This window comes from Pseudophryne corroboree, chromosome 10, assembly GCF_028390025.1.
Source record: "Pseudophryne corroboree isolate aPseCor3 chromosome 10, aPseCor3.hap2, whole genome shotgun sequence".
Lineage (NCBI taxonomy): Eukaryota > Metazoa > Chordata > Amphibia > Anura > Myobatrachidae > Pseudophryne > Pseudophryne corroboree.
Genome location: NC_086453.1, coordinates 358,588,348 through 358,720,794, shown reverse-complemented (window position 1 = coordinate 358,720,794; position 132,447 = coordinate 358,588,348). Strand labels below are relative to the sequence as shown.

The following is a 132,447-nucleotide window of genomic DNA, read 5'->3' as shown; positions in this document are numbered from 1 at the left end:
TAAATATCCCCCAGGATATTATAGATCTCCTCCAGCTCCTCGCGTTCATCGTCGGGCCGCAAGAGAATCGTCCGACGAGCCTCGCCTTCCAGAGAATTCAGGGCGAGGGGCACCTGCAGGTCGTCGGGCACCCGATAGATGAGGAATGTCGCCTCTAGTCGGGCCTTCCAGTCCTCTAAGGTCATATTGCGACCGTCGTAACGGGGTAGGTGGGCGAGGGCTGGTCCGACGTTGAGTCGACGCGATGACCTCCGTCGCTCGTCGTCCGTTCCCCTCGCCACCACATCAGTGGAGCTGGCAGTCGAGCCTCTCCGAGTGCGTGGTTTCGGCGCATCCGTCCACGGCTTCTCGGCCGTGGGTAGTGACCGATCTTCGTCCATCCTGCCGACTACGCCAAGTGTGAGCGGCTAACAAGAATGTACCGCCTGCTGCTGTGCAGGTGTCGTCACTCCACCCACCTGTGCAACGCCGCCGCAGACGATTTCCAGGCACGCCAGAGACTTCACTCTCGAGACACTCCACAGGGCGGACACCACCTCACCGCGGACGACGGGGGTCTGGAAAGAGAGGAATATGTCGGTTGAGCCGTACGCCCGACCTCCGCCTGGAGTACGGGACACGTCAGGGGTAGCCGCGACCTTAACCGGCTGGGCGGAAGGTCATCACTGGCCAATAGGCCTCAGCTACCCAATTCTCACACACTCGCACTCTCGCACGTTGTGTGGTGAGAGGGGGGTCCTCGCGTCCGCGAGCAAACCCTCCGGACCGGTATACAGGGGGGATGACCGACAGACAGACACAGGGTGATACTCACTTCCAACTTGCGGGTCACCTTGATTGTCGCACCTCTCCACTCCTGTTGGGACAAGAAGAACAACCTCCCTACCTGCAGGCTACTCTACGGCTAACAACGATACAGCCAACTACGCCTGCCTAACAAACTAACTCAAACAACTGGAGGCTACTGGTTCTGCCCCAATCAACGGAGACTGTACTAATTAACACGTGCACTACCCGGCAAGTCAGTGGAACACTTCCCCGGCCTAACAGTATACCCCGATTTACTAGTCCTACCTTCCGGATGTTGGACACCAGCCGGTGCCTTTGGCTCACAATGAAGGACGGGGGTCTGGAACAGACGGTGGCCCACTTCCGATGACCGGGGGATGGCGACGTGTGGGACGGGAACGTTACTCCACACTTCCAATCCCCTGGGTCATACACCGCGTGGGGCCGGTCTGCTTCAAACAACAGCCACTGACCCCTCAAGAGCTGCTACACAGCCCACTTCCAGCCGGAGGGGCACAGGCAGGAGCCTGAATGAGGGGCGCAGGCATGAGCCTGAATGAGGGGCGCAGGCAGGAGCCTGAATGAGGGGCGCAGGCCGGTGACCTGGGTGAGGGCGCAGGCCGAAGCCTGGAGTGAGGGCACAGGCCGAAGCCTGGAGTGAGGGCACAGGCCGAAGCCTGGAGTGAGGGCACAGGCCGAAGCCTGGAGTGAGGGCACAGGCCGAAGCCTGGAGTGAGGGCACAGGCCGAAGCCTGGAGTGAGGGCACAGGCCGAAGCCTGGAGTGAGGGCACAGGCCGACGCCTGGAGTGAGGGCACAGGCCGACGCCTGGAGTGAGGGCACAGGCCGACGCCTGGAGTGAGGGCACAGGCCGACGCCTGGAGTGAGGGCACAGGCCGAAGCCTGGAGTGAGGGCACAGGCCGAAGCCTGGAGTGAGGGCACAGGCCGGAGGCCTGGGGTGGGCACAGGCCGGAGGCCTGGGGTGGGCACAGGCCGGAGGCCTGGAGTGGGCACAGGCCGGAGGCCTGGAGTGGGCACAGGCCGGAGGCCTGGAGTGGGCACAGGCCGGAGGCCTGGAGTGGGCACAGGCCGGAGCCTGCCTAACGTGCGCACAGGCCGACAGGGCCTGACTCTGCCCGCAGGCCTAGTGCCTGTCCCTGGTGCTCTAGGGAGGATTATAGGTAGGTAGAGGTGGCCCAAGGCCGCCTACCTGTCGCGGAGGGAGAGGCTGCAGCGGGGAGCTTCGTTAGCTCTTTTGCTCTCCACACGCTGCAGCACTCTCCGCCGGACTTCCGCCGCTGGTCGCCGTCTTCTGTCTTCCTGCGTGACTCCGCCGACGTCTTCTTCCGCACTGCCGATGTCTTCTGCTCCGCCGACGTCTTCTTCCGCTGCTCGGCCGCCGTCTCTCTTCGCTGGAGCTCTTCTTCCTCTTCTGTTCCCGTCCGCCGTCCGACAGCCTGTTCCCGCTCCGCAGCGCCTCTTATATGGCGCCGGGAGCGGGCGGAGCTATGACGCGGCGAGCCCCGATTGGCTCGCCGCGGCGAGCTCTGATTGGCGGCCAAGGCGCGAGCCCTGATTGGCTCGCGCTTGGCGCGCCGTTTGAAATGCGCCGCTGGGATTGGAGGGGCTTGAATCCTTTCGGATGCAAGCCCCTCCAGACTGGAAACAGCCCGCCGCTCCTCCGCCCGCCGCTCTGCCGCCCGTCGCTCCGTGGAGGGGAAAGTGGTAATCCCCTTCACACCTACCAGACCCCTCAGCACTGGAAGTATGAAGTATTAACAGCAATAAATCAATACCCCACCTTTTTCAGTGGAGGTTACAGGCCTGCTCTTGTTTGGTTTCTATCCACTGGAATTTTCTTGAGTGAGAAACAACTTATCGATCACCCTTTCCAATGAACGTCTACCAAGGAATATTTCCTGAGAGAGTCAGCGAAAATTCCTTCTCTTTACACAAATCACGTCTGCGAATACTAACACACTGGGTATGATGACACAATTGCGTGAAATTACGCAAATGGTATCACATTGCATCGCGTATCACACACACACGTGCGGTCCAATCGCATGGCTTTTAGATATGATCAAGGGAGTCAAATTCACAAGCTGAGCTCCACAGCCGGAGCGTAACATCAAATCACGCTCCTCCGCACATTTTACAAAACACACACGACGTGCCTATACACCAATAGGTAAGGTCTCTAGCCTTCACGCCACCAAGCCTCTGCTTACTCAGTGTCTCCTCGACAGGGGTTCCCAATTGTGTCCTGGGGTTCAATGCACTCACACTTTCTTTTCAACAAGCCACACTTTTAGATTTTCTGTACAGAAAAAAATCACTCCCTTTGATTAATAGCTTGTCCCAGAGGTAGTACACTTATAACAAGATCTTGAGTAATCTGTCTAAAATCGGAAAGTTACTTGTATATGTATAACTACAAACCTTTTATCCCAACTTTAAATTTACTTCTAATGTGTAGTAAAAACTTGCACTCGCTACTTTATGCAACCTTGCGTAAGCACGCAACCGTGCGCGTAATCGTGCACACATGCGCGTTCTCGTATGCACGCTGCACGTACTTCTCTACCATGCCACGTGTATGCCGTGCGTTCGCAAAAGAAAATATTCCACACTTATCTCGATCAATGTAAGCAATGCAGCAAATTTATGTTTCTTCTGCTTTTGCTTAATACACGATACACCTTTGTTCCCTCACACACGCTGGAGGTCACCCATGAGTATAACTTGCGTTGTGTGCTGCCCAAACTTTTAGGATGGAAAAAAGTCCTGTATGTGTTTTACCCACTTAAACAAATATAACAAATGTGTAACAAATAACTTATCCGATTCTATGCAGATCTAAAAATGACTATTACAATCTATGGCCACAATATGTGAGAGTATATGCAAAGTATCAGTACACTTGTGCGCATTTTCGTGCCAAAAATAACACACAAAAGAATTGCTTTTCATTGCTGTCCCGCGGTTCACACCACACCTCTGAGACTAAACAGGACAGACGTGGTCTGACAACGGCCCTCATTCCGAGTTGATCGCTCGCTAGCTGCTTTTAGCAGCATTGCACACACTAGGCCGCCGCCCTCTCTGAGTGTATCTTAGCTTAGCAGAATAGCGAACGAAAAATTAGCAAAACTGCTACTAAATAATTCTTAGCAGTTTCTGAGTAGCTCCAGACCTACTCATAGATTGCGATCAGCTCAGACCGTTTATTTCCTATTTTGACGTCACAAATACGCCCTGCGTTCGGCAAGCCACTCCCCCGTTTCTCCAGCCACTCACGCGTTTTTCCCTGGCACGCCGTTTTTTAGAAAATGCAGTGAAAACGCTGAGTTGTCACCCTGAAACATTCACTTCCTGTCAATCACACTACGATCACTCGAGCATTGAAAAAATGTCGCTTGTGCTTGTGTAAATCTAATAAGTCCTTAGTTAAATAACTAAGCGCATGCGCTCTGTGTACCATGCGCATGCGCAGTTAGCAGCAAATCGCAGCATAGCAAAAATTGCCAACGAGCAAACAACTCGGAATGACCCCCAACATTCGGTAGTTTTGAAATGCTGATTTATTTTACAGGACTAAAAGCAATACTTAAAACCACACTTAATACACTTTAAAATTGAGCCGCTGCGGCCGCTGAATGCAATCCTTAACCTAAGTACTTATTACTCAGTTAGCATACAAAGCCCCATACCATGTACAAACTTTGCATACTAACGTCGCGACGGACGTACAAAGTACACACGGTGCATACACACACAACGACACGCCGTGAGCACTATGCAGCTTCACGTGTGTCTGTAATACGCTTACAAATCTAGCAGAGAAAGAGACATGACACCAATTGTATTTAGGAAGTTGGGATCCGACCCAACAACATATAATTGATAAAAGGGGGTTACAACAAAGATACAATTACAATAACAGAAAAGAGGCTACAGTCAATGGTACATACGTTTGGTTTTGCCGGTCCGTTCCTCAGTCATCAAGGTAGATGACCTTCAGAGATTGTGAGAGTGACCAGGTTGCAGCTGGCTTTTTATACATTTGTCCAAAACATAACACAATGGAAACTGTAATCTCTTTGTCCATTGGACACAGGGATGGTCATTTACAGTACAGGAGAGGTCATAGGTCGGTTTGAATAGGTGGCTGAAGTCTGGTCCAGGTGCACCTGCAGATGTTCTCCTCTGGGTTCCCGCCGCATATCAAGAGTACAGTAAATACAGTTAATATTAATATTCTGCTCCTGCGCATAACTATGCGCAGGAGCGTGCGATCTTCTGCAAACCAACACCGGTATATTGCTCTAAATATACCCTATTGCAGGATACCAAACACCACCTCATAACTTAATGCTGTCCCCTCGTATACTGTAAAGGTGAATCCCTTTGTTATTATACCCTTTAAGTAAGTGTAACTCGCTGGTGTGGTGCATGTAGACTATGTATACATTGTGCACTATATGGATTCAATATGTAATGTATTTTTATGGCTTTTCTATGCAAATACAAGTGCTACCGTAATTACTCATACCACGCGCTAACACGTATGATCGCGGGATCAGCCGTACGCAATTTGCGAATATGCGCACGCATGGCATAATAAGTACGCACACAGAGGCCATCTGTGTGTAGTTTGTACGTTATGTGTGTACTGCAATATTTTTTGACTTCGACAGTCCACCCTTTGGCAGTCATCAATAACTGCCACTAACTAATCAATAAACAGAAAAATATTACCTATACAATATATACAAAAGCTTGGATGATTGGGGGAGAGTTGTAGGTGGGAAATGTATAACCTAGTGGGATAGTAAAAACATGTATGTATGAATCAATGTCTGAGGGGCAGGTACCATTGTGCCGTATATGTTCTAAGTAAGCTTCGAGGTATTGCAAAGTATACATTAATTCCTTCTCATCCCGTATTAAGGGTCTGTAAATTGGCAAACAAACACTACCGAGCTCTTTTCGGCTTCTTATTCCAACAAATGGGGAGCACATTTAGTTGATGATACATGGAGGGGGAACATATGTGAGTGCTAGTATATGTGGATAACACCTGTCGACTATGTGTGCCATTTAAATGGAGGTTGTAGAGATGAAGATAAGACACATATGTATATAAAAAATTCACATAAACATTTGGGTAGGGCTGACGTCTTTTCCGCTTGGATTTTACTGGGTAAAGGGGGAAACAGAGAAAAATGGTGAAAGAAACAGGCCATGAAATTAATTTGCAATCCTTATCATAACGCTGTCTCTATGGATAGATCATAAATCAAATCTGCTGCTGTAACAATGCCCTCGCTCCTTAGACTCATCAAATTTGTGCTGTGCTTGCACTGCGTCAGAATTCCATCACACCTGAATATCAAACCTATAATTATGACGACACCTAGGATACAAAGGAGAAACTTTCCCACACTCATAATAACATTCTGGGCCCACTCTCCTAACCCTGAAAACCATTTGCGTGGGTTTAACCATGAGACCCAGCCAGTCAATTCATTACCCACAGCCATCAAGGTAAGGTTGTGTCTCCTCCGGAACTCCCACTTCAACTGCAAAATCTCGTCAATCCTTTGATCAATGATCTCCGTGGGGTCGTCAGTGCTGTTCGTGATATATGTACAGCACTTCACATCATATTGAGCTGCCAAGGTGACACAGTACCCACCCGTCACAGCCGTGACATAATTCAGGACCATCCAGTGCTGGACCAACTCCGTCTTGTATGCTTGTTACTCCCTTCCCGTATACCTAAAGGTGTCATCATACATCTCGGTGATATTGTCTATCAACTTCGCAAGCACATGGATGTACTTAAAATTTATAATTCCTCTGGCAGTACTTGTGATGTCTAATGCAAGAAGAATTTGAATCCCGGTGGATTCATGGATCAAATCAGGGGCAGCGTGCTCTGCCCTATCTATGATGTGTCTCTTGATGATGTGTTCATTATGGGTATAAGTATAAGGAGTCTGAGCATTACGGTGAACGTCTTTCATTTTGTCGTGGGTTATGGTCATGACCTCTGGTAGTACCCTTCCAATTTAACACAATCCCTCAGAGCTCGGAGTGAGCCACTTGTACGCCTTCCTCCCACATATGAAATAGGCATTATCTGGGAGAAGAGAGGGGACAAAATGTAACACCATATTGCAAATTTTCTAGATAAAGAAACCAATCCCCAATTCTCTCATCTGCTCAATACAAGTATCAGGTTGGATGATGTGGGCGGAATACCCCTGTGATACCTTTACAACCCACATGGTCTTGCTCCCATGTGTATACCTGTACTGAAAATACCTCCCACTGTTGGTTATCTTGCGTAAAAGTTTAGAGTCAATAGGCATACTATCACCTCTGTGTGAGAAGGTCATTGTCTCGTTATTCCAGGTTACTTCCCAATTTCCGGGTTTTCGGAAATTGGAGACATTGAAACAGATGTGTGCTCTATCTACATGATACTGGTCGAGCTTCAAACTAGGGGGCCTAGATATATTGAAATTCTTGTCCACCGGTATCCCACCCCGTAATTCGAGTACCTCATCTAACGCTAAAGGATATGGCACTAATCCCGACTTTCTCTGTCCTTGAGGTACTTGGGAGCACCCCCAACATTCTGTCTGGTTTAAGACCTTACCCACTAATGAGTGGTAATCACTCAACGGATGTCGGTCTATGTCGATGTTAAAGTTGGACTGACATCTCTGGATGCACCCATCTTCAGCTATGTTCTCGCATTATCTACAAATACAATATTCGTCAGACAATAACCCCTCACATTGCCTCCGAGCTCCTTGACTACCAGAGCGCTTACTGATACCAGCCTTTACTCGTAACTGTATTACCACAAACCAGTGTACATTGTACCCTGTCCTAACTTATCTCAAGGATTATGGTTCACCGGAGGATGACGAGCCCAGCATGATCTCAGCCCTCTCTCAGGCAACCACCATGCAGTAAACTCAGGTGGGCACAGCCCAACAGTTAATAGCAGTGGCTATGGCTTCCACTGGAGGTATGGGTGAGATCATAGCCACTGGTAAGTACAGGACTGTTCATTATGCAGAGACAGTAGCTCCCCGCACTGAGACAAACAAGAGTGAAGTGGTTGGGATAAACCCTGTTTTGGTAATAGCAGTTCCCAATGGGAGAACTGATAACCAGGGAGGGACCCCCATCAGGAATATTTCCATGTATTACCCGTGGTCCAGGTCTGCACTGCAGTCAATCAAGTCAGAATTCCCCGATCCCAGGAAAGATTTATTCGGGTCCCAGAAATTTAGTAAAGATCTGGGCAATGCCCATGAACCAACAAACAAAGAATGGCAGACAGTGTTAATAGCATGCCTACCCCCTAATATTGACAACCAAAAATTCATAACTGATTGTAAGATAGAGACAGACAGTCCACTGACTGATGAATACAACCAGGCGAATGTAAGGCAGAGTAACATACAACTAGGATTGTATTTTCCTACAGTTGTAAAGTGAAATAAGATTTTAACAAACAAACAGAAAGAGAATGACCTGGCATCAGAATATTTCCATGGAGCATTACAAGATACGGCTAAATATACTAAGATAGAAGTTATAAAGAAAGGTGCGAACCACAGGGAGGTGACTGTCTCTGATTTAATGGATAGGTTAAAAGAGGCATTGAAAGTCAGAGTACAGACTTCTTTGCCTAATTGGAGGGGGTTACGGTAGATGCCTTGAGAGAATCCGCTATGGAACATGACCGGAATATCATAAAGCACAAAGATTTGCAAGGGGAGAGGTTGATGTTTGTAAGTATACAGGCACTTGAAGGGATGACCAACCAAACAAAACCCCAGACCACTGAAGAACACTGGAGAAGGTCAATAACATGTTATGTTTGCCACAAGGAGGGACACATTGCCAGAGAATGTAGGAATGTAGAAACACATAGTAAATATAGACCTGCTAAACAAGAACACGAGACACATTACCAAACACATAGATGGGATCAGGAAACATATAGGAGGGATGAAGAGCCACATAGAGGGGAAACACGGAGGTACCCACCAAGGAAGGACTGGCAGGACTCCGAAACATCACAGATATCTCCCTCACACATAGTAGCTGCAAATGCCCTACGGGAAAGCCAACACCCACAAAAGAGGTCAGGTCACACCTGTATTCTGCAGCCAGTATTGCTGGCCTTGGAAATGAACCTGAGGACATGGTCAATGTAGCTGGCACACCACAACCTTTTCTTGTAGATACAGGGCTGGCCAGATCTGTACTAAACTCTTCAACAGGTATAATGACCACGGGAAAAACGATTTTGGCAATGGGAGTAACGGGAAAAGTGAAGCACTATCCTTTGACTAGACCAGCAGAGATTATGATAGGGCACTTGCATACCAAAAATTATTTCCTGTTGGCTGCATCGGCTCCAACTAATCTACTTGGCAGAGATTTGTTATGTAAAATGCGGTGTGTTATGTACTGTACCCCTGAGTGTGTTTTTAGATATCCATGAGATCCACACACATGAAGTACAGGATATGTTAGACACCCCTCAAAGGCTAATGTTACACTCTTCGGTTCTAGACACATGCCCATCGCAGGTAGAGGAAATGATCTCACAAATAACGGGTTCCTTATGGACCAAAGATGGACAGGACACTGGATTGTTGGTGAATGTAGCCCCAGTAGAAGTGCAAATAAAAGATGGTAGGATAGCTCAAAAAATTCCCCCAGTATCCTCTGAAACCAGTTGTGGAATTAGGAGTATACCCTGTCATAGAACGGCTGCTACAGCAGGGCATACGAGTCAGGATGTCCAGCACAGACAAAAGTCCCATCTTCCCTGTGAAAAAGAGTAAGGGGAGGGGTTACAGGCTAGTGCAGTATTTAAGGGGTATAAACAAAATAGTCAACAGCCAATTCCCCGTAGTGCCCAAACCAGCTGTCATCCTCATGCAGATTCCCTCTACCTCCAAGTACTTCACTGTGATTGACCTCTGTTCTGCTTTCTTTACTGTTCCTCTTCACCCTGACAATCAGTACCTTTTCACTTACACCTACAGGGGAGTACAGTACACATGGACCCGTACCCCCCAAGGTTTCATTGACAGCCCAAGTATTTTCTCCCAGGCCCTACATGATTGTTTGCAATCCTTTCAACCTGAGAATGAGTTGGTGCTGATACAATATGTTGATGACTTGTTGTTATGCTCTGATTCATTTGAGTCATCCCTAGCATACACTAAATAGCTTGTGTTTCATCTCTCCCAGACAGGACACAAGGTTTCTAAGGATAAATTACAGTTGTGCCAGACTAGGGTTAAATACATGGGACACTGCTTGATGCAAGGACTCAGACAACTGACCACAGACAGGATACAAGCCATCCGTGACATGACTCTATCGCAAACCCAGCAACAAATATGCCCTTTTCTACGAATGTGTGGGTATTGTTGGAATTGAATTACAGGGTTCTCTTTTCTGGCACAACCACTGCAAGAAATGGTCTCTTTGAGCAAACCAGAATGGGTCTCTCATACTGAGGAGTCCGAACTGGCTTTTGAGATACTGAAAGAGTGCTTATCACAAGCACCAGCATTTGGGATGCCAGATTATGAGAAACCTTTTGAGTTATATGCTACCGAAAGTGCTGGGTGCGCGGCAGAAGTCCTAACCCAGAAACATGGTGATACCAGCAGACCGGTAGCCTACTACAGTGTACAGCTGGACACTGTAGCATGGAATCTCCCCACTTGCCTACGAAGTGTTGCAGCCATAGCTTTGTTGGTATGAAAAAGTGAAGACATAGTGCTAGGACATGACCTGACAATCCATACACCTCATGCAGTATCAGCCTTGCTAAACTCTGCCCAAACCAGACATGTCTCATCCACTCGGTTTACAAAATGGGAACAATAACTGATGGCCCCTGTAAACATAACCATAAAAAGGTATAGCATACTAAATCCTGCAACTTATTTGCTAAGTGTGGCTTATCATGCACAAAGGGTGGAGGATGAGAACGATGGTGATGGAGGATTTAGTAGAGACACTGATACGCATGATGTATGGAATACTTGAACTAGACTTTCACTGCGAGACCTGACATTAGTGACAACCCATTAGAAGATGTAGACTTTACCCTTTACACTGATGGTAGTTGTCACAGACAGACGGACTCAGGAGACCTGTGCACCGGATACGCAGTTGTAGATGATGAAGGTATCATAGAAGCTGATCCCCTTGGTCCACCTCACTCAGCACAAGTCACTGAGCTGGTAGCAGTGACCAAAGCATGTAAGTTGGCAAAGGGTAAGTCAGCTAATATATACACGGACTCTAGATATGCTTTCGGAGTAGTGCATGATTTCAGGGCCCTGTGGCACCTCAGAAAATTCATGACGGCAGCTGGCACTCTTGTGGCGCATGCATCACTCATCAAAAGGCTTCTGAGAGCCATACAGGAACCTGAAAGAGTGGCTGTTATCAAGTGTTAAGCACAACCCTACAACCAAGACCCAATTTCACTTGGTAACAGCCGAGCAGACGAAGCTGCTAAATCAGCAGCAAGCAACACCACACAAATTAACACCACACAACTGATGACATTCAATACGGTAAACACGCAACAGTTAACTGAAATGCAAGTTTTGTGTTCCCTACAGGAGAAGGCGGTCTGGAAGGCGAAGGGGTATGGTCAGGAGTCTTACTGCTTTGGAGAGATGGACAAGGTAAACCAGTGGCCCCCAGGACATATCTCCCAAGCCTAGCTGAGGTGGCACATGGTCTGACTCATCTGCTCAAGGAAGGTATGCGCAAATTGGTAAGAGCCTACTGGAGTGCACCAGGGTTTTCTTCTCAGGTGAAAAACAATGCAATGACATGTCTTACTTGTTTGAGGAAGAATATTGGTAAGACGATACCGACGGAGCCATCCCATATCCCTCCTACACACGGACCTTTCCAGGTAATACAAATCGACTTCATGCAGCTACCACCCTGTAGAAATTTGTATTATGTACTAGTATGCACTGATGTTTTCACAAACTGGGTAGAGGCATTTCCTGCCACCACGAATACTACTGTATTTACCGCTAAAAAAATTGTGCAATAATTTGTGTGTAAATATGGTATCCCTAAGATTATTGAAAGTGATAGGGGTACCCATTTTACAGGTGAAGTCTTTCAGGTCATGTGCAAACTTATGGGCATTAATAGTAAGCTACATACTCCCTACCGGCCACAGGCCAGTGCGAAGGTGCAGAGAATTAATACCACTATTAAGAACAAGCTTATTAAGAACAAGCTGAGCAAAGTGATGGATGAAACTGGACTGTTGTGGCCGGAAGCACTGCCACTAGTGTTGTACAGAATCAGAACCACTCCCAGGTCACCGCTTAACCTATCACCCTTTGGAATTCTTTTTGGACGATAGCCTCATGTGATGATAGATCCCCAGGATGATCTGAAATGCAATAATAAAATGACTGTGCAATATTTGGTTAGGATGAGCCAGCAACTGAGAAACCAGAAAAGGAATCTGAAACTGGCGATTCCTGACCTACCAATCAGTAATTATCATGAAATTGAACCTGGGGACTATGTGATGATTCAAAATTTTCTATGCTCAGGTTGCCTCATAGACAGTTGGGAAAAATCGTATCAAGTTTTGTTGACCAGCACGACAGCACTGAAGGTTGCCGTGAGAGAGACTTGGGTCCACTCATCCCACTGTAAGCAGGTTGCTGACCAGGAGAAATCTCATGAGAAGGAGAAAGGTGAAGAAAACCCGATATCACTAGATAATCTGTTTTGGGAAAGCTGAAAGGCAGGACTGTCAAAAATGCACCTAAGCGTGGTGAAAAGAAAAATCAATGATGGTTGTTTTAAAAGAATTTCTCTCAAAACACCTCCCTCTTCATTTTTTTCTCTCCCTCCTTTTTTTTTTTCAAACCGAAATGGATCCACATCAAGAGACTGTATTCTGGATTTTTCTTGTGATTCTATTTTTGATCAGGACAATTTGTTTTCGTGAGGGCCCCCAAGAAGTCGAGCAAGGATCTGGAATGGGTTCTGATGGAGAGGATATATTTGTAGGACCCCAGGATCAGTCCATCACTTTGGTCAAAGCTGGTATAAGTAAGAGATCTGGTAGTCATATAGCTCAGAGGCAATGTGAAGGGTTATTGTCTGATGAATATTGCATATGTAAGTACTGCGATAACATAGTCGAAGATGGGTGCATCTAGAGAAGTCAATCAAACAATAACATCAATATTGACGGATATCCTTTGAGTGACTATCACTCACTAGTGGGTACGGTCTTAAACCAAACAGAATGCTGGGTGTACTCACAAGTACCTCAAGGACAGAGTATATTGGGATTAGTGCCATACCCCTTAACAGTAAATGAGGTATTCGAATTGCATGGGGGGAGACCAGTGGACAGAAAATGCAATAAATCTAGATCCCCTAGCATAAAGCTCCACCAGTAGCTTGTAGATAGATCACTACTGTGTTTCAACGTAACCAATTCCCGGAAAACAGAAAATTGGGAAGTGACTTGGAACAATTAGACAATGACTGTCACAACTGAGGGCCTGAGCTGACGGGAGGCAGCCTCAGTTGTAGGGGCTGAGGTGTAGTGAAACCTGGGAGGTTTTATCAGACCCCTGGACATATAAGTTACACAAAGGAAGATTGCCCGAAGGCGTGACCATGACAACCAAGGTAAAAGTCAATGATATTTATTAGACAGACTCCATGCAACACAGCAGTGATAAAAAGAGATACGTAAAATCAGCAGTAATATATATCACAGTTCCTGGGTGCTACAGGATGGCAAAGTCCACAGGGCTCTGGTAGTATGGGTACAGTTCTTATTGTCTTCTAGATGGAACGTCCTTACCAGGCCCGACTGTAGTAGTGGGAATAGCCCAGGTTCATACCAGTTGATGTTCCATGGAAAGCTGGACTGCTGCAGATGAAATGGCTGCTGTGAGTACTGGTTGGAACCAGACAGATGTAGACACGGAGTGGGTGCTGGATGGAACTAGCCAAATGATATATGAAGCTTGAGAGCTATGAAATGCAAATGATATATGGAGCTTGAGAGCGGTGAAATAATAGTACCGGTGGTTAATGGAAATCTGCAGAAATGGTACTGGCACTTTAAGAAGAGTTGATCTCTGCTGGAAGCTGGAATGCTGGAAGCAGGTGAATCTGTAAACAGAGATGGAGGAGTCACAGAGGACTGGAGAGTCAGGCTGCACCGCAGGTGGTAGACTGGAGCGGGTCTCTTTAGTGGAAGCTTAGAGACAGGAGCTGGAACCTGGAAAACAACCACAGGAAAGAGACAGACTGGAACTAGGTTTGACAACCAAAGCACTGACACCTTCCTTGCTCAGGCACAGGATACTTATACCTGCAGCAAGGAAGGGATTGGCTAGGCAATTATGCAGATTTCAGTGGAGCAGCAGATTGGTGGAGATTGGACATGTGACAGAATCTAACATGGCTGCGCCCATGTTGGTACTTGGAGGGAAAGTTGGTTTGGTAATCCATGTGGAAACTTTAGCAGTAATGGCGGCGCCGGCCGCAGAGGACAGGAGACGCCAGACTGACGACTGCACACTAGAACCACGCGGACGACAGCGGAGGCTGCGGCTGGCATGAGGCGCCACTCTGACAACCTGTATACTGGAAAACAGGAACGGCGGTGGAGGCCGCGGAGGACGGGAGACGCAATTCAGAAGGCAAACATAGCGCCGCTGTGACAGCATCTCAGAGTGACAGGAGAGGGATGCAGAATGTGGCCATCAGTATTACAGATGAAATCCGGCCCTGGAACGCTGAGCCAGCCTCAGGAGACATCTAAAAGGCAAGTAATGGCGTCCAGATACCCGGATCGTGACAATGACCTTCTCACACAGAGCTGATAAGGAATCCATCAACACTGAACTTGTATGTGGGATAGCCACAAGTGGGAGGTACTTCCGATACAAGTATACACGTGGGATCAAAACCATGTGGGCTGAAACAGTGCCACAAGGATATTGTGCGCACATCATCCAGCCAGATACTTGTGTCAAACAGATGGGAAAACTGGGGACAGGTTTCTTCGTAAGGATTATCTGTTATATGATACTGATGCATATTGTCCCCTATGTTCTCCCAGATGATGCTTATTTCATATGTGGAAGGAAGGCGTACAAGTGGCTTACTCTGAGATCTGAAGGGTTGTGTTACATAGGCCGAGTACTACCAGGAGTCATGACCATCGCACATGACAAAATAAAAGACATTCACCGCAGTGTTCCACCTCCTTATACTCACACCCACTATGAACACATTTTCAAGAGACACCTCATACACAGGAGAGAGCTCTCAGCCTCTAATTTGATCCATGAATCCACCAGGATTCATATTATTCTTGCATTAGATATCACCCATACTGCCAGAAGAATTATAAATTATAGGTAAATCCATGCCCTAGTGAACTTGATAGATAATATCACTGAGATGTATGATGATAACTTCAGGTATACAGGTAGGGAACTGCAGGCCTACAAGAAGGAACTGGTCCAACACAGGATGGTCTTGAATTACGTCACGGCCGTGACAGGTGGGTATTGTGTTATTTTGGCAACTCAATATAGTGTGAAGTGCTGCACGTATATTACGAATAGTACCGAGGACCCAACGGAGATTATTGATACAAAAATGGACGAGAAATGTAATTAATATGCGCCGCCCTCCCACCCAGGAAGACCACACTATCACAGCTCTGAGTACTCTCCGAGTCCCGAGCCTCCTCTGTGGGCTGCTCTAAAACATAGGGATATCCGCAGCACGCAGACAGTATCCCACGTGTGACAGGCTGCTGCCTTTTCCTAAAGAAGAGAGGAGGCGCTACTTATACTCCAAATATATGGTAATAGACAGTCGGGGGATGGCTCTCCGTAGTTTATAGGCTGTATATGAATGTTTAATCCACACTTGGATTTATAGTATTTTATTCATATGCCCTCACCCTCCCTGTATCTCCCCGTCAGCATTCCTGCTCTCACTCTCCATGTAACTCCCCATCAGTGTCCCTACCATCACCCTCCATGTAGCTCCCCCCTCAGTGTGCACTCACCCTAATTCTAACTCCCCCCACAGCATCCCTACTCTCACCCTCCCTGTAACTACCCCTCAGTGCCCCTGCCTTCACCCTCCCTTTAACACCCCTCTGCGTATATGCCCTCACCATCCCTGTAACTCCCCGTCAGCATTTCTGCTCTCACCCTCCCTGGAGCTCCTCCCTCAGTGCCCCTGTCCTAACCCTCCATGTAGCTCCCCCCTCAATGTGCACTCAACCTCCTTCTAACTCCCCCCTCAGCATCCCAGCCCTCACCCTCCCTGTAACTCCCCACACAGTGTGCCCTCACCCTCCCTCTAACACCCACTCACCCTCCCAGCCCTCACCCTCCCTGTAGCTCCCCCCTCAGTGCCCCTGTCCTAACCCTCCATGTAGCTCCCCCCTCAGTGTGCACTCACCCTCCTTCTAACTCCCCCCTCAGTATCCCAGCCCTCACCCTCCCTGTAACTCCCCACACAGTGTGCCCTCACCCTCCCTCTAACTCCCCCTCACCCTCGCAGCCTTTACCCTCCCTGTGGCTCCCCCTCAGTGCCCCTGTCCTAACCCTCCATGTAGCTCCCCCCTTAGTGTGCCCTCAACCTCCTTCTAACTCCCCCCTCAGCATCCCAGCCCTCACCCTCCCTGTAGCTCCCCCCTCAGTGCCCCTGTCCTAACCCTCCCTGTAGCTCCTCCCTCAGTGCCCCTGTCCTCACCCTCCATGTATCTCCCCCCTCAGATTATTGATCCAAAGATTGACAAGATCTTGCAGGTGAAGTGGGAGTTCAGAAGAAGACACAATCTCACTTTAGCGGCTGTGGGTAATGACTGGATGGTCCTCATGGTTGAACCCACTCAAATGGTTCTCTGGGTTAGGAGAGTGGGCCCAAGGAATAATTGCAAATGTGGGAAAGTTTCTCCTCTGTATCCTGGATGTTGTCATAACTATCAGCTTGATATTTAGATGTGTTCGAATTCTGATGCAGACAAAAAGGCATAATACAAATTTGATGAGTCTAAGGAGCGGGTGCGTTGTAAATGCGGCAGATCTGGTATACGATCCGATGATAGAGACAGTGCTCTGATAGGAATGTAAATGAATTTCATGGGCTGTTTCTCTAACCATCTTTTTGTGTTCCTCTCTCCCTCTACCCAGCGAAACTTCTACCAAATCCGGACATCAGTGTGCAATGACACAGGTACATGTATGTATGTAACGTTCGTCCAAATCAGACATCATAGGCTATAACACTGTCCCAGCATACTCTATAGGTTGAATGTCGTCACACACTCAACCAGTGGTCTATCGACCGCCAAGTGCATATAGAGGATGTCTCGTTCTCCTCCCTGTCTTCTCCAACCATAGTCAATGTCTGATTTGCGAATAAAGTACATAGGTGTGTACTGTCGAAGTCGAAAATATTATATACACACTTCACGTGCAAACACCACACAGAGTGGCCACTGGGGGTCATTCCAAGTTGTTCACTTCATAGCAGTTTTTAGCAGACGTGCAAACGCTTAGCCGCTGCCTTCTGGGAGTGTATCTTAGCTTAGCAGAAGTGCAAACGAAAGAATCGCAGAGCCGCTACAAAAAAAAATTGCGCAGTTTCTGAGTAGCTGCAAACCTACTCCAATCTTGTGATCACTTCAGACTGTTTTGTTCTGGATTTGACATCACAAACACGCCCTGCGTTCACCCAGCCACGCCTGCATTCTCCCAGGCATGCCTGCGTTTTTTCGAACACTCCCTGAAAACGGTCAGTTGACACCCAAAAACGCCCCTTTCCTGTCAATATATCTGCGGCTGCCATTGTGACTTAAAAGCATCGCTAAACCTTGTGTAAAAGTACATTGGGGGTCATTCCGAGTTGATCGCTCGTTGATTTTTTTTCGCAACGGAGCAATCAATCGTTAACGCGGATGCGTAATGTCCGTAGTGCGACTGCGCCAAGTAAATTTGCTATGCAGTTAGGTATTTTACTCACGGCATTACGAGGTTTTTTCTTCGTTCTGGCAATCGTAATTTGATTGACATGAAGTGGATGTTTCTGGGCGGAATCTAGCCGTTTTATGGCTGTGTGTGAAAAAACGCTGACGAATTTTGGAAAAACTACGGAGTGGCTGGAGAAATGGGGGAGTGCCTGAGCAAACGCTGGGCGTATTTGTGACATCAAACAGGAACGATACTGACTGAACTGATCGCAATGGCAGAGTAAGTCTCGAGCTACTCAGAAACTGCTAAGAAGTGTGCTAATCGCAATATTGCGAATCCGTCGTTCGCAATTCTAAGAAGCTAAGATTCACTCCCAGTAGGCGGCGGCTTAGCGAGCGATCAACTCGGAATGACCCCCATTGTCCATTGTGAATGTTCGTCAAGTGTGCGCACTGCACCACATAGGCATGCGCAGAAGTGCAGCTTTTTCATGTAATCGCTGTGCAGCAAACATTTTTATCTAGCGATTAACTCAGAATGACCCCCTCTGTGCTTGCACGTTTTTGCTGTGCGTACGCATGCCTGCACGCCATGTGCACTGGTCCATGAGTCTTGCTCATTGGTGCGTGGTATGAGTATATATTGTAGCATATACATACGCACAGAAAAGCTACAAAGACATATTTAATATTCAATTCATATAGTGCACATTTTACACATAGGGGTATATTCAATTGCGGTTGAATTGCCGAAATTGTCGAAAAAAACGAGTCATTTTCGACAAATAAAACCTGTCGAATTGGATTCGACAATTCAATACAGTACTTTTCTCCCAAAAAATAGGGCGTTTCATTTTCGACTTTTTGCAATTCGACTTTTTGCAATGCGACATGTCTGCAATGTTAAAAATGCTGCTTTTCGACAAAAGTATATTCAATTGAAGAATGTCGATTCGACAACAGTGCTTTTCGACAGTCATTTTGTAAATTTAATTCGGCCTCATTTTTCTGTCTTGATCTAATAATTTTTTTAAAAAACATGTATTTTTTGGTGCTTTTTTTATTGCTAATAGCATATCTATTTATATTTGAAGGGATTATCTACTTGGTTTGTCTATTTAGTAGCTACAAGTATTATTTAATCGATTTTTTAATTTTTTTTTTTTTTTACTGACTACAATAATATGGAGAGATCAATGCATGTTTTTCAGTTGGAAGGGGTTTTTAAAGTGTTAAAAATCGAGACAAAACATTTGTGGGGTGCCCCCTCATAAGCATAACCAGCCTCTGGCTCTTTGAGCCGGTCCTGGTTGTAAAAATACGGGGGAAAAATTTACTGTGGTTCCCCCATATTTAATAAACCAACACCGGGCTCTGCGTCTGGTCCTGGTGCAAAAAATATGGGGGACAAAAGACGTAGGGGTCCCCCGTATTTTTTCCACCAGCATCGGGGTCCTCTAGTCAGAGAGATAATGCCACAGCCGGGGGACATTTTTATATAGGTCCCTGCGGCCGTGGCATTAAATCCCCAACTAGTCACCCCGGGCCGGGGTACCCTGGAGGAGTGGGGACCCCTTAAATCAAAGGGTCCCCCCTCCAGCAACCCAAGGGCCAGGGGTGATGCCCGAGGCTGTCCCCCACATCCCAGTATATTTTTATTTACAGGTACTCCGTGGATTCTACTGGAGAAGAGGACCGACTGCTTCATGTCAACATAGGTGAGTATGTGTATATGTCTGTGTGCATGTATGTAATAAAGTTGTATTATCATGGTGTGTGCGCTTTATTTTTATTTGGGTATTTTTTGTAGTAGAACAACAGGTACCAGCAGGCCCGTTTCCCCCCCCGCATGCTGGTACTGTTATGCACACTAGTGCCAGCAGAAATGTACTGGTGTCTGAACGGAGAGGGATGCAAAACAAATGAACTCACAGACAAACTGGGGAATATGACATTACATACACAGAAGGTGATAGAGTAACAAAATAAACACAAAGTGAACAGAGAAGCCCAAAGGCTAAGAAACTGGGTGTCTCCCTAGTATTAGGAATGCTCAGATGGAAAGAAGCGAGATGTTGTGATTTAATACGTAGAGAACCCGAAATGCTGTTACTAAGGGTATCCCTAAAGGGATACCAACGGGTGTGACAGTAAACTCATTGGTCAGAGATGGAATAATAGACACAAGGAGAGTCTCCACAATCCTAGTCCTCACTTGCAGTGCACCGGTTTAGCTTACTGCCACTAAACTGACACCTGGACACCTTGCACAGTGAGAAAGGATTTTGGCAGGCAGTCTGAGAATACAGCCACAAACTTGCTAGGTTCACAAAGTAGCAAAAGAACCCCAGCAGGTTAAACGACTGACTCCAGTCTTACTGCTAGGTCTGGATTGGCAGAGTGTTGTACCAAATCCCAAGGCCTATTTGCAGTACGCAACAAGCAAATACAAAGTTACACAGTACTAGCTAACTTTCAGGAACTGACTAACCAACAAAGATTCAGCAGCATCTGCCTAACCTGAGAAGAGGGTTTATATAGCAGGTGCTGTCCACTCCCCACTCAGACCTCACAGACCGTGAGCACAAAAACCAGCACCGGATCCCCTGCTGTGCACAGAACCTGTAACCACTGCACAGCAAAAGACCCGAACCGGAGTATCAGCTGCGCTCAGGTTACTCCGCTAGCACTTGCCTCCCGGTTGCAATGATGACGTGGCAGCACAGGGCAGTGTGCAGTGAGAGAGCACTGCCCCAATACCCATCTCAGAGGCATCCACCTCCACCACAAAAGGACGCTCTGGATCTGGGTTTTTGCAGCACCTTGGCCGAGACAAATGCCCTTTTGAGACGGGCAAAAGCCGCTTTGGCCTCACAAGACCAGTGAGCAACATCCGCCCCTTTCTTAGTGAGTGCCACCAAGGGCGCCACTATAGACGAAAATCCAGCGATAAATCATCTATAAAAATTTGCAAAGCCCAGAAAACGCTGAAGCGCCTTCAAACTAGTGGGCTGCACCCAATCCAGGACTGCCTGTACCTTGGAACCCTCCATTTGGAAACCTTCTGGGGAGATAATATATCCTAGAAATGCGATTTGCTGAACTTCAAATTCGCACTTCTCCAGCTTCACCCCAAGCAGGTTGTCTCTGAGTTTCTGGAGGACTAAGCGTACATGCTTCCGATGTTCCTCTAGGGAATGGGAGAAGATTAGGATGTCATCTAAATATACAACTAAAAATCTATCCAAATATTCCCTGAGCACATCGTTCATTAAGTCCTGGAAGACTACCGGGGCATTACAGAGCCCAAAAGGCATCACCAAATATTCATAATGCCCTGAGTGGGTATTAAAGGCAGTCTTCCATTCATCCCCCTCTCTTATTTGGATTAGATTGTACGCACCGCGTAGGTCAATCTTAGAAAAAATAGTGGCAGTACGAAGCTGGTCAAACAAGACCGAAATGAGAGGCAGTGGGTATGAGTTTTTAATTGTGATACGGTTCAATTCCCTGAAGTCGTTGCAGGGTCGCAATGAACCGTCCTTTTTACCCACAAAGAAGAACCCCGACCCAACTGGAGACTGTGAAGGTCTAATAAATCCCTTAGCCAAGTTCTCCTGAATGTACTCTGCCATAGCCTGAGTATCAGGACGTGACAGAGAGTACAACCTGCTCTTGGGAAGCTTAGCATTCGGCAACAAATCAATGGCACAGTCATAGGGGCGATGGGGAGGTAGTACCTCTGCAACTTTTTTGGAGAACACATCCGCAAAATCTGCATAACATCCTGGCAATCCTGGCAAACTTAGCTGCGAAAGCCTGACTGGAAGGCTCAAGCAACTCCTGAAACAATCAGTACCCCAACTAAGAATCTCCCAAGAGAACCAGTCAAATTGAGGATTGTGGGCCCTTAACCAGGGTAACCCCAACACCATTGGGGCAAAAGTACAGACAGTCACATAAAAGGACAATTTTTCAGAGTGTGTGGCTCCAATAAACAAAGAAATCTGGCTAGTGCAAGAGGTAATTTTACCCTGGGAAAATGGTTCCCCGTTTAACCCACAGATCTCAATTTCTGATACCAAGGGTACTAAGGGAACAGAGTGTTCCAGTGTGAATTGGCGGTCCATAAAAACCCCGTCGGCCCCACTGTCCACAAAGGCCTCAGTCTTGACAGTTTGACCGAGGATCTTCAAGGTCACCGGAATGATAAAAGTCTTCTTGGGAAATTCAGGCCCTGAAGTTTTCCGGCTTTTATAGGCATGATACTACCACATGACCTTTATTCCCACAGTACAAACACAAACCCTGCTGTCTCCTCCGCGTCTTCTCACGCGAGGAGAGGCGGGTAGCCCCAATCTGCATAGGCTCCTCGGAAAATTCCTCAGAGTCTGAGGTTCCCTTGGGAAAGAAGGAAACCTTGGTCTCCCTTTCAAGCCTACGCTCTCTCAGCCGTCTATCCACCCGGATGGATAACTGCATGAGCTGATCCAAGCTATCAGGCAAGGGATATTGTACCAGTTGGTCTTTTATCTGGTTAGAAAGACCTCTTCAGTACTGGTATCTCAGGGCTGGGTCATTCCACTGGGTATCATAGGCCAATCTCCAAAACTCCATACAATAAACCTCAAATGGCCGTCGCCCTTGCTTAAGGATTGAAATCTGAGCCTCGGCTGAGGCCGTCTTGTCAGGGTCATCATACAACATGCCCAGTGCTGTAAAATAAGCATCAACACTTTTAAGCGACGGACAGTCAGGCTGCAACCCATATGCCCAGACCTGTGGGTCTCCTTGTAGCAAGGAAATCACTATGCCCACCCGCTGAATCTCCGACCCAGAAGACTGAGGCCTAAGCCGGAAATATAGCTTGCAGCTTTCCTTGAAACAAAAGAACTGTGAGCGATCTCCAGAAAAACGATCCGGGAGATTTACTATCGGCTCCCTAACCCCTGGAGTTGCTGCTGCTGCTGCTGCGGGAGCTCCGCCAGCGGCCTGCGAGGTGTGCATTGTAATGGACAAATCATTAAATTGTCGAGTCAGGACCTGCACCTGATCGACCACTTGTTGCAAAGTATTTTAAGGGGTATGCTCCATATTCCCACAAAATTTCAACAGGAGTATTAGGCTGCTGAATATGTTATGCACACCAGTGCCAGCAGAAATGTACTGGCGTCTGAACGGAGAGGGATGCAAAACAAATGAACTCCCAGACAGACTGGGGAATATGACATTACATACACAGAAGGTGATAGAGTAACAAAATAAACACAAAGTGAACAGAGAAGCCCAAAGGCTAAGAAACTGGGTGTCTCCCTAGTATTAGGAATGCTCAGATGGAAAGAAGCGAGATGTTGTGATTTAATACGTAGAGAGCCCGAAATGCTGTTGCTAAGGGCAACAGCAAAACCCTAAAGGGTTACCAACGGGTGTGGCAGTAAACTCCTTGGTCAGAGATGGAATAATAGACACAAGGAGAGTCTCCACAATCCTAGTCCTCACTTGCAGTGCACCAGTTTAGCTTACTGCCACTAAACTGACACCTGGACACCTTGCACAGTGAGAAAGGATTTTGGCAGGCAAGTCTGAGAATACAGCCGCAAGCTTGCTAGGTTCACAGAGTAGCAAAAGAACCCCAGCAGGTTAAACGACTGACTCCAGTCTTACTGCTAGGTCTGGATTGGCAGAGTGTAGTACCAAATCCCAAGGCCTATTTGCAGTACGCAACAAGCAAATACAAAGTTACACAGTACTAGCTAGCTTTCAGGAACTGATTAACCAACAAAGAATCAGCAGCATCTGCCTAACCTGAGAAGAGGGTTTATATAGCAGGTGCTGTCCACGCCCCACTCAGACCTCACAGACTGTGAGCACTAAAACCAGCACCGGATCCCCTGCCGTGCACAGAGCCTGTAACCACTGCACAGCAAAAGACCCGAACCGGAGTATCAGCTGCGCTCAGGTTACTCCGCTAGCACTTGCCTCCCGGTTGCCATGACGACGTGGCAGCACAGGGCAGGAGATCCTAACAGGTACTTGTGGTTCTGCTACAAAACACAATATTTTTTTTGTCACAATTGGCTAACAGCCCCCCATCCGCCGCCCTTGGATGTGGGGGACAGCCTCGGGCTTCACCCCTTGCCCTTGGGTGGCTGGAGGGGGGACCCCTTGATTTAAGGGGTCCCCACTCCTCCAGGCTTCTCCGGCCAGGGGCGACTAGTTGGGGATTTAATGCCACGGCCGCAGGGACCTATATAAAAGTGTCCCCCGGCTGTGGCATTATCTCTCTTACTAGTGGAGCCCAGTGCTGGTGGAAAAAATATGGGGGACCCCTATGTCTTTTGCCCCCCGTATTTTTTGCACCAGGACCAGGTGCAGAGCCCGGTGCTGGTTGTTTAAATATGAGGGAACCACAGTCAAATTTTCCCCCTGTATTTTTACAACCAGGACCGGCTCCAAGAGCCCAAGGCTGGTTATGCTTAGGAGGGGGGACCCCACGCAATTTTTTGAACGATTTATTGAACAATTTTGTGATGTCCATGAAGTCAAATCCAGGCCGCCCACTGTTCGTCAATTGGTCCGTTTTTCGACGGGGGGGACTCCGTTATTTATTGACTATGTTGAATTCGGGTCCCGGCTGGAGGGTTTCGCCTGTCGAATTGTGTTGAATCCAAAAGCAGTCGAATTCACGCCGGAATTTGACTGCAATTGAATATATCACATAGTCTCTACACACATTGCCAGCAAGTTACATTTTCTCAGAGGATAGAACAATGGAGATATCCAGCTTTACAGGATGTGAGGGGACAGAACAAGGTTACGATTTAATGTTTGGCATGCAGATGTGCAGTTTTTGAGATATATATTCCGATTGTTATGTGCAGTTAATCGCATGTTTCTGCACATAGATATGCGCAGAATTGTAATATTAACCAATACAGTAGATACTGTACTCTTGATATTCAGTAGGAACTCGGTGGTGGAAACCTGCAAGCACACCTGGACCAAGCATCGTCCACTTATTAAAACCAACCTATGACCCCTCATGTACTGTAAATGACCTGCCCCTTGACCTATGGAAGAAGAGCTTACATTTCCTTTTGTATTGTATTTTGGACCCATTGTATAAAAGAGAGGCTCCCTTACCAGGCATCAGTCTATTCTCTGGAGGTCATCTTGCTAAGACTGACTGAGACCTGGATCCAGGAGCGCTGGCGAATAAACGTATGTACTATTGGTTGTAGCTCTTCTCTGTAATATTGTTGTATTTTCTACTTGTATCTTTTTGAGTAAATATTGTTGATGTGTTGGACCACAACATAACATTTAACTACTGGTGTCGCATTCCATTCTTGTTTGGGGAATAATGTGTATTTAGCCACATGTGTCGCTGCATTGTGTGCACAGCGTGTTGGCGTGTATACGCAACGTGCATACACATCATAGAGGTTATTGTTTACGTTTAGCGGCTGCAGAGGTCCAAACCACAGTGTGTTTAGGTATTGCATTTCCTTGTAAGTAAATCGAACTTTACAGTTTCAGCGTGCGTTCCACCTATGGGGGTCATTTCGAGTTGATTGCTAGATGCATTTGTTTGCAGCGCAGTGATTAGTCTAAAAAATGGCAGTTCTGCGCATGCGTATGCAGCGCAATGCACACGCGCGACATACGGCACAACGAATGGTTCAGTTTTGCACAAGGTCTAGCGATGAATTTCAGTCGCACGGGTTGCCGCAGAGTGATTGACATGAAGTGGGCATTTCTGGGTGGCAACTGACCGTTTTCATGGAGTGTTCGGAAAAAGGTAGGTGTGCTTGTCAGGTGTGTGACGTCAAATCCGGAACTGAATAGTCTGAAATGATTGCAAGCGCTGAGTAGGGTTTGAGCTACTCTGAAACTACACAAAAATATTTTGCAGGCGCTCTGCAATACAACCGTTCACACTTCTGCTAAGCAAAATACTCTCCCTGTGAGCGGCAACATAGCGTTTGCACGGCTGCTAAAAACTGCTAGCGAGCGATCAACTCAGAATGACCCCTATGTGCGCATAACCGGAAGTTAAGTCTTTTTAAGTTCCTTATCATACCAATGGAAAGACTTGACTATCGGTTATGTGCACATAGGTGGAACGCAATGCGTGTTCAGACACCAGAGCCGATCGGACATTCTGCATTGCTTAACACTTTATAATGTTTTAAGTGTGGGCACCTGCTCCTCATTAGAAAAGTAATAAAACCGCCATCAATGTCCCTAGCCACCAGACGCTTCTGAGGAAGAACCGCAAGGTTTGAAAAGCAAGAAGCGTGAGTGGCTTCTAACACTGACCAACTGAGTTATTCTACTCTGAGCTTGGATACCACATGTGGGTTGCTGGAGTGACCGGCCACCTTCTTTTCCTACCGATTATCATCAGGTCCAGTTGGGGTATAAGAGGACCTGTCACCAGTCGGGTATTTTTTACATGCTTGTGTTTAATATATGAAATGTGAGTGCTGTGTACATTAAATGTGTCCAATTACCTTGAGTTATCTGCACTGCTGGTCTTTCTTTTCCTGTTGTGGAAACGTGAACTTACCTTATGAATTGCGTAGTTTATAGTCTGTAAAAGAATGTTTAATCCACACTTAGATTTAGAGCATTTTATTTAGTCTAATAAAGCTATTTTTTATTCTGCTTCCCTCACCCTCCCTGTAACTCCCCCTCAGTGCCCCTGCCTTCACCCTCCCTTTAACACCCCTCTGCGTATATGCCCTCACCCTCCCTGTAACTCCCCGTCAACATTCCTGCTCTCACCCTCCATGTAACTCCCCGTCAGTGTCCCTGCCCTCACCCTACATGTAGCTCCCCCTAAGTGTGCACTCACCCTACATCTAACTCCCCCCTCAGCATCCCTTCTCTCACCCTCCCTGTAACTCCCTACGCAGTGTGCCCTCACTCTCCCTCTAACTCCCCCTAAGCATCCCAGCCCTCACCCTCCCTGTAGCTCCCCCCTCAGTGCCCCTGTCCAAACCCTCCATGTAGCTCCCCCCTCAGTGTGCACTCAACCTGCTTCTAACTCCCCCCTCAGCATCCCAGCACTCACCCTCCCTGTAACTCCCCACACAGTGTTCCCTCACCCTCCCTCTAACTCCCCCTCAGCATCCCAGCCCTCACCCTCCCTGTAACTCCCTCTCAGCATCCCTGCCCTCACCCTCCCTGTAACTCCCTCTCAGCATCCCTGCCCTCGCCCTCCCTGTAACACCCTCTCAGCATCCCAGCCCTCACCCTCCCTGTAACTCCCTCTCAGCATCCCAGCCCTCACCCTCCCTGTAACTCCCTCTCAGCATCCCTGCCCTCACCCTCCCTGTAACTCCCTCTCAGCATCCCTGCCCTCACCCTCCCTGTAACACCCTCTCAGCATCTCTGCCCTCGCCCTCCCTGTAACTCCCTCTCAGCATCCCTGCCCTCACCCTCCCTGTAACTCCCTCTCAGCATCCCCGCCCTCACCCTCCCTGTAACTCCCTCTAAGCATCCCTGCCCTCACCCTCCCTGTAACTCCCTCTCAGCATCCCTGCCCTCACCCTCCCTGTAACTCCCTCTCAGCATCCCTGCCCTCACCCTCCCTGTAACTCCCTCTCAGCATCCCTGCCCTCACACTCCCTGTAACTCCCTGTCAGCACCCCTGCCCTCACCCTCCCTGTAACTCCCTCTCAGCATCCCTGCCCTCACCCTCCCTGTAACTCCCTCTCAGCATCCCTGCCCTCGCCCTCCCTGTAACTCCCACGGCCACTACTCTCAGTCACCTCGGTGCCTGCACTGCTCTGGTCACTGCTAGCGCTTGATTTACTCTCCCTGCTACATGGGACATGTGGTGGGAAACTAGAGTGACATGGGAGAGCTGAAGTGACATCATACAATCAGACATTTTGGTTTCTTATTACAGATGTAGCCACGCTCATCGTTGCCATGATGCATATACATGGGCATACACATCGCAGCAAGCTGCAGCGTACACCATACTGCAACTAGTCACAGATGTGATTGCACCATTGAAGTCTATGGTGTGCATGAAACAGATGTGGGCACACTAGCCACGCTATCCATGTCATGATGAGAAGCGTGGTTACATCTGTACATGAGGCAGCCAAAACAATAGTATAATTTTCTGGGTGTGGGAATTTACTGTGGATCTGGCCTTCAGCGATTCAGCAATTTAGGGGCGCCAAAATGAGATTATATCTTGCCCCCCAACCTAAAAACGTTCTAATGCCCCTGATCAGGGGGATAATAAAATGATAAGTGGGTCATCATAGCAACTACGAGTCTGCTGAGTGAATGACAACAATGATCCCTGGTGGGTGACAGAACCACTCACAGATCACACATGAATCTCAGACTCTTTATTCACACAGTAACCTGCAAGAAATGACAATTACTTTATCTGTTGATCAGGTTTTAACATCAGATCAATATAAATGTACAGTAATATATGTGATTATTTATTATTAGGTTTATCATTTGCACATTGTCAGGAAGATCTGGTGTATTTATGTCTATTTGTATCTCAGACTTACAGTAGGGGCTGATCTGAGTCACACGCTGCGGCCGCTTCTGTTGGTGTAGTTGTGTCTGTGACTATATGATAATGCGGGTAATAGCCCTTCCCCTGGTGTACAAGCTGCGTCTGACTGCACCAGGACTGAGACGCTGACCTCCAGCATCTGTAGACACTGTAACACCGCTCAGTACATCTTTACATGTCACCATCAGTCACACCATAGACACTTACCCCAGCCCCATGCTAGGTGCAGAGTTTCCATCTGAGTGTGATCTCCAATGTGAGTGTCTAAATGTCTCTATACACAGCCACTTCCCCGACATACAGATGTGTCCTCATACACCTTTCCTATATCCTGCCATGTGTGGCACGGTTTGGCATGCCATAGAGTCAGAGATTAGCCATGCTTTATTATGCTACTTTATACATATTCTATTATGGGAAACAACATTTTTTTAAATCCAACCACTCGCTGCATGTAGAAAAAGTTTAGTCGTGGTATGTACAGAAAAGGTGTAAGTGGTCACATCTGTACCTGCATCTCTCCATAACACTCACATACATACCACCCAACATTCTCCATAGTGAAGTAGGGACGCCTGCACCCAAAAAGGGGACATTGATTTGGCAAAAACGTGGCATGGCTTCACAGGAATGATGTGATTGTGATCCCACGCCCCCTGTTTTCAAACCCACACCCCGCACACCCTACACCCATATAATTATACTTATCACTCTGCTGTCCCCGCACTGGCTGCAGAGCTGCAAAAATCACAGGGAAAGTGTCCGCCATGGTCATTATCCTTGTGATTTGTGCAGTAGAGATTTTCACTGGGAACAAAGGCCCTCATTCCGAGTTGTTTGCTCGTTGCGGAGTTTCGCTATATTGCGAATAGTCGCTTACTGCGCATGCGCAAGGTTCGCAGAGCGCATGCGCTTAGTTATTTTACACAAAAGTTTGGTATTTTACTCACGGCATAACAAGGATTTTTCATCGTTCTGGTGATTGGAGTGTGATTGACAGGAAGTGGGTGTTACTGGGCGGAAACTGGCCGTTTTATGGGTGTGTGCGGAAAAACGCTGCCGTTTCTGGGAAAATCGCAGGAGTGGCTGGAGAAACGGGGGAGTGTCTGGGCGATCGCTGGGTATGTTTGTGACGTCAAACCAGTAACGAAACTGACTGAGCTGATCGCAGTGACATAGTAAGTCCCGAGCTACTCAGAAACTGCAAAGAAATTTCTATTTGCAATTATGCGAATCTTTCGTTCGCAATTCTGCAAAGCTAAGATTCACTCCCAGTAGGCAGCGTGTGCAATGCTGCTAAAGGCAGCTAGCGAGCGAACAACTCGGAATGAGGGCCAAGGTTCAAGAGCCAAGTTCACAGAGACCTGCGCATGCAGAGCAAACTGTGGCACGAAGTCAGAGTCTACTGCACCACCAGAGAGGAGGGGGCCCTCTACGGAACCTGTATATAGGCCCCTCATCTCTGAAACCACACCTGGGAACACCTAATACATTTTCATTACACTTCTACGTGCAATTTAGACACATGCGCAGTATAACAAAATGTTTAACTGCACCCTACACCGCATGTGACTCAGAATTAGGCCCTTATTACTTTCTATGAGCTGTAATAAACATAAATGCCTCATAGTCAGAAAGGTCACTCACTGCTGTTTTTTTATGGACTGCACAGTGATCAGTAACAAACCCTTCATTAGTGAGAACTTTTCTTGCAAATTTCTCATCATATTTGAACACATGTATCTTGTCCTGCCCAATCATCCCATAAGTTGTATTTAAAGCTCCTATCAATATCAGGTATCCTTCAGGTTTTAGTAGCTTCACAAATTTTCTGAAGTTGTTTATATAATCATCTTCGTCTTTGCTAATGAATTCCAACAGCCATGCACTGATGACACAGTCTGCTGGTGGGAACACCTCCGGGTCTGTGAGATTCTCATTGTCAATGTCACATTTCATGATCTTTGTTATTGCCGTCTTCAATGTCATGTCTTTGTCCTGACACTGGTCACTGAAATATACAAACACAATAAAGTTCACTGGGATCTAGGACTAACCATACTACCACATGAGAAATAGAATATAGTTTTATAAGGAGATTGAATGGGTGGGAAGGTATAATTTATGAAGGCATTGTTTGTTTTCTAGAAGGGTTCCTCGAAAGTGGTAGAGATTGTGCATTATTCTACACATTCAGTCAGACACAACTTTTATCTTTCAGGAGCATTTTATATGGCAGTGGTGGGAAACAGGAGGCCATTGTATACCTATGTCCGGAACACTCAGCTCCTACCTGCTTTATTCTCTGCTGAAAACACAACTACAATCAATTATAAAGCAGAGAATAAGACTGAAGATAATCAGAGCATTTGATTTCTTTATTGCTTATCCTCATACAATATAAGTAGTGTATGTGGATCTTAGAGCATTTGTGCCACTTTTGAGTTAGTGGAAGCAAAGAACCAAGGAGTCTGCAGTCTTGGTAAAGTCCCAGTGCATTGTGGGATGAAACGCGTTGACCCTATCAGTCACTGGCTTACCTCTACTGCATCACCAGCACAGGGAGATACGCTGCTGTAAGTGAATGAAACTACCCCGGCACTGTGGACTGCACTTGCAGTGACAAACATCCGGCAGCTAACCAAACTAAACTAAATGCTTACCAGCAATGTTACCTGCCCGGGGCGGTGATATCCTCACCACTGGGAGAAGAGGAACGGGGGCTTGATCGCATTAGAAGGATCACTACACGTGTGCAGGGGTAACTATTACAGCGGCCACGCTACGGTAATCAGTATTCTGTGTCTGTACTTAGCCGGGATGCCGTCAGCCAGCATTGACTAAGCGGAACATTGGTGGTCATTCCGAGTTGATCGCAGCCAGCAACTTTTTGCTGCTGCTGCGATCAACTAGTCCACGCCTATGGGGGAGTGTATTTTAGCTTAGCAGGGCTGTGATCGCTTGTGCAGCCCTGCTAAGCTAGAAAAATTTCTAGTAGAAGAAAACCAGCCTTATACCTACTTACCCTATGCGACGATATTTGCGATGCTGGAGCCGGCTTTGATGTCAGACACCCGCCCTCCGTTCTGCTGGACATGCCTACGTTTTCATTAGCACTCCCCAAAAATGGTCTCCAATGGTCCGGATCCACCCAGGTACGCCTTCTTCTAGTCAATCTTCTTTACGGTCGGCTCTGCTGACCGCTTCCATCGTAGGACGCAAAGTAACCCGGCGACCCCTGTCGCCGGGCAACGTCACGCACGTGCATTGCAGCCGCAGCGCATGCACATTTTGGCTATGTGAATATGATGCATACGCAGACACTGCTGATTAAAATGATATTTGTGTGTCTGCAGCTGTATCTGTATGCATGTATGTTACAGTTTTTACTAGGAAAACACAGTAATGTAGCATTTCATGTGCAGATACAGCCGCAGTCGCACCCAGAATATAGGCATGCTGCATATCATTTTACTCATCATTAGCTGTTTGTGCGGCATATTCACATTGTTTTAAATAAGATGCATTTTAATGGAAAAGATACACATAAAGACACTCAGCGCTACGAGTCATGCCACTAGAACAATTGGTAATTCAATTTGGTCACTAGAATAGTCACCAACAATAAAGTTGAGGTTTTTGGAAGCAAAATAAAGTTTCCTGCAAAGATCTCTAGTGAACCTATTGAGATCAAGAAATAACTCAAAAATATTTGGTTCTTTAGTAGGGGCAAAATTAAGTCCTTTGTGTAGTAGGGAAACTTGGTCTCTAGTCAGTTCATGTGAAGAAAAATTAATTATACTATTATCCATCACCTGAACCTTGCACACCTGGTTTCTTTTTCTTCCTCCTCTCCTTCCTCTCTTACTCTGCGTTTTTTTGGGGTAGATGGATTTATTAATTCGTATCGATTGGGGTGATGGAACTTGGATAGCTGATAAAAATCCTTAGATGTCGGCAGAACTATGAGATCAACTAAAAGTCATTTTAGAGAACATAGAAGGAATATTATAAACAAGTCATTGAAACACAGTGTATCAAGACATTTTGCTAGATTTCATAATGGTGATCCAAAGGGGTTATCTCTGACTATCATTGAACAGATTAAGTGCACTAGAAGAGGGGGTAATAGGTTTCGACAGTTATGTATAGGGGAATCTTCATGGATATTTAAATGAGATACTCTTAATCCTAAAGGTTTAAACGAAGCCCTTGACTATACTTGCTTAGACTGATTCCCATGATTTATGGGAACCAGTCTTATATAAAATATATTCCTATGGTTGTAAATGGATAATGAGGTCCCTAGTGGTAGGTTTTTAGGCGTCTCTGTCTATTACTGGAGACAGCGAATCATTGATTATTTCTAATTTAATAATCCTGTGTATGTGTGTGAACATGTGGATGCATATATATGTGCGTTATGCATCTATACACATACATAGGATGTAGTCTGGTTTCTAGAATAAATTGTAGTATATTGCTATGTATATAACATCTAAGTGGTTCATATAAAGTTTAATTAATTCATTTTTCCGTATTCATTTTTCCGTTTCTGATTACTACTCTTGTGAATTATTTGGATATAAAATATTAAGAAAAGATCAGCTTTGTAGAACTGTCAAATTATAAATTTACTATAATTTAGAATTATTTAATCATGAAATCTAAACTATTGTTGGATATTAAATATGCATAATATAAATGAGTTTATATACATGAATTGAAATCATTTATTTATGAAGGTTTTGACTCTATATATATATATATATATATATATGTATACTCAATTGAATTAAATTTATACATATTATATTGTATTTATTGAGAGACTTGTTTAAATTTAGAAATGTTTCTTGTTAGATATATGAGGTATAAGTAAAAGGTGGTTGCAATTTTAATTTGAGGCTGGACCTTTAAGGGATATAAAAAGGGTTAAAATTGATTAGCCCTATAGTCTTGAGGAAATCCTGAGTTTACGGAACGAAACGCGTTGACGTCATCCCGGTCCCTTTTGCCGTTTGAACCGTTTACTCTGAGCCAAGGATCATCACAGTGTTGCTCCGTATCTGATCACAGTGTAACATTATTCGCTACTGAGACGGGCTGAGCAGGAGAAGCTGTGGAGGTTGACCGATCCGGCTTCCTTCCACCTGCTCACGTGAGCAATTAACGGTCTTCTGAGCACACACAGACGAGCCGGATAAGCAGTGGAAGCTGGCTGATTCAGCCGTAATACATCCCGCTCGTGTGAGTACTAGTGTGTCGGGAGCAGCTGTCTGGTAAGCTGAAACAACAGTATGGGATCTCTAATTTTGAGAAAGGTGTGCCATCCATCCCTTAATCTAAGCAGCTATTGATACCATCAAAGGACACTGTGGAAATACTATCTGGTGAGCATATACTGGACATATTTATTACCATCAGTGACTTATCACAAACCTTGTAGGATCAAGTAGAATACCGGCCGCACTATTTCCTGTACCGGGACGCCGGGAACAGGTGAATATTACCACTAACAAATTGATCATACAGCAGGACTTGGTTATTTCTACTGTGCAAGGTGTATCTATCTATTTACGGCTACATTTCATCACATACATTTGTTGCCAATCAAAGAAGTAACAACATTGTTACTAAATATCTGGCATGCTCAGTGTATTCTTGGCTCCTGTTTAAAATGGACTTTTATTGAATGTGAATTATATCTATTTATTATTATTACTTTTGTTGGTGTTTTACATCTGTTACTATTAGGAATTTTAATTCAGTAAAGTTTTTTTATTGAAACAAGTCTCTCAGTTATTTAAGCTTTCAATGAATTCAAACACTCAAACGTTTATTAGCTGGTAATTAAAGTTCATTGTCAGCACATCGAGAGAACGCAGTCTTGTGGTTTGTCAATCTAGCATGTCACTCATTTCACCCACTGGGTGAAATGAGCTGCCCCCCTTCCTCCCCTGCATCGCTCAGCACATATCTCTCCCGTGTATTTGGGCCTTAACACAATACCATACCCTCAACCGTATTTATCATACAATGCTTGCTTTGGTCACCACAACAACACTGATTTAGCTGACTAGATGATAATTCATCAAGTTCACAGTACAATACCAATATCACAGTACATCGGGGAACACCTTCTCCTTTGTTGGTGCACATGTGAAGAATACTTTGGAGGTTATGTCTCTATTAAATGAGTCTTGTTTTCCTCTGAAACTGTTGCTGGTTACAAGGATCCAGAGGGATAAACAACACTAACTAGGCTTCCTCAATCTCTCTTTACTTGTATAATTCCACAGGGATTGAAGGGGTTAATACATTCTAGCAATAATAGCAGATGTATCAATATAACTCTGCTCTATCTCTGCCTGTTCACTGAGAGAGTAGAAAAGGGAACAGTAAAGTAGCGGTCTCCTGACTAACACCGGTAAGTGCTGCTCCTCACAGGAGTATTTGAAGATGAATGGTTTATTAAGAGCTCAGTGCCTATTATCAGCAACTTTATATTCCTTACTGACTCTTGAGGTAAATAAGCAGATGGAAGAAGAAGCTGGGGGTAAATGACAGATGCGAATCACATCTGTTAGTGCTGGCTGCTGAGGAAATAGTTTGGGAATTTGCAGACAATAAATCTATTATAGCCTGTAGTCTGGTAATTACTTCTTCTGTAATCTTCTTCACTAACCCTCCTGAGGAAATGGTCAGCGACATAGACCGAGAAACGTGTTGAGGATCGGCTCGTTTGGATGACACACAAGCACAGTGTGTGCCCCATTTCATAGTGAACTGTGATCTACATCGTAAATCTCCCACAGAGGTAACACCTGCCATACACCCTAATGGGTTTCAGCCACTGCTGCACTGTCATCTGCTCATGAGACGGGTCTGAACATTTGTCGTGGATGTACAGCATGCAAACACTGTCTGACCCCTCTGCTACTCCTACAACGGACCATACAGCATGGCGCAGCAGCACACACTGCATGGCTCAAGGATTACCTAGAGGGTAAGACTTTATCACAGGCTGCAGTCCCGATCAGTAATCACGGATCACTATAGCCGGTAATACTGCTAGTGTTCAGCTGCTATATCAGACACTACACACTTCCCGGCTTCATTGTATATGTTGCAGCTACAGTAGCAGAAGAATGTGTCCAGTCTAACACTTTGGAAGTTGATCAGTTCACAGGTATCCGGTCTCTAGGTCGACCACACTTAGGTCAACAATGTCTAGGTCGACCACTATTGGTCAACAGTAACTAGGTCGACAGGGTCTCTAGGTCGACATGTTCTAGGTCGAAAGGTCAAAAGTTCGACATGAGTTTTCACATTTTTTTTCTTCTTTTTTTGATCCTTTTCATACTTAACGATCCACATGGACTATGATTGGGAATAGTAACCTGTGCCAGGTGCAGCGGTAGTGGATCGAGGCACCTTGCCCAAAGCATGGCGAGTGAATCGAGCTACGCGAGAGGACACGGTGCACTAATTGTGGTTGCCAGTCACTGCACAGAGAACTAGAGATGAGCGGGTTCGGTTTCTTTGAATCCGAACCCGCACGAACTTCACTTTTTTTTCCACGGGTCCGAGCGACTCGGATCTTCCCGCCTTGCTCGGTTAACCCGAGCGCGCCCGAACGTCATCATGACGCTGTCGGATTCTCGCGAGGCTCGGATTCTATCGCGAGACTCGGATTCTATATAAGGAGCCGCGCGTCGCCGCCATTTTCACTCGTGCATTGAGATTGATAGGGAGAGGACGTGTCTGGCGTCCTCTCCATTAGAATAGAGATAGATAGATTAGATAGAGAGAGATTGTGCAGAGTCGCAGACAGAGTTAGTTTACCACAGTCAGTGACCAGTGCAGCAGCTAGTTAACTTTTATTTAATATAATATATCCGTTCACTTCTCTCTGCTATATCCGTTCTCTGCCTGAAAAAAAAAACGATACACAGCACAGTCAGTCACACAGTGTGACTCAGTCTGTGTGCACTCAGCTCAGCCCAGTGTGCTGCACAGTCATCAATGTATAAATTAAAAGCTTATAATTAATTGTGGGGGAGACTGGGGAGCACTGCAGGTTGTTAGCAGGAGCCAGGAGTACAATTATATTAATTAACAGTGCACACTTTTGCTGCAGGAGTGGTGACCAGTGCCTGACCACCAGTATAGTATTGTTGTATACTACTAATATCTCTTTAAATATCAACCAGTCTATATTAGCAGCAGACACAGTACAGTGCGGTAGTTCACGGCTGTGGCTACCTCTGTGTCGGCACACGGCAGGCAGTCCGTCCGACCAGAATTGTATTATTTATTATTATATACCTACCACCTAACCGTGGTTTTTTTTTCATTCTTTATACCGTCATAGTGTCATCCTAATTGTTACGAGTATACTACTATCTCTTTATCAACCAGTGTACAGTGCGGTAGTTCACGGCTGTGGCTACCTCTGTGTCGGCACACGGCAGGCAGTCCGTCCGACCAGAATTGTATTATTTATTATTATATACCTACCACCTAACCGTGGTTTTTTTTTCATTCTTTATACCGTCATAGTGTCATCCTAATTGTTACGAGTATACTACTATCTCTTTATCAACCAGTGTACAGTGCGGTAGTTCACGGCTGTGGCTACCTCTGTGTCGGCACATGGCAGGCAGTCCGTCCGACCAGAATTGTATTATTTATTATTATATACCTACCACCTAACCGTGGTTTTTTTTTCATTCTTTATACCGTCATAGTGTCATCCTAATTGTTACGAGTATACTACTATCTCTTTATCAACCAGTGTACAGTGCGGTAGTTCACGGCTGTGGCTACCTCTGTGTCGGCACATGGCAGGCAGTCCGTCCGACCAGAATTGTATTATTTATTATTATATACCTACCACCTAACCGTGGTTTTTTTTTCATTCTTTATACCGTCATAGTGTCATCCTAATTGTTACGAGTATACTACTATCTCTTTATCAACCAGTGTACAGTGCGGTAGTTCACGGCTGTGGCTACCTCTGTGTCGGCACACGGCAGGCAGTCCGTCCGACCAGAATTGTATTATTTATTATTATATACCTACCACCTAACCGTGGTTTTTTTTTCATTCTTTATACCGTCATAGTGTCATCCTAATTGTTACGAGTATACTACTATCTCTTTATCAACCAGTGTACAGTGCGGTAGTTCACGGCTGTGGCTACCTCTGTGTCGGCAGTCGGCAGGCAGTCCGTCCATCCATAATTGTATTATTATTATAATATATACCACCTAACCGTGGTTTTTTTTTCATTCTTTATACCGTCGTCATAGTGTCATACTAGTTGTTACGAGTATACTACTATCTCTTTATCAACCAGTGTACAGTGCGGTAGTTCACGGCTGTGGCTACCTCTGTGTCGGCAGTCGGCAGGCAGTCCGTCCATCCATAATTGTATTATTATTATAATATATACCACCTAACCGTGGTTTTTTTTTCATTCTTTATACCGTCGTCATAGTGTCATACTAGTTGTTACGAGTATACTACTATCTCTTTATCAACCAGTGTACAGTGCGGTAGTTCACGGCTGTGGCTACCTCTGTGTCGGCAGTCGGCAGGCAGTCCGTCCATCCATAATTGTATTATTATTATAATATATACCACCTAACCGTGGTTTTTTTTTCATTCTTTATACCGTCGTCATAGTGTCATACTAGTTGTTACGAGTATACTACTATCTCTTTATCAACCAGTGTACAGTGCGGTAGTTCACGGCTGTGGCTACCTCTGTGTCGGCAGTCGGCAGGCAGTCCGTCCATCCATAATTGTATTATTATTATAATATATACCACCTAACCGTGGTTTTTTTTTCATTCTTTATACCGTCGTCATAGTGTCATACTAGTTGTTACGAGTATACTACTATCTCTTTATCAACCAGTGTACAGTGCGGTAGTTCACGGCTGTGGCTACCTCTGTGTCGGCAGTCGGCAGGCAGTCCGTCCATCCATAATTGTATTATTATTATAATATATACCACCTAACCGTGGTTTTTTTTTCATTCTTTATACCGTCGTCATAGTGTCATACTAGTTGTTACGAGTATACTACTATCTCTTTATCAACCAGTGTACAGTGCGGTAGTTCACGGCTGTGGCTACCTCTGTGTCGGCAGTCGGCAGGCAGTCCGTCCATCCATAATTGTATTATTATTATAATATATACCACCTAACCGTGGTTTTTTTTTCATTCTTTATACCGTCGTCATAGTGTCATACTAGTTGTTACGAGTATACTACTATCTCTTTATCAACCAGTGTACAGTGCGGTAGTTCACGGCTGTGGCTACCTCTGTGTCGGCAGTCGGCAGGCAGTCCGTCCATCCATAATTGTATTATTATTATAATATATACCACCTAACCGTGGTTTTTTTTTCATTCTTTATACCGTCGTCATAGTGTCATACTAGTTGTTACGAGTATACTACTATCTCTTTATCAACCAGTGTACAGTGCGGTAGTTCACGGCTGTGGCTACCTCTGTGTCGGCAGTCGGCAGGCAGTCCGTCCATCCATAATTGTATTATTATTATAATATATACCACCTAACCGTGGTTTTTTTTTCATTCTTTATACCGTCGTCATAGTGTCATACTAGTTGTTACGAGTATACTACTATCTCTTTATCAACCAGTGTACAGTGCGGTAGTTCACGGCTGTGGCTACCTCTGTGTCGGCAGTCGGCAGGCAGTCCGTCCATCCATAATTGTATTATTATTATAATATATACCACCTAACCGTGGTTTTTTTTTTCATTCTTTATACCGTCGTCATAGTGTCATACTAGTTGTTACGAGTATACTACTATCTCTTTATCAACCAGTGTACAGTGCGGTAGTTCACGGCTGTGGCTACCTCTGTGTCGGCAGTCGGCAGGCAGTCCGTCCATCCATAATTGTATTATTATTATAATATATACCACCTAACCGTGGTTTTTTTTTCATTCTTTATACCGTCGTCATAGTGTCATACTAGTTGTTACGAGTATACTACTATCTCTTTATCAACCAGTGTACAGTGCGGTAGTTCACGGCTGTGGCTACCTCTGTGTCGGCAGTCGGCAGGCAGTCCGTCCATCCATAATTGTATTATTATTATAATATATACCACCTAACCGTGGTTTTTTTATACCACCTAACCGTGGCAGTCCGTCCATAATTGTATACTAGTATCCAATCCATCCATCTCCATTGTTTACCTGAGGTGCCTTTTAGTTCTGCCTATAAAATATGGAGAACAAAAAAGTTGAGGTTCCAAAATTAGGGAAAGATCAAGATCCACTTCCACCTCGTGCTGAAGCTGCTGCCACTAGTCATGGCCGAGACGATGAAATGCCAGCAACGTCGTCTGCCAAGGCCGATGCCCAATGTCATAGTACAGAGCATGTCAAATCCAAAACACCAAATATCAGAAAAAAAAGTACTCCAAAACCTAAAATAAAATTGTCGGAGGAGAAGCGTAAACTTGCCAATATGCCATTTACCACACGGAGTGGCAAGGAACGGCTGAGGCCCTGGCCTATGTTCATGGCTAGTGGTTCAGCTTCACATGAGGATGGAAGCACTCAGCCTCTCGCTAGAAAACTGAAAAGACTCAAGCTGGCAAAAGCACCGCAAAGAACTGTGCGTTCTTTGAAATCCCAAATCCACAAGGAGAGTCCAATTGTGTCGTTTGCGATGCCTGACCTTCCCAACACTGGACGTGAAGAGCATGCGCCTTCCACTATTTGCATGCCCCCTGCAAGTGCTGGAAGGAGCACCCGCAGTCCAGTTCCTGATAGTCAGATTGAAGATGTCAGTGTTGAAGTACACCAGGATGAGGAGGATATGGGTGTTGCTGGCGCTGGGGAGGAAATTGACCAGGAGGATTCTGATGGTGAGGTGGTTTGTTTAAGTCAGGCACCCGGGGAGACACCTGTTGTCCGTGGGAGGAATATGGCCGTTGACATGCCAGGTGAAAATACCAAAAAAATCAGCTCTTCGGTGTGGAGGTATTTCACCAGAAATGCGGACAACAGGTGTCAAGCCGTGTGTTCCCTTTGTCAAGCTGTAATAAGTAGGGGTAAGGACGTTAACCACCTCGGAACATCCTCCCTTATACGTCACCTGCAGCGCATTCATAATAAGTCAGTGACAAGTTCAAAAACTTTGGGTGACAGCGGAAGCAGTCCACTGACCAGTAAATCCCTTCCTCTTGTAACCAAGCTCACGCAAACCACCCCACCAACTCCCTCAGTGTCAATTTCCTCCTTCCCCAGGAATGCCAATAGTCCTGCAGGCCATGTCACTGGCAAGTCTGACGAGTCCTCTCCTGCCTGGGATTCCTCCGATGCATCCTTGCGTGTAACGCCTACTGCTGCTGGCGCTGCTGTTGTTGCCGCTGGGAGTCGATGGTCATCCCAGAGGGGAAGTCGTAAGCCCACTTGTACTACTTCCAGTAAGCAATTGACTGTTCAACAGTCCTTTGCGAGGAAGATGAAATATCACAGCAGTCATCCTACTGCAAAGCGGATAACTGAGGCCTTGGCATCCTGGGTGGTGAGAAACGTGGTTCCGGTATCCATCATTACTGCAGAGCCAACTAGAGACTTGTTGGAGGTACTGTGTCCCCGGTACCAAATACCATCTAGGTTCCATTTCTCTAGGCAGGCGATACCGAAAATGTACACAGACCTCAGAAAAAGAGTCACCAGTGTCCTAAAAAATGCAGCTGTACCCAATGTCCACTTAACCACGGACATGTGGACAAGTGGAGCAGGGCAGGGTCAGGACTATATGACTGTGACAGCCCACTGGGTAGATGTATGGACTCCCGCCGCAAGAACAGCAGCGGCGGCACCAGTAGCAGCATCTCGCAAACGCCAACTCTTTCCTAGGCAGGCTACGCTTTGTATCACCGCTTTCCAGAATACGCACACAGCTGAAAACCTCTTACGGCAACTGAGGAAGATCATCGCGGAATGGCTTACCCCAATTGGACTCTCCTGTGGATTTGTGGCATCGGACAACGCCAGCAATATTGTGTGTGCATTAAATCTGGGCCAATTCCAGCACGTCCCATGTTTTGCACATACCTTGAATTTGGTGGTGCAGAATTTTTTAAAAAACGACAGGGGCGTGCAAGAGATGCTGTCGGTGGCCAGAAGAATTGCGGGACACTTTCGGCGTACAGGCACCACGTACAGAAAACTGGAGCACCACCAAAAACTACTGAACCTGCCCTGCCATCATCTGAAGCAAGAAGTGGTAACGAGGTGGAATTCAACCCTCTATATGCTTCAGAGGTTGGAGGAGCAGCAAAAGGCCATTCAAGCCTATACAATTGAGCACGATATAGTAGGTGGAATGCACCTGTCTCAAGTGCAGTGGAGAATGATTTCAACGTTGTGCAAGGTTCTGATGCCCTTTGAACTTGCCACACGTGAAGTCAGTTCAGACACTGCCAGCCTGAGTCAGGTCATTCCCCTCATCAGGCTTTTGCAGAAGAAGCTGGAGGCATTGAAGAAGGAGCTAACACGGAGCGATTCCGCTAGGCATGTGGGACTTGTGGATGCAGCCCTTAATTCGCTTAACAAGGATTCACGGGTGGTCAATCTGTTGAAATCAGAGCACTACATTTTGGCCACCGTGCTCGATCCTAGATTTAAAGCCTACCTTGGATCTCTCTTTCCGGCAGACACAGGTCTGCTGGGGTTGAAAGACCTGCTGGTGACAAAATTGTCAAGTCAAGCGGAACGCGACCTGTCAACATCTCCTCCTTCACATTCTCCCGCAACTGGGGGTGCGAGGAAAAGGCTCAGAATTCCGAGCCCACCCGCTGGCGGTGATGCAGGGCAGTCTGGAGCGACTGCTGATGCTGACATCTGGTCCGGACTGAAGGACCTGACAACGATTACGGACATGTCGTCTACTGTCACTGCATATGATTCTCTCAACATTGATAGAATGGTGGAGGATTATATGAGTGACCGCATCCAAGTAGGCACGTCACACAGTCCGTACTTATACTGGCAGGAAAAAGAGGCAATTTGGAGGCCCTTGCACAAACTGGCTTTATTCTACCTAAGTTGCCCTCCCACAAGTGTGTACTCCGAAAGAGTGTTTAGTGCCGCCGCTCACCTTGTCAGCAATCGGCGTACGAGGTTACATCCAGAAAATGTGGAGAAGATGATGTTCATTAAAATGAATTATAATCAATTCCTCCGCGGAGACATTGACCAGCAGCAATTGCCTCCACAAAGTACACAGGGAGCTGAGATGGTGGATTCCAGTGGGGACGAATTGATAATCTGTGAGGAGGGGGATGTACACGGTGATATATCGGAGGGTGAAGATGAGGTGGACATCTTGCCTCTGTAGAGCCAGTTTGTGCAAGGAGAGATTAATTGCTTCTTTTTTGGGGGGGGTCCAAACCAACCCGTCATATCAGTCACAGTCGTGTGGCAGACCCTGTCACTGAAATGATGGGTTGGTTAAAGTGTGCATGTCCTGTTTTGTTTATACAACATAAGGGTGGGTGGGAGGGCCCAAGGATAATTCCATCTTGCACCTCTTTTTTCTTTTCTTTTTCTTTGCATCATGTGCTGATTGGGGAGGGTTTTTTGGAAGGGACATCCTGCGTGACACTGCAGTGCCACTCCTAGATGGGCCCGGTGTTTGTGTCGGCCACTAGGGTCGCTAATCTTACTCACACAGCTACCTCATTGCGCCTCTTTTTTTCTTTGCGTCATGTGCTGTTTGGGGAGGGTTTTTTGGAAGGGACATCCTGCGTGACACTGCAGTGCCACTCCTAGATGTGCCCGGTGTTTGTGTCGGCCACTAGGGTCGCTAATCTTACTCACACAGTCAGCTACCTCATTGCGCCTCTTTTTTTCTTTGCGTCATGTGCTGTTTGGGGAGGGTTTTTTGGAAGGGCCATCCTGCGTGACACTGCAGTGCCACTCCTAGATGGGCCCGGTGTTTGTGTCGGCCACTAGGGTCGCTTATCTTACTCACACAGCGACCTCGGTGCAAATTTTAGGACTAAAAATAATATTGTGAGGTGTGATGTGTTCAGAATAGGCTGAAAATGAGTGTAAATTATGTTTTTTGAGGTTAATAATACTTTGGGATCAAAATTACCCCCAAATTCTATGATTTAAGCTGTTTTTTAGGGTTTTTTAAAAAAAACACCCGAATCCAAAACACACCCGAATCCGACAAAAAAAATTCGGTGAGGTTTTGCCAAAATGCGGTCGAACCCAAAACACGGCCGCGGAACCGAACCCAAAACCAAAACACAAAACCCGAAAAATTTCCGGCGCTCATCTCTACAGAGAACACTACGCCATTTAAAAAAAAAAAACAAACCCATGTCAACCTTTTATCCAGTCGACCTAGACCATGTCGATCTAGAAACTCTGTCGATCTAGAATCCCTGTTGTCCTAGTTACTGTCCACAAATAGGGCTCGACCTTGACACTGTTAACCTAAGTGTGGTCAACCTTCCATACCACACTCCTGTTCACCCACTGGTGTCTCCAATACATGCTACATTGTTGCATATTTTTTATAATTATTTGGTATTTGTATTTATCATGTTATTCAATTGTAAAGGTATTGTATATATCTGCTTTTTTAAATTTAGTTGCTATACTTTACCCCACCAGCGCTATCACTTCTTTTCTATTTATTTGGTGTTCCTTGTTCAGGGTGTGCCCGCCCTGCCAGTGGTGAGCAGCTTGTTCTGTGAATGATTGGTTGATGTTCCTAGCTCCAGCAATATTTGTTCATCTTTGTGTTCTTCTGTAATCTGGCTGCCATTACTGTCTCTGTGCTGTTATTGTGAACTGGAGATAGTGTATCACTTTACTACAGCCTAGTTATTAGCTGAGACTCTTGTCTGCAATAGCACTAGTGCTGACTAAGATAGCTTTATAATGTAATAGGTGATAGATCACCGTCTCTCTCCTCCACTAAGCTGTGCAGGTGTGATGTGTGGTCAGAGCCGGCCATAGGCATAGGCAAACTAGGCAATTGCCTAGGGCATTTGATATACCTAGGGGCATCAGCAGCTTCTGCTGATTAAAATGATATGCGGCATGCCTATATTCTGTGTGTAGCATTTCATATGCAGATACAGCCACAGTCTCACACAGTATATAGGCATGCTGCATATCATTTTAATCAGCAGAAGCTGCTTGTGCATCCTAGCCACATAGCAATGCAAATAAGATGCATTTTCATAAAAAAAGGTGCCTGACGTTAGCATTGAGGCAAGATTTATGAGGATACATCTGTATCCAAGCAGAGGCAGAGGTCACAGTGTTAGTGGCAGTGTGAGTGCTGTGTGCATGTGAGCGAGTTGGTTGTGCAGTAGTGTTCGGAATATGTGTAAGGAGCATTATGTGTGTCATGTAAAAATGCATTAATAATGTGCAACATATGTGTAAGGGGCCACTATGTGTGTCATTATGTGTATAAGGGCATTAATAATGTGTGGCATATGTGTAACAGGGTACTACTGTATGTGTGTCATTATGTGTATAGGGGCACTAATAACGTGCAGCAAATGTGTACGGGGCACTATATGTGTCATTATGTGTATAAGGGCATTAATAATGTGCGGCATATGTGTAAGGGACATTATGTGTAAAAGGGCATTAATAAAGGTTGTCATAATGTGTAAGGCGCATTATGTTTATAAGGACATTAATAATGTGTCTCATATGTGTAATGGGCATTACTGTGTGAAATTATGTGTATAAATGCCTTACTAATGTTTGGCATTATGTGTATAAGGTGCTCTACTATGTGGCATTGCATATAGAAAGGGCACTACTGTGTTGTCTAATGTGAATAAAGAGCAATAGGGTGTGGTGTAATGTGAATAAGGAGCAATTCAGTGTGATGTAATGTGAATAAGGGGCTCTACTGTGAGGAGGAACTTTTATAAGGTAAAGTGATACTACTGTGGAATGTAATATGGATTATGGACACTATCGCATGATCAAATGTGAATAAAGTTGCAGTACTGTGTGACGCAATTGGAATTGGGGTTACTATTGTGTGGCCATGCCCCTTGCCAGCAATAACACACCCCTTTTTGGGCTGTGCGCCAAATGTGCGAACTGTTCCTATTTAAAATATAGGGGGTACAAATACCAAAATAAGGACTGCTATGGGTGAGGGGTGATGGTGCTGGGAAAGAGGTGCAAGGTCAGAGGCAGAACCAGCGGTGGTGCTAGGGGGCACCAGCCAAAATCTTGCCTAGGGCATCATATCTGTTTGGGCCGGCTCTGTGTATGGTGCTTACTGTACTACCTCTCCTGTAGACAGCAATGCCCTTATATGGAGCTCCCAGCCCTGTCTAACAGTCTGCCTCGGCTGTACAGAGATGTGCTGTCCCTTAGGCTTACTCCTCCCTCCATTGTCAATCTTACCTTTGGTAAGTATCTTCTTCAACTGAGTGAAAGCCTCCTGGCACTGTGGGGTACACAATTTGCGTTCTCATATCTCTGGTTCTGGGTATCCCAGAGACTCAGGGCCAGTGCCATTCAAAAGAGGAGACTCTTGGCTTTCGGGACACTGCAAAGGGAAATGGCAAGCAACCTTGTGTCGGGTCCTCTCTAGTTGTCCACCCAACTTGCACGGTATGCAGGGTTTCTGGCTAGATAGAAAATACTGTAGTTTTTTCTTTCTAAGTATAATGGAGAGAGATAAAAGCTCCTCCCTAAATTCCTGGATGCCAAATTACCTTGTTTAGCATTTCTATACAGTTTTTTCTATCAGAGTACTAAATAGCACGGACAGCTTGTAACATAGTCTGCTGTAATGGCTACAGCAGCAAGTGTAATCTTTCTAAGTACAATGGAGAGAGATAAAAGCTCTTCCCTAATTTCCTGGATGCCAAATCAGCATCCTTAGTATCTCTGTAACAGTATTTTCTATTAGAGTACTAAATAACATGAACAGCTTGTAACGTACAGCGGCAAATATTATCTTTCTAAGTATAATGGAGAGAGATAAAAGCTCCTCCATAAGTTGCTGGATGCCAAATCACCATCCTTAGTATTTCTATAACAGTATTTTCTATAAGAGTATTAAATAGCATGAACAGTTTACAGACACAAACGAACATGTTAAAATACTTGTGTATGCAGACGCAACTAATGTGTGAAAGGAATAATGTAGCTCTTTGACTTTAAAGTACAGTATTTACAGTGCGCTAAATACCGTGTTTTGTAATATGAGTGTCCGAGTCCCCTAATAGCATAAACAAACACCAATGGGAAGGAATCGCTGCTTGCATTATTTGTACACATGAACTTGTGTATTTTTTATGCAGCGATGTGGGTGGGCAAGCGGTGAAGGCTCCAGCCTCCCACGCTGAGAGTCCCGGGTTCGATTGATAAAAGGGCCTATCTATTTTTCCCCCTTGACATTCGCTTTATTATTATTATTTTTTTCTTTGTAATCCATTGTAATCCATTCAATGGAAGGGTAAAAACAGGTTTCACATAAATCTGGTTAAATCTGCAGGAGTGACTCATTCCGCTATCTGAAATACACAGCATTAATGAGCACCCATAGACATACCAGTAAATATAATTAGTGTATTCTGACGCATCGAACTGTTCGAGCAACACAGTACTATAGATCATTGGTATTGGAGAATCTGTGTTGTACTTTATGAGAAGGGATCCCGGCTACTGTACCATTTACACTCCTATCAACACTACTGCAGTTCTGTATGTGATTTTTATATGCAGTATACTGTAGATTTGTGTTGCACATTTGTTGTAACCTGACCTCCCTCCCTCCCTGTCTATTGTTTGAACTGTGTAAGCTGCCAGGGGACAAGGGGGATGGGGGTAGGGGGAGGCAGTAGGTAGTGGAATGGGGGTAGGTGGAGGCTGTGGAAAATACAGTGTTTTGCGATATGAGCATCAGAGTCCCCTAACAGCATAAAGGAGAGGGGTAAGGGTGGGGGAGGATGTGGGGATTAACCATCGGAGGTCAGAAACGCTGTCGAAAATATTATTTGTCTGTCGGTACCCAAAAAAAGAAACCAATAAAACAGTAAATTAAAGTAGTGTGCACAGACACAAGCAAACGTGTTAAAGCAATAGTCCATTGACATTCGGTTTACGTGAGCTATTAAATTCAATTCAATTAAAATGGGCTTAAAGCTTAATATCTCCGATTATGAGGGTCCAATTAGCTCAGAATCAGGTTGGTATGGAAAGAGGGATGATTAGCTACCGGAAAATACCAAACCAAGTTTCTGTGACCCCCACAAGGCTCATGACAAGCGTCGGTACCCAAGGTGGGTCTGAATTAACAGGCCCATTATAGTCTATGGGAAAATGGGTCTACTTTGCGTACAGATATCTCTGGTTCTGAGTGCCATACAATAGAGGAGTCTCTTGGCTTTCAGGGCAGACCAACCACTAGTTTATGTGACACTGCAAAATGAAACAGCAAGCAACCGTAAGTTGGTTCCCCTCCAGTTGTCCGCCCAGATTGCACGGGATGCAGGGTTTCTGGCTAGATAGAAAATACTATACAGAAATGATAAGAACGGAAACTTAGGCATCCAGGAACTTAGGGAGGAGCTTTTATCTCTCTCCATTATACATAAAAAGATTACACTTGCCGCTGTAACCATTACAGCAGAGTATGTTACAAGCTGTTCGTGCTATTAAGTAAACTAACAGAAAATACTGTACAGAAATGCTAAGCACAGTGATTTGGCATCTAGGAACTTAGGGAGGAGCTTTTATCTCTCTCCATTATACTTAGAAAGATTACACTTGCTGCTGTATGTTACAAGCTGTTCGTGCTATTTAGTACTCTAATAGAAAATAATGTAAAGAAATGCTAAGCACAGTGATTTGGCATCCAGGAACTTAGGAGGGAGATTTTATCTCTCTCCATTATACTTAGGAAGATTACACTTGCCATTGTTCAAGCTGTTCATGCTATTTAGTACTCTAATAGAAAATACTATTACAGAGATACTAAGGATGGTGATTTGGCATCCAGGAACTAAGGGAGGAGCTCTTATTTCTCTCCATTATAATTAGGAAGATTACACTTGCCACTGTACGTTACAAGCTGTTCGTGCTTTTTAGTACTCTAATAGAAAATACTGTTACAGAGATACTAGGGATGGTGATTTGGCATCCAGGAACTTAGGGAGGAGCTTTTTTATCCTTCCATTGTACTTAGAAAGATAATACTTCAGTATTTTCTATCTAGCCAGAAAAGCTGACTCCCGTGCAAGCTGGATGGAGGAGACCTGACACACGGTTGCTTGCCATTTCATTGCGCAGTGTCACATAAACTAGTGGTTGGTCTGACCTGAAATCCAAGAGTCTCCTCTTTTGTATGGTACTGGTCCTGAGTCTACGGGACACCCAGATCCAGAGATATCAGTATGCAAAATGGACCCATTTTCCCATAGACTAATTGCCATTAATTCAGACCGACCATGGGTTCCGACGCTTGCCATGAGCCTTCTTAGGGTCACAGAAACTTAGGTTGGTATCATCCGTTAGCTACTCATCTCCACTACGGGAGAAATCCCGTATTTTTAATAGCATAGCTTGGTGCACCACCATGATGGAGTGGCATCGATATATCGATGATGTCTTACTGCTGTGGGCAGGAGAGGAAGAGGATTTGAATATCTTCTTTCAAGAACTTAACATCAATGATTTCAAACTCCACTTTTCACTAAATTACAGTGTCACAACTGAGGGCCTGAGCTGACGGGAGGCAGCCTCAGTTGTAGGGGCTGAGATGTAACGGAACCTGGGAGGTTGTATCAGACCCCTAGACATGTAAGTAACATGTAGAATAACTGCCCGAAGGCGTTACCACGACAACCAGGATAAAAGTCAATGATGTTTATTATGACAAACTCCGTAACACAGCAGCAGTAAAAGGAAACATAAAAGTCAACAGAGGATAAATACAATTCCTGGGTACTACAGGGTGGCAAGGGCCACAGGCACTGGTAGTGTGAGACAGTTCTTATAATCTTCTAGTTGGAAAGTCCTTACCAGGCCTGACTGTAGCAATGGAGAGAACCCAGGATCGTACCAGCCGGTGTTCCAGGAAAGGCTGGGCTGCTGAAGATAAAACGGCTGCTGTGGATACTGGCTGGAACCAGACTGTTGTTGGTACGGAGTGGATACTGGCTGGGACCAGTTAAATAATAAACGAACTTGAGAGCGATGAAATAATAATGAAGTTTGGAGTTTGAGAGCGGTGAAATAATAATACCGGTGGAGAGTGGTAAACTGCAGAAAAGGACACCGGCCCTTTAAGAGAAGCTGTACACTGCTGGAAGCTGGGCTGGAAGCAGGTGATTGTTTGAGAGCGGTGAAATAATAATACCGGTGGAGAGTGGTAAACTGCAGAAAGGACATCGGCCCTTTAAGAGAAGCTGTACACTGCTGGAAGCTGGGCTGGAAGCAGGTGATTGTTGTAGCTGGAAACAGGTGAGTCCAGAATGGATCGGAGAGTCAGGCTACACCGCAGATGGAATGCTGGTGCGGGTCTCTATAGCAGAAGTCTGGAGACAGGAGCTGGAACCTGGAAGACAACCACAGGAGAGAGACAAACTGGAACTAGGTTAGACAACCAAAGCACTGACGCCTTCCTTGCTCAGGCACAGCTTACTTATACCTGCAGCAAGGAAGGGGTTGGCTAGGCAATTATGCAAATCAACAATACAGACAGCAGATTGGTGGAAATGATCAGATGACAAAATCCAAGATGGCTGCGCCCATGCAGACACTTGGAGGGAAGTTTGGTTTGTAATCCATGTGAGAATTGAAACAGTAATGGCGACGCCGGCCACAGGAGACAGGAGACGCCAGACTGACAAGCGCACATTTAACCACGCGGGCACAGCGGAGGCCGCGGCTGATGAAATCACCACTCTGACATTCTGCATGTGGAAACTCAGGAACAGCGGGATCCGGTCCTGGAACGCTGAGCCAGCCTTAGGAGGCATCTGAAGGGTAAGTAATGGCGTCCAGATACCCGGATCGTGACAGCACCCCCCCCTTTAGGAGTGGCACCAGGACACTTCTTAGGCTTTAAAGGAAACTTTGCGTGGAAATTTCGGACCAAGGCAGGAGCATGGACGTCTGAGGCATTGGTCCAAGAGCGTTCTTCAGGACCATAGCCCTTCCAGTCAATGAGGTATTGTAACTGACCGTAACGGAAACGTGAGTCCAAAATCTTGGCCACCTCGTACTCGACTCCCCGTTGAGTCTGAATTTTGGGAGCTGGAGAAAGTGCGGAATGAAACCGATTCAGGATCAACGGTTTCAACAAAGAAACATGAAATGTCCTGGGTATTTTCAAGAAGGATGGTAACTGTAACCTGTAGGCAACAGGATTGATGACTTGTTCAATCTTGAAGGGTCCGATGTAGCGAGGTGCAAATTTCATGCTGGGAACTTTCAACCTCAAATTCTTCGTGGACAACCACACACGATCACCCAACTTGAGAGCAGGAACCGCTCTACGCTTCCTATCGGCAAACTTCTTATACCTGAATGAGGCTTTAAGCAGGGCTGCGCGGACGTTCCTCCAGTTATTTGAAAACTGACGCAAGGTGACATCCACTGCTGGAACAGAAGTTGCGGGAAGCGGTTGGAATTCTGGGACTTTAGGGTGGAATCCATAATTAATGAAGAATGGTGTAGAAGAAGATGAGGAATGGTATTGATTGTTGTGGCTGAACTCGGCCCAAGGAAGGAGTTGAACCCAGTCATCTTGAGAGGAAGACACATATATACGGAGGAAGGCCTCCAAGTCCTGATTCACCCTCTCGGTTTGACCATTGGTCTGAGGATGATAAGCCGTGGAAAACTTTAACTTGACTTGGAGGGCTTGACACAAACTTCGCCAAAATTTGGCTGCAAATTGTACTCCACGATCCGAGATGATCTCTTCAGGAAGACCGTGAAGTCGGAAGATCTCTTGTATAAACACTTGAGCCAACTTGGAAGCTGAGTGAGAGGAATGAAATGTGCCATCTTGGTGAACCGGTCAACTACCACCCAGATGGTATTAAACTTGTTGCAGATAGGTAGATCGGAAACAAAGTCCATCGACAAATGGGTCCATGGTCGACGGGGAACAGATAATGGAACCAGTTGCCCCGCAGGCGACTGGCGGGAGACTTTGTGTTGGGCACACTTTGGGCAGGAGGCAATAAATTTCATAACGTCCTTCTTCAGAGTTGGCCACCAGTAGGACCTAGAAATAAATTCAAGGGTTTTCTGAATGCCTGTATGTCCAGCAAAACGGGAAGCATGGGCCCAATGCATGAGCTTCTTCCTTAGAACTGGCTTAACAAAACTTTTCCCTGGTGGAGGCGTAGAGTCCATCCCTACCGTGGAGAATGCCAACGGATTAATAATAGGATGCTTGTCTGCAGACTCGGACTCATTTTCTTGCTCCCATGAGCGGGAAAGGGCATCGGCCTTACGATTCTGAGAACCCGGACAGAACTGGAGTTTAAAGTCAAACCTAGAGAAGAAAAGTGCCCATCTGGCCTGACGAGGATTCAGACATTGTGCGCCTTTGAGATATAAAAGATTTTTGTGGTCGGTGAGTATGGTGATTGAGTGGGAAGCTCCCTCCAACAGGTATCTCCACTCCTCCAGAGCGAGCTTGATGGCTAGCAACTCCTGATCGCCAATGGCATAGTTGCGCTCAGCTGGAGAGAACTTCCGGGAGAAGAAACTGCAAGGATGTAGATGTCCATCTTTGGCCCTCTGGGATAACACTGCTCCTACTCCAACGGAGGAGGCGTCTACCTCTAAGATAAAAGGAGAGTCGGTGTCAGGCTGTTTCAGAACTGGTGCAGAGATGAACCGTTGCTTCAGAAGGTGAAAGGCCTGTGTAGCTTCCTCGGACCACTTGGACGGATTAGCACCTTTCTTGGTTAATGCAGTGATAGTCGCCACAATGGTGGAAAAGTTTCGTATAAATTTTCTATAATAATTGGCGAACCCTAAGAACCTCTGGACCCCTTTGAGGCTTAAAGGTATAGGCCAATTCTGGATTGCTTGGAGTTTCTCAGGATCCATCTCTAGTCCGGAACCGGACACAATGTAACCTAGAAACGGAATGGTTTTAACTTCAAACACACACTTCTCCAATTTACAATAGAGGTGATTGACACGGAGACGGGAAAGAACCTCTTTTATCCAGAAACGATGATCTTCGAGATTATTAGCAAAGATGAGGATGTCGTCTAGATAAACCATGACATGGCGGTACAAGATGTCCCTGAAGATCTCATTCACGAAGTGCTGGAAGACTGCTGGAGCGTTGCTCAATCCGAAGGGCATGACGAGGTACTCATAATGTCCGTCACGGGTGTTAAAGGCGGTCTTCCACTCGTCACCATCACGGATTCGGATGAGATTGTAGGCACCCCTCAAGTCCAGCTTTGTGAAAATGGTTGCACCACTAACTCTATCAAAGAGCTCGGTAATCAGGGGTAAAGGGTATCGGTTCTTGCCGGTAATGTCGTTCAGACCTCTGTAGTCGATGCACGGACGCAGACCACCGTCTTTCTTCTTAACGAAGAAGAAGCCTGCGCCGGCTGGAGAAGAAGATGGTCGGATGAAACCCTTCGCCAGGTTCTCTTTGATGTACTCTTCCATGGAGTGTGTCTCGGGCAGAGACAACGGATAAGTTCGGCCTCGCGGTGGAACCTTCCCTGGAATGAGGTCGATTGGGCAGTCCCATTCTCTATGAGGAGGAAGGATATCAGCAGAGGCTTTACTGAACACATCCGTGAAGTCTTGATATGGAGGAGGCGGAACATCAGTTGACCTGGGGAAGGAAGAACAAACAGGAAGAACTTTGGCTAAACAAGTCTCAGCACAGGAGGGACCCCATGCCAGTATTTGCGTAGTCGTCCAGTCAATTGATGGGTTGTGGAGACGGAGCCATGGAAGGCCTAAAACCACTGGATGTGTGGCTCTTGGAATCACTAAAAAAGAAATAAACTCAGAATGAAGAACTCCCACTCTCAGACGAACTGGAAGAGTCCTTAAGGAAATGACTGCGTCAAAAATCTTGCTGCCATCCACAGCAGTCAAAGAGATGGATGAGGACAGTCTCTCGGTGGGTAGGGACCACCGTTTAACATAAGCTTCGGTTATGAAATTCCCAGCTGCTCCGGAATCAAGGAGGGCAATGACGTTCCTGTAACGTTGAGCAATTTGGAGCGACACTGGGAGGTTACAGTCATGAGGAGATGGAGAGGAGATCATTACTCCTAGCCGGCCCTCTCCTTGGCGAGCTAGGATCTGGAGTTTCCCGGACGTTTGGGACAGGCATTGATAGTGTGCGACGGAGCTGCACAGTAGAGACAGAGAGACTCAGAGAGACGTCTTCGGCGCTCAGCGGGAGACAGACGGGAACGACTAATTTGCATAGGCTCATCCTTGGATGGAGATGGTTGACGAGGAGGAGGAGCAGAAGATTTAGGAGTAGATGATCTTCCTCGCTCGGTTGCTCTCTCTCTGAAACGTAGATCAACCTTCGTGCAAAGAGAAATTAGCTCATCCAACTTAGAGGGCAAGTCTCTGGTAGCTAACTCATCCTTGATGCGTTCTGATAAGCCATGCCAGAATGCAGCATACAGGGCCTCGTCATTCCATGCCAGTTCGGATGCCAGGATTTTAAACTGTATAAGATACTGTCCCACAGTAAGTGTTCCCTGGCGTAAACGCAGAATCTCAGATGAAGCAGATGTTATCCGGCCTGGCTCGTCGAAGATGCGCCTGAATGTAGCTACAAAGTCAGTATAGGAGGATAGCAGGGGATCATACTTCTCCCATAAAGGTGATGCCCAATCAAGGGCTGACCCACTGAGAAGGGAGATGACATAGGCAATTTTGGTACGGTCAATGAAGAAATTGCCAGGTAGAAGCTCAAAGTGGATTTCACATTGATTGAGAAATCCCCTGCAGAACCTTGGAGATCCATCAAATTTTGCTGGCGTTGGAAGATGAAGATGTGGACTGGAAATGGGTAAGGTGGGTGGGGTTACAGCTGGTGTCACTGTAGTGGACGCACCGGACGTGCCAGGTCCACGGAGGGTCGTTTGAATCCCATCCAGCCGTGTAGAGAGATCCTGGAGACAGCGGATGATGTGGCCCTGTGCAGCCTCCTGATGTTCAAGTCGGGCTGCCAGTTCTTGCATCGGCCTGGTCACTTGATCCTGGTCTCCGGCTGGATTCATTAGGTCAGTGCTTACTGTCACAACTGAGGGCCTGAGCTGACGGGAGGCAGCCTCAGTTGTAGGGGCTGAGATGTAATGGAACCTGGGAGGTTGTATCAGACCCCTAGACATGTAAGTAACATGTAGAATAACTGCCCGAAGGCGTGACCACGACAACCAGGATAAAAGTCAATGATGTTTATTATGACAAACTCCGTAACACAGCAGCAGTAAAAGGAAACATAAAAGTCAACAGAGGATAAATACAATTCCTGGGTACTACAGGGTGGCAAGGGCCACAGGCACTGGTAGTGTGAGACAGTTCTTATAATCTTCTAGTTGGAAAGTCCTTACCAGGCCTGACTGTAGCAATGGAGAGAACCCAGGATCGTACCAGCCGGTGTTCCAGGAAAGGCTGGGCTGCTGAAGATAAAACGGCTGCTGTGGATACTGGCTGGAACCAGACTGTTGTTGGTACGGAGTGGATACTGGCTGGGACCAGTTAAATAATAAACGAACTTGAGAGCGATGAAATAATAATGAAGTTTGGAGTTTGAGAGCGGTGAAATAATAATACCGGTGGAGAGTGGTAAACTGCAGAAAAGGACACCGGCCCTTTAAGAGAAGCTGTACACTGCTGGAAGCTGGGCTGGAAGCAGGTGATTGTTTGAGAGCGGTGAAATAATAATACCGGTGGAGAGTGGTAAACTGCAGAAAGGACACCGGCCCTTTAAGAGAAGCTGTACACTGCTGGAAGCTGGGCTGGAAGCAGGTGATTGTTGTAGCTGGAAACAGGTGAGTCCAGAATGGATCGGAGAGTCAGGCTACACCGCAGATGGAATGCTGGTGCGGGTCTCTATAGCAGAAGTCTGGAGACAGGAGCTGGAACCTGGAAGACAACCACAGGAGAGAGACAAACTGGAACTAGGTTAGACAACCAAAGCACTGATGCCTTCCTTGCTCAGGCACAGCTTACTTATACCTGCAGCAAGGAAGGGGTTGGCTAGGCAATTATGCAAATCAACAATACAGACAGCAGATTGGTGGAAATGATCAGATGACAAAATCCAAGATGGCTGCGCCCATGCAGACACTTGGAGGGAAGTTTGGTTTGTAATCCATGTGAGAATTGAAACAGTAATGGCGACGCCGGCCACAGGAGACAGGAGACGCCAGACTGACAAGCGCACATTTAACCACGCGGGCACAGCGGAGGCCGCGGCTGATGAAATCACCACTCTGACATTCTGCATGTGGAAACTCAGGAACAGCGGGATCCGGTCCTGGAACTCTGAGCCAGCCTTAGGAGGCATCTGAAGGGTAAGTAATGGCGTCCAGATACCCGGATCGTGACATACAGTCAGGAACAGATCAATTTTCTCGATCTGACTATCTACATAGAAAGTGAAACCATTCACACTAAGGGGTAAATTTACTAAGCTCCCGATTTTGACCGAGATGCCGTTTTTTCATCAAAGTGTCATCTCGGTCATTTACTAAACACTAATCACGGCAGAGATGAGGGCATTCGTAATTTTTTGCAAGTCCAAGTAAAAAATTACGAATGAATACACCATCGGTCAAAACGCGGCTGTTTAAGTATGAATCTCGGTCATTTACTAAGAAGTGCAAAGCAAAAAAATACAAAACACTGCCGTGAAAAATTACAACTCGTAAAAAAGTGCTAAAAAAAAACAGACCTGCTTTCTTTTTTCGTGATTTGATAGGCATGCACGGATCCATGAGATCCGTGCATGTATATCAGTTGGAAGGGGTGGGAAAGTGCTTTTTTTTTCTTAAAAAATTGCGTGGGGTCCCCCCTCCTAAGCATAACCAGCCTCGGGCTCTTTGAGCCGATCCTGGTTGCAAAAATATGGGGGGGGAAATGACAGGGGTTCCCCCATATTTAAGCAACCAGCATCGGGCTCTGCGCCTGGTCCTGGTTCCAAAAATATGGGGGACAAAAAGAGTAGGGGTCCCCCGTATTTTTAAAACCAGCACCGGGCTCCACTAGCTGGACAGATAATGCCACAGCCGGGGGTCACTTTTATATAGTGCCCTGCGGCCGTGGCATCAAAAATCCAACTAGTCACCCCTGGCCGGGGTACACTGGGGGAGTGGGGACCCCTTCAATCAAGGGGTCCCCCCCCCAGCCACCCAAGGGCCAGGGGTGAAGCCCGAGGCTGTCCCCCCCATCCAATGGGCTGCGGATGGGGGGGCTGATAGCCTTTGTTGTAAAAGAAAAGATATTGTTTTTAGTAGCAGTACTACAAGTCCCAGCAAGCCTCCCCCGCATGCTGGTACTTGGAGAACCACAAGTACCAGCATGCGGCGGAAAAACTGGCCCGCTGGTACCTGTAGTACTACTACTAAAAAAATACCCAAAAAAAGACAAGACACACACACCGTGAAAGTATAATTTTATTACATACATACACACATACATACATACATACATACTTACCTTAAGTTCCCACGCAGGTCGGTCCTCTTCTCCAGTAGAATCCAAGGGGTACCTGTTGAAGAAATTATACTCACGAGATCCAGGGGTCCAGGCTCCTCGGGAAATCCAGGGTTAATCCACGTACTTGAAAAAAATAAAAAAACGGTGTCCCGACCACGAACTGAAAGGGGACCCATGTTTGCACATGGGTCACCTTTCCACGAATGCCAGAAACCCACTTTGACTTCTGTCTAAGTGGGTTTCTTCAGCCAATCAGGGAGCGCCACGTTGTAGCACTCTCCTGATCAGCTGTGTGCTCTTGTCCTCACTGACAGGCGGCACACGGCAGTGTTACAATGTAGCGCCTATGCGCTACATTGTAACCAATGATGGGAACTTTCTGCCCTGCGGTTGACCTAAAGTGACGTCACCGCTGAGCAGAAAGTTCCCAGCATTGGTTACAATGTAGCGCATAGGCGCTACATTGTAACACTGCCGTGTGCCGCCTGTCAGTTAGGACAGGAGCACACAGCCGATCAGGAGAGTGCTACAACGTGGCGCTCCCTGATTGGCTATAGAAACCCACTTAGACAGAAGTCAGAGTGGGTTTCTGGCAGTCGGGAAAAGGGGATCCATGTGCAAACATGGGTCCCCTTTTAGTGCGTGGCTCGGGTGTCCGTTTTGTTATTTTTTTCAAGTACATGGATTACACCTGGATTCCCCGAGGACCCTGGACCCCTGGATCTCGTGAGTATAATTTCTTCAACAGGTACCCCTTGGATTCTACTGGAGAAGAGGACCGACCTGCGTGGGAACATAAGGTAAGTATGTATGTATGTATGTGTGTATGTATGTAATAAAATTATACTTTCACGGTGTGTGTGTCTTGTCTTTTTTGGGGTATTTTTTTAGTAGTAGTACTACAGGTACCAGCGGGCCAGTTTTTCCGCCACATGCTGGTACTTGTGGTTCTCCAAGTACCAGCATGCGGGGGAGGCTTGCTGGGACTTGTAGTACTGCTACTAAAAACAATATCTTTTCTTTTACAACAAAGGCTATCAGCCCCCCCATCCGCAGCCCATTGGATGGGGGGGACAGCCTCGGGCTTCACCCCTGGCCCTTGGGTGGCTGGGGTGGGGACCCCTTGATTGAAGGGGTACCCACTCCCCCAGGGTACCCCGGCCAGGGGTGACTAGTTGGATTTTTGATGCCACGGCCGCAGGGCACTATATAAAAGTGACCCCCGGCTGTGGCATTATCTGTCCAGCTAGTGGAGCCCGGTGCTGGTTTTAAAAATACGGGGGACCCCTACTCTTTTTGTCCCCCGTATTTTTGGAACCAGGACCAGGTGCAGAGCCCGATGCTGGTTGCTTAAATATGGGGGAACCCCTGTCAATTTTTTCCCCATATTTCTGCAACCAGGATCGGCTCAAAGAGCCCGAGGCTGGTTATGCTTAGGAGGGGGGACCCCACGCAATTTTTTTTTAAGATTTTACAGTGTTTAATTAAAAAAAAAAAAAAATGAACCCCAGCACGGATCACACAGATCCGGCCGAGATTAATTGTAAAGAGTCGGCAGTGTTTTGCTAATCACTGCCGTAGAAAAAAAAAAAAAAAACACGAATGACATCGACATCGGAAGAAAAGAAAAACCCGAATACGACAACTTAGTAAATTAGTCGTAATAAATTCAAAAAGTTGCAGTTTTACACTTTCGATGTCAGTCGTGATTGAACTTTGACCTTTTTCCGAAAATTACGAATGTTAGTAAATTTACCCCTTAGACATTTACGTTTAGTACATTGTAACCAAGCCAAATGGTGCCTTTTTCGTGGCGGACCCGCACTTCCGGTCAGCTCCGGAACCGGAAGTGACACAATGGGAGGATACCTGGGCATTCACTATAAATATGTATCCCTAGGTATAGATCACCAGCCTTGACAAAGAGAGTTTTCTTGAAACGCATTGGATGGGAGGAGGATCTTGGCCTACTTGGACAGCTACCTGCACGGCTGGGGAAAGGAATTACCTTCTTGAATTATTTTTTCAAGTTTTTTTTGGTACCGGGCCATGTGATCTGGATTTTGGATGGTCCTACAGGTTTCCCTGTCTGGCAGTTCCTTCCTCGTGGTCAATACACCTTCTGTATGTAAATTTTCTACCTGTTTTTATCCAATAAATCCCTTTTTTAATATGTGTGGCCTAATAAGAATGCTGATTGGATAAAAGATATCTTGATGTGCAGACTGAACACGCCTCTTCCAGTGAGTACCGGTACGCAGCACAGCTTAAAAAGATACCTTTATGTGTTTATTTCTATGTCTTTCATTGTAAGTTAGGTACGCTTAAAATCCCAGCATCAGTTTTTAAAAGAAACCATTACATGCTTATAGCCTCACTCACTTATTGCAAGTGAGGTACAATTAGCCTATCTGAGACCCTTTCCTAACTGCTATCAAAAAAATGTTGATTTTATTTTATTAAGGCTTCCCAAAACCCCAAAATTTTTAATTTTGTGTTTTCATACCACTACGCTGTATGATCTTATCATTCCTGGAGGAAAAACATCCTTCCCTCAGAAACCAGAAATCCATTGAAAAGTATCCATTTTTCCATGTCTAAAAAACCATAATATCCCAGCTGAATCATCAGCTTCACTCCCTGTCCTCATTCCAGCGCCAACTCCCTGCACCCACAACTTTATTCTATCTTTTACTCCTTTGGATTATACTTGGGATTAATCCAGTGGTGCAAGGGAGAGGCAGCAGGTCATTTCAATTATCAGGAGCGCCTTCGCCATTCTACCAAATTTTTGTTCGATACCAACCTTATTCTGAGCCATTTGGACCCTCAGAACAGGAGATATTAAGCTTTAAGCCCATTTTTGTGTTTGTTTATGCTGTTAGGGGACTTGTACGCTCAAATTGAAAACACTGGATTTTCCACAGCCTCCCGCTACCCACATCACCCATCATTGTGTTATGCCGAGCATAACACAATGATGCCCGGTCGGATCAGTGAGATACATGCAGGGCTTCATTGTGTACAGTATGAAAAGAGTTAAACCAGTTAAAAATGTGAAAATAAATGCATAGGGTCCCCCCTCCTAAGCATAACCAGCCTCAGGCACAGGGGTTCCCCCATATTTTTACAACTAGCACCGGGCTTTTCGTTTGATACTGTTTCTAAAAATACGGGGCACAAAAGATGTAAGGGTTCTCTGTATTTTTAAAACCAGTGTCGGGCTCCACTAGACAGAGAGATAATGCCACAGCCAGGGGATACTTTTATACTGGGCCCTGTTGCCATGGCATTACCGCCCAAACTAGTCACACCTGGCTGGGGTTCCCTGGAGGAGTGGAGACCCTTTAAATCAAGTGGTCCCCCCCTCCAGGCACCCAAGGACCAGGGGTGAAGCTTCAGGCTGTCCTCTCCATCCCTAGCCTTTGTTTGTGTAAAATAAAGAATATTGTTTTTTGTCAGAGAACTACAAGTTCCGGAAAGCCTCCCCCGCAAGTTGGTACTCTGAGAACCACAAGAAACAGCATGTGGTGAAATAATGGGCCCGCTGGTACCGGTAGTTCTACAACAAAAAATACCCAAATAAAAACAAAACACACACACCTTGAAAGTATAATTTTATTCAAACACACATGCACGCTTATACATACTTACCTACATCCCACGCTAAGAATCACGACCCCTTGTCCGTTAGAGTCCACGGGGTACCTGTAAGGAATAAAATTATACTTACGAACCATCCAGTGAAGCTCGGCCCTCTTTGGTCCCCTTTTCCCGAATTTCTGGACCCCCCATGACTGCTGTCACTGGAGATCCCGCCAGCTAATTAGGGAGTGCCACATCCTGGCACTTTCCTGATTGGCTGTGTGCTCCTGCCCCGTAAATCAGGCAGAGCGCTCCAGCTAGAAAAGAGCTTAGCGCAGCTCCATTCTAGCCTGTTATGGGAACATTGTGGTCTGCGGCTATCCCCAAAGTTAATTGGGGTCACCCACTAGAGTGACCCCAATTAACCTCACGGTTAGCCACAGACAGCAAAGTTCCCATCATAGGCCAGAATAGAGCTGTGCTAAGCTCAACATGGAACCCCTTTAGTGGCGTGTTTCGGGCTTTCGTTATGTTTTTTCTTTACAAGCCCGTGGATTACTTCTGGATTGAAGAGGACCGATTATCACTGGATAGTAGGTGAGTATATTGGAATTTTGGATTTACAGGTAAATGTTTGGATTCTACATGGAGAAGGGGACGTGATTGCCCGGTGTGGGATGTAGGTAAGTATGTATGAGTGTGTAAGTGTGTTTTAATAAAATTGTACTGTCACGATGTGTGTCTTGCTTTTATTTGGGTATTTCTTTTGTTGTAGTGCTACAGGTATCAGCGGGCCCGTTATTTCCATGCATACTGGTACTTGTGGTCCTCCAAGTACCATAAAACAGGGAAGTATTGCTGGGACTTGTAGTTCTAAAACAAAATACAATATTCTTTTTTTACACACAAAAAGGCTATCAGCTCCCCATCTGCCGCACAGGGATGGGGGTACAGCCTCGGGCTTCACCCCTGGCCCTTGGGTGCCTTGATTTAAGGGGACCCCACTCCCCCAGGGTACCCATCCAGAGGAGACTATTTGGGGAGTAATTACACGACCGCAGTTACCTACATAAATGTGTCCCCCGGCTGTGGCATTATCTTCTTGGCTAGTGGAGCACAGTGCTGGTTTTAAAAATACGGGGACCCCTATATCTTTTGTCCCCCATATTTTTGTAATCAGGGCCAGCCCATTAGCCCGGTGTTGGTTGTCTAAATACAGGGGGCCCCAGACAATTCCCCCCCCGGTATTTAAACTATCAGGACCGGCCCAAAAAGCCCGAGGCTGGTAATGCTTAGGAGGGGGACCACACGCACATTTTTTTGACATTTTTAACTATTTCTGACCCTTTTCCACAGAGAAGCATGCACGGATCTCACTGATCCGTGCATGACTATCTCAACATGCCAGCAAAAAAGCAGGTCTATTTGAAAACAGCTTTTTTTATGAATTCTAGGCTTTCTCGGCAGTGTTTGACTATTGTCAGCAGTGATTGAGAATACAAATTCTTCGTAAATTACCGAGCTGTATAAAGTTCAACACAGATTCTCTAATGCCGACGATCTACAGTACTTTGTTGCTCAAACAGTTATTTGCATTAGAGTTGTCACAATCCGGGTACTTGAACGCCATTACTTGCCTTTTAGATGTCTCCTGAGGCTGGCTCAGCGTTCCAGGGCCAGATTTCATCTGTAATACTGATTCTACATCCCTCTTCTGTCACTCTGAGACGCTGTCACAGCGGCGCCATGTTTGCCTTCTGAATGGCGTCTCCCGTCCTTTGTGGCCTCCGCCGCCGTTCCTGTGTTCCAGTATACAGGTTATCAGAGTGGCGCCTCATGCCAGCCGCGGCCTCCGCTGTCGTCCACGTGGTTCTAGTGTGCAGTCATCAGTCTGGCATCTCCTGTCCTCTGCGGCCGGCGCAGCCATTACTGCTAAGATTCCACATGGATTACCAAACCAATTTTCCCTCCAAGTACCAACATGGGCGCAGCCATGTTGGATTCTGTCACATGTTCAATTTCCACCAATCCGCTGCTCCACTGAAATCTGCATAATTGCCTAGCCAATCTCTTCCTTGCTGCAGGTATAAGTATCCTGTGCCTGAGCGAGGAAGGCGTCAGTGCTTTGGTTGTCAAACCTAGTTCCAGTCTGTCTCTCTCCTGTGGTTGTTTTCCAGGTTCCAGCTCCTGTCTCCAAGCTTCCACTAAAGAGACCCGCTCTAGTCTACCACCTGCAGTGCAGCCTGACTCTCCAGTCCTCTGCGATTCCTCCATTTCCAGTTACAGATTCACCTGCTTCCAGCACTCAGCTTCCAGTAGAGATCAGCTCCTCTTAAAGTGCCGGTACCATTTCTGCAGATTTCCATTAACCACCGGTACTATTATTTCACCGCTCTCAAGCTCCATATATCATTTGTATATCATCGCTACCAAGCTTCATATATCATTTGTATATCATCACTCTCAAGCTTCATATATCATTTGGCTGGTTCCATACAGCACCAACTCCGTGTCTACATCTGACTGGTTCCAACCAGTACCCACAGCAGCCACTTCATCTACAGCAGTCCAGCTTTCCGTGGAACATCAGCTGGTATGATCCTGGGCTATTCCCACTACTACAGTCGGGCCTGGTAAGGACTTTCCATCTAGAGGACAATAAGAACTGTACCCATATTACCAGAGTCCTGTGGAAATTGCCATCCTGTAGTACCCAGGAACTGTGTTATATTACTGCTGATTTTACGCTTTTCTTTTATTACTGCTGTGTTGCATGGAGTTTGTCAAATAAACATCGATTACTTTTATCTTGGTTGTCGTGGTCACTCCTTCGGGCAATCTTCCTACGTGTAACTTACATGTCCAGGGGTCTGATACAACCTCCCAGGTTTCACTACACCTCAGCCCCTACAACTGAGGCTGCCTCCCGTCAGCTCAGGCCCTCAGTTGTGACAAGAATACACTAATTTATATTGACTGGTACTGTATGTCTACTGGTGCTCATTACCGCTGTGTATTTTAGATAGCGGAATGAGTCGATCCTGCAGATTTACTCTGATTTATGTGAAACCTGTGTGCACCCTTCCATTGAATGAATTACACAGAAAAAAAAATGAATAAAGTGAATGTCAGGGGGAAAATATATATATATATAGATTGGCACTTTGGTTATCGAACCCGGGACTCTCAGTGTGGTATGCGGGAGACTTCACCACTTGCTCAACCACCTTGCTGCATGGAAGTTAAACAATTTCATGTATAAAAGTAATGCAAGCAGTGATTCCTTCCCATTGGGGTTTGTTTATGCTGTTAGTGGACTCGGACACTCATATTTCAAACCACGGTATTTAGTGCACTGTACATACTTTAAAGTCAATGAGCTACATTATTCCTTTCACACATTAGTCACGTCTGCATATACAAGTGTTTTAACACATTCGTTAATGTCTGTATAAACAATTTTTTTTATTTTAACACTCTCCTTCTGACCATTGGTCACCATCTGTGTGTACACTATGCAGTACAGGACTGTATATTAACTTTACAGTTGTCACTGACCTTTTACCAGAGCTTTTACTGTAGATCAATCCACCGCTATTCAAACTAAAGTTCTGGATTAGTGGAGCATTAGCCAACCAGTGGTGGAGATGTGTATTGCATGCTCGTGCCTCAATGCGCCAGTCCGTGATTAAACTCATCAACCTAAGCTATCGCCTAAGCATGACTAAACCTCCGTCTAGGCGCAGAAATAGGCAAGATAGCAGAGGACCAATCTCTACTTTCACCATTGCACACTCATGTCCACTGTCACCAATGTACGAGGGGCACTCCATGCATTTGTAGATATTAATAAATAAATATACCACAACAATACATAGGACAAATATATGAGTACAAATAAGACATTGCGCAGTGAATATGAAAAGGGAAAGTGATCTTTTGGTGGGGTGCCACATATTTTCCTGACTGTCCCCTCCAAAACTGCCTCATTTAGAGGTCCATTTATTAACATTATTTTTACTAAAATCACGTGGAAAGGGCTGTTTTCTGTTTTCATACCCATTTCACAATATTTTATTATCACCTGAATGTATTAAGGGGTATTTATAGCAGTTTTCATGAAAAACTACTCCAAATCCTTTAATTTACTTTTTTCAGTAACCCACATCGCATTCTCTATACTTGCGAATTTACTAAAAAAAAAAAAGAGAAAAAATACTGCAGTGTGCCCAGTGATAAATTTGTCAGCTCAGGCTGGTGAGATCACAGGGAAGCACAGTGATAGGCAGTCATTTGCCCAGCTTTTTCTGCCCCTGTTGGTGGGGGCAACACATGCGCAGCAGAACATCGGGGTATTTTTATTAAAAATACCCCGATGATGCTGTGGAGTGTCAACACAGGGACAGAGCTTGCTCGCAAGCTGTCCCTGCATGTGATAATTGAAACATCCCTGCAATGTAATCATTTGTCGCAATGCAAGTTTGGGTGATTTTATCACATGACATCTGCATCCAAAGATGTGGATGGTGATAAATAGGCCCCTTAGTTCTCCCTAACCACACTCCCTGCAGCTTCGGGTCCAGCCGCTCCACTGACCATGCTCCGTGCAGCTCTGGGACCCGCTGGCACCCCCTGGAGGTTTCTGCACCTGGAGCTCGTGCTCCACTGGAACCGCCCTCCCTATGCCTCTGTGCACAGCACACTCTGGTCTCACTGTACCACCAACAGCACTCAGTGTTCTCCACAGAGACACCCTCACTGTCTTCTTACAGCATTCACTTTATCCTTCACTGTCTACCATGTGTCACTCTTGTCCCTTTCAAAGTTCACCTCACAGTCCTCCTCTTTCCTCTACTATCCACTTCACAGCACCCCCCTTCCCCAGCCCCTTCTAACAAGCACCCCACAGCACCCCAGCCCCTCAAAACCACCTCACCACTCCCACCAGAGCCTTCACTGTCCTTCCCAAGCACTGCCCACCTTTAATAACTACATTACAGCCCCCCCCTGCCCCTCCAATGCACACCACCTGGCACTCACCCTCCTTCAATACCCACATCAAAGCACCCCTCCCCCCTTTTCTGTCCAGCTATCCAAGAACTCCCCATTCATTATCCACCCCACACAGCACCCCCCTACAATGTCCATCTCACATCACTCCCAAACCCATTCAATGTCCACCTCACAGCATCTCCCTTCAATGCACTCCCCCTTCAACAACCATCACACATCAACCCCCTACTCAGGCCCCCTCAATGTCCACCCCACAGCAGTCTCTCTCTCCCCACCCAGTCCACAGCAATCTCCCTTTTTCCTCCAATAACTACCCCTCAGCAGCACAAACTTACCTGCTCTACTTTTTCCTAGTCTCTTGTGAATGCTCAGCTCTTCTTGTCTGATGATGGTAAGCTCCCCAGCAGTGGCACACAGCAGCCCGATGCACATGTGTAGTCACACCTGACTGTCAGTGAGAGAGGAGCTCAGGGAGGCGGAGCTGCCCGGCCAGCTACTCTTACTGTGTTCTAGTGCAGAGCGGTCAGGCAGGGAGCATCCTCTCTACCTACCTCCTTTCTGCCTCCCACTGCTGGCCATGTACAAGCAGAGTGTGGCTGCAGGTGTCCCAGGAGCTCAGATGGCAGATGGCCCCATGCCCCCCATCCCAGCCCACCACTGGCTGCATCCCACCTATAAAAGTAGACGCCAGTACTTTAATTGATCTGACTTAATAATATGTTCATTCATTGACCACAAGAAGTCAATAATATACAGCCAACAGAATGGTTACCCAAACTGCAGCCAGACACACGACAGAAATGTATTTTAAGGCTCCTTTTGATTAATTTATGTCTATATTCTGCAAAGAGCAACTTCATGTCCCTTACTAAAGGGTTTTTAATTTTTACCTATTGCTCTCCTTCAGGAAGAGAAGAAGAATCCATATGGATGAATGAAATTGAAACCCAATGGATTTAGGCAAGTTATTTATTTCAAATGAAAGAAATCAACAGTAATGGGCAGGGCTGGTGCTAGGGTGTTCAGCACCCCCCTGCAAACTATAAATTTGCACCCTCCCATATTCCTTTGGCGCGTTCCGGGAAAAGGGGTGTGGTCTCACAAGTAAGGGGCATAGCCACACAATAGTACCCCCATTTAAAATTACGCCACAATGTAGCACAATCTTATTCATCTTATATGTAATGCCCCACCCATAGTAGTAGCGTCCTTCAGTGCCATAACTAGGTATTTTAGGCTGTGTGCAAGAAACGGCATTGGCGCCTCCCCTACACAAGACAGGAGCAGTGCGCCCTGCTGGCGTGCTAAAAATATATAGGGATGTGGCTTCATGGGGAAGGGGCGTGGCCACAAAATAATGCTAATTAATACTACGGTGCACAGTAATCTCCTCTTCATTATTCAAATTACGCTGCACAGTAGCGCCACTACACCAGGTATAGCCCATATTTACACATTACGGCAGACAGTGTCACCTTTTTACACATGACGGCAGACAGCGTGCCCATTTTTACACATGACGGCAGACAGCGTGCCCCTTTTTACACATTAGAAAAGACAGCGTCACCTTATTACACATTACAAAAGACAGTGTCCCCTGTTTTAAACATTACAGCAGACAGTGTCCCCCTTATTACACATTACGGCAGACAGCGTCCCCTTATTACACATTACGGCAGACAGTATCCCCCGTTTTACACAATACAGCAGACAGTGTCCCCTTATTACACATTACAGCAGACAACGTCCCCCGTTTTACACATTACAGCAGACAGCGTCACCCTTATTACACTTTACGGCAGACAGCGTCTGCTTATTACACATTACGGCAGACAGCGTCCCCCGTTTTACACATTACAGCAGACAGTGTCCCCCTTATTACACATTACAGCAGACAGCGTCCCCCTTATTACACATTAGAGCAGACAGCGTCCCCTTATTACACATTACGGCAGACAGCGTCCCCGGTTTTACACATTACAGCAGACAGCATCCCATTATTACACATTACAGCATACAGCGTCCCCCTAATTACACATTACGGTAGACAGCGTCACCTTTTTGTAACACATTACGGCAGACAGCATCGCCTTTTTGTACACATTACGGCAGCCAGCGTCCCCCTTTTTACACATTGTGGCAGACACACGAGAGAGAGAGAGAGAAAGAAGAGAGATAGATATATACTTACCATCTCTCACGCAGGCAGTCAGGCTCCTCGTGCTGGCAGAGATCCCGGGCAGCCGAAGGTGAGAAGGAGGAGGAGGGAGGGGGACTGGAGCCGCAGCAGCGCTATATAATTGGTAGAGGCACCGCTGCAGCACTCCCCTCTCCTTCTGCATTGGCTGCCCGCTGCTGAGAATGCTGGGATGAGGGAACTGCATCCCAGCATTCACAGCAGCGCCAGCCAGCCAATACAGAAGGAGAGAGGACTGCTGCAGCGGCACCGCTACCAATGACATTGCGCTGCTGCGGCTCCAGTCCCCCTCCCTCCTCCTTCTTCAAGTTCTCTGCCTCTGGCGTGGCTGCTGCTCTCCCTCCAGCACAGCGCACAACAGACGACATGTAATGAGTCAATTTGACTCATTACATGCCGCTGACCGTGAGTCCTCAGGGTAACTGCGCTGTATGCCAGGCACACCAGGCATATAGGTAGTTACGGCGCTGGCGTCCTTATACGTAATGCCCCCCAGTAGTAGTAGCATCCTTATACATAATGCCCCCCCAGTAGTAGTAGCATCCTTATACATAATGCCCCCCCAGTAGTAGTAGCATCCTTATACATAATGCCCCCCAGTAGTAGTAGCATCCTTATACATAATGCCCCCAGTAGTAGTAGCATCCTTATACATAATTCCCCCCAGTAGTAGTAGCATCCTTATACATAATTCCCCCCAGTAGTAGTTGCATCCTTATACATAATGCCCCCCAGTAGTAGTAGCATCCTTATACATAATGCCCCCGCAGTAGTAGCAGCATCCTTATACATAATGCCCCCCAGTAGTAGAAGCATCCTTATACATAATGCCCCCAGTAGTAGTAGCATCCTTATACATAATTCCCCCGAGTAGTAGTTGCATCCTTATACATAATGCCCCCCAGTAGTAGTAGCATCCTTATACATAATGCCCCCCAGTAGTAGTAGTATCCTTATACATAATGCCCCCCCAGTAGTAGTAGCATCCTTATACATAATGTCCCCCCCAGTAGTAGTAGCATCCTTATACATAATGCCCCCCCAGAAGTAGTAGTGTCCTTATACAAAATGCCCCCCAGTAATAGTAGCATCCTTATACATAATGCCCCCCCTAGTAGTAGTAGCGTCCTTACATGTAATGCCACCCATGTAGTAGTAGCGTCCCTACATGTAATGTCCCCCAGTAGTAGTGTCGTTATACGTAATGTCCCCCCCAGAAGTAGTAGCGTACTTACATGTAATGCCCCCCCCAGTAGTAGCGTCCATAAAGCGCACACACACACACACACACTCACACACACACACACACACACACACACACACACACACACTTTACAAGTATATACACACACACACATTTCTCTCTCACCCTCCACTTACCTATGCCACTCAGTACAGCAGCCTGGTCCATGTAGCTCCGCCCCCTTATGTCCTGTTTAGCTCCACCCATTCTGGTCCGTGAAAGTTCTCCCATCTCCTCTGATGTGCCCAGCCGCTGTCACACAGGTGAGGGGAGGGGGGGGAGTGCGCTTTTCATGCTGCCAGTGCCGCACAGCAGCTGGCAGCAGCAGCAGCAGGGGGCACAGGATGGCGCAGCAGGGAAGGGATGCAGAGCAGGGGAAGAGCCTCTCCCTCCCAGCGCCTCCCTGCACTGCATTCCTTCGCTGAGCGGGTAACTCCGGGCAATGGGTTTAGTAATATTAGCTAAGTCTGGTGAAATACATATAACAGGAGACCATAGAGGTCATTCAGATCTGATCACTGGGCTGCATTTTTTGCTGTCCTGCGATCAGATTGTTGCTGCCTACAGGGGGAGTGTATTATTGCTGTGCATGTGTGATGCTATGTGTGCGCAGAGCTGCTAAAATACTGTGTGTGCAATCTGTGCGCAGCCCAGGACTTACTCTTCCAGTGCAATTGAATCTTGCTTATTGGGGCCGGAGTTGACGTCAGACACCCACCCTGAAAATGCTTGGGAACGCCCGCATTTTCCAGAACACTCCCAGAAAATGGTCACTTACCACCCACAAATGGCTCCCTCCTGTCAATCACCTTGCGAACGCCCATGCAAATGGATTTTTCGTACCATCCCGTCGCTGACTGACAATCTCTGTTGTTGTTGTCAGACACACATTGTGGTGCATACACATGCGCAAAATAGGACCTGATCGCACAGAAGCGATCAGATCTGAATTCCCCCCAATGGCATGAGCTGTACAACAGATATTTCTTTCATCCCAGGATAAATGAGGCCCAGTGTAAAGCATTTGGAATAGTACACTGAGTACTGACACTGGGTTTACTCTTGATAGATGTTTTGGAAAATACGTTTTCTCACCTGTTTCCTTCTAGACATTTAATATATTCCATTATGTGAGACCAATCAAACGCTCCGGTACGTGTGTTAATCCATTTGTTTAGCTCCATAATACATTGCTCAGAGACCTTCAGCACAAGGATCTGATTGAAATATCCACTGGCTGTATAGAGAAGATGAATAAAGGATCCAATACTGATGTCAATCAAAAGGTCTCCCTTAATGTGACCTGCAGGGAAAGATCCCAGTGATTACAGAGTGTAATATAATATGTAGCATCTACAGTACTCTACTATACATCATTCTGTAATGTCCTGTTACAGGTAGAGATGTGCGGGTTCGGATTTACTCTTTTATTTTGCCAAATTTATTGCAATTTTGGATTTATCCAGATTTATCTTATTGGTTATCCAAAACAAGTGAGAACCCGCACATCCCTAGATACAGGTAAGCCACTTCCTCACAACACCCCTGTTGCTGCTTCACTGTAATGTATGAGGTATGTAAGTACTTCTCTGATCAGCATTTCCAGTAACTGGAGCCACTTTTCCTGCATATACACACAGACATTTATACCCCTTTTACACTCGCAGAAAAATCCCGGGATATTGCACGTGAACGCGCATCATCCCGGGATTCTTCTCAGTGTAAATGGGTACAGGGACAATTTCCCGGGACGAGCATCCCGGGATTTCATCCCAGGTCAAAAGCAGGGTTGGTCCCGGGACCGTCCCGGGAAGCTGGGTAGTGTGAAAGGGTCCGTCCCGGGATTCACTATCCCGGGACTGTTAAAAGGACTCGGATTGGAGCTTTCTTGGGCTCAGAAAAGCTGATGTCATCTTTTCTGAGCCCAAGGCCATTTCTAATGACATACTAATGCATTTGCAGGGATATCCCGGGATCAGTGTAAATGGGGCTGTCCCGGGTCGATCCCAGGTCTTAATGCAGTGTGAAAGGGGTCAGTCCCGGGAATGCATCCCGGGATGCATCCCGGGATGCATCCCGGGAAGCATCCCGGGAGTGACCCGGGAGTGCGAGTGTAAAAGTGGTATTACACACCTCAGAAGTGTCATAATGTGCCATAATGTAAACTCATAGGAAACATACACTCTTAGATATCACTGATGCCTGGTGTGTGTGAGTTACCAGTTCCCTCTGCTAGTTTCTATTACAATGCAATGCCCCTAGCACGTACCAGGAGAGTGTGCTGATTAATATGTTATGTAACACTTGTATATCTGTGTGCAAATGAGTCTGTATGTGAAGCACAGCAGAACTTGGAATGGAAACAAAGTGTTGCTGCTGCATTGTAGCACTTCAAAAACAGATTTAGAAACTCATTACCTGGGCACAGGCTTGTCTGAGGGTACTGGCAGAGGCCTGGGCTAGCTGGTGAGAAGGATGAATACACCTGTCCATAGTGTATACATAGTGTTCCTCATTCATTTTTTTAGAGGTGCATGGCCAAACCTCCCGGATTTGGCCACACCCCCTGTATCTTCCAGGCCCCACATATGTGTTGCCAGCCCTTCCTATCTCAGCTCTACTTTAGGTAGGAAGATATTGAGCATTGTTTTTCATTCTCTAATAAGGACCATGCAGCATAAGGGGGACTAAAACTGTACACCCTGCACCCGTTTCTTTACCAAACCCAGCAAACTCTCCTCCTAGGCCTTCTTTCCCACACTCGCTGTTTACCCCATCTGTGTCACCCTTGTCTATCTGCCCCTCCCATTTAGAATGTAAGCTCTCATGAGCAGGGCCCTCTACCCTCATGTGATTTTCTTTCTGTTACTTAAACTATCTTCTACTCCGTATTCCCTGGTGATGGTACAGTCCCACATCCTGCTCTGGTAGCATCATGGTGGCCCTGTTTCTGCCACTGCCCTGACTTTGAGCTCTGAGGGGGAACTGAGATGGTGTGACCAGAAATTACATCTGACAAGGGAACCAGCTGGTGAGTTACAGTAGCTTGCACATGGTCTGTTGGCTACACATAGGTGAGGAGATCCTGCATCATGTCTTGGGGTCTGGTGCTGTGCAGCCGGGGATCCTGTGACCCTGGAGTAAGACCTGGGGTTATCATCGCTGTCAGGGATCCTCCCACCCTACTGTAAGTCACCTCTGTTTGCAGTGCACTCTGTCCTATATAAAGTGTGGTAGAGAGGAGGAATGATATTAGTTTTATGTCAGAAAGGGGGGGGGGGGGGGGCAGGTGTTCCAAATTTCTGCCTTTCCCTGGGTGACAAAAATCCTAGTTTTGGCCCTGGTCAACCCTTCATACTTTTTAGTTGGTCTTCTCTGAGGCCATTTCAAGTGCTCAATTTGCCCTTCTAGTCCTTGTCATCTGACAGTGTGATTACACAGGGTTCTTCCATCCTCACTCAATACACTGTAACTACAGTATGTAAGTGGGCAGATCTAATGATATAATGCATAGAGATGGAGCCTCGCTCATATATCCGTCTCTGGCGTATGGCATTACTGGTGAGTGTAATACTAGTGATCATCCACCAGATTTGGCTTTTAAAAATCACTTTTGCGCATGCATGAGGTGTCCAATAAAATACTATAGTGTAAGAATCACCATTGTCCTTGCGAGAGGTCTCCATTGAAATACACTATAGCGCAAGAACTACTTTACTGTACAGTACTGTATGTTATATAGACATGTCAGTGACAGATATAATGATGTAATACATATTCCTAACACTCAATGACAATCAGTATGTACTGTACACAGTCATGTTCCGTCATCAAAGAAAGAGTCATAGACATTGCATTTAGCAAATTAAAAAAGTAATTCTTCACTTTAACAACTGCATAGAAAGATATAATCTTAGATCCATCATAAAGTATAATTATTACAATTTATTTATATAGTCCGAGCATTTTATACAGCGCTGTACAGAGAATATATTTGTCATGCACATCAGTCCCTGCTCCATTAGAGAATACAGTGTAAATTCCCCAACACACAATCATGTACATGCAATCACTCACACTAAGGTAAGTTGGTCAGTATACTATATATACTGTCAGTATAATATACATACCCTCGCTGAATACACGGTGTAAACATTCCATTGGAAATTGAATTGTATCGTCACCAAAGGCCATGTCTGGTTTACTAGAAAAATATGTTTCCAGTTGTTCTCTAGAATCAATGCCGTGTACAGGATAGAATTTATGGGCGCTGGAATCCATCTTGTATTACTGTGTCACAGGCTGTCTGATGCTCACGTCTATTAATTTACTGGCTCAGGAATTCTGTTTATATTCACCAGGATCCAGTTATATATATTTATCAGTAACCAGGATATCAGTGTTATCACATGATGGTTTATCAGCCTCAGGATCTGACATGGGAATACAGGTGACAGTGTGATCATCTCCTAAAGCAAAATAAATCATTATACTAATTATTTTTAAAAAAAGAATTGTGGATAGAAACAAAATGCGTTTTGAGAGGTAAAAGCTGCCCACAACCAGTGGTTTTAAGGTAACACCAACACCTTAGATATTAACCACACTAGAAAATTCAACCACTGTATATATAGGCGCTACAATACCATAGAGAAGGTTTTCTATTGTTCTCTTATGGATCACCCAGTTATTGCCAATAATTTTCAGGAATGTCCCTTTAAAAAAACACAAACATGCAATAGTGCAGATGGTATGAACTTATTAAAATCTCGGAAATGGAGGGATGACTTAGACTCCTACCAGATAAGAGGGTCTACATAAAGTAGACAAATACACAATGGGATGGAGCGGTCAATGCCAGTCACGCAATCCTCCTTTTGTCCCCCATATTCCTCCAAATTAAAAGATGGGAAAAGAACTCCACATAGTGTTACACTGTATTTATTTACATAAAATTATTAAAACAATTAAAAGTCAAACATTGGGTTATAAATCGACTCTCACTGAGGATCTAGGTCTACAAGTAAAAGTAGACATATATCGCATGTGTGTAATATCAACAGGCATCCCTGGATCGATGGTCACGACACCGGATATGAGTCCAGATAATTCCCCACGTGTTCCTCACCAACGCATTTTGATACCACACAAGGTATCTTTTTCAAGGTATGAGGAGCCTTGTAACAATTACCAATATTTATACCCCAACAATCAAGTGGAAATTCTTATTGGTAAAACCTAATGCCAGACATGGGATTTCTAATCCATCTAAACATTTATTTGTAAACATACAATACACTGATCCATCTTTACATTTTTTTGAGAAATCCCGCTGGTTCAGGTGACAATAATTGCAGCACATCATATCCGATCTAGTAAGTTGTGGCTCTGCTTTGTGTTTCAAACCCTGTAACTTCCGGTCACGTGGGTGTTAGGCGCCATGGTCCGGGTCTTCCTCCCAACCAGGCGCCTAGCAACTAGGGACGCCGAGCGCGCTGAGCCGCCGGGTCCCTAGCAATGCTAGGACGCCGTGCGCACTGAGCCGCTGGCTCCCTAGCAACGCTAGGACGCAGGGCGCGCCGAGCCGCCGGGACCCTAGCAACAGGGACGCCACGGGCGGACCGCGTTCCCCATTGCAGGGGTGATTAATTAAACTGTGCACACATGTTTCTGGTCGTGCAGCAGGACAGCTGCACGACATTCATTGTAATCAGGTTCTGGACTCTGATTGGAGGATTCCCTGCTAAATGCCTCCTCAGTGCCTCACACAGACGCCGGTGATAGATTCCTGCATGCTGCTCATGTTTGGTGAAAGTCTGTTCCTGGTCTGCTGTGCCCGGTCGTTCCAGTCCTCTGAGTTCCTGAGTCTTGGTGTTTGTCATCTCGTCCCAAGGAGTTCTCCTGGTCCTCATTTACCTGTGACCGTCTATTGAAGATCTCATTTGGTTTCGTGAGTGGCAGCTCTGCCGCGAACTGCAACCTAGGCCGCTTCATTTTGTTTGCTGTTTTGGAGCATTTGCGGAGGTATCCGCTTCCACAGTCCTCTCCGGTACTCGGCGGTGCCGTGTAGGAGAGTGGACAAGTGGAGTATTTTGGTTGTCCTTTTCCCTGGCGGTAATCCGCGCATACTTTAGTTTTAGGTTTGTTAGTAGCCCCTGGCCTTGTTGTTTAGTTAGAGGGCCCCTTGTTATCTCCCTGTCTCGGTTCACTCTTTGTCTCTCATTAATACCTGAGGGGGCATCGGAGTTGGGCAGACGTAATCCGCCCTTCAAACGCGGCTGCCATGGGCTCAAGAAACCATAGCCTCGCAAGAGTGTACTGACAGCACGGGCGAGACAACGGAGATAGGGTGCCAGGGGCTATTCCCATTCCTTTCCCCTTTCCCTGCATTTCGTTCTGGTATTCAGGTCCCTTCATATAAGATCACCCCAGACCTGAGTGCTAGAATCATAACATTATCACTGGCCCAAAAACTTTAAAAAAAAAAAGGGTTTGCATTTTTACCATTCTGTTTTGGTGAGAGTAAAAAACCGGCTTCATGAAACCAGGCAGGGTTATGACCAAATCCCAGTCAGCTTTTAGTTAACTAAATTCAAAAACTTACTCAGATGGTTCAGGATCTTTCTCTTCGGGTGAGATCGCAGGAAGATCTTTTGCGAGCCTCCCCGAGGGTGGTCCCAGAACCAAAGATGCATTTACCCAACCGTTTTTCGGTTAACCGAAAATATTTTTTTATTTTAAAGAAGCTTGTAAGCTATATTTTCGTTTAAGGCCTAGTTCCTCTAGTACTGAATCTCAGCGGGTTGGGATTATAATGTCTTTACTCCAGGGGGATCCTCAGACCTGGGCGTTTGGGTTAAAAGCTGAAGATCCTGCGTTGTTATCTGTAGATGCCTTTTTGAAATCACTAGGTCTATTGTATGATGACCCAGATAGAGAGGTGTCAGCTGAGAGTCACCTGCGTGCTCTCAAACAAGGTAAAAATCCAGCAGAAGTGTATTGTACCGAATTTCGCCTTTGGTTGAACGACTGTGGCTGGAATGATCCGGCCCTACGCAGTCAGTTTCACCTCGGTTTATCTGAACTTATTAAAGACAGTCTCCTCCAGTTCCCCGCTCCTGAGACTCTCGATAAACTCATGGAGCTTGCTATAAAAATAGATTGTCGTCTCCGAGAGTGGAGGGATGAAAGAGGAACAACTGTTAGGCCTAGTCCTTGTGTTTATACCTTTCCAGAGGACGTCGAGGAGCCCATGCAGATGGGTCTCTCCCGACTGTCTTCTGAGGAAAAAAATAGAAGACTAAGTTCCGGTCTTTGTTTGTACTGTGGTGGTAAGGGACATATTGCTCGCAACTGCCCGAACAAGTCGGGAAACGCTCTGACCAAGTGAATTGTGAGGGGGTTCACTTAGGTCTGCAGCTTATCTCCTCAAATGTCTCTCTCTTAGTCTTTGTTAAGGTTTCCTTTGGCAGCCTCAGTTCTTTGGTGTCGGCCTTTGTCGACAGTGGAGCTGTAGGAAACTTTATGGATTTAACTTGGGCTAAGGCCTTAGGCATTCCACAGATACCGTTGGATAAATGTATCACCATGCACGGGTTAGATTGGGGTCCACTTTCCAACAGGATAATTACTCACGCACACCTCCAGTATTACTTACAGTAGGAGCCTTACATTCAGAAGATATAGAATTCTATCTTACACATTGTCCGGCAGTTCCTGTAGTTTTGGGTCACCTTTGGCTGGCCTTTCATAATCCCACCATTGATTGGCGGTCCGGGGAGATTTCCCAATGGAGTCCTTTTTGTGTTAAGGAATGTATTTCGTATCCAGTCCGGGTTGCAGCAGTCATCCCAGAGCTTATTCCTGTGGAATACCCGGATTTTGCCGATGTGTTCTCCAAAGGCAATGCGGACATTCTGCCCCCCCCCATCGGTCTTACGATTGTGCAATTGAGTTAGTACCAGGTGCCACTTTGCCTAAGGGGAGATTATATGCCCTGTCCGGGTCAGAAACCACGGGCATGAATAATTACGTTCAGGAGAGCCTAAAAAAGGGTTTTATTAGACCTTCGAAATCTCCGTTGAGTGCAGGATTTTTCTTTGTTGAGAAAAAGGATGGGTCGCTTAGGCCATGTATTGATTTTAGGGCTCTGAATAAGATCTCTGTGAAAAACACCTATCCTCTGCCATTAATTTCAGTGCTTTTTGATCAGTTACGCTCCGCCGTGATCTTCTCGAAAATTGATCTTAGGGGAGCTTACAACCTCATCCGAATAAAATCTGGGGATGAGTGGAAGATGGCTTTCAGCACTCAGTCGGATCACTATGAATACCTGGTGATGCCGTTCGGTCTGTCAAATGCTCCAGCGCTTTTTCAAGACCTCATTAACGATGTTCTCCGTGACTTCCTTGGGAAGTTCGTGGTCGTTTATTTAGACAACATTTTTATATACTCGTAGTCTATGCAACAACATGTTACCCAGGTGCGTCTGGTTCTTCAGAAATTACGAGAGAATCATTTATATGCCAAGCTTGAGAAGTGTGATTTTCACATCACAGAGGTGTCTTTCTTGGGGTACATTATTTCTCCCCAGAGATTTTTCATGGAACCGAACAAACTCCAGGCCATCCTTAATTGGGCGCAACCCACTAATTTAAAAGCAATTCAGCGCTTTTTAGGGTTTGCTAATTATTATAGGCGGTTCATTCATACTTTTTCTGACCTGGTCGCTCCCATAGTAGCCTTGACTAAAAAAGGAGCGGATCCCTCCAAGTGGTCGCATGAAGCTGAGTTAGCCTTCCGGGCCTTGAAGCAGGCCTTTGTCTCGGCTCCTGTCCTCAGACATCCTAATCCGGCGCATCCCTTTATTGTAGAGGTTGATGCCTCAGAGGTTGGAGTGGGGGCTATCCTTTCTCAGGAAGATCCGGAGTCTCAGGTCTCATCCTTGTGCCTTCATGTCCAGGAAATTCTCCTCCGCTGAATCCTACTATGACAATGGTAATTGAGAATTACTGGCAGTAAAATGGGCTTTCGAGGAATGGAGACATTGGCTGGAGGGAGCTAGGCATACTATTACTGTTTTTACTGACCATAAGAACCTGCAATATATTGAATCAGCTAAACGGCTAAATACTCGGCAGGCACGTTGGGCCTTGTTTTTTACTCGTTTCAGGTTTATAATCACCTTCAGGTCTGGTTCCAAAAATACGAAAGCTGATGCCCTGTCACGTTGCTTTCTTCCGGTTCACAATAGCAATCCTGTTACTACCCCAATAGTTCCATCTTCAGTCATCCAGGCAGGCCTCACACAGGATTTATTTACTCAGTTAAACCAGCTTCAACACCAAGCTCCTAGACTTACTCCTGCTGGTCATCTTTTTGCCCCTGAATTTTTGAGAGGCACTGTTTTAACTGAGTTTTATGACAACAAAGTCTTTGGGCATCCGGGTATCACTAAGACCTTGGAGTTAGTCTCTCGCTCAGTGTGGTGGCCTAGTCTTTCTAAAGACGCTAAGGAATTTGTCCATTCCTGTCAGGTTTGTGCACAGCATAAGGTTCCTCGTTCGTTGCATATCGGGCAACTCATGCCTTTAGCTGTTCCTCTCAGGCCATGGTCTCATAATTCCACGGATTTCGTGGTGGACCTTCCCCTTTCAGCCAGATTGTGAGTCATTTGGGTGGTAGTGGACTGTTTTAGTAAAATGGCTCATTTCATTGCTCTTCCCCGATTACCCTCTCAAGGGTTGGCAGTTTTGTTCCTCCGCCATGTGTTCAGGCTCCATGGTTTGCCCACTGATGTTGTCTCTGATCGGGGTTCACAATTCATCGCACGATTCTGGAAATGTTTTTGTGCCTCATTGAAGATGAAACTGTCTTTAACATCTGGTTACCATCCACAGTCTAACGGGCAAACCGGAAGAGTCAACCAGTCATTAAAACAGTACTTACGCTTGTATTCAGCCAAACTCCAGAATGATTGGTCTGAGTTTCTTCCTTTGGCCGAATTTGCTTATAATAACTCTTGTCATTCCTCCACCAAGGAGTCCCCATTCTTTTCAGTCTTTGGTTATCATCCTAGAGCCAACACATTTTCCATCATTCTCCAGTTTCCTCGTTGACCTTAACCTCCCATCTCAGAGCAATTTGGGAAAAAGTGTACCTTGCCCTCAGAAAAGTGGCCTTCCGAGAAAATAAATTTTCTGATAGGCTCCGACGTCCTTGCACTTTTAAGGTGGGAGATAGGGTGTGGTTGTCAACTCGCAACATCAAGCTTCGACAATCCTCGGCTAGACTGGGACCCAAATTTATTGGACCGTTTCTTATCATTAAGAAGGTCAACCCAGTTGCTTTTCGGCTACGCTTGCCTAGATCTCTTAGAATTGGAAATACTTTCCACTGTTCCCTGTTGAAACAATATGTTCTTCCAGCAGATTTCCTTGGAGGACCTCCCAGGGTAGATCTCCAGTGGATGTGCAGGGACAACAGGAGTTCTTGGTGGAGAAGGTTTTAGATTCTAAAGTGTCCCGGGGCCGGCTTTATTTTTTGGTTCACTGGAAAGGCTATGGTCTGGAGGAAAGGTCTTGGGTCCTGGATAAGGATCAACATGCCCCTAAACTCAAGGGATTATTCTTTCAGGAATTTCCTCAGAAACCTGGCTTTAGGGGTTCATTGACCCCTCCTCAAGGGGGGGGGGGGTACTGTTAGGCGCCGCGGTCCGGGTCCCTAGCAACGCTAGGACGCCGTGCGCGCTGAGCCGCCGGCTCCCTAGCAACGCTAGGACGCCGGGCGCGCCGAGCCGCCAGGACGCTAGCAACGGGGACGCCACGGGAGGACCGTGTTCCCCATTGCAGGGGTGATTAATTAAACTGTGCACACATGTTTCTGGTCATGCAGCAGGGCAGCTGCACGACATTCATTGTAATCAGGTTCTGGACTCTGATTGGAGGATTCCCTGCTAAATGCCTCCTCAGTGCCTCACACAGACGCCGGTGATAGATTCCTGCATGCTGCTCATGTTTGGTGAAAGTCTGTTCCTGGTCTGCTGTGCCCGGTCGTTCCAGTCCTCTGAGTTCCTGAGTCTTGGTGTTTGTCATCTCATCCCAAGGAGTTCTCCTGGTCCTCATTTACCTGTGACCGTCTATTGAAGATCTCGTTTGGTTTTGTGAGTGGCGGTTTGCTGTTTTGGAGCATTTGCGGAGGTATCCGCTTCCACAGTCCTCTCCGGTACTCGGCGGTGCCGTGTAGGAGAGTGGACAAGTGGAGTATTTTGGTTGTCCTTTTCCCTGGCGGTAATCCGTGCATACTTTAGTTTTAGGTTTGTTAGTAGCCCCTGGCCTTGTTGTTTAGTTAGAGGTCCCCTTGTTATCTCCCTGTCTCGGTTCACTCTTTGTCTCTCATTAAGACCTGAGGGGGCATCGGAGTTGGGCAGACGTAATCCGCCCTTCAAACGCGGCTGCCATGGGCTCAAGAAACCATAGTCTCGCAAGAGTGTACTGACAACACGGGGCGAGACAACGGAGATAGGGTGCCAGGGGCTATTCCCATTCCTTTCCCCTTTCCCAGCATTTCGTTCTGGTATTCAGGTACCCTTCATATAAGATCACCCCCAACCTGAGTGCTAGAATCATAACAGTGGGTGTTCCAAGTATCGTCACTTCTGGGGACGTACTTCCGCCCGGCATTTCTTCTCAAAATGTTCTTTTTACCAATAAAGATTGTATCGCGGGAGGCATTTTGTTGAAGTCCCACAATCAATAACAATGAGCAACCTTATTGACGGGGGAACAAAAAGAATACAAAAAAAATATCAATAAACAAATGTTAATATTAAAACATAAAATGTAAGTGAAATTAAGATAAAAAGCAATGCCGAATGGAGTCAAGGTAAACTTATTAAAGAAACTACTTGACCTCAAAATCTTTACTAAGGCCATGTGGAATTAAGGTTTTTAAATAATATATCATTTCCATTTCCATCCGCACCAGTTTTGAAGCATCCCACTAAGAAACATATGTTACAACAAGAGATGTGCAAATTTTTCGGGTTTTGTGTTTTGGTTTTGGATTCGGTTCCGCAGCCGTGTTTTGGATTCGGACGCGTTTTGGCAAAACCCCCCTTAAAATTTTTTTGTCGGATTCGGGTGTGTTTTGGATTAGGGTGTTTTTTTCAAAAAGCCCTCAAAAACAGCTTAAATCATAGAATATGGGGTTAATTTTGATCCTATAGTATTATTAACCTTAATAACCATAATTTCCACTCATTTCCAGTCTATTCTGAACACCTCAAAACTCACAATATTATTTTTAGTCCTAAAATTTGCACCGAGGTCACTGGATGACTAAGCTAAGCGACTCAAGTGGCCGACACAAACACCTGGCCCATCTAGGAGTGGCACTGCAGTGTCAGACAGGATGGCACTTAAAAAACTTGGCCCCAAACATCACATGTTGCAAAGATAAATAAAATAAAAAGAGGTGCAAGAAGGAATTGTCCTTGGGCCCTCCCACTCACCCTTATATTGTATAAACAGGACATGCACACTTTAACAAACCCATCATTTCAGCCACAGGGTCTGCCACACGACTGTGAAAAAGCTGCCAAGTGACAGTGAAACGCGTTAGGGGGGCCACATCTCTGACCTGGGCACCTCTGAGGACTCCTGCAAACGACATACAGGACGTTGTTCACCATCTGGAAATTCCAGTCCGTTCTGGTGTGGACATTAATAAAGGGAGAACCACCATCTTTGCTGCGAGGGATAGAGAGTTTGCTCCAGAACCCCGCCAGGTGGGATACCCGGCTGAACTACCACCAAGGACTTGGTAAATAGTCTCCTTCATCTGGATACCTGTTTATTGCACGTCAACGCATGCGTTGCAGGACTTGACAATATCCTCCAACAATCAGCTGTCTATCAGCTATTTTTTATACAAAGACTGCCCTAAGTGAAAAAATCACTGACAGAGAGTGGCTTACTAAGGCTCAATTTCTTATATTGTGTGTTTAGCACTAGCAGTGCCAGCTTTTAGTATAGATATTTATGTACATGTGTATTTGTGACATTAATTTTAACTAACATATAAAAATATATTTTTTGAGCGCAGTTGGTATTTCTTGTGTATCTGCCACACAACTGTGGCTGAAAAGATTGGTTGGTTTGGGCCCCCACCAAAAAAAGAAGCAATCAATATCTCCTTGCTCAAATTGGCTCTACAGAGGCTAGATGGTGACCTCATCATCATCCTCCTATTCATCACCCCTTTCACTGTGTACATCCCCCTCCTCAAAGAGTATTAATTCGTCCCCACTGGAATCCACCATCTCAGGTCCCTGTGTACTTTCTGGAGGCAATTGCTGGTGAATGTCTCCACGGAGGAATTAATTATAATTAATTTTGATGAACATCATCTTCTCCACATTTTGTTGAATTAACCTCGTACGCCGATCGCTGACAAGGTGACCGGCTGCACTAAACACTTCTTCGGAGTACACACTGGAGGGGGGCAGCTTAGGTAAAATAAAGCCAGTTTGTGCAAGGGCCTCCAAATTGCCTTTTTTCCTGCCAGTATACGTAAGGACTGTCTGACTTGCCCACTTGGATGCTGTCACTCATATAGTCATCCACCATTCTTTCAATGGTGATAGAATCATATGCAGTGACAGTAGACAACATGTCAGTAATTGTTGGTAGGTCCTTCAGTACGGACTAGATGTCAGTTTTCGCTCCTGACTGCCCTGCATCACCGCCAGCGGGTGTTTTTGGAAATCTGATCCTTTTCATGGCAGCTCCAGTCGTGGGAGAAAATGAAGGAGGAGCTGTTGGCGGGTCACGTTCCACTTGACTTGACAATTGTCTCACCAGCAGGTCTTTGAACATGTGCAGACTTGTGTCTGTCGTAAAGAGAGATACAATGTAGGCTTTAAACCGAGGATCGAGCACGGTTGACAAAATGTAGTGCTCTGATTTCAACAGATTGACCACCCGTCAATCCTGGTTAAGCGAATGAAGGGCTCCATCCACAAGTCCCACATGCCTAGCGGAATCGCTCCATTTTAGCTCCTCCTTCAATCTCTCCAACTGCTTCTGCAAAAGCCTGATGAGGGGAATGACCTGACTCAGGCTGGCAGTGTCTGAACTGACTACACGTGTGGCAAGTTCAAAGGGTTGCAGAACCTTGCACAATGTTGAAATCATTCTCCACTGCGCTTGAGTCAGGTGCATTCCCCCTCCTTTGCCTATATCGTAGGCAGATGTATAGGCTTGAATGGCCTTTTGCTGCTCCTCCATCCTCTGAAGCATATAGAGGGTTGAATTCCACCTCGTTACCACCTCTTGCTTCAGATGATGGCGAGGCATGTTCAGGAGTGTTTGTTGGTGCTCTAGTCTATGACACGCGGTGGCTGAATGCCGAAAGTGGCTCGCAATTCTTTGGGCCACCAACAGCATCTCTTGCATGCCCCTGTCGTTTTTTTTTAAATTCTGCACCACCAAATTCAATGTATGTGCAAAACATGGGATGTGCTGGAATTTGCCCACATGTAATGCACGCACAATATTGGTGGCGTTGTCCGATGTCACAAATCCCCAGGAGAGTCCAATTGGGGTAAGCCATTCTGCGATGATGTTCCTCAGTTTCCGTAAGAGGTTGTCAGCTGTGTGCCTCTTATGGAAAGTGGTAATACAAAGCGTAGCCTGCCAAGGAATGAGTTGGCATTTGCGAGATGCTGTTACTGGTGCCGCCGCATTTATTCTTGCTGCGGTAGGCAATACATCTACCCAGTGGGCTGTCACAGTCATATAGTCCTGAGTCTGCCCTGATCCACTTGTCCACATGTCCATGGTTAAATGGACATTGGGTACAACTGCATTTTTTTAGGACACTGGTGAGTCTTTTTCTGACGTCTGTGTACATTCTCGGTATTGCTTGTCTGAAGAAGTGGAACCTAGATGGTATTTGGTAGCGGGGACACACTACCTCAAGAAATTCTCTAAGTCCCTGTGAATTAACGCTGAATACCGGACGCACGTCTAACACAAACACAGCTGCAAAGGCCTGAGTTATCCGCTTTGCAACAGGATGACTGCTGTGATATTTCATCTACCTCGCAAAGGACTGTTGGACAGTCAATTGCTTACTGGAAGTAGTACAAGTGGTCTTCCGACTTCCCCTCTGGGATGCTGATCAACTCCTAGCAGCAACAACAGCAGCACCAGCAGAAGTAGGCGTTACACTCAATGATCCATCACAGGAATCCCAGTCAGGAGAGGACTCGTCAGACTTGCCAGTGACAGGCCTGCAGGACTATTGGCTTTCCTGTCTAAGGAGGAAATTGACACTGAGGGAGTTGTGGTTTGCAGGAGCTTGGGTACAAGAGGAAGTGATTTAGTTGTCAGTGGACTGCTTCCGCTGTCACCCAAAGTTTTTGAACTTGTCAAAGACTTCTGATGAAAGCGCTCCAGGTGACGTAAAAGGGAGGATGTTCCTAGGTGGTTACTTATTACAGCTTGACAAAGGCAACATACAGCTTGACACCAGTTGTCCGCATTTCTTTTGAAATAATTCCACACCGAAGAGGTGATTTTTTTGGTATTTTGACCAGGCATATCAATGGCCTTATTCATCCCACAGACAACAGGTGTCTCCCCGGGTGCCTGACTTAAACAAACAACTTCACCATCAGAATCCTCCTTGTCAATTTCCTCCTCAGCGCCAGCAACACCCACATCCTCATCCTGGTGTACTTCAACAGTGACATCTTCAATTTGACTATCAGGAACTGGACTGTGGGTGCTCCTTCCAGCACTTCCAGGGGGCGTGCAAATGGTGGAAGGAGCAACCTCTTTCCATCCAGTGTTGGGAAGGTCAGGCATCGCAACCGATACAATTGGACGCTGCTTGGGGATTTGTGGTTTAGAAGAACGTACAGTTCTTTGCTGTGCTCTTGCCAGCTTAACTCTTTTCATTTTTCTAGCGGGAAGATGAGTGCTTCCATCCTCATGTGAAGCTGAACCACTAGCCATGTACGCAGGCAAGGGCCTCAGCCGTTCCTTGCCACTCCGTGTCATAAATGGCACATTGGCAAGTTTACGCTTCTCCTCAGAGCTTTTACTCTAGATTTGTGGGTCATCATTTTACTGAACTTTTGCTTTTTGGATTTTACTTTGTCGAATACTGTGACAGAGGCAACCTGCCGAAGGCCTAACAGTTATATATATATGTACTACGGGATAGTACGTATAGTATGTATACACCCAATAATCAGAATATCAAAAGGTTCTCATATTCACTAGTATAGTATAAAAGCATAAGAGAATCCATTTTGGTTCTAGCTAGATGATACAGCAGATTCATCTTGAACTTTGTACAGACTAAGAAAGACGAGAAAAACAATTTTGTTGGCTAAGTATTAATTCCACCTACGCACATCCTAAAAGCCTATAGAGTCCAGCTTAATTCCTAATATGGACACATAGCTGAAGATCACGAGTATCTTGTAGTTTTCTTGACAATTGTCCTAATATTGCATAACACTGTATTCCAGATGTGTGAAATCATATGGGAGGGGTATTAGAATGGGACGTAACTGTGTATTGTATAAAACTCATTGTTGTTACGTGTATCTGGTGTTAAAGTATTTTGATTCAGGCGTGAGAGGATGTCCCTCTCGGCCTGTATAGGGCGTGGCCTTTTTAATAAATAATAATTGATTTTTATAAATCTATTTTCAACTCATTCTTTTACCTTACAACCCAAACAGCAACAAGATGGTTAATTTAGTTAACCCTAGGAATTCAACAATTTGGGTGCTATGTCCTTGGAACTATAGATCTCGATCTCTTCATCAAATTCTCAAAGGGGTGTGCCAGCCAGCCAGCAGCTGAGGATGGAAGGAATGTCCCAAGTCATTACAGCACTGGTAAGTATAGAATACCATGGTATGTGCTATATTCCAGTACATGCTGTTTCTATGCCTGCCAGCTGTCTGTGTGATTGTATTTTTTATAATATGAGAATTAGGAGTGGAGAGATTGACTAAGCTAGTAAAATAACTCAGGGACCTGTTTGTTGCTTGTTTGTAAAATAAGAATACCAAAATTAATTCAAAGTTTGTATTTGGGCAGAGAAATAGTGACCTGGGTTTTTCACTCTATGAGTAATTGTGTGAATAAGGGCTGTGGACCATCTTCACGAGGTCTGGATGTGTTCCAATCTGCATTTACAGTATCACGTGCCCTCGTTAACGCTGTAAGTGATAGATAAGATAAGAGCCAAATAAAGTTAAAAGAACATAGACCACTTCCCCTTTTTAGTCAGCTACACGTGTGTAAGAAGGGTACATGAAATAAATAGAGGGAACAACCCGAGGTTATAGGGATTATATGTAATTGAGTGTAATTATATATTGCAATACTGAGCTGCTAAGAGCTGCTGGTTGTTTTAACCATAACCTAAGCCTGTTTGCTAACATTGTAGTTTGTGATAAGAGGGTCTACTGCAGCTTCCCAGTTGACAGACGTGTCGCGTGTGTAAAAAATTGCAGGGATTGCAAATTTTTCCAGTGTATGGGAAGGGCAGGGAGGATTAACCCTAAGTGTGCATATCATGTATGGAAGAAATATTCCATAGAAGCACCAATTTTGTATAGTACTGTGACAAAGAGTACAGTCTATGTATTGCATTTCAATCATGCTGTATAATATTGGCCTGATCAACCAATACTAAGCTTAATTTGAAATCGGCAAAACTGTTGAAATCTGCAAGATATTGAAGTTTGCAAACTGTATTTTTTTTTTTAAAGTATGAAGCCCAATTTATGAAACTAGGCACAGATTCAGTACAGCATGATAAGAAAATGAAATACTGTACATCAGGATTGAAATAAAATAACCAAAAGAATACTCCCCTTGCTCTGGCGAAACTGTATTTCAATTTTTGTGTTTTATGGTGTCTTGTGTGTGGGACATAAATGGCAGTTAAGTATCTTCTCAGATCTGGGTCTAATAGAAACCTTCTGTCTGTGATTGGCATGGTTACACGTTTTGAAATAAGGTTTATATATATATATTTGTGAACTGAGGAAACAAAAGAGTTGATGTCCGTGTTCAAATGGCTTTTGGCAGATCTGTAGTTAGAAATATGTGTTTATCTGAGGTTCATCTGATATTAGTATTTAACTATGTAGTGAAGTTTCCATATGGTATTGTTTATTACGTAAATATTCTTTAATGCAATATATTGTGAGAAGGTCTGCCAGCAAATTAATGGCTGGATGCCGTGTGATTGTATTGCAATAAAAAGAAAAATAAGTAAAAAAAAGCCTTCAGTTTCCAATGCTGTGTAGCACGGAGAGTTAGGGAGCCCAGAATCGTACATAACCCCCACCCCCTTTCCAGCAGCAGTGTAAGCCATGCTGTAGTAAAGAAAAAAAAAAGTGTTCAGTGAGCTTAATTTTTTTTCCATCTAATAAGATGGATCATAATAAGCATAAGTCAGTGGTTTCCCAATTTTTTTTTTTAATCACGGCGCCCTAGAATATCAGAAATTTTTTTTTCATGGCACCCCTAGGCCAAAAATTTATTATTGAGAAATGTAAAAATAAATATTACATTAAGTAGATGGCGTTTATATGTCATCCTTAGGGTCAGTTGTGTGGTGAGGGACAAGATTTGCTTCTGTTTGGCCACATATTTTATGACTGGCAGCCACCAGCACTGGATAATTTGAATTGGTCCTGGACAACCAACCCAGGGCACCCCTGCAAGTGTCCAAGGCACCCCAGGGAGCCGCGGCACATAAGTTTGGGAACCTCTGGCATAGGCAATGCTTTAAATATATTTTCTGCTACAAATATTGTTGGAAGAACAATGATTGTAATTTTAAATGTTTGTTATACAAATGAGCTACTCTATTTTTGTTTTACTATAAGAACTAATATCTTAAACAGATGTGGGCTAGAGATGTCAGCGCTAACAGCGTTAAAGCTAACAGATCTACATCTGGCAGACAGTCAATTGGACAACGCCCTATGGCTGCACACGCATTCTGTAATGTATATACTGTAAATCAAAGATTGCGACAAGCAATTAATCACTACGATTCCAGTATTAACATACTTTTAGACAATTCTTCAAAGTTATTTGGAAGAAACCTAATTTGTAAGTTACAGTGTAAAATCATACTACATCACGGATTAGGTATTTCCAAAGATTCCAGGAAGTTTAAAGTAGGGACAGATTCAGTTGGATACATAGCATATATATATATATATATATATATATATATATCACTTACCCTGTGTTTCTATGAATGGAAGTAAAAAAGATGCTTGCTAAAATCCATAACAAAGGATAGGCAGTGATAATATAGATATACATTGCAAAAGTTCTTAGTGGACTGCACAATATGCAGTAATGAACCAGGTTCTGTAGCCAGGAAGTGTGGGGATATGATTGTATAAGATAGCTATACAGATAATATAAGCGGTAGTGTTGTTAAATAAATAAGTGAGGTTTCAGTGAATCCGTGTATGTGGCAAGGCATTCCATAGAATGGATGCAGTCCAAGAAAAGTTTGCTTGGAAGCAAATAATGAGTGTGCTTGAGAGACGTAGATTTTGTGTGGACTGGCCAGTCTGAATGATATGTTGAGATAAGTAAAGAAATGTACAGTATGTTGATGTATTATGATTACTAACCTTGTGTGTAAGTAATGGTAGGACACAGACTACCACCCAATGAGAAAAATGTAATGTTGATGGAATAAATCACTGTATTGGACTAGATTATACTAAAGCTTTAAATAACAATCTTTCTTTGTACTTGCAAAATTAACCTACATCCTTTTTACCTACAGATGGTGTAACCAGTATGTGGATGATATACCTTTGTGTTACAAATTATTTGAAGTTTTGGTGTCAGATACTAAACAGTTGTGTTTTCTTGCAGAACAGGACACAAGGTGTTGCAAGACAAAAGTCAACGGTGTGCTGACATAGTTAACTACCTAGGTCATTATTTGGCGCTAGGTCAAAGATAGTTAAAACCCTTAGAGGGTGGAGCCTTGGTATACATTTATTGATAGATATATATGTATGACCAGATGATAAATCTCTAGATACAGTAATTTTTTTTTGTAAATGCTATATGCATACATTCAAGTTCATAACCAAAGAAATTATAGAAGGTAATACAATATTACACTTTATCATGAATAAGACATTATGGATACACAGTCAGAGCCAAACCATCCACTTATGTATAAGCAAGAACAAAAGAAAAAAAAACATGTTTAATACTGAGGTTAAGCAGTAGATTTTATATGATGTGTACATTTTACCTCTGACAGTATACAACTTAGATATAAAATAGCAATAGTGTAGCTTACACTGGCTCTCAGATTTAAAGATGTATCCCTTCATTCAATAGGGGATATATGAACCAACAGGGAAATTGTAACAAATTATTTGTTCCATGAAAAATGTGTTTATTATGACACATAAACTCACTGACATACTACATACATAAAGTGCATGGGTGAATCTGGACCAGTTAAAGTGACCGTGCAATAGATGTAAATCTCTCACCATATAATGGGATTGCGGTGGGCTAGCTTAAAGATGCAACATGGGTCCGAGGCTGAAAATAGCCTAGGCACCACAGCAGATGGTTTATTCAGCGTATCAGTCCTTTTACTTGCTTCACTGATCCTCGTCACCCGATTCCCCCGTCCAAGAACCTATCCTGGTAGGGTTTCCTCTGGTGGCACAGTGATGCCCAGCTCAGAGTGTTTCCTGCTGATGTCTGATTCACAGGATCCACCACAACTTAGATACAGCTGCATACTTGTCTTCCTCACCCCCAAAAGTGGGGAGTATAAGGAATATAATGTGGATGAGTAAGACAATTATAATGATTTCACACATCATGATTACATCGCATTTAACATTGCATTTAAAGAAAAAGAAAAAAATGATTAACAGGAGAATAATTTCTTGAGCATCCATAGGGGATAATGGGATGGTGAATTAGTGAATTAGTATTATTAATAATAAAGTGTTGCTGCAAATTTTCATTAAGGGGAAATGTCATGAGTTATGCAAATCTAAGGGTAACTAACATGAAATAGATTCACAAGCTTTCTATAGTGGGATGAAATTTAATGGAGAAGTGTACATTGTGTTTTGGCATGGGACCAAAATAACAAATTATGTGATAATAAGAGGGATCGTGATGGTGATAAAGAAAGCTATAGCATGTATACTGCAGATGGTTGGGTTGATTAAAAACAACATTGTTTTAATATAACATAGTTTAATGCTAAAAAAGGAACTATAGTATGTGTAACAGGTGTTAAGGGGTTATTTGAGAAATGAATGATAAGGTCAGAGGTGTGAGCTATTGTTTCAAAGACAGTAAAGTTTCTTTACTGATAGAAAGAGTTTATAGGAGTTTGAAAAATATTTTGTGTTTACTATGTGTAATGTTGAGAATAAAAAAGTCATAATGTGACAAGAAAGGTTTAAAGAATCGAGCATTATTAATCTACAAAAGAGACAGGAAAGGCAGAATTTGAATCATGGCATGGTCCAATCGTTGGTTCAATAGTGGTAGAATTACACCTAAGCCTCTGCTTAGTCTCTCTTCTATATCATTTTTTTGTTATTCTTTTTGGAATCCAGCAAAGATATATTATCCAGAGCAAAGATATATTATCCAGAGACTGATTCAAAACTACAAAATGATTTGACAATTCAGATGTGTCACACAAATATTTAAACAGTTACAAGAATATCAAAAGCTGCAAGAACCTTGGAAAGATATTTTACCAACACGAAAACACACAGTCCGGCACAGGACAATCACTAAAGAGAGCGAAGACGGTGTTATGGTGAGAAGTTGCTTATGTTTCGGTTCCATTACAGATCGCATAGGATGGTCCTTGGCAAGTACCGCTGATTACTGATACAGCCATTGCAAAGGCTGCAGAAGAAGGACACCTAGATCAATGAGCTTGCAATGAAATGAAAAGGTCAGAGACCAGAGCTTAAAGGAACCTAACACTAAAAACAATTGTATGGAGATACAGAGACTGTTACTACTGTTACTACCACAGAGTTGTATTTGAATGAACCCTTCAATCAAGATAGAGATGATTATGATAATTGATAATAGACTATGTGCTTATAAGCTAATATCCTACAGAACTTTTAACATTTCTGAAAGTATACAGGAGCGACGTTATTTATAACAGCATTAGGACTTAATTTATTTATTTTTCTTTGAAGAGAGAGCGAGCAAACGTGTGGTGTAGGTATGAGTACTCATCCATTATTGTGGATGGGAATTATTTCAATAAGACCCTTCCTTCCTCTTTTCTTTTCTAAGCAGGAAATCCAGAGAGATTTATAACTGGTGTAACGAACACTCTTTGAAAAACGTGGTTGTGAGTATTATACTCCACTTGAAGATAGATGTATAGATTAATGCATGGATAATTTAATAATTTATATTATTCCAAGGAGTATCCAGTCCAGCAATACCATTAATTGTTGGAAAGATTTTAAGTACTGCCGCTATATAAATTGTATTGCTAATCATTAGTTAAGATTATTATAATTGTTAGATATGTACACATAGACACTAGCATTGTATAATTGCAGGCCAAAGTTCTCTATGCAAGTTACATTTGATGTGATTACCAAAACTTTATAGAGTCGTGATAATAGTGAAACACGGTACATGTGTATAGATACAACAGTATCTCAAGAAAGAACCACTGGTGATAATATCAGCTACACATATCGGTGTATTTCAGTTAGTGGAAATAAAATAGGTCAATAATACAGAAAAAAAAATTAACTTATGTAGATAGAAAAGGTTGATTTAAGGGAATGTGAAAGGATTGTTACAATTTACTAACCTAATGTTTCTAGATGTACTAGATATAATGAGTTAGGTATATAAATAGTAATGGTTACATATGATGTTCATTAAAGTTTAGGATTTAATAAATGTATTTTACCAGGAGTAGATTCAAAGGTTAAAAGAAGATATCATACATAACGTGGAATGTTAGTTGTCACCATGTCCTTAGGATATGATATATAATTGGTTACCTATTAATTCTAAAGATGTTTGTTATTTCAGACTATTGATTTAGCAATTTTATACAAAAACACATAATAACTTAAGAAAAGTTTTTTTGCAGGATGAACTATTCCTAAAAAGAGTAATTGACTCTGTAATCAGGAAACATGTTCCTGCCACCAGAGCATCAATAAAACCTCGAATTGGTAAAGGTGGCTAATAAGTTCTCCTATGGCTAATGAAGTTGTGTGATTAATCAACTGGGAGTTGACGTTTTATTTCATTTAAATTATTGATAACATGATTAAACTTTATGATAGGATATTCTAGAACTGTGGACATTTGTGATGATTCCAGGACATTGGACATGAACTATTACGATACCACATTGTTCTACATTCTTTAATACCACAAATTGGAGGATATTGTTGATTTCCAGAAACAGCACTTTGAGCTCATTGTTGTGCTTATTTGACCAAAGACATTACGGATCCTGATACGTGTATTGCCAAGTATATAAAGGAGGTCCATGATATAAAAGAAGAACTTTAACCAAGGCATTATGATATGGACTGGAAAAGATAAATGTTTAAATCCTAGTATTTAATTTTCAGGATTAGAAAATGTTTTTTAAGTATATTGTATGTGATTGTATGTGATGATGTATTCTGTGATGAGGGTTATTCTTTGGTGACCCCGATGTGAATATAGCCATTCATCTGATGTTCACTGCCTACAGGTGCGGCCTATGTTGTATTTAGAAGGCTACTGTCAAACGCAGAATAGCAATACTACATGAAATGATTATTAGTGAACTATACGTTCCCAGAAATTCTCCTGAGATGACAGGGCACATGGATAATGTCCCTGATCAAAGGGTGGAGCAGTGGAATATTGTGACAGATGCAACCTGCCGAAGGTCTAACAGTTATATATATGTACTACGGGATAGTACGTATAGTATGTATACACCCAATAATCAGAATATCAAAAGGTTCTCATATTCACTAGTATAGTATAAAAGCATAAGAGAATCCATTTTGGTTCTAGCTAGATGATACAGCAGATTCTTCTTCAACTTTGTACAGACTAAGAAAGACGAGAAAAACAATGTTGTTGGCTAAGTATTAATTCCACCTACGCACATCCTAAAAGCCTATAGAGTCCAGCTTAATTCCTAATATGGACACATAGCTGAAGATCACGAGTATCTTGTAGTTTTCTTGACAATTGTCCTAATATTGCATAACACTGTATTCCAGATGTGTGAAATCATATGGCAGGGGTATAAGAATGGGACGTAACTGTGTATTGTATAAAACTCATTGTTGTTACGTGTATCTGGTGTTAAAGTATTTTGATTCAGGCGTGAGAGGATGTCCCTCTCGGCCTGTATACGGGCGTGGCCTTTTTAATAAATAATAATTGATTTTTATAAATCTATTTTCAACTCATTCTTTTACCTAACAACCCAAACAGCAACAAGATGGTTAATTTAGTTAACCCTAGGAATTCAACAACATGCTCTTTCTTATGACATTGGGCATCGGCCTTGGCAAACGACGTTGATGTAATTTCATCGTCTCTGCCATGACTAGTGGCATCAGCTTCAGCACTAGGTGGAAGTGGATCTTGATCTTTCACTATTATACCCTCCACATTTTTGGTCTCCATTTTTTAATGTGTGGAATTATATGCCAATAATATTATTATATCAATAGCAATGGCCTACTGTACTGTCCTACTATATACTGCTCACAACAATGCAGCACAGATATGGATACTTGAAGTGACACGGAGCTGCAAGATACAGCAATGGACTACTGTACTGTACTACTGTATATGTATACTGGAGGTTACCAAAATGCTGCACTGTACTACTATACTGACCACAACAATGCAGCACAGATATGGATACTTGAAGTGACACAGAGCTGCAGGATACAGCAATGGACTACTGTACTGTACAACTATTTACTGTTGGCCACCAAAATGCTGCACTGTCCTACTAATATACTTCTGACCACAATGCAGCACAGATATGGATACTTGAAGTGACATGGAGCTGCAAGATACAGCAATGGACTACTGTACTGTACTACTACTGGTGGTCACCAAAATGCTGCACTGTCCTACTATATACTGCTCACAACAATGCAGCACAGATATGGATACTTGAAGTGACATAGAGCTGCAAGATACAGCAATGGACTACTATACTGTACAACTATATACTCTTGGTCACCAAAATGCGGCACTGTCCTACTATATACTGTGCACAACAATGCAGCACAGATATAGATAATTGAAGTAATACGGAGCTGCAAGATACAGCAATTGACTACTGTACTGTACAACTATACACTGTTGGTCACAAAAATGCTGCACTGTCCTACTATATACTGCTCACAACATGCAGCACAGATATGGATACTTCAAGTTATACAGAGCTGCAAGATACAGCAATTGACTACTGTACTGTACAACTATATACTGTTGGTCACCAAAATGTTGCATTGTCCTACTATATACTGCTCACAACAATGTAGCACAGATATGGATACTTGAAGTAATACGGAGCTGCAAGATATAGCAATGGACTAATGTACTGTACAACTATATAATGTTGGTCACCAAAATGCTGCACCTTACTACTATATACTGCTCACAACAATGCAGCACAGATATGGATACTTGAAGTGACATGGAGCTGCAAGATACAGCAATGGCCTACTGTACTGTACTGTACTACTACTGGTGGTCACCAAAATGCTGCACTGTCCTACTATATACTGCTCACAACAATGCAGCACAGATATGGATACTTGAAGTGACATGGAGCTGCAAGATACAGCAATGGCCTACTGTACTGTACTACTACTGGTGGTCACCAAAATGCTGCACTGTCCTACTATATACTGCTCACAACAATGCAGCACAGATATGGATACTTGAAGTGACATGGAGCTGCAAGATACAGCAATGGCCTACTGTACTGTACTACTACTGTTGGTCACCAAAATGCTGCACTCTCCTACTATATACTTCTTACAACAATGCAGCACAGATATTGATACTTGAAGTGATACGGAGCTGCAAGATACAGCAATGGACTACTGTACTGTACTACTATACTGGTGGTCACCAAATTGCTGCACTGTACTACCATATATATATATATATATATATATATATATAGTATATACTGGTCACATGCTGGTCACACAACAATGCAGCAGATATTGAGCACTGATGATCAGGATACTGTCTAGAACTGAGTCTGACCCGGAGCTGCAAGATACAGCAATGGCCTACTGTGTTGTACTACTATAATTATATACTGGTGGTCCCCACAATGCAGCATACTGAGCACAGATATTTGCAGCAAACTGAGCACACATATGGAGCTTTTCAGGCAGAGAACGTAGATATTTGCAGCACACTGAGCACAGATATTTGCAGCACATTGAGCACATATATTTTCAGCACACTGAGCAAATATATTTGCAGCACACTGAGCACAGATATGGAGCTTTTCAGGCAGAAAACGTAGCCAGGTCCTCTCCGTTCAATCTCCAAAGCACGAGTGAAAATGACGGCGACGCGCGGCTCTTTATATGGAATACGAATCTCGTGAGAATCCAACAGCGGGATGATGACGTTCAACCTCGTTCGGGTTAACCGAGCAAGGCGGGAAGATCCAAGACTGTCTCGGACCCGTGTAAAATATGTGAAGTTCGGGGGGGTTCGGATCTCTACGAACCGAACCCTCTCATCTCTAGTTACAACTGAAGGAATTTGTTGTAGTAATTGATTAAAATTATTTTTTGCTAATAAATACTGTGCTTTCGTCTCAGAAGAAGGAGATTGTCTATACTTTTGGAAAGCAGTTGAAAAGGTTGGCCTGTGTTAAAGTGTATACCTTTTGCCTGTAGTTATTTGTACACCTCCCCCTCCCTCTGGGGGGTCTGATAGTAACGCAAAATAACCTTTATACCAGTAATAATTGTTATAATTAATTATTGGGAAATGATACAATACTTCCCTCCATTTTCATCTTCCTTATATGTGATACTACTTCATCTATGACCTTCTGACTAATAATCGCTAGTCTTACCATGCAGTCTTATAATATTTATTTGTCTTATACCACAACAGCCCACATACAGAAGGTCCCGGCTGATATGCATTATGCGTCTCAACTAGAGTCCCATGTGAGCTACACCCACGAACTCTCTACTACTGCCTGGGCCAAACCACCCAAATATTACTCCTTGACAAAATCCATCAAGTAACCTCGTTATATTGATATATTGCATTATACATAGTATTTAAACATTCAAATCCTTCTTACCCTCAGTTGTATTGAATTAAAGACCATATAAAGTATAACATCATTTACTCCATAAACAGTAACTGCAATGTTATAGATGACTTACATGTGGATAATTACACATAATGCAAAATATAGATTACCAGGTCAGATACACAATACAGTGTAACAACTCAGAAGTGAATTCCTAACTTAATCCCAGTAATGTATTACCCCATTCTGTTGATAAATAAACTTCAATGCAGGTTCTAGTTATTCCTTGTTAGTATATGATCTTGCTGTACGTTCAGATATCAGAATCAGCGTTATTGGCCAGGTGTACTCACGTACACTATGAATTCTTTGTGGTACAATGCATCGCCAAGCAGCAACATGAAGGGGGAAAACATAGCATAAGAATGGGGAAAAACATAGCATACATTACAAACATTACACATATGAGTTCATACTGCACATTGCAACTGTACAATAGACTCAACATATTAGACATATTATACATGTGAGACTAAGAACAAAGGCTGCTTGGTAGAGCAGCACCGAGGCAGCCATCCGCGTCGCCAACTAGAACTCAAACAATGCACATAGGCCCTCATTCCGAGTTGTTCGCTTGGTAAATTTCTTCGCATCGCAGTGATTTTCCGCTTAGTGCATATGCGCAATGTTCGCACTGCGACTGCGCCAAGTAAATTTGCTATGAAGTTAGGTATTTTACTCATGGCTTTTTCTTTGTTCAGGCGATCGTAGTGTGATTGACAGGAAGTGGGTGTTTCTGGGCGGAAACTGGCCGTTTTATGGGTGTGTGCGGAAAAACGCTACCATTTCTGGGAAAAACGCGGGAGTGGCTTGAGAAACGGAGTAGTGTCTGGGCGAACGCTGGGTGTGTTTGTGACGTCAAACCAGGAACGACAAGCACTAAACTGATCACAGATGCCGAGAAAGTCTGGAGCTACTCAGAAACTGCTAAGAGGTGTGTAATCGCAATTTTGAGAATCTTTCGTTCGCAATTTTAAGAAGCTAAGATTCACTCCCAGTAGGCGGCGGCTTAGCGTGTGCAAAGCTGCTAAAAGCAGCTTGCGAGCGAACAAATCAGAATGAGGGCAATAATACAGAAGATTTAAGTATTACATCAAAAGATAAACCACACAGACAATAAAGACAAAACGAATAATGCATAAGTGGTGTAGGCATTTTGGGTACTAACCTCCAGGGGTTGTGTATTCCTCCCTCACAAGGTACCAGGTGCAGCAGCCATCTTAGGCGCACTGCGTAGGATTATCCAGGGTGGAATAGTACACCCCTAGAAGAGAACACAAAACGGGGAGATTGCAGAGTCCTTAAGTTCAGAGTAGGGTTCCACTAAAACCATCAGGTCCATGTATTTTTCATCCCATCCACAAGCGCCCCAGATAAGGCAACCATGTTGGGCGCACTACGAAGGTTACACAGTGGGAGATGAGCCATACAAGGGCCAAATGCATGTATGGGAGAACTGACACGTATGTAGGAGTAAGCTATGCCCTGCATGGAAAGATCCAAATGAAGCACACCCTGCCCACGGAGGAACCATCCGAGGCAGCCATGTGGGGCGCACTGCGTAGGTTACTGCTGGCAGGGTGTCCAACCAGTGGAGGTACACATTACAGAAATAGCACACAGTGGGTGGAAGTACCATGTAAGAAGAAAGAGAAGAGAAAAAAACACATTTGCAGGAAACTGTAGTAACATTATTTTGTGAAAATGATAAATGACCTGGTCTCATGAGAGCAGTGCGGGTGGGTGTGAGAATGTGGGAAGCACACTAATGTCCAATGGAACTGACCCAGCAAAGTCTGGTCCTGGTGCGCACGTCCCTCGGTTCCCTGCTCAGCTTGAGGGGTAGTCCCGGGGCAGTCAAGATGTTCTTAGACAGAGGAGCAGTAGGCATTGGTCCTGGTGTTCCCATGGCAGAGGTGAGGAGAGACCACATGATGGTCCTGAGTTGCAGTGTTTGGGAAACTAGTTTAATTAGAGATTTTAGCGTAGTCCAAATCCAGTTCAAACTCTGGTTCTAACTCCATTCTTAAAACACAATCTTAACAGATGGATTCTTCACAAATGCAAGCAGGCCAAGTCCTGACTGCAGGCCTTGATAATATTGCTCTTAAATGCTCCAACTATATCAGCTGGCAAAGGGGGAGGTGTGCAATCAGAAGTTCAGCTAATTAACAGAGGGGATTTTGCATTGAAGAAGGATCACAGACATTTGCAGACAAACTTTCTTGGGGTGTGAAAACTTAAAAGTGTAGCCAGAGAGAAATGAGAGACTCAGATATACAAGCATGAGGATGACAATTTTACCTGTGAAGAGAGGAGAGATGGTTTTCAGTTACGGTTCTAACTCCTTTCTTAAAACACATTCTTAACAGATGCATTCTTCACAAATGACTCCTTGGATAGGGGAGGCAGCCTCAGGATTCACCCCTGGTCCTTGGGTGGCTGGAGGGGGGGACCCCTTTATTTACGGGGTCCCCACTCCTCCAGGGCACCCCAGCCAGGGGTGACTAGTTGGTGATTTAATGCCAGGGCCACAGGGACCTATATAAAAGTGTCCCCCGGATGTGGCATTATCTCTCTGACTAGTGGAGCCCAGTGCTGGTGTTAAAAATACGGGGTACCCCTACGTCATTTGTCCCCCATATTTTTTGCACCAGGACCAGGCGCAGAGCCTGGTGCTGGTTGTTAAAATATGGGGGAACCCCTGTCAATTTTTTCCCCGTATTTTTACAACCAGGACCGGCTCAAAGAGCCCGAGGCGGGTTATGCTTATGAGGGGGGACCCCACGCAATTTTTTTCAGGATTTTTAACTCTTTCACACTCATTCCCACTGATAAACATGCACGGATCTCACAGATCCGTGCATGCCTATCAGAACACGGTAAAAAAAAGCAGGTCTATTTTAAAACTGCTTTTCATTGCAGTGTTTGGCTATTGCCAGCAGTGATTGTGAAATAGAATTTTTAGTAAATTACTGAGTTGTATAAAATAACAGGCGTGTTTGACCGATGGTGTATTAATTCGTATTTTTTTTCTTTTCCTTCCAAAAAAAATAGGAATGCCCTCATTACTGCCGAGATTTTCAGTTTAGTAAATTCCCAAGATGACACTTTGATGAAAAAATACCAACTCGGTCAAAATCGGGAGCTTAGTAAATATACCCCCATGTCTGTCTCACCATCTGTCTCTTGCTCTCACCATGTCTCTTACTCTCGCCATCTCTCTCGTGCCATGTCTCGCTCTCTCTCTCCCTCCCCATGCCTCTCTCCATGTCTCTTTCTCTCACCATATCTCTCTTGCTCTCTTCCACCCTTCATATTTACACACATCTGGAACCCCCCCGACCCCCTCAAAAATCATGTGTTTGCCCCTGGTGCCTCCATGTCGCGACCACACACCGCAAGCCGCAGCATGCCGAGACGCCATCTCCATATGTCCTATGACGTCTAAGCTGGGACAAGAACAATATGTCACCTGCCATGCCCCTGAGAGTGTCTCTACAGTGGTGAGAAATGTTGTACCAGTCGTTTCTGTGTGCCGAGGTTTCCAGTTTTTAAATATTTAACTTTAATTAGAAAAAAGTATCTGCACTATGGTGAGCACCCTCTGTGTAATGTTCCCAGATTATACACATATATATATATATATATATATATATATATATATCCAAAGTCATACCGGCACTCCAATAAAAGTGGAAAAATTCCTTTGCTGCGGTGCCCTCCAGGTCAGCAATAGACAATATAGAAAATATAGAGATTGGTGGCACTCACGCAGACTTGATAAATGCAGGAAGACGTTTCTTTATTTGCCTACATGTTTCGGGGAAAAGCACCCCGTCCTCAGGGCTAAACAACAATAAAAACATACACATACAGCACTTAAATACACCACAGAAAAAGACATTATTGCAAAGATTGTACTCACCTGTCCTCACGGCGCTGCCGCTCGTCCGCACCTGCTGCACGCTTCCGTGTCGCTGGGCAATGACGTCACGGTGCGCCGTGGGGCAGGGAGATCGTCATGGAAACCAAATAGAAAACAATACACAGTCGCCGGCTCCCATAGAGCCTGTTAAAGGAAAAACAAAATGAAAAATACAATATAAGACAGCACATTTAAAATACATACATATCATCACTGGGAGGGGAAAAAACCAACAATCCCTAGCCCACCTCATAATCACGTATCTATAGTAATATTTCAAGATTCTAATATTAAATTCAGAGAGAAAACTTTCTCACTCATAGTAAACATGAAACGACTAGCAGTTACTAACCTCCCTTATAAGGAACATATATCTTTTAAGGTTACAGGGGCCTAAAGAAAACACTGCAATCCCAGATTTTCATTAAGGCCACCTGGGGACAATGTTCCTAGCTTAAATATCCAACGGGATTCCTTCTGTAAGAGCAATCTATCCCTATTGCCACCCCTCAAAGAAGTGGGGGTGTGATCAATCAGGATAGCACGAATGCTGGCCACCCCATGTTTGGCTGACAAGCAGTGTCGTGCAAATGGCTGATCACTTGTGCCCTTCTCAAAAGCTTTTTTAATGGCACTCCTATGGAGTGCCATCCTTTCTCTAAACTGTCGTATGGTCTTGCCCACGTAGGCAAGACCACATGGGCATGTAAGCAGGTAAACTACGTGGGTGGTAGTGCAGGTAAGGCGATGTCTAATAGGTATTTTATGCCCTGTTTGTGGATGGTTAAAGGTAGTGCCGGTTTGCAAAGTATTGCACGTAGCACACCCAAGACACCTATAGCACCCCATCTTAGGTCTAAGAAAATGGGCTTGATCATGTTTGGCCATATTGGTGACATCGAGCCGAACTACATGGTCTCCTATATTATTACCCCTAGTATGACTAGGTAATAGTCTGGTATTGGACAGACTACTAAGTGCTGTTTCAGTTTGTATAATAGGCCACAGTTGTTTGGCCTTACTTACTATCCGTTTTGAACTTGTAGTGAATCTACTCACCCAAGGTAATCTATCTACTGTAGCTTTCTGGTTAGAGCTAGGGTTTAATAATTGCTGTCTAGGGATACGGAGAACTGCCTCCTTTGATCTTTCTAGTTCCCTGATAGGATATCCCCTTTGCGCAAATCTCAGTAGCATTTCATCCAGGGCCACAATTGTCTCCTGTGGGTCTGATGTGATGCGCCGTACCCGCAGAAATTGCGAGTATGGCAGCCCTTTCTTAAGTGCAAGTGGATGAAAACTTTGGTGGTTCAAAAACGTATTTCTGTCGGTACTTTTAACAAATAGAGAGGTATTAAGTTGACCAGAATTAAGGGTAATAGAAACATCCAAATAGTTAATTTGCTTACCATCAATTACATACGTAAATTTTACTACATGTTCTGATGCATTATGTTGGTCCCATAGATTTGTCAACTCATCTCTGGGACCACCCCAACAGACCAACAGGTCGTCGATGTAGCGCCTGTAGTAAACTACATGGGGGCTAACAGAGGGGTCAAGATGGAACATATTCTTTTCAAGCTGGTACATAAATGCATTGGCGTACGACGGGGCCACTGCGGACCCCATCGCACAGCCAGACGACTGTAAATAAAACTCCCCATTGAAGACAAAGTAGTTCCTCCTCAGAACCAGATCCAACAAGTGTAGAAAAAAAGACACTTCAGGCCCATGGTACACCGCGTTATGCTCAATAAGTGCTTTTACGGCCTCCACTCTTGCCACATGTGGAATGCAGGTGTAGAGGCTGGTAACATCAGCACTGCATAACAGGGTATTATCAGGGACCGTACCTAATTGCTGTAATTGTAGCAAGAGGGACGATGTATCCTTAAGGAAGGAAGGCAAGGCTTGAACACAAGGATTAAGGTAGGCATCCAGGTAGACCGCAATAGGCTGATAGAGCGAACCCCTAGCTGACACAATGGGTCGACCTGGAGGATTCTCCAGGGTTTTATGCACTTTAGGCAAGGTATAGAAGAGCGGTACTACCGGGAAGTCTACCGAAAGGGCAGTGCACACATCTGAAGATATAATACCCAACCCCCTGGACTCATTAAGATATACGTCCAACTCTATTTTATAGTCCTTGGTAGGATCTTTGTTAAGGCGGGCATATATAGAGGGATCCCTTAACTGCCGTTCACACTCAGCGATGTAGGCCCCAGTGTCCTGTACGACTATAGACCCACCTTTATCCGCTTTACGAATTACAATGTCAGATCTAGTAGACAAATTTTTAAGGGTAGTTCGTTCTTCAAAAGAAAGATTAAAGTGTACCGGCTCATTCATAGCCTGAATGCCTTCTCTCTCTACCATGCGGATAAATGTCCTGATGGACGAGTTTTGACTGGGAGGGTCAAATTTGGATTTAGGAGCTATTTTCCGAAGCTGTGTGGGTATTTCTGGAGTGGCCATCTCAGATGGTATCTCTCGAGGAGCTTTGCCATTAAAGTACTCCTTACGCTTCAGAGTCCTATTTAGGCGATAAACATCAGCCTTCCATTCCAGTGGATCCGGAATCGTTGTAGGGACAAAAGAAAGTCCTTTGGCCAAAAGGCCATATTCTGAATCTGAAAGAGGAGTAGATGAGAGATTAAAGACAAGCTCTTTTAATGACGTGGCGGTCTTAGCTCGTAAGATCCTTTGGTTTTGTTTGGACCTCCTCGTCCTCTGCCGCGTCCGCTTGCAGGTTTGCGGTTGGAGCGTCCTTGGACCCCCGCCAAAGGTTGGCCTAAAGGGACCATTCTCTCAGTTGATGTTGAGGGTGCAGAGGTCATATCCGAATCACTCGCAGAAGATGACATACCAGGTTGTTCCCTGTGTCGCCAATTTTGTTGTCGGCGTCTGGCGGGGTTTTGCTGCTGGTTTGATCTTGAGCTACCCAGCCAAGGGTAAACCTGCCTTTGGGCATAGTCTCTTTGGACTTTAGCCAATTTATCTTTTTTGAACCGTATAAGGTCCTGTCGGTATTTTTCCATCTGGGTATTTAACTTATTCATCCAGTCGGCCTGTGTGTCCGCACAGATGGTGGCTTTGTATTGTTGCTCAAAAGACTGAATCTGCTCTTTTGCTAGATTTAATTCCCTGGTGGATTCCTCCACCACCAGCAGAATAAGGTCTATCGAGCACTTATTCAGAATAGCCACCCACCGACGACAGAACTGTGCATTATAGCGGCCGATCGTTGGCGAGTTGGATATCCTAAAACCACGGGGAATCAGGTTACTCCGGTAATAATCGGATAGTGTAATACCATGATACATATAATCACATTCCCTTTGTTTTAATTTTATCCATTGTCGGTACAGCTCCTCGTTAGTATTAGAAACTGTCTCATCCATCAGTCTCCTATCCACCAGAATGGCATGAGCTTCTGCATCAGAAAAACTTAAGCGTTCACGTGCATCTTGATGCACTAAATCCAAAGTGGCGTCCATATCAGAGTTATGTTCCATGGTACCACTGGCAACCCAATGGTGTGGAAAGCCACAGAAGTCAGGCAGGGACTATCGGTTCCAACCCCCACAAACAATGATAAGATTCTAAAAGGCTGCTGGTGAGTACAGCCACAGCAAATGTCAATGTCCTGGGTAACGTAATTATCACCGGGTGCCTTGATAGGAGTGACCACACGATAGAAGTCAAACCAAAAATATATCCAAAGTCATACCGGCACTCCAATAAAAGTGGAAAAATTCCTTTGCTGCGGTGCCCTCCAGGTCAGCAATAGACAATATAGAAAATATAGAGATTGGTGGCACTCACGCAGACTTGATATATTGTATATTGTATTTTTCATTTTGTTTTTCCTTTAACAGGCTCAACGATCGGCCGCTATAATGCACAGTTCTGTCGTCGGTGGGTGGCTATTCTGAATAAGTGCTCGATGGACCTTATTCTGCTGGTGGTGGAGGAATCCACCAGGGAATTAAATCTAGCAAAAGAGCAGATTCAGTCTTTTGAGCAACAATACAAAGCCACCATCTGTGCGGACACACAGGCCGACTGGATGAATAAGTTAAATACCCAGATGGAAAAATACCGACAGGACCTTATACGGTTCAAAAAAGATAAATTGGCTAAAGTCCAAAGAGACTATGCCCAAAGGCAGGTTTACCCTTGGCTGGGTAGCTCAAGATCAAACCAGCAGCAAAACCCCGCCAGACGCCGACAACAAAATTGGCGACACAGGGAACAACCTGGTATGTCATCTTCTGCGAGTGATTCGGATATGACCTCTGCACCCTCAACATCAACTGAGAGAATGGTCCCTTTAGGCCAACCTTTGGCGGGGGTCCAAGGACGCTCCAACCGCAAACCTGCAAGCGGACGCGGCAGAGGACGAGGAGGTCCAAACAAAACCAAAGGATCTTACGAGCTAAGACCGCCACGTCATTAAAAGAGCTTGTCTTTAATCTCTCATCTACTCCTCTTTCAGATTCAGAATATGGCCTTTTGGCCAAAGGACTTTCTTTTGTCCCTACAACGATTCCGGATCCACTGGAATGGAAGGCTGATGTTTATCGCCTAAATAGGACTCTGAAGCGTAAGGAGTACTTTAATGGCAAAGCTCCTCGAGAGATACCATCTGAGATGGCCACTCCAGAAATACCCACACAGCTTCGGAAAATAGCTCCTAAATCCAAATTTGACCCTCCCAGTCAAAACTCGTCCATCAGGACATTTATCCGCATGGTAGAGAGAGAAGGCATTCAGGCTATGAATGAGCCGGTACACTTTAATCTTTCTTTTGAAGAACGAACTACCCTTAAAAATTTGTCTACTAGATCTGACATTGTAATTCGTAAAGCGGATAAAGGTGGGTCTATAGTCGTACAGGACACTGGGGCCTACATCGCTGAGTGTGAACGGCAGTTAAGGGATCCCTCTATATATGCCCGCCTTAACAAAGATCCTACCAAGGACTATAAAATAGAGTTGGACGTATATCTTAATGAGTCCAGGGGGTTGGGTATTATATCTTCAGATGTGTGCACTGCCCTTTCGGTAGACTTCCCGGTAGTACCGCTCTTCTATACCTTGCCTAAAGTGCATAAAACCCTGGAGAATCCTCCAGGTCGACCCATTGTGTCAGCTAGGGGTTCGCTCTATCAGCCTATTGCGGTCTACCTGGATGCCTACCTTAATCCTTGTGTTCAAGCCTTGCCTTCCTTCCTTAAGGATACATCGTCCCTCTTGCTACAATTACAGCAATTAGGTACGGTCCCTGATAATACCCTGTTATGCAGTGCTGATGTTACCAGCCTCTACACCTGCATTCCACATGTGGCAGGAGTGGAGGCCGTAAAAGCACTTATTGAGCATAACGCGGTGTACCATGGGCCTGAAGTGTCTTTTTTTCTACACTTGTTGGATCTGGTTCTGAGGAGGAACTACTTTGTCTTCAATGGGGAGTTTTATTTACAGTCGTCTGGCTGTGCGATGGGGTCCGCAGTGGCCCCGTCGTACGCCAATGCATTTATGTACCAGCTTGAAAAGAATATGTTCCATCTTGACCCCTCTGTTAGCCCCCATGTAGTTTACTACAGGCGCTACATCGACGACCTGTTGGTCTGTTGGGGTGGTCCCAGAGATGAGTTGACAAATCTATGGGACCAACATAATGCATCAGAACATGTAGTAAAATTTACGTATGTAATTGATGGTAAGCAAATTAACTATTTGGATGTTTCTATTACCCTTAATTCTGGTCAACTTAATACCTCTCTATTTGTTAAAAGTACCGACAGAAATACGTTTTTGAACCACCAAAGTTTTCATCCACTTGCACTTAAGAAAGGGCTGCCATACTCGCAATTTCTGCGGGTACGGCGCATCACATCAGACCCACAGGAGACAATTGTGGCCCTGGATGAAATGCTACTGAGATTTGCGCAAAGGGGATATCCTATCAGGGAACTAGAAAGATCAAAGGAGGCAGTTCTCCGTATCCCTAGACAGCAATTATTAAACCCTAGCTCTAACCAGAAAGCTACAGTAGATAGATTACCTTGGGTGAGTAGATTCACTACAAGTTCAAAACGGATAGTAAGTAAGGCCAAACAACTGTGGCCTATTATACAAACTGAAACAGCACTTAGTAGTCTGTCCAATACCAGACTATTACCTAGTCATACTAGGGGTAATAATATAGGAGACCATGTAGTTCGGCTCGATGTCACCAATATGGCCAAACATGATCAAGCCCATTTTCTTAGACCTAAGATGGGGTGCTATAGGTGTCTTGGGTGTGCTACGTGCAATACTTTGCAAACCGGCACTACCTTTAACCATCCACAAACAGGGCATAAAATACCTATTAGACATCGCCTTACCTGCACTACCACCCACGTAGTTTACCTGCTTACATGCCCATGTGGTCTTGCCTACGTGGGCAAGACCATACGACAGTTTAGAGAAAGGATGGCACTCCATAGGAGTGCCATTAAAAAAGCTTTTGAGAAGGGCACAAGTGATCAGCCATTTGCACGACACTGCTTGTCAGCCAAACATGGGGTGGCCAGCATTCGTGCTATCCTGATTGATCACACCCCCACTTCTTTGAGGGGTGGCAATAGGGATAGATTGCTCTTACAGAAGGAATCCCGTTGGATATTTAAGCTAGGAACATTGTCCCCAGGTGGCCTTAATGAAAACCTGGGATTGCAGTGTTTTCTTTAGGCCCCTGTAACCTTAAAAGATATATGTTCCTTATAAGGGAGGTTAGTAACTGCTAGTCGTTTCATGTTTACTATGAGTGAGAAAGTTTTCTCTCTGAATTTAATATTAGAATCTTGAAATATTACTATAGATACGTGATTATGAGGTGGGCTAGGGATTGTTGGTTTTTTTCCCCTCCCAGTGATGATATGTATGTATTTTAAATGTGCTGTCTTATATTGTATTTTTCATTTTGTTTTTCCTTTAACAGGCTCTATGGGAGCCGGCGACTGTGTATTGTTTTCTATTTGGTTTCCATGACGATCTCCCTGCCCCGCGGCGCACCGTGACGTCATTGCCCAGCGACACGGAAGCGTGCAGCAGGTGCGGACGAGCGGCAGCGCCGTGAGGACAGGTGAGTACAATCTTTGCAATAATGTCTTTTTCTGTGGTGTATTTAAGTGCTGTATGTGTATGTTTTTATTGTTGTTTAGCCCTGAGGACGGGGTGCTTTTCCCCGAAACATGTAGGCAAATAAAGAAACTTCTTCCTGCATTTATCAAGTCTGCGTGAGTGCCACCAATCTCTATATTTTCTATATATATATATATATATATATATATATATATATAAAATACACATACATACATACGTACATATTGCTGGGGATGAACTGGAGTAGCCAGTTCCTCCCCAGCCATTGGAAACAGCCTGCCTGCATCGGGGGACTGAGGGGGGGACAGGTATCCGCCCTGCAGGGTCTGAGCCACTGCCTCCGCTGAGTGGACATTGAGCTCCAGAGGGTACCGATCGCGACCCGCCACAGGGGAACTCTTGCTTCAGCAGCCAGCCGCCACCACTTTACAGAGCTGAAGTGTAGCGAGTAAGTCACTGTCCCCCCTTACAAGCGGGGGGGTCAGTGTGAAGACGGCGGCTTAAGGGTTGGAGCGCAGTATTAACTGCGCTCCCGGACAGTTCAGCTGTACTTCAGTGCGGCGCTATGAGGGGCGCCCTGAGCCAGCGCCTGACCCTACACTGACCAAATCAAGCCTGTCGGGGTCTGCGGATTTCAGCCAGCACAAAATCCTTCAGCCAGTATAATCTCAGAGGGGGTGTAGTACGGTATGCCGGCCCTTGTGCTCCCGGCGACCAGCATACCGGCGCCAGGAGCCCAACCACCGGCATACCGACAGCGTGGCAAGCGCAAAGGTGCCCCTTTGCTTACTCACTGCGCTCACCACGCTGCGTGCACGGTGGTGCGCTACGCGCGCCACACTATTTTATTCTCCCTCCAGGGGGGTCGTGGACCCCCACGAGGGAGAATAGTTGTCGGTATGCCGGGTGTCGGTATGCCGGTGCCGGTATACTGTGCGCCGGGATCCCGACATTCGGCATACAGAAGACCACCCCTCAGAAGAGTGGGAAGACAGCGCCATTAAGGGGGCAGAGCTTCCCCTCAAAGCGGACCCAGCAGAATTCAGCGCCATTTTCCTGCCTGCAGCTCACTGACCGTGGATGACCAGGTCCCTTTAGAGCACCTCCAGCGATCTGTACGGTACCAGGGGGGTGTAGAAGGGAGGGGAGGCTGTTTAAAGACTGTGTCACCTATTAAGGGACACAGTCATCGCTGGTTTGGGGTCTCCCTATACCTATAATACAGGGACCTGCAGTCAGGGGAGGCAGGGGTGGCAGTGCCTCCCCTGTCATTACTGATTGAAATAATACGAGGAAGATACTTATGACACATATTCTGTGTCATAAGTATCTTCGTTATATTTTTGTATTCATTTTCAGACATTTAAATAGTTTGGGAGGCACTGATAACAGTGCCTCACGTGGTCAATGGGAATGGAAATAGAGTGGGGGGTGGGGCCAAGCACTGGGCTGTAAAAGCCCATTTATAAAAGACGTGAAAGCGGCACTAGAATAAGTGCCTCGTTGAGAGGGGCACATGTGATTGGACAGCGGATCCAGAGCTGGATCCGCTGGTCCAATCACCCAGACGCTGCGGTATGAGTGCTCACCTCACTCTCCTCCTGACATCCCGTCGCTGTAACCTCCTCCGTCTCCCCCTCCTGTATCGCACTTTCCCTGCGCCGGGCCAAGGCTAAAGACAAGGAGCAGCTGGAGGTCATGATGTGATGCGGTCGCTTCCGTCTCCCCCTCCTGTGTAGCACTCTCCCTGCGCCAGGGTGTTGCTGAAGACAAGGAGCAGCTGGAGGTCATGATGTGTTACGGGCGCTTCCGCTTCCCCCTCCTGTGTAGTGCTCTCCCTGCGCCGGGGCAATGCAGAAGACTAGGAGCAGCTGGAGGCCAGCTGCACCTTTATCCGGGTCAGTGTCAGTCTCTCTCCCTCTCCGCTTCCCCCTCCTTCCCTCCCTCCATATTTCTGTTCTGGTTGTTTCTGACGGTCTCTTTTTTTCTGTTCCCCTCTCTGTCGGTCTCTTAAGCTGGGTACACACTGGCCAATATCTCAGCTATTCTATTCATCGGCCAGTGCCTACTGACTCCCTCAATTGCATCAAAGGCCTTGGATGTTGTGAGGGCTTTGAAGATCTAGGTGACAAGGACTGCTCATCACAGGAAATCGGACTCTGTTTATCCTCTATGATCCCAAGAAAATTGGATGTCCTGCTTCTAAGCAGACAATTTCTCGCTGGATCAGGTTCACCATACAGCATGCATATTCTGCGGCAGGATTGCCATGTCCGAAATCTGTTAAGGCACACTCTACTCGTAAAGTGGATGCTTCCTGGGCGGCTGCCCGGGGTGTCTCGGCTTTACAACTTTGCAGAGCGGCTACTTGGTCTGGGTTGAACATTTGCAAAGTTTTACAAGTTCAATACTTTGGCCGCTGATGACCTCAAGTTTGGTCAAGCAGTTCAAGCTTCCCATACTGGGAGCTTTGGTACATCTCCATGGTACTAATATGGACCCCAGCATCCTCTAGGACGTAAGAGAAAATAGGATTTTTATTACCTACCGGTAAATCCTTTTCTAGTAGTACATAGAGGATGCCGGGTGCCTGCCCAGCGCTGCGTTTTGCTGCTTTGGTTTTATAGTTCAGTACTGCCTGGTTCCTAGGTAAGTTCTGCATTAGTTACTGTTTTCAGTACTTTTTCAGCTGTTGCTTAGTTTTCCAGCCTGTTGCCTGATTGTCTTGTTGTGTGAGCTGGTATGAATCTCGCCGATATCTGTGTAATTCGTTCTCTCGAAAGTATGTCGTCTCCTTGGGCACAGTTTCTAGACAGGGTCTGGTAGGAGGGGCATAGAGGGAGGAGTCAGCCCACGCTGTTAAACTCTAAAAGTGCCAAAGGCTCCTGGTGGACCAGTCTATACCCCATGGTACTAAAATGGACCCCAGCATCCACTACGGACTACGAGAAAAGGATTTACTGGTAGGTAATTAAAATCCTATTTTCAGAGGTGGTCTTGAAAGTATGCATACCTTGTGCTTTTGAAGTATCCGAGCATAACAGTTAGTAAAACTATTATATAGCTCATAACTTAATCCAGTGCACACTAATTTTTCTGAATTTCCCTGTCGTTTGAAATGGCACCACGGATCAGCCCCCTTAAGGATGCTATTCATTATGTTGTTTCAAAGACTGACAAAACATGCAAGTTAGAGGCGAAGTATACAAATGCAGTGAAAGGTAAGGTGTCTGTGACTTAATCAGTACATTATTTTATTACTAACATACAATTATTATCTGATAAGCATCTAATGCAAAACTTCAGGCTACAGTACATTAAATAGATACTAGATTCCAGCTTATCTTAAATCAACTACCATTTATTGAGGCCAGTTTTTTTTGGTGTCATTTTTAATCTTTTATCTGTAATATATGTTTGTTTTTTTATTACATATTACCATAGACTAATTGATAATGGTAAGATGATAGATTTTCCTGTTTTGTTAAAATATTGTTGCCTGTTACAGGACGTGGTATATTTGCAGAAGGTTCAATTTGCCAAGGAGAATTTGTTCTTGAATATATGGGAGATACTGTATGATAAATGATGCAGAATCCCAAAAAAGAAAACTTTACCGCCCATCAAGTGCTACATTTATTTTTGCATTCAAGTGGAGAGGGAAAACATGGTGGTAAGACTTCAAATTGTCCCTAAACCATACTCCTTATACTGTAACTGTACTATGCTAAATAAGTAAGGCTCTGATTTTGTTTTGATATTTTCTTCTGTTTTTTTTTTTTTAAGTATTGATGCTTCTAAAGAAGATGGTAGATTTGGAAGGCTAGTTAATGATGATCACCAATATCCAAACAGTAAGATGAAAAAAATTGACGTGAATGGAAACCCACACCTTTGTTTGTTTGCCCTTAATGACATTAAAGAAGGTGAAGAAATTACCTTTGACTATGGAGGTGAAGACTGCCCATGGAGATCACAAGTATGTTGCACAGTACACTGTGTACAGGGGTGGTCTTCTGTATGCCGGCGGTCGGGCTCCCGGCGCTCAGTATACCGGCGCCGGGAGCCCGACAGCCGGCATACCGACACTTATTTTCCCTCGTGGGGGTCCATGACCCCCATAGAGGGAGAATAAAATAGTGTGGTGCGCGTAGCATGCCACCGTGCCCATAGCGTGGCGAGCGCAGCGAGCCCGCAAGGGGCTCATTTGCGCTCGCCACACTGTCGGTAATCCGGCGGTCGGGCTCCCGGCGCCGGTATGCTGGTCGCCAGGAGCCCGACTGCCGACCAGCCGTAGTGAACCCGTGTACAGAATAGCTCAGAGTGTTGCAGAATCAAAGAGCTTTGTGGTTGAATGGATTAGAATTTGAATCGATTAAAAATATATTGATCTAATTTATCTCTGTAAAGGTGGGTACACACTGGCAGATATATCTGCATATCAACTGGTCTGTGGATATATCTGCAAAATCATTGAGCAGTGTGTTCTGCATACACACTGCCCAATGTGGTGTTCAATGTGGTGTTCAGTCTGTATGTGCAGAGCCGGCCTTAGGCATAGGCAAACTAGGCAATTGCCTAGGGCATTTGGTATGCTTAGGGGCACCAGCAGCTTCTGCTGATTAAAATGATATGCAGCATGCCTATATTCTGTGTGTGACTGTGGCAGTATCTGCATACGAAATGCTACGTTGCAGTGTATTCCTGGAAATCACTGTAATGTAGCATTTCGTATGCAGATACAGCCAGCCGCAGTCGCACACAGAATATAGGCATGCTGCATATCATTTTAATCAACAGAAGCTGCTTGTGCAACCTAGCCACATAGCAATGCAAATAAGATGCATTTTCATAAACAAAAGGCGCCCGACGTTAGCAGAGCTGCCAGCTGACTCATGCCAGGCATCTCCTGCAGAACTAGTGGCGGTGCTAGGGGGCACCAGCCAAAATCTTGCCTAGGGCATCATATTGGTTAGGGCCGGCTCTGTGTATGTGCTATATCGTTGAATGATATAACGTTCAACGCTAGAGCTAAACTCATTGCTAGTTAATTTAAAGTTTGTCTCTGCCATGTTTTTGCAGTTTAAGATGGGTTTTAAGCCACTATAAAGGAGGAAGGGAGCTTATTGTGACGGTAATCTAATGTCAATCAGTACAGCCAAAAATTGAATGTAATGCAGATAGAAGGAAGCTGGATATTTAAGACTGATCTTGACCTTAACAGAGATATTTTCCTGGGAAATTATCACCGTTCTGGACATTCACGATGATCCCACAACATCTTCAGTCAGTGTTTGAGCACAAATTGTATATGAAAATTAAAAAAAGATTGGTCCCCACAAGGAATTCTAACCATTTTGTGTAAAATGTCCCCACAACGCCTATTTTTTTCAATGTGAACACAGACAGAACTAGGCTGGGTAGGAAGAAATATTTTACTATAATATAAATTGTATTTCTAAAATGTTAGTTTTATATTTTGGGATACATCTCATCTTAGAGATTTTGTCTAAACAGGAGGTCAATCTATGTGCATTATGAAGAATTTATATCAAAATTAGAGATGAGCGCCTGAAATTTTTCGGGTTTTGTGTTTTGGTTTTGGGTTCGGTTCCGCGGCCGTGTTTTGGGTTCGAACGCGTTTTGGCAAAACCTCACCGAATTATTTTTGTCGGATTCGGGTGTGTTTTGGATTCGGGTGTTTTTTTCAAAAAACCCTAAAAAACAGCTTAAATCATAGAATTTGGGGGTAATTTTGATCCCAAAGTATTATTAACCTCAAAAAACATAATTTACACTCATTTTCAGCCTATTCTGAACACAGCACACCTCACAATATTATTTTTAGTCCTAAAATTTGCACCGAGGTCGCTGTGTGAGTAAGATAAGCGACCCTAGTGGCCGACACAAACACCGGGCCCATCTAGGAGTGGCACTGCAGTGTCACGCAGGATGTCCCTTCCAAAAAACCCTCCCCAAACAGCACATGACGCAAAGAAAAAAAGAGGCGCAATGAGGTAGCTGTGTGAGTAAGATTAGCGACCCTAGTGGCCGACACAAACACCGGGCCCATCTAGGAGTGGCACTGCAGTGTCACGCAGGATGTCCCTTCCAAAAAACCCTCCCCAAACAGCACATGACGCAAAGAAAAAAAGAGGCGCAATGAGGTAGCTGACTGTGTGAGAAAGATAAGCGACCCTAGTGGCCGACACAAACACCGGGCCCATCTAGGAGTGGCACTGCAGTGTCACGCAGGATGGCCCTTCCAAAAAACCCTCCCCAAACAGCACATGACGCAAAGAAAAAAAGAGGCGCAATGAGGTAGCTGACTGTGTGAGTAAGATTAGCGACCCTAGTGGCCGACACAAACACCGGGCACATCTAGGAGTGGCACTGCAGTGTCACGCAGGATGTCCCTTCCAAAAAACCCTCCCCAAACAGCACATGACGCAAAGAAAAAAAGAGGCGCAATGAGGTAGCTGTGTGAGTAAGATTAGCGACCCTAGTGGCCGACACAAACACCGGGCCCATCTAGGAGTGGCACTGCAGTGTCACGCAGGATGTCCCTTCCAAAAAACCCTCCCCAATCAGCACATGATGCAAAGAAAAAGAAAAGAAAAAAGAGGTGCAAGATGGAATTATCCTTGGGCCCTCCCACCCACCCTTATGTTGTATAAACAAAACAGGACATGCACACTTTAACCAACCCATCATTTCAGTGACAGGGTCTGCCACACGACTGTGACTGATATGACGGGTTGGTTTGGACCCCCCCCAAAAAAGAAGCAATTAATCTCTCCTTGCACAAACTGGCTCTACAGAGGCAAGATGTCCACCTCATCTTCACCCTCCGATATATCACCGTGTACATCCCCCTCCTCACAGATTATCAATTCGTCCCCACTGGAATCCACCATCTCAGCTCCCTGTGTACTTTGTGGAGGCAATTGCTGCTGGTCAATGTCTCCGCGGAGGAATTGATTATAATTCATTTTAATGAACATCATCTTCTCCACATTTTCTGGATGTAACCTCGTACGCCGATTGCTGACAAGGTGAGCGGCGGCACTAAACACTCTTTCGGAGTACACACTTGTGGGAGGGCAACTTAGGTAGAATAAAGCCAGTTTGTGCAAGGGCCTCCAAATTGCCTCTTTTTCCTGCCAGTATAAGTACGGACTGTGTGACGTGCCTACTTGGATGCGGTCACTCATATAATCCTCCACCATTCTATCAATGTTGAGAGAATCATATGCAGTGACAGTAGACGACATGTCCGTAATCGTTGTCAGGTCCTTCAGTCCGGACCAGATGTCAGCATCAGCAGTCGCTCCAGACTGCCCTGCATCACCGCCAGCGGGTGGGCTCGGAATTCTGAGCCTTTTCCTCGCACCCCCAGTTGCGGGAGAATGTGAAGGAGGAGATGTTGACAGGTCGCGTTCCGCTTGACTTGACAATTTTGTCACCAGCAGGTCTTTCAACCCCAGCAGACCTGTGTCTGCCGGAAAGAGAGATCCAAGGTAGGCTTTAAATCTAGGATCGAGCACGGTGGCCAAAATGTAGTGCTCTGATTTCAACAGATTGACCACCCGTGAATCCTTGTTAAGCGAATTAAGGGCTGCATCCACAAGTCCCACATGCCTAGCGGAATCGCTCCGTGTTAGCTCCTTCTTCAATGCCTCCAGCTTCTTCTGCAAAAGCCTGATGAGGGGAATGACCTGACTCAGGCTGGCAGTGTCTGAACTGACTTCACGTGTGGCAAGTTCAAAGGGCATCAGAACCTTGCACAACGTTGAAATCATTCTCCACTGCACTTGAGACAGGTGCATTCCACCTACTATATCGTGCTCAATTGTATAGGCTTGAATGGCCTTTTGCTGCTCCTCCAACCTCTGAAGCATATAGAGGGTTGAATTCCACCTCGTTACCACTTCTTGCTTCAGATGATGGCAGGGCAGGTTCAGTAGTTTTTGGTGGTGCTCCAGTTTTCTGTACGTGGTGCCTGTACGCCGAAAGTGTCCCGCAATTCTTCTGGCCACCGACAGCATCTCTTGCACGCCCCTGTCGTTTTTTAAAAAATTCTGCACCACCAAATTCAAGGTATGTGCAAAACATGGGACGTGCTGGAATTGGCCCAGATTTAATGCACACACAATATTGCTGGCGTTGTCCGATGCCACAAATCCACAGGAGAGTCCAATTGGGGTAAGCCATTCCGCGATGATCTTCCTCAGTTGCCGTAAGAGGTTTTCAGCTGTGTGCGTATTCTGGAAAGCGGTGATACAAAGCGTAGCCTGCCTAGGAAAGAGTTGGCGTTTGCGAGATGCTGCTACTGGTGCCGCCGCTGCTGTTCTTGCGGCGGGAGTCCATACATCTACCCAGTGGGCTGTCACAGTCATATAGTCCTGACCCTGCCCTGCTCCACTTGTCCACATGTCCGTGGTTAAGTGGACATTGGGTACAGCTGCATTTTTTAGGACACTGGTGACTCTTTTTCTGAGGTCTGTGTACATTTTCGGTATCGCCTGCCTAGAGAAATGGAACCTAGATGGTATTTGGTACCGGGGACACAGTACCTCCAACAAGTCTCTAGTTGGCTCTGCAGTAATGATGGATACCGGAACCACGTTTCTCACCACCCAGGATGCCAAGGCCTCAGTTATCCGCTTTGCAGTAGGATGACTGCTGTGATATTTCATCTTCCTCGCAAAGGACTGTTGAACAGTCAATTGCTTACTGGAAGTAGTACAAGTGGGCTTACGACTTCCCCTCTGGGATGACCATCGACTCCCAGCGGCAACAACAGCAGCGCCAGCAGCAGTAGGCGTTACACGCAAGGATGCATCGGAGGAATCCCAGGCAGGAGAGGACTCGTCAGACTTGCCAGTGACATGGCCTGCAGGACTATTGGCATTCCTGGGGAAGGAGGAAATTGACACTGAGGGAGTTGGTGGGGTGGTTTGCGTGAGCTTGGTTACAAGAGGAAGGGATTTACTGGTCAGTGGACTGCTTCCGCTGTCACCCAAAGTTTTTGAACTTGTCACTGACTTATTATGAATGCGCTGCAGGTGACGTATAAGGGAGGATGTTCCGAGGTGGTTAACGTCCTTACCCCTACTTATTACAGCTTGACAAAGGGAACACACGGCTTGACACCTGTTGTCCGCATTTCTGGTGAAATACCTCCACACCGAAGAGCTGATTTTTTTGGTATTTTCACCTGGCATGTCAACGGCCATATTCCTCCCACGGACAACAGGTGTCTCCCCGGGTGCCTGACTTAAACAAACCACCTCACCATCAGAATCCTCCTGGTCAATTTCCTCCCCAGCGCCAGCAACACCCATATCCTCCTCATCCTGGTGTACTTCAACACTGACATCTTCAATCTGACTATCAGGAACTGGACTGCGGGTGCTCCTTCCAGCACTTGCAGGGGGCGTGCAAATGGTGGAAGGCGCATGCTCTTCACCTCCAGTGTTGGGAAGGTCAGGCATCGCAACCGACACAATTGGACTCTCCTTGTGGATTTGGGATTTCGAAGAACGCACAGTTCTTTGCGGTGCTTTTGCCAGCTTGAGTCTTTTCAGTTTTCTAGCGAGAGGCTGAGTGCTTCCATCCTCATGTGAAGCTGAACCACTAGCCATGAACATAGGCCAGGGCCTCAGCCGTTCCTTGCCACTCCGTGTGGTAAATGGCATATTGGCAAGTTTACGCTTCTCCTCCGACAATTTTATTTTAGGTTTTGGAGTCCTTTTTTTTCTGATATTTGGTGTTTTGGATTTGACATGCTCTGTACTATGACATTGGGCATCGGCCTTGGCAGACGACGTTGCTGGCATTTCATCGTCTCGGCCATGACTAGTGGCAGCAGCTTCAGCACGAGGTGGAAGTGGATCTTGATCTTTCCCTAATTTTGGAACCTCAACTTTTTTGTTCTCCATATTTTATAGGCAGAACTAAAAGGCACCTCAGGTAAACAATGGAGATGGATGGATTGGATACTAGTATTGGATACCTGCCGACTGCCGACACAGAGGTAGCCACAGCCGTGAACTACCGCACTGTACACTGGTTGATAATGAGATAGTAGTATACTCGTAACAACTAGTATGACACTATGACGACGGTATAAAGAATGAAAAAAAAACCACGGTTAGGTGGTATATATTATAATAATAATACAATTATGGATGGACGGACTGCCTGCCGACTGCCGACACAGAGGTAGCCACAGCCGTGAACTACCGCACTGTACACTGGTTGATAAAGAGATAGTAGTATACTCGTAACAACTAGTATGACACTATGACGACGGTATAAAGAATGAAAAAAAAACCACGGTTAGGTGGTATATATTATAATAATAATACAATTATGGATGGACGGACTGCCTGCCGACTGCCGACACAGAGGTAGCCACAGCCGTGAACTACCGCACTGTACACTGGTTGATAAAGAGATAGTAGTATACTCGTAACAACTAGTATGACACTATGACGACGGTATAAAGAATGAAAAAAAAACCACGGTTAGGTGGTATATATTATAATAATAATACAATTATGGATGGACGGACTGCCTGCCGACTGCCGACACAGAGGTAGCCACAGCCGTGAACTACCGCACTGTACACTGGTTGATAAAGAGATAGTAGTATACTCGTAACAACTAGTATGACACTATGACGGTATAAAGAATGAAAAAAAAACCACGGTTAGGTGGTATATATTATAATAATAATACAATTATGGATGGACGGACTGCCTGCCGACTGCCGACACAGAGGTAGCCACAGCCGTGAACTACCGCACTGTACACTGGTTGATAAAGAGATAGTAGTATACTCGTAACAACTAGTATGACACTATGACGACGGTATAAAGAATGAAAAAAAAACCGCGGTTAGGTGGTATATATTATAATAATAATACAATTATGGATGGACGGACTGCCTGCCGACTGCCGACACAGAGGTAGCCACAGCCGTGAACTACCGCACTGTACACTGGTTGATAAAGAGATAGTAGTATACTCGTAACAACTAGTATGACACTATGACGACGGTATAAAGAATGAAAAAAAAACCACGGTTAGGTGGTATATATTATAATAATAATACAATTATGGATGGACGGACTGCCTGCCGACTGCCGACACAGAGGTAGCCACAGCCGTGAACTACCGCACTGTACACTGGTTGATAAAGAGATAGTAGTATACTCGTAACAACTAGTATGACACTATGACGACGGTATAAAGAATGAAAAAAAAACCACGGTTAGGTGGTATATATTATAATAATAATACAATTATGGATGGACGGACTGCCTGCCGACTGCCGACACAGAGGTAGCCACAGCCGTGAACTACCGCACTGTACACTGGTTGATAAAGAGATAGTAGTATACTCGTAACAACTAGTATGACACTATGACGACGGTATAAAGAATGAAAAAAAAACCACGGTTAGGTGGTATATATTATAATAATAATACAATTATGGATGGACGGACTGCCTGCCGACTGCCGACACAGAGGTAGCCACAGCCGTGAACTACCGCACTGTACACTGGTTGATAAAGAGATAGTAGTATACTCGTAACAACTAGTATGACACTATGACGACGGTATAAAGAATGAAAAAAAAACCACGGTTAGGTGGTATATATTATAATAATAATACAATTATGGATGGACGGACTGCCTGCCGACTGCCGACACAGAGGTAGCCACAGCCGTGAACTACCGCACTGTACACTGGTTGATAAAGAGATAGTAGTATACTCGTAACAACTAGTATGACACTATGACGACGGTATAAAGAATGAAAAAAAAACCACGGTTAGGTGGTATATATTATAATAATAATACAAATATGGATGGACGGACTGCCTGCCGACTGCCGACACAGAGGTAGCCACAGCCGTGAACTACCGCACTGTACACTGGTTGATAAAGAGATAGTAGTATACTCGTAACAACTAGTATGACACTATGACGACGGTATAAAGAATGAAAAAAAAACCACGGTTAGGTGGTATATATTATAATAATAATACAATTATGGATGGACGGACTGCCTGCCGACTGCCGACACAGAGGTAGCCACAGCCGTGAACTACCGCACTGTACACTGGTTGATAAAGAGATAGTAGTATACTCGTAACAACTAGTATGACACTATGACGGTATAAAGAATGAAAAAAAAACCACGGTTAGGTGGTATATATTATAATAATAATACAATTATGGATGGACGGACTGCCTGCCGACTGCCGACACAGAGGTAGCCACAGCCGTGAACTACCGCACTGTACACTGGTTGATAAAGAGATAGTAGTATACTCGTAACAACTAGTATGACACTATGACGGTATAAAGAATGAAAAAAAAACCACGGTTAGGTGGTATATATTATAATAATAATACAATTATGGATGGACGGACTGCCTGCCGACTGCCGACACAGAGGTAGCCACAGCCGTGAACTACCGCACTGTACACTGGTTGATAAAGAGATAGTAGTATACTCGTAACAACTAGTATGACACTATGACGACGGTATAAAGAAAGAAAAAAAAAATACCACGGTTAGGTGGTATATATTGTAATACAATTATGGATGGACGGACTGCCTGCCGAGTTCCGACTGCCGACACAGAGGTAGCCACAGCCGTGAACTACCGCACTGTACTGTGTCTGCTGCTAATATAGACTGGTTGATAAAGAGATAGTATACAATACATACAACAATATACTACTATACTGGTGGTCAGGCACTGGTCACCACTAGTCACACTGGCAGTGGCACTCCTGCAGCAAAAGTGTGCACTGTTTAATTTTAAATTAATATAATATTATGTACTCCTGGGGGCTCCTGCTATAACAACCTGCAGTGCTCCCCAGTCTCCCCCACAATTATTATAAGCTTTGCCTTTTATACATTGATGTGCAGCACACTGGGCTGAGCTGAGTGCACACAGACTGAGTCACACTGTGTGACTGGCTGCTGCTGTGTATCGTTTTTTTTCAGGCAGAGAACGGATATAGCAGAGAACGGATATATTAAAATAAATAAAAGTTAACTAACAACAACTGCACTGGTCACTGTGGTAAACTCTGTCTGACTCTGCACAATCTCTCTCTCTCTTCTAATCTAATTTCTAATGGAGAGGACGCCAGCCACGTCCTCTCCCTATCAATCTCAATGCACGTGTGAAAATGGCGGCGACGCGCGGCTCCTTATATAGAATCCGAGTCTCGCGAGAATCCGACAGCGTCATGATGACGTTCGGGCGCGCTCGGGTTAACCGAGCAAGGCGGGAGGATCCGAGTCTGCTCGGACCCGTGAAAAAAACATGAAGTTCGTGCGGGTTCGGTTTCAGAGAAACCGAACCCGCTCATCTCTAATCAAAATGACCATTTGTATTTTATGTTTTTATATTCTAAACTGCTGTCATTTTAAAATGCACGTTTACAGACAACCCGTATTACAGCTGATACCATAGCGGTGGAGGACTCTCATTTTTCCCTCCTGTCAAAGACTCAGGTGGATAATGCTATTATTCCGAACCGTCCTAAACAGGTATGCTGATCACTTCAGAATTAATTCTATACTTTGTCTTTGTCATGTTTTTGTAGTTTAAGATGGTTTTTAAGCAGCTAAAAAGGAGGAAGGGAGCTTATTGTGATGGTTCTCTAATGTCAATCAGTACACTTTAGAAAAGATTGGTTCTAACCATTGTGTGTAAAATGTCCCCACAACGCCTGTTTTATTCAATGTGTGAACACAGACAGAACTTGGCTGGGTAGGAAGAAATATTTTACTATAATATGAAATGTATTATTAAAAAGTTAGTTTTCTGTTGGCATGCATCTCATCTTTGAGAATTTGAAGTCTATTCCCTTATGTTTTTATTTCTAAATTCTGAAATGATGTAACGTTTTGTTTATACCGTTGCTTTTAATTACAGATTGTTGTAGAGCTCCAAAATGAAAATGAGGCTTTTGTACCAAGACTGAAATGGACTAAAAGTATTATAGTAAGTTCTCCATTAAGTGACAAATGGAACATTTTTTAATTCATAGTGTATCATCAATTATTCCAATGTTTAGAGCTCTACATATTTTTAATTGCTTTATTTGTATATTTTAGATTAAAAAAACCTATCTTGAAGATTCTGGTGAATTATATGAATCTACATCAGAAAGTGGAGATGATTACAGTCCAGATACCACTAGCGAAAGTGACAGTGATGCTAGCCTTAAACCAAACTTAAAGACAAAATGTCACTCTCTTGATGATAAACTGGATGTCTCAGTGAGTTCCCCAATCTCTGACACCACAACGTTTGACAGCTTAACCTTTGACAGACACGGCCTTAAATCTGTAGACACTGGAGCAGGAGAAGAACCCTGTTCAAGTCAGAACATAAATGACAATATAGTTGTCAGTGCATGCCAGAAAAAAGATGGAAATAGAGTGTACGACAAGAGAAATTATTACTTGTATTGCTGTAAGCCTCAAGCTAAGATTGCAAGGCATCTATAACATGCACATGAAAATAAATCTGATGTGGCTAAAGCTCTAAGCTTTCCAAAGGGTTCCAAGGAGAGGAAAAAACAGCTAGAGTATATTCGAAACAAAGAAAACTATGCACACAATGCTGCTGTTATGGAGTCAGGAACAGGGGATCTAGTGCCATTTAAGCGACCACCTAAAGTAACACAGGAAAATGACTTCATGCATTGTGCATACTGTCAAGGACTTTTTACAAGAAAAGGTCTTTGGCGAGACATTCGTAGTTGTAAACTTAAACCTGGATCAGTCGCACCCAAACCAGGAAAGAACTGTGTTCAATCCATGTGTACATACACAGGGCCTGTGCCTTCACACATAACTTAACAACTGTGGGAAGTAATCAGTGTCATGAATCCTGACCAAATCAAAAATATAGTTAAAAATGATCAAGTCATTATTCATGTCGGGCAACACTTGGTAAACAAAGGGGGGATATCAGCCAAGAATCAGCAGGGGGTGAGAGGCAAGATGCGACAAATGGGAAGGTTGAATCGCAATGCAAGAAGATTCACTAGCATAACAAAAATAGAAGATATGATAAATCCCAAAAAGTATATGGAGACTGTCAAAGCTGTCAAGTTTACATGTGGGTATGACAGTGAAACAAGCACGTTCTTGATTCCATCACTAGCAAACAAACTTGGAAATTCCCTGGTCAAAGTAAGCATACTCTTAAAAGTTCAGGGTTTAATTACAAACAATAAAGAGCTTGTGAAGAATGCAAGTGATTTCCAAGATGTTCATAAAGAAAAGTGGAATGAGATGAGCTCGGCTACAGCATTGAGGAACATCAGGGAAGCAAAGTGGAATGCTCCCAATCGCATACCCTACACTGAAGATGTCCAAAAATTGCACACATATCTCAGTAAAAGACAAGATGAGTGGTACAATTTACTATCTAAAAACCCCTCTAGAAAAGCTTGGATGGAGCTGGCAAAGGTGTGTCTCACCCAGAACATTCTCTTTAACCGACGCAGGGAAGGAGAGGTGGCAAGCATGCTCTTATCTGCATTTTTATCAAGAGACACTTCTGATCCACATGAGGATGTTGACTGGGCACTCTCTGAAATGGAAAAAAAGCTCTGCAGACACTTCTCAAGGATTGTGACCAGGGGGAAACGTGGTCGCCCGGTTCCAATTCTTTTGACTCCAAAAATGCTTTGTGTATTAGAACTCCTTGTTAAGCAAAGAAAGGCTTGTGGGGTTCTAAAAGGCAATCATTATTTGTTTGCAAGACCAGAAGCTATGACACATTTCCGAGGTTCAGACTGCATTCGTGACTTTGCAAAGCTGTGTGGTGCAAAGTGTCCTGAGTTTTTGACATCTAACAGACTGCGAAAGCATGCTGCAACCCTTTCAACAGTGCTGAACATGACAGACACTGAGATGGACCAACTGGCCAACTTTCTCGGACATGACATAAGAATACATTGTGAGTTCTATCGGCTCCCTGAGGAGACCCTGCAACTCGCTAAGATCAGCAAAGTTCTAATGGCACTCGAGCAAGGAAGATTAACTGAGTTTCATGGCAAGAACTTGAAAGAAATTGTGATAGATCCAGATGGTATGTTATTTTATTAGACTTTTTTCTGTGTTTACCCTCTATTCCTTTTTGTTAAATCACATTGGTACACTGTACATTGTATGACATCCACAGAAAAACTTCTGGAAAGTGATGAGGAAGATGAGAGCATGCAGCAAGGACACTGTCCATCCACTACTGATGGTATGTATTGTCAGCGAGTGACTTTGGAAATATTACATGTGCCCCTATTATATCAACTTAATGGCTTTTGTTGAAGTCCCAATGCAAAAAAGGGTTTCAGCACGCTTTTGTTAGTTAGTTAGCTAATTAATGCTGGTGTTTTTTCACTGACTGTAATGGGCAGTTGGGGGGATGACTTGTCATTAGGGTGTGTTTATACAATGTGCATGTCAGCATAACATTAGGGGTGCATATGGACTTACTGATTGAAAGCTACAATAATGTATAAAATCACATTATCCATGATGTACTTCATGGCAGTCTAACTTTCAAAGTGGGTCTGTTTCTTGACAAGTTAGCCTCATGAGTTGGCTGGCACTTGGTTTTTGTGATCGCACTGATCATCATTATTAATATCAATAGCAAACTAAAAGAACATAAAAACATTTTTATGCACTACTTCTAATTAACAACCATCTTATTATCAGAATTATTTTGTTATATGTAATGATATATCTTTCTGAAAATTTTGAATTTTGATTATTTTTATATAGTACCATCAGCTCAGGAGTCACTTTCTACCACTGAGAGGAAAGAAATTACACTACCACCACCCAAGAGACACAAACCACCATTATCAGATAATGAGATAGCTTCAGGAGTCAGTACTATTGGACCTTCATCCAAAGGTGAACGCTACACATTTCTCTTATGTGTGCCCATGAATATCAAGCTCACAATGCTCAGTAACCCATCCACAGTACTTGATAGGGTTGCCGGGTTGTTGCTCGAGTCTACAAGGTGTTTGAAGTTGGACTAGTAATAGTGACTTTTCTAATAATTGAAACATTAATAATAACTAGCTCCTATATCTACCACCTGTCCTTGGCGTTCACAGAGACTGGGACAGTTTAATTAGTATAAAGATGCATAGTAATAACTTGGAGTATTACTCATACTATAGAATCAACTCAACTTCAAATAGCTAGAATATCAATAGAAATAATTAACAAAGCTAAAGATGCTAGAGCCATAATCATCATAGTAGCACTTGTGTAATGGTTGTTATGTCTGATATAATTCTTGGGACATACTACATAGTAGGATAGCTAGATGAGTTTATCCAGTGGATCCAAAATGTTGATAAGAACACTGTTGTTTCTTCCTAAAAGTTATGTTTGAAACATTCTTAATTATTATTATGACAACACAATATGAATGGCTTATAGAAAAAAAATGTGCAAATAATTTTACTTGCTGGCATATATATTAATATACTGTAGGATTTAGAACTATGGATCAGATTTCCAGCACACATTCGTTCTTATCTTCTCAATTAAAAATTTGTTTTTCTGGCCACTTTAAGGTAAAACTACCCAGAAGAAGAAAACACCCTGGCAGCAGACCGAGGTGGAAGCAGTGGAAAGGCACATAAATCGTTTCATCACATCTTGTATTGTACCAGCAAAGAGAGACTGCGATAAGTGTTTAAAGGCTGAAGCAGAAGCTCTTAAGAACCGGGACTGGCAGAACCTGAAATTCTATGTTTATAATCGCATTACAGCCTTTAAAAGAAAATTTCAACGTAAATAGTGTAGCACTGGCCAGGGTACTTGTACGGTCCCTGGCCTTGCTATTAAATGCCCTGTCCATCCTTGCCTGGGATGGGCCGGGGTCCGGGGGAACTCTGGATCCGGTGCTAGGCCGCAGGTTGTGCACAGTCAGGCCCCCATCGAAGGTAGGCTGTCGGAAGTTACGCGCTGGTATCACAAGGTAAGAGCAAGCAACTGCATTGTATCTTAACCGCTGCATAAGTGTCTCTGCGCTGTGTTTTATTCCAGGATAGAAGAAGAAGGGACAGTTGTCTGGTAGGGACCTGTGGGTATAGCTGGTGAGCATTATTGTGTTTAGTGTGTTTTCGTGTGTACGTTGCCCCCTTCCCCCACCTCCCCTTGGGCGTTTTCGTTCAGGGTCGCACCTGGTGCTTCTCACCATTACAGGTGCACCCAGTCTGAGGCCACAAGTGCCAATGATGACCCTTCTCTTAGCCCAACGGAGGCCACCCCTGCATAGTGTCCCCCATTCTTTGCAGGTCACCACAGGAAGTCCACGGACTGTAGGTGGAGGACGGAAGGCGTGAGGTGCGTAGCTGTTATGGCTGTTTTTGTTTAAATTCACCCGTCTCATAAAAAAAGCACACTGCATATGTTTTAAAGGCCTACTGAACATGTTGAACTTATTTCTGTCAATAATAACTAACAAACTGCAGTTATTAGAAAGGAAGCATATGTGTGAAAGTTCTATTTTTTTAATGAAGAATTATTTTGTCAAAACTCAGGCAACAGGAGCTTGATTATTTTGAAGTTATCGGACTTCATTTGATGAGATTGTTGATGAAGCTGAACTCATTAAAAGTAGAATTCTGCAATTTAAATTATTCGACTTTACGTTTAATATATTGAAGTTCAATTAGTGGTTAGTACCACTCTATGACACCCAGAGGTTTTTAAAAAAAAAACATTTTTTCTCTCTATTTTCTCTGTGGCCGGGTGCAGGGTTGTTGGGGGGGGAAGGGGGTACAGGTATCACCGGGCTGTGTAGTGCAGTATGCCATACAGACAGTACTTAGTTCTGCCAGAGGCCGCTGTAGAGCTACATCTCGCAATATGATGATGTCATCATCTCGGAAGGCAGGCTGAGTAGTGCGTGAGGTCTGCTGGGCATGCCTGTAAGCCTTGTGGCGAAGCACAGTGGGAACAATCAGTGGCAGGGCTGCTGGTGCTTCGTTGATTCAGACGGGAGATGGAAGTTGAGAAGACCCACACCACTAAGGTATGTGACACATTGACTGTGGTGCTGTTTCCAGCTTGTTGCTGAAAATGTATTTTAAAATGATATATAAATTAGGGCTGGGCAAGTTAACGCGATAATATCGCGTTAACGCATTAGCTAATTAACGGGCGACAATTATTTTAACGCGCACCGGCAGCTGCCTTGGAAGGACAGAGGCTAAGCCGCGGCGCTATTCTAACTACAATGCCGTCCGTGAGCCAATCGGAGGTCACGGACCAGCAGCCAATCAGGAGCTGCTATTTGGCAGCTACTGAATGGCTGCCAGCCCGTGACCTCCGATTGGCTCACGGACGGCATTGTAGTTAGAATAGCATTGCAGCTCTGTTCCTCCATGCCGTGTCTGCCTGGCGGTTCGCAGGCAGCTGGCCCTGTCCCGATCTTTGCTGCTGCCTCCCGGGTCCCCTCAAAATGTACGTTTTGTAGAATGCAGGGGGGAGGAATGGGCAGCAGTGCAAGTATGCGGGAACTTAGATATCTGGCACTGGGGGGGGGATGTATACCTGGCACTGGGAGCATACCTGGCACTGGGGGAACTTGTGTACCTGGCACTGGGGTATAACTGGCACTGGGGGCATATCTGGCCCTGAGGGGCATGTATACCTGGCACTAGGGGCTTACCTGGCACTGGGGGCATATCTGGCCCTGGGGGGCATGTATACCTGGCACTGGGGGCTTATCTGGTACTGGGGGATATCTGGCACTGGGGGCATATCTGGCACTGGGAGGACATGTGTACCTGGCACTGGGGGCATATCTGGCACTGGGAGGACATGTGTACCTGGCACTGGGGGTATATCTGTCACTGGGGGGCATGTATACCTGGCACTGGGGGAACATCTGTCACTGGGGGGGCATGTATACCTGGCACTGGGGGAACATCTGTCACTGGGGGGGCATGTATACCTGGCACTGGGGGCTTATCTGGCACTGGGGGATATCTGGCACTGGTGGGACATGTGTGGTGCATACAGTAGTTAGCTGCAGGCAGCCATGGAGACCGTGACAGCGCCGGTGCCATTTCAAGTGTATTGCTGGCCACCAGCGAGCCAATCGGAACTTGAGTACTGGCAGCCAACCAGGAGCGCAATACACTACTTTTGAATTCATTATTGAATCTTGCGCATAACAATGCGATTAATCGCGATTAATCTATGAAAATCATACGATTAATCGCGATTAGAAATTTTAATCGTTGCCCACCACTAATATAAATATATATAGTATATTACATGCATCTATATAAATCCATTACCTTTAGTGTTTGTATTAGATTAGATATATCTATATAGTTGATATATCTACATATATTGTGACTGCTTCACTAAAACAAGACGCGGAGAGTCACCTTACTACTTCAATTATATATGTATGTATGTATATATAGATATATACAGCATGTAGATATATGGAAGGTATGTCATGCTCCCATAAGTGGGTACTTCCCACTTGCTAGACCCCCCCCCCCCCAAAGAGGTGCAGCCATGCTGCCAACATGATGTGGCCACATCCCCTCCAGGGGGCCACGGGAAGTTGCTGTACTCTGATTTCTTTTGGCAGTCCTGGTACCACTATTTGAAAACTATTTTCAAGTGTCATGTGATTAAGTGATAGGTGGATTACTGTGGAAAAAATATATTTTTTTTAAATAGTTGAATTAAAGATAGACTCGCTAACAGAAAGTAGAAGGATTTAAAAGTTTCACTTGTGTGTTTGATATGGATTGGAAAATATACAGACAATAATTCACTTCTCTTTCATTCCTTTGTACATTAATAGATAGCCTTTCACTGTACTTATTTAAATCACACCAATATTCCTATTAAACTAAGGAATATCAATCAGTCAAACAAACTGTCAATTCTTACACATTGTGAATAGACTACATACAAAGCACTAGTGTTCTATACAAGTGATGCTTTGCATCATTAGCACCATTTGAAAGCCTTACATTACATCTCTACATTATCTATGAAGTAAGCTAAATTTCATAATTTCAACTGTTATTGATGTACAGCTACTGTATCTTTAACGTCTTTATTATAGATTAACCCTTTTTTTAACAAATGCAATAATCTGAGGTTACTTGATATAGATGTATGTCATTTGTCATTAGTAATACTCTTGTTGCAAGGTCCCCACTAATCAAAGGGAAATTTGTGTGAGCTATGCAAATAATATATAAATGAAGCCCCCATCAGCCATGTTCACTTGAGTTTTCAAAGGTCCCCATTTACCATAGTCAGGACATTACTTCATCAATTGACATAATTGAAGTCCTGTGTAAACTAACAATGCTATGGTTATTGTACGTGATTTTTTTTAAAACTTCTAGAACCCTTAGAAGAGGTGGTCTCCACAAATGATGAAAAGAAACATGGTCCCCAACCAACAAGGAAACGAGTGTGTGTGTGTGTGTGTGTGTGTGTGTGTGTGTGTGTGTGTGTGTGTGTGTGTCAGATGTGTGTGTGTGTTTATTGCATTTATTGTTAGGGGTTAAATGTTTAACATGCATTCAGCTTATCAGTGGATTAACTGGTAAATGCTGGATGATCATCTACCTGAAAAACATCTAGTGTGTGTGTGTATGTATATATATATATATATATATATATATATATACAGATGGGTCCTCATATATTGTTGCTGTGTACCATGTAGCAGGCGCCATGAAAATCGTGCCAGCACTGTAACTCCCATTATAAATTACATTATAAATCTAGCGTCACGTTATATTTGTAATATGCATTCTACTTTCTGTCCACCAGATGTCGCTTTTCCTAAACTGTACAGTGCATGCCTCAAATAGCCAACGGACCCTTCCTAGGACTGCCTGCTGATTGGCTGACATTTATTGTGATAATAAAGAAACATTAATCACTTCCACTTCCTTTTATAAAAAAAATCCCTTTCCACAAAATACAATGCAACGCTGTCACCCTGTTCCCTCAATTCATTTTGTCGTTACGTTGTGTACAAAATCCCGGATAGTATTAGCATACACAGCATTAATATTTCAGACAGCATTTCCAGTTCAGTTGCTTCAAATTGCCTGAAATATTTAATGCACAGTGCCACTGCGTCCCTATCTCATTATTATGACTCCCAGATGGTCTCCATTGCTTTTCCGACATGGTTGGCGGATTCAATCCGTTTAAAAAAAAAAGCAATCAGATAAAACACATCACATATACACCCAGAGGGCCCACCTGTAGCATGGTCAGTTGTAGCCTAACAAATAGAGTGTCCACCCGCAATGCATGCACTTCTGGGTTCGATAACCAGTGCAGCGCGCAATTATTATTTTATTTGAATGTATTTATTTATTCTTTTTAATACAATAAAGTTATTTGGTGTGTTGATACTTTTCTTTTTATAAAAAAGTCCGCTTCTAGAAAATACAATGCCATGCTGTCACCCTGTTCACTCAATTCATCTTGTCATCATACTGTTTACTAAATCCCGGACAGTATTAGCATAAACAGCATTTATATTTTGGACAGCCTTTCCGGTTCAGTAGCTTCAAATGGCCAGAAATATTTAATGCACAGTGCCACTGGGTCCCTATCTCATTAATATGACTCCCAGATGGTCTCCATTGCTTTTCTGACACGGCTGTTGGAAACAGGGGTTTGAATAGTATGCCTGTTCCATGTGACACATTCACCAAATGTGATTGCATTCTGCCATGCAATCTTGGGTGATAATACAATATTTAATACACCAATGCAATTCATTGTATTCTAGGACTAATGACATCCAATCAATGATATGAATTCAAACAAAATATTTAAAGAAGTGGACATTTGTGGGTAGTAACTGGCCATTTTCTCAGGAAAAATACAGACCTTCCCAAAACATTTTCTGGGAGAGTGTGTGACATCAGAGCCGGCCTGATCAGCCTGTTTGTATTACACTATAGGAGTGAGTCCTGGGCTACATACAGACTGGAAAAAATTAGCAGCAGTGAATGTGTATTCTGAGTAAAGTGGATTAAGTCTTTTGGAGTGAAAGGAGACATCCTCTATTGTTTAGAAATACAGTGTCTGCATACAGGTACTGTAGATGGCCTATGACTGGGGGGAGGGTTGCCATGCAATCTGTTATAAATGACATTTCTTAGCAAACAGAAAACTCTCCTGTTTTTACAATTAGATAGATACTGTAGCTACAGTAGATGTATAACACCATGCATAGCTAAAGATGCAGATATATAAACAAAAGTATAGAAACATTACTAGGTTTGGGGTACAAAACCGCACTTGCCAATCACAGGTCAGGCATGTGACCACATTTACTTAAACACTAGGTGGATGCAAGTTTATATTGCACAGATATGTAAGAAACACAAATATAATTGTATCATATTAGATTTTAAGGGTTCACTTATTAATTTGATGAATGCCAGCAGCCTACCTTTTTGATAAGTTGGTACTTCAATACTGAGGGGTGGGTGGCAATAAAAAATACAATTATATTTAAGCAAGCTTTAGATATATACTCAGTATACTGTTTCTTTAAACAGAGACACTCACAAAATACACACTGTATAATATTTTACTGAATAAAAATATGTGAAATATATGCATGCAACAATAGAAGCAAGAGCTCTCACGTGCAGGGCCCTCTTCCCTCATGTGCTTATCCTTTGTCTTACTTTAATCATCTTCAACTGTACCACATCCAGCAGTCTTCTGCCACCTGATACTTATTCCAGTGTCATCTGCTGATGTAACTATGTTTATGTACCCTGTACTTGTCCTATACTGTCATCAACTGTACCACATCCAGCAGTCTTCTGCCACCTGATACTTATTCCAGTGTCATCTGCTGATGTAACTATGTTTATGTACCCTGTACTTGTCCTATACTGTCATCAACTGCACCACATCCAGCAGTCTTCTGCCACCTAATACTTATTCCAGTGTCATCTGCTGATGTAACTATGTGTATCTACCCTGTACTTGTCCTATACTGTCATCAACTGTACCACAACCAGCAGTCTTCTGCCACCTGATACTTATTCCAGTGTCATCTGCTGATGTAAGAAAAAAGTAAATCTCTTTACCATAAATGGAAAAGAAACAACAGGCGCTGTAACTGGGCTGGTTTTCTAAGCCGCTGTTGGAAACGGGATGATAGTTGTTCACCCCAAATACATATATATGGATGAACAAGAAATACCAACTGCGCTTAAACGTATTTTTATGTATTAATTAAAATCAATGACACAAATACACATATACATACACAACTGAATGCTAAAATCTGGCACTACTAGTGCTAAACATACAATATAAAAATTGAGCCTTAATAAGCCACTCTCTGTCAGTGATTTTTCACTTGGGGCAGTCTTTATGCAAAATAGCCGATAAACAGCTGATTGTTGGAGGATAATGTCAAGTCCTGCAACGCATGCGTTGACGTGCAAAAACAGGTATCCAGATGAAGGAGAATATTTACCAAGTCCTTGGTGGTAGTTCAGCCGGGTATCCCACCTGGCGGGGTTCTGGAGCAGACTCTCTATCCCTCGCAACAAAGAT

General features: G+C 44.7%; 1 protein-coding gene and 1 long non-coding RNA gene across 2 annotated transcripts; one reads left to right on the top strand and one right to left on the bottom strand.

Moving 5' to 3' along the window:
* Positions 1-11,484: 11,484 nt before the first annotated feature.
* LOC134965648 (uncharacterized) lies at positions 11,485-25,196 on the top strand. Its single transcript, XR_010188483.1, has 4 exons — positions 11,485-11,638; positions 11,720-11,782; positions 17,091-17,133; positions 24,833-25,196. It is a non-coding gene; the product is annotated as an uncharacterized LOC134965648 (long non-coding RNA).
* Positions 25,197-30,017: 4,821 nt separating this feature from the next.
* On the bottom strand, positions 30,018-73,504 carry LOC134965371 (nicotinamide N-methyltransferase-like). The gene is made up of 3 exons (XM_063941837.1): positions 73,354-73,504; positions 70,319-70,526; positions 30,018-30,438 (listed from the first exon to the last, which is right to left on the bottom strand). Exons 1-3 carry the CDS (start codon positions 73,502-73,504, stop codon positions 30,018-30,020), a joined length of 780 nt encoding a protein of 259 aa, XP_063797907.1.
* Positions 73,505-132,447: the final 58,943 nt, after the last annotated feature.

Excerpts from the sequence above, each read along its gene's own strand:
- LOC134965371 (XM_063941837.1), bottom strand. The coding sequence starts at position 73,504 with ATGGATTCCAGCGCCCATAAATTCTATCCTGTACACGGCATTGATTCT. Across the intron at positions 70,527-73,353 it reads ACACCGTGTATTCAGCGAGG|GTCACATTAAGGGAGACCTT; the intron begins GTATGTATATTA and ends CTTTCCCTGCAG. Across the intron at positions 30,439-70,318 it reads AAATGTCTAGAAGGAAACAG|TGACCAGTGTCAGGACAAAG; the intron begins GTGAGAAAACGT and ends TGTATATTTCAG.